At 41.0% G+C, this 144,179-nt stretch overlaps 1 protein-coding gene across 1 annotated transcript; it reads right to left on the bottom strand.

The window, feature by feature from the left end:
* Positions 1-62,934: 62,934 nt before the first annotated feature.
* LOC115146605 (leucine-rich repeat and fibronectin type-III domain-containing protein 5-like) lies at positions 62,935-115,302 on the bottom strand. The gene is made up of 3 exons (XM_029688677.2): positions 114,370-115,302; positions 69,437-70,844; positions 62,935-64,585 (listed from the first exon to the last, which is right to left on the bottom strand). Exons 2-3 carry the CDS (start codon positions 70,822-70,824, stop codon positions 63,592-63,594), a joined length of 2,382 nt encoding a protein of 793 aa, XP_029544537.2. The 5' UTR covers positions 70,825-70,844; positions 114,370-115,302; the 3' UTR covers positions 62,935-63,591.
* Positions 115,303-144,179: the final 28,877 nt, after the last annotated feature.

Here is a 144,179-nt window from a genome sequence, read left to right on the forward strand (position 1 = left end):
TGATTTAAAATTCCTCACAATCAAATGTAGCCCGCATTATCTACCAAGGGAATTCTCTTCGATTATAATCACAGCCGTATATATCCCCCCCCAAGCAGACACATCGATGGCTCTGAACGAACTTTATTTGACTCTTTGCAAACTGGAATCCATATATCCGGAGGCTGCATTCATTGTAGCTGGGGATTTTAACAAGGCTAATCTGAAAACAAGACTCCCTAAATTTTATCAGCATATCGATTGCGCAACCAGGGCTGGAAAAACCTTGGATCATTGCTATTCCAACTTCCGCGACGCATATAAGGCCCTGCCCCGCCCTCCTTTCGGAAAAGCTGACCACGACTCCATTTTGTTGATCCCTGCCTACAGACAGAAACTAAAACAAGAAGCTCCCGCACTGAGGTCTGTTCAACGCTGGTCCGACCAATCTGATTCCACACTCCAAGACTGCTTCCATCACGTGGACTGGGATATGTTCCGTATTGCGTCAGACGACAACATTGACGAATACGCTGATTCGGTGTGCGAGTTCATTAGAACGTGCATTGAAGATGTCGTTCCCATAGCAACGATTAAAACATTCCCAAACCAGAAACCGTGGATTGATGGCAGCATTCGCGTGAAACTGAAAGCATGAACCACTGCTTTTAATCAGGGCAAGGTGACTGGAAACATGACCGAATACAAACAGTGTAACTATTCCCTCCGCAAGGCAATCAAACAAGCTAAGCGTCAGTATAGAGACAAAGTAGAATCTCAATTCAACGGCTCAGACACAAGAGGTATGTGGCAGGGTCTACAGTCAATCACGGATTACAAAAAGAAAACAAGCACCGTCACGGACCAGGATGCCTTGCTCCGAGGCAGACTAAGTAACTTTTTTGCCCGCTTTGAGGACAATACAGTGCCACTGACACGGCCCGCAACTAAAACATGCGGACTCTCCTTCACTGCAGCCGACGTGAGGAAAACATTTAAACGTGTCAACCCTCGCAAGGCTGCAGGCCCAGACGGCATCCCCAGCCGCGCCCTCAGAGCATGCGCAGACCAGCAGGCTGGTGTGTTTACGGACATATTCAATCAATCCCTATCCCAGTCTGTTGTTCCCACATGCTTCAAGAGGGCCACCATTGTTCCTGTTCCCAAGAAAGCTAAGGTAACTGAGCTAAACGACTGAGACCCACTCCAATTTGCTTACCGCCCAAATAGGTCCACAGACGATGCAATCTCAACCACACTGCACACTGCCCTAACCCATCTGGACAAGAGGAATACCTATGTGAGAATGCTGTTCATCGACTACAGCTCGGCATTTAACACCATAGTGCCCTCCAAGCTCATCATCAAGCTCGAGACCCTGGGTCTCGACCCCACCCTGTGCAACTGGGTACTGGACTTCCTGACGGGCCGCCCCCAGGTGGTGAGGGTAGGCAACAACATCTCCACCCCGCTGATCCTCAACACTGGGGCCCCACAAGGGTGCGTTCTGAGCCCTCTCCTCTACTCCCTGTTCACCCACGACTGCGTGGCCACGCAAGCCTCCAACTCAATCATCAAGTTTGCGGACGACACAACAGTGGTAGGCTTGATTACCAACAACGACGAGACGGCCTACAGGGAGGAGGTGAGGGCCACGTCAACAAAACTAAGGAGATGATTGTGGACTTCAGGAAACAGCAGAGGGAACACCCCCCTATCCACATCGATGGAACAGTTGTGGAGACGGTAGTAAGTTTTAAGTTCCTCGGCGTACACATCACAGACAAACTGAATTGGTCCACCCACACAGACAGCATCGTGAAGAAGGCGCAGCAGCTCCTCTTCAACCTCAGGAGGCTGAAGAAATTTGGCTTGTCACCAAAAGCACTCACAAACTTCTACAGATGCACAATCGAGAGCATCCTGTCGGGCTGTATCACCGCCTGGTACGGCAACTGCTCCGCCCACAACCGTAAGGCTCTCTAGAGGGTAGTGAGGTCTGCACAACGCATCACCGGGGACAAACTACCTGCCCTCCAGGACACCTACACCACCCGATGTCACAGGAAGGCCATAAAGATCATCAAGGACAACAACCACCCGAGCCACTGCCTGTTCACCCCGCTATCATCCAGAAGGCGAGGTCAGTACAGGTGCATCAAAGCTGGGACCGAGAGACTGAAAAACAGCTTCTATCTCAAGGCCATCAGACTGTTAAACAGCCACCACTAACATTGAGTGGCTGCTGCCAACACACGGACTCAACTCCAGCCACTTTAATAATGGGAATTGATGGGAAATTATGTCAAATATATCACTAGCCACTTTAAACAATGCTACCTAATATAATGTTTACATACCCTACATTATTCATCTCATATGTATACGTATATACTGTACTCTATATCATCTACTGCATCCTTATGTAATACATGTATCACTAGCCACTTTGTTTACATACTCATCTCATATGTATATACTGCACTCAATACCAACTACTGTATCTTGCCTATGCCGCTCTGTACCATCACTCATTCATATATCTTTATGTACATATTCTTTATCACCTTACACTTGTGTCTATAAGGTAGTAGTTTTGGAATTGTTAGCTAGATTACTTGTTGGTTATTACTGCATTGTCGGAACTAGAAGCACAAGCATTTCGCTACACTCGCACTAACATCTGCTAACCATGTGTATGTGACAAATAAAATTTGATTTGATTTGGTGAGACTTCTGAAGTATTGCTTGGCTAATGAGGTAGAAGATGGTAGGAAATAGGTGGTACTTAGTGTAATGGGTGCAAAATATATAACTTGCTATGTAGCTATCTAGTGGAACCCCTCGACAACATTCCTCTGAAAAGACAGCGCGCGAAAATCTTTTTTAAATTTTTTTAAATATGTGACTTTCATACATTCACAAGTGCAATACACCAAATTAAAGCTTAACTTCTTGTTAACCTCTTCAACCTATGGGGGCGCTATGTCATTATTGGAGAAAAAAACGTGCCCGTTTTAAGAGCAATATTTTGTCACGAAAAGATGCTCGACTATGCATATAATTGGCAGCTTTGGAAAGAAAACACTGACGTTTCCAGAACTGCAAAAATATTATCTGTGAGTGCCACAGAACTCATGCTACAGGCGAAACCAAGATGAAACTTCAAACAGGAAATGAGCAGAATTTGAGGCTCTGTTTTCCATCGTCTCCTTATATGGCTGTGAATGTGCCATGAACGAGCATAAGCTCTCTGCCGTTCATCCAAGGTGTCTGCAGCATTGTGACGTATTTGTAGGCATATCATTGGAAGATTGGCCATAAGAGACTACATTTGACAGGGGTCCGCCCGGTGTCCTTTGTCTAAATTGGTGCGTAAACTTCAGCTGCGGGCATTTTGCCATGGGATTCAGAGGGGAAAGCACACTTCCACGAACGATATATCATCGAAGAGATACGTGAAAAACACGTTGAGGATTGATTCTAAACAACGTTTACCATGTTTCAGTCGATATTATGGAGTTAATTTGGAAAAAAGTTTGGCGTTTTGACTTTAGAGTTAGAGATATAATTCTCCTTACTGCAACCGCTGTGTCAGATTTCAAAAAAACTTTACGGAAAAAGCAATCCATGCAATAATCTAAGTACAGCACTCAGACAACAATACAAGCCATACAGATATCAACCATGTTGGAGTCAACAGAAGTCAGAAATAGCATTGTAAATATTCACTTACCTTTTATGATGTTCATCAGAATGCACTCCCAGGTATCCCAGTTCCACAATAAATGTCTGATTTGTTCGATAAAGTCCATTTATGTCCAAATACTTCCTTTTGTTAGCGTGTTCAGTTCACAAATCCAAACTCACGACGCGCGGGCAAGTCTAGGCGAAAGTTCAGAAGAAAAGTCACATTACAGTTTGTAGATACATGTCAAATGATGTATAGAATCAATCTTTAGGATGTTTTCAACATAAATCTTCAATAATGTTCCAAATACAGAATTCCTTTTGAATTGCAATGGAACGCAAGCTAACTCTCACGTGAGCGCGCGTGATCAGCTTATGCCACTCTGGCAGACCTCTGACTCATTCAGCTCCCATTCCCCCCTCCTTCACAGTAGAAGCATCAAACAAAGTTCTAAAGACTGTTGACATCTTGTGGAAGCCTTCGGAAGTGCAATATGACCCCATAAACACTGTATATTGGATAGGCAATGATTTGAAAGACTACAAACCTCAGATTTCCCACTTCCTGGTTGGATTTTTCTCAGGTTTTCGCCTGCCATATGTGTTCTGTTATACTGACAGACATCATTCAAACAGTTCTAGAAACTTCAGAGTGGCAAGCAGTTTACTCTGGGCACGCTTTTCATCCAAACGTGAAAATGCTGCCCCCTATCCCAAACAGGTTAAAGCACCAACAAAGCCAGCAGAGAAAACCCTCAGAGATTGAAGATGTGTTTTCTGGGGGGGGGGGGAGTTTGTTTTTTATTGAGATCCACATTAGCCAACGCCAATTGCAGTCTTCCTAGGACCCAACACATAACAAAAAATATATTTCAGACAAAAATACTTTACAATTTACATACATTTAAAAACAGACTCGCCTAAGCCGCTGGTCTGCCGAACATTTCCGATTTCACAAACGGAATCAGCAAAAGACAGAGTCAGTACAGGAGTACATTACCGATATCCTTTGGCTCTCTCAGCACTGTCAGTTCGGAGAGGGATTATTGGACGCGCTCATAGACTGGCTCATTTACGGGTTACACAACGAGAGCACACAGAAAGTCATCTGACATTGGCGATCGACATATCAATGGAAACTACCGCAGACGATTCTGGAGAGGTACAGAGGAAAATTGCAGTGGAATGCAAAGTTTTACACCTGACGTGAAGAGAAATCACAGGCATGCTTTCGGGGTGGTAAACTTTGGTGCGGTAAACTGGTTTACAGACCAATACATTTTAAAGACGACATACAGGAAATGTGTAAATCAAAGCAGACAAAAAAAAGTCACACAAACAGAAATCTGAATAAGGTCACTGAAACATCAAATGACTCTGATGGAGAAGACTTGTTATATCTTTAACTTTTCTCTCTTAAAGAGACAGATCGCAAAACAATCTGGGTGACATTTGAGGTAGAAGGGGTGGCACTAAAGATGGAACTAGACACAGGATCAGCTCTGTCTGTCATCTCACACAAGGACATGCGAAACTGACTTACACATTGTTTACCTAGCTAGCTTGCTACATGTCTTAAACTAAAGTGTACAACACCCGATGAATATGGCCAGTGTCAGTAAACGTTGGCAAAAAGGAGTAATGAAATTGTTGCCAGCAGAGCTGGTTAGGCTGTTTTCATGTTATCCAGAGGTAAACAAATCATCGGCCACAGCATTAAGTGTGCGCTCTGCTTCAAGAGTGAAACGAGATGGGTGGGGTTAAAGCTTAAGAGGGTGTGAATGAGGCTGAATGGGTGCAGTCAAAGAGGAGCTCTTCACTAGAAACGAAAACATTCAAAGGCCATTTTCTCAAAAGTCAATTTACAAGTTAACAACTTTCAAAGCAGAATTACTTTCCCATTGTTCCTCAAAAAGGCATTGTATTATATACCATTTGGTAGCTCTGAGTCTCTACTTTTAGCCTATGTAAAAAAAAAAAAATAAAACATTTCAAATTTTGCTACATAATTCCAAATCCAGGTTGTGACGCACAAATGTTACAATAAGATTGATGCTGTTCTGAAATCAGCAATGCTGGAAAATGTGAGCCAGCTCTGCTCATTCCTGGGCCTTGTCAATTACGACCACTAATTCCTTCACAACCGCTCCACTGTGTTGCACCCTTTTCACTGTTTGCTGCCAGAAACTACAGGAGGCCAAAGCAGACATGGCAAGATTGTGTCAAAAACAGATGATGTTCACTGTGAGTGTAGTCCCCAACATGATCTGGCACAGATGTGTGGGCCAACTACTGGATGCAACATCTTGAGGAGTCACAGCACAGGATGAAGCTGCTTATTGCTTTGCCTCATCACAGGACTCAGACGAGTTCGCCCCTGCAACACCAGAGGTGTTACCTGCTACAGGTGACATTGAACCTACCAGACTCTAGTTTTCAAACTAAATGATGCATTGAGAGACATAATAGAGCACCTCAGAATGGAAATATAATTTTAATTGACAAAAAAGGAAATGTGCTTTATTTCTCTTATTGTTACGGTTCTTGAATTGACATGCATATCTCTTTGGGGTTGACAGAGTAAAAAATAGCTGGAAGGGAGGAGTTGTTATGTATGATACAGTGCATTTGGGAAGTATTCAGACCCCTTGGTTTTTCCACATTTTGTTACTTTAAAGCCTTATTCTAAAATAGATTAAATTATTTTTTCTTCATCAATCTACACAATGACGAAACAAAAACATTTTTTTTTATACAGTACCAGTCAAAAGTATGGACACACCTACTTATTCCAGGTTTTTTCTTTATTTTACTATTTTCTACATTGTAGAAAAAGAGTGAAGACATCGAAACTGTAAAATAACACATGTAGTATCATGTAGTAACCAAAAAAGTGTTAAACAAATCAAAATCTATTTTATATTTGAGGTTTTTCAAAATAGTCACCCTTTGCATTGATGACAACTTTGCACACTCTTGGCCCACATAATGTCAATTGTGTCAATCGGTGTAATATTGACTCCAAACATACAGTAGTTGAATCAGCCTGAATCAGTTCACCCCTAATCTCTGTATTATTTACTGCTCCATTCGTAAAGGCTGTTGAACATATCTGTATACTGTACCATCTGGCTCTCTTTGTGTCAAAATATTTTATGAGACATCCAAGGTGCCATAAATATTGTTACCAAGTTACTAATTTCTATGCTCCTCTGACTGAAGTAGTTTAGACAAGTTAAGGTGAAACCCGGGATGTAATATGGTGAAGACGATGGACATTCACAGATCACTGTTGAATGTCAGATGCTTGTCTTGGATTTTGGATGCTTGTGTCGTTCACCCTATTTCTCCCTCAGATGGATCAAGTCGTTCACCATCAGATATGGAAAACTGCCACGAAAATTGTATTAATATGTTCTCTGAAGAAATCTCATCTTGAAATTAGTATTTTTCCCTCTTCTTCTTTTTTTGTGCTTATATTCAGTTCCTCCAACTGGGAAATTACTGACAGGCGCTTTGTCTTTGCTTCACTCCAGTGTGTTTGATTTAGGTTGCAAATGTGACTGTGTTTTATCTGCACAACCACTGTATTACAAGTTGCCTGCTTTTCGAAGCAGCAGAAGCATTGGGGCCTTAATGTTGCCTGTAGCTAGTCCTCCAAATACTCACATTGGGCTATACAATACATCCTTGATAGATCTTGTCTTCAGCAACCAAATGTTATTTATTGCAATACTAAATGTACATAATACCAGAGGTGGGACCAAGTCACTATTATTCGAGTCACAAGCAAGTCTCAAGGTCTGAGTCTCAATTCGAGACTCAAGTAGAAAGGGTCAAGTCTCGAGTCAAGTCCAAGTCGTGCATTCTAAGAGCAAGTCTAGTCGAGTCACAAGTTTTTTCAAGGCAAGTAAAAAAATAAATACATGCAATGACTTGTTCAAATACAAATTGTTGTATATTTAATGAGACTACCAGACAGCCCCTTTCATTATGTTGTCTACAACATATTTTGATTATGTAATAATTATTTTTTACAACAAATTCCAAATGCAACCTTCATTAGTAAATTATAAATTTCAAGCAATTTTGACAAACCATAAGACCAGTAGGCCTATGCTAGTCATTCCTGCTTGATGCACCATTGCTGTTGAGCTTGCAAAATAAAAAGTTAATATTCTAGATCAAACCATTTTTTTGGAGCTAGACATATAGTTCCTTCAGAAAATATTCACACACCTTGACCTTTTCCACATTTGGTTGTGTTACAGCCTGAATTTAAAATGGATTCAATTGCAATATTTTTGTCACTGGCCTACACAAAATACACCATACTATCAAAGTGTAATGATGTTTTTAGAAAATTAATTACAAATGAAAAGATAAATATTCAACCCCTTTGTTATGGAAAGTCTAAATAAGTTAAAGAGTACAAATGTGCTTAACAAGACACATAATACGTTTCATGGACTCACTCTGTGTGCAACAATAGTGTTTAACATGATTTTTGAATGACTACCTCATCTCTGTACCCCCACACACACACAATTATCTGTAAGGTCCATCAGTTGAGTAGTGAACTTCAAACACAGGTTCAACCACAAAGACGAGGGAGATTTTCCAATGCCTCGCAAAGAAGGGCACTTATTGGTAGATGGGTACAAAAAAACTAAACCGACCTTGAATATTCCTTTGAGCATGGCGAAGTGATTAATTACACTTTGGATGGTGTATCAATACACCCAGTCACTGCAAAGATACAGGCATCCTTCCTAACCCAGTTGCCAGAGTGGAAGGAAACATCTCAGGGAGTTCAAAATGAGGCCAATGGTGACTTTAAGACAGTTACAGCGTTTAATGGCTGTGATAGGAGAAAACTGAGGATGGGATCAACAACATTGTAGTTACTCCAGAGTAATAAACGAATTGACAGAGTGAAAAGAAGGAAGCCTGTACAGAATAAAAAAATATTCCAAAAGATGCATCCTGTTCTCAACAAGGCAATAAAGTTGTACTGCAAAAAATGTGGCAAAGCAATTAACTTTATGTCCTGAATACAAAAAGTTGTGTTTGGGGCATATCCAATAGAACACATTAATGAGTACCACTTTCCATATTTTCAAGCATAGCAGTGACTGCATCATGTTATGGGTATGCTTGTAATCTTTAAGGACTGGGGAGTTTTTCAGGATAAAAAAAGGAACTTAATGGAGCTAAGCATAGACAAAATCCTAGAGGAAAACCTATTTCCATCTGCTTTCCACCAGACACAGAGATGGATTCTCCTTTGAGCAGGACAATAATCTAAAACCCAAGGCTAAATCTACAACGGAGTTGCTTACCAAAAAGACAGTGAATGTTCCTGAGTGGTCAAGTTACACTTTTGACTTAAATCTATTTGAAAATCTATGGCAAGACCTGAAAATGTTGTTTAGCAATGATCAACAGCCAATTTGATAGAGCTTGAAGAATTTTGAAAGGGATAATAATTGGAAAATGTTACACAATTCAGGTCTGGAAAGTTCTTAGAGACTTACCCAGTAAGACTCATAGGTATAATCGTTGCCAAAGGTGCTTCTACAAAGTATTGACTTAGGGATCTGAATACGTATGTATATGAGTTACTTCTGTACTGAATTATTTTTAAAATGTTTTCACTTCGTTATTATTGGGTATTGTTTGTAGATTGGTAAGAAAACCATTTTTTTATGAATTTTGAATTCAGGCTGAAGCAAAAACAAAATGTGGAATAAATCAAGGGGTATGAAAACTTTCTGAAGGCACTGTATTTATGGCAATCCTCTCTCCCTACAATTTGACGTTTGCGCTGCACCAGATCCTATAGCTGTACAGCAAGTCAGCAATCTGTTCGCTAGCTAACCTGACATGTGTTGATCCGAGGGCAGTATGCGCTTCACTAGCCAATCTGTTACACTCAGACTTAAGTCCAAGTCATGTGTCTCGAGTCCACACCTCTGCATAATGTTGTTTGTTTCGTAATAGGGAATATTTGGTGTTAAATTGTCAAAACCTCATCATAAATACATATATTTTCTGTAAAATGTCACTTTTGTAAGTCAGAGCAAGAAGCTGAACCATGGGACGTGGTATGTTGTTGTTGTTGCAGCGACTGATCAATATTCTAATACTTCTGAGATGGTGGCAATCAGTGACCTGGAAGTGATGCACTTTTCTACCATCTTCAAATGATTGAACACATTAACCATCTCCAATGTTGCGGTATTGATCGGTTGATGGGCCGCTGCTGGAACGTGGAAGCTAAAACGGTATAGCACACACTTTTCATTATCCTCGTTGTGTTTGTTCTAAAACTGAAAATGTTTATTTAATTTTTGAGTATTGTGATATCATCTGTGTGTGTGTAGGTAATTATGTGTACATTTGTATTAAGGGAGCACAATAGAGACAGCACCCTTGTTCTCACCCCTCCCTCTCTTTCTCTCTCTTTTTTCTGCAATGCAGCATCTCTGCCATGAAAAGACTGTATCGACTGTCTAAGGCTGCAGTCAGTTGGCCTTTGGCCAGTCAGCCTTTAGTCAGACTTTGGCCAGTCAGGCTCGTGGCCAAAGGCCTTATGATGGATACCATTGATTTATTTCTGATCTTCTCTTCCTGACGTTTGTAACGAGTGTCTGCATGCCTGCACAGTGTGATACTTTGCATGAGCGGACTGGGACAACAATTCAGAAAACCAGCCCCATCACAGCTCTTTTTAACCAGCTCATGTTTAAAGCAAATACAACATGTAAAAACACCTATGGAGTCTGGAGATACAACTCACCACTATAACTGTGCCTCTGAGTCTGTTTTCTCCCTGTTGTGCTGTCTGTCTCTGTCACTATCTCTCTGCCTGAGCTTGTTCTTGTTATCCTCTGCTGTCACTGTCTGTCTGTCTGTAATTATCCTTGATCTCCTCTGTTTACTTTTCTGGGGCATTTCCCTCTCTTGCTTGCTCTCTTTCCTCAACTTTATGATGGGCCTGAGCAACATGATCTGTTTCACTGTCCATGATAGGCATAGCATCATCCTGGTTGTGAATGAATCAATACACTTATTAGACAATTATAAGGAACACACATTATCAACTAATTTGCCATCTTTAAGTGTGTCTATATGTAGACATAATTATGATTATTGTGTCATATGTGTTCCCCTTTACCGTAGTGTTTGTTAGTATTACATATTAAAGGAACTGGCAGTACATCTGTGTGTTTCTCTTTGTTTCTTCCTACCTCCACTGCACTCATCCCTGAGCTGTCTCTACTAAGCCTAGCATCCTTTCTCATGACACTGGTACCAGAAGATCAGAGGACCACACTGCCTGTACTGAGCCCAGCAACACCCTAATTGTGAATGACTGAACACAATATTAGATTAAGAAACAATACTGAAGAATTTGGCTCATAATACTGTAACTTCTAAAAGCCTACTTATTTAGCAAATTAGAGCTTGGCTATCATCAAATCAAATGTTATTGTAGTGGTGTGTATTCATGGATGCCAAGGGAAGCCATGTTTCCCCCAAAAATGTTCCAAGAAAAATTGAAAAAACAGAATAATTAATATTTTTCTCTCTGTGTTTTCTCATCAGAGAGAGCATCCGAGTGACGAAACAGCGACTCTCTGCCTCTGTATGTTTAGGCCATCTATCTGATGCTGTCTGTCCAAAAGAGTATGATATTGCCGCCCATAGCATTGAATGAAAAGGAAGCCAGTAAGCATTTGGCATCCCTAAATAAACTAAATAAATAACAGCCAATCAGCTTTGAGATTTACCGAGTGAGCTCAACAGTGAATGGTCCTGACACACGAAAAAAAAAGTATCAAGGGAAGCCCGTTTGGGTTTGGCTTCAATCCAATCTCATTGAGAGCATACGTCATTTATAGAAATTCGTTGAGTATCTCGTTGTTGTCCTCCGGTGGCTAGCTAGTTAGCTAAAATTGTCCCTTTCCTAAATTGGCCATGGATGGAGATAGGAATTTGGACTTATTGTTTTACTTAATTCTCCGTACTGGTGAATGATTATAACGGCAATTCTGATCCAACCATAAATTCATACATTGTGCCCGGGCCTGAGAGGATGGAAGTTCAATATGTAGCTGGATTTAGAAGGGTAACGTTAACTAGCTAACGTTGCCCATGAAAGGAAGTTAGGCTAGTGAGCTAGCATTTTAGCCAGGTAGCCCAGGGCAAGAAAAAATGTGTGTAATGTATGACAGAGTGATAGACCGTTTCGTTAACATGAAGGAGAGGAGAGGAAGTCATGAATGGCACGGCAATGGGCCTCAGGATCTCGTCACTGTATCTCTGTTCATTCAAATTGCCATCAATACAATTAAATTGTGTTCATTGTCCATAGCTCATGCCTGCCCATACCATAACCCCACCACCACCATTTTTATTTATTTTTTATTTAATGGGGTAATCAACGTTGACATCAGCAAACTGCTTACCCACACAACACCATACATGCTGTCTGTCATCTGCCCGGTACATTGAAATCATGATTCTATGAAGAGCACACTTCTCCAGTGTGCCGGTGGCTTTCGAAGGTGAGCATTTGCCTACTGAAGTCGGTTATGACGCCGAACTGTGGACAGGTAAAGCTCCTGGTGAGGAAAACGAGCACGCAGATGAGCTTCCCTGAGATGGTTTCTGAAGGTTTGTGCAGAAATACAGTTTGATCAGCTGATTTGGTAGCTGCTATCCGACGATCCCATATGTGAAGAAGCTGCATGTGGAGGTCATGGGCTGGCGTGGTTACATATGGTCTGTGCTTGTGAGGCCGGTTGGACTTACAGCCAAATTATCTAAAATGCCGTTGGAGGAGGTTTATGGTAGACAAATTAACATTCAATTCTCTCGCAAACGCTCTGGTGGACATTCCTGCAGTCAGCATGCCAATTGGACTATTCCTCAAAACTTACATCTGCACAAGGTGCACCTGTTTATTGATCATGCTGTTTAATCAGCTTCTTTAAATGCCATACCTGTCAGGTGGATGGATTATCTTGGCAAAGGAGAAATGCTCACTGACAGGGATGTGAACAAAATTTGTGAGAAACACACTGCAGCTGAGCTGTCTGTGCTACGCCTAGCATCACTGGGACCAATAGATGAGGGGACCACACTGTCAGTACTGGGCTCAGCAGCATCCTAGTTGTGAATGAGTAAACAAACATTTATCAGACAAAGACAAAAATCACTAAATCAATGCATAATAGATGACCTTTGGCGCATAATACCTTATAACAGCCTAACTACTTATATTGCAAATGAGTGCCTGTCATAGCATGTTCCACCCTCCTTCAGGGTTATTACATATATAGGCCTAATATAGAGCCAAAATATTAATAAACTGACATATTTGTCAGTGTATATCTCTCTGTCTGTGCCATGCCGAGCATCACTAGGACCAGAAGATTAGGGGACCACACTCCTGTACCTAGCAACATACTAGTCGTGAATGAATAAACACATGCATATTAGACAAAGAAGAAATTGCCTTATAGATCAGTGGTTAATAAAGTGGCAGTCACGAGTGTTGAGCTGAATATATACAGTACCAGTCAAAAGTTTGGAAACACCTACTCATTCAAGGATTTCTTTATTTGGTTAATTTTATACTAAAAAAAGTGTTAAACAAATATATTATATTTGCGATTCTTCAAAGTAGCCACCCTTTGCCTTGATGACAGCTTTGCACACTCTTGGCATTCTCTCAAACAGCTTCATGAGGTAGTCACCTGGAATGCATTTCAAATAAGTTTAATTTGTGGAATTTCTTTCCTTTTTATTGCGTTGTGAAATGGTAGGGGTGGGATACAGATGATAGCCCTATTTGGTAAACGACCAAGACCATATTACAGCTAGTACAGCTCAAATAAGCAAAGAGAAAGGACAGTCCATCATTACTTTAAGACATGAAGGTCAGTCAATCTGGAAAATGTCAAGAACTTCAAGTGCAGTCGCAAAAGCCATCAAGCGCTATGATGAAACTGGCTCTCATGAGAACTGCCAGAGGTAAAGAAGACCCAGAGTTACCTCTGCTGCAGAGGATAAGTTCATTAGAATTACTAGCCTCAGAAATTGCAGCCCAAGTAAATGCTTCACTGAATTCAAGTAACAGACACATCTCAACATCAACTGTTCAGAGGAGACTGTGTGAATCAGGCCTCCATGGTCGAATTGCTGCAAAGAAACCCTACTAAAGGACACCAATAAGAAGAAGAGACTTGCGTGGGCCAAGAAACATGAGCAATGGACATTAGACTGGTGAAAATCTGTCCTTTGGTCTGATGAGTCAAAATTTGAGATTTAAGGTTCCAACCGCCATGTAGGTGAACGGATGATCTCCAAATGTGTGGTTCCTACTGTGAAGCATGAAGGAGGAGGTGTGATGGTATGGGGTGATTTGCTGCTGACACTCTCTGTGATTTATTTAGAATTCAAGGCATCCTTAACAAGCATGGCTACCACAGCATTCTGCAGCGATACGCCATCCGATCTGGTTTGCGCTTAGTGGGACTATCATTTGTTTTTCAACAGGACAATAACCCAACACACCTCCAGGCTGTGTAAGGGCTATTTGACCAAGGAAAGTGATGGAGTGCTGCATCAGATGGCCTGACCTCCACAATCACCTGACCTCAACCCAATTGAGATGGTTTTGGATGATTTGGACAGCAGAGTGAAGGAAAAGCAGCCAACAAGTGCTCAGCATATGTGGGAATTCCATCAAATCAAATTGTATTAGTCACATGCGCTGTGTAGACTTTACAGTGAAATGCTTACTTACAGTCTGTGCTAGCAAAAAAGTATTGTAGCTTAGCATCTGCTTCATCTGATCACTTTTTTATTGACCGAGTCACTGGTGCTTCCTGCTTGCTTGTAAGATAAAATAAGATAAAATTATGCTCAGATTTTCCAAATGGAGGGTGAGGGAGAGCTTTGTACACATCTCTGTGTGTGGAGTGAAGGTGGTCTAGAGTTCTTCCCTCTGGTTGCACATTTAACATGCTGATCGAAAGTTGATAAAAACAGATTTAAGTTTCCCTGCATTGAAGTCCCCGGCCATTAGGAGCGCCGCATCTGGATGAGCGTTTTCCTGTTTGCTTATTGCGGAATACAGCTCATTGAGTGCAGTCTTAGTGCCAGCATCGGTCTGTGGTGGAATGTAGACAGCTACGAAAAACACAGATGGAAACTCTCTAGGTAGATAGTGTGGTCTACAGCTTATCATGAGATACTCTACCTCAGGTGAGCAAAAATTCGAGACTTCCTTAGATATTGTGCACCAGCTGTTATTTACATATATGCATAGTCGCCACCCCTTGTCTTATCAGACGCCGCAGCTCTATCCTGCCGATACAGCGTATAACCAGCCAGCTGTACGTTGACAATGTAGTCGTTCAGCCACGACTCCATGAAGCACAAGATATTACAGTTTTTAATGTCCCGTTGGTAGCGTATTTTTCCTTGTATGTTGTCGATTTTATCTTCCAATAATTCCACGTTAGAAAGTAGAACGGAAGGCAGGGGGTTTTATTCGATCGCCTATAAATTCTCCGAAGGAAGCCCGACCTTCATCCTTTTTTTCTCCGTTGTTTCTTCACACAAATGACGGTGAATTGGGCCTGTTCCCAGGAAAGCAGTATGTCGTTCACGTCGGGCTCATCTGACTCTTTAAAGGTAAAAAAAGCTTCTGCCAGTTCATGGTGAGCAATCGCTGTTCTGATGTCCAGAAGTTATTTTCGGGCATAAGAGACAGTAGCAACAATATGTACAAAATAGGTTACAAACAACACAAAAAAACAAACATAAAAACTCAATCGGTTAGAGGCAAGTAAAACGTCAGCCATCTTCTCTGGCGCCATCTCTAATGAAGACTGTTGGAAAAGCATTCCAGGTAAAGCTGGTTGAGAGAATGCAAAGAGTATGCAAAGCTGTCATCATGGAAAAGGGTGGCTATGAAGAATCTCAAATATAAAATATATTTTGATTTGTTTAACAATTATTTGGTTACTACATGATTCCATGTGTTATTTCATAATTTTGATGTCTTCAATATTATTCTACAATGTAGAAAATAGTAACAAAGAAAAATCCTGGAATGAGTAGGCTTGTCCAACCTTTTGACTGGTACTGTATATATAAATGTAGGCTATATACTGTATATTTATAGGCTACATATAGCCTAACATTTGTATTTGATAGTTATACCATAGCCTATTCGATATGGTCACTAGAATAGGCTTACAACATGGCACCAAATTCTTGTCTCAAAAACATCTAATCTGTGCTTCAGAAAAGTTGCGTGTCCTGCCCGTTGACAAATGACCAGTCATCCGCATTGGTGTGCAAATGCGAGTGCACAGATCCAGATTAGTGATCAGAAAGCTTTTTTTTTTTTTTTCCTGTTTTGCCTGGAAAAAATAGAGTAACCGTTTTAAATATTAACATATAAAATACAGTTCCTGAATCTGATACAAACGCATCTTTGCCAGAACAGTGAACCTGTCGATTTCAATGATAATTTCAGACGATTTTATATCAATATCAAATCACTTCTGGGTTACAATTAAGTACCTTACTGTAATTGTTTTCAATTAAAATGGCCAAAAAGAAACAAAAATAGCTTCTTAGCAAAGAGTCATTTCTCAAGCTAGAATCCTATGACTATTTGGGAGTGGTCCGAGTAGGGAGGAGAAAACAGAAAATTAGCTGGTAGAGAGGTTTGGAACCCTCATATATAGATGACCATTGGCTTATAATACAGTACCTTGTAAATTATGATGCATGTCATGTGTTTCCCCCCTGCCCACATAGCTGTGTTTAATATTAGGCTACACATTCAGCCAAAACATGAAGGAACTGGCAGTATATCTGTGTCCGTCTGTCTTCCACTCTCTCTGAATATGATACACCATCTGTGTTTGACATACAATGATGGGACTAGTTTCTGTGGATGCGGACAGATTTCCATCGTTTTGCTTCATTTGAAGCAAGCAGTGGACGGCCCTCTGGTGAACAAATAACGTTTTGGGTGAGATTTTACAGCCAGGTGGTGGATATGTAATGTAATCCGACACCAGAGTCCCTAGTCACTTCAGTCAAATGTGATCTATTATATCGAGTGACCGCTCTAACCATGGAAATACATGTCCTCTAAGATGGAAGGCAGGCGGGAGGAGTCGAGATCAGGTGGGACCACTCTAGCCAATGAGGGGGAAAATACGTGACTCTTCCTCTCTGCTAGGCTACAGTTTTAAAAAAGAGTTACCTCACTGACTGAAGAGACAAATATTTAGAAGTGAAGCAATAAGTCTAAACATTGATAAAAAAAAGAAATACACAGACAGCCCGCAATTTCACCTTTAACAGATTAATTAGGATTATTTAGCATTCATGCATTCAATCCAAGATGGCGTAGCAGTCAGATGTATTTTTGGCCTCGTCTTGTCGTGTCCCTCTTTATATATTTTTTCTATCTTTTTTTTCTTTGCATATATTTAAAAAAAAAAAATTCTTAACCTCAACTACAACATACTCTCCTGCAACCCGCCTCACCCAATGTGGTATGGATCTGCTATTTCCTTACCTCTGAACCGGAACCCTCAACAGAAACTAGCCAGCAAACTAGCTACTAGCCAGCTAGAAACTGCTAGCGGTCATCAGCTACCATTAGCCCGGACAATTCTCGCCAGTCTGCACAGCACAACTCAAACCAAAGCAAATCGGACTTAGTTTTCTTCTCCATATCTCCGGATTCCTACCACAAGCTCAAACTTTTCAACTGGATCATCGCAGCTAGCTAGCTGCTAGCCGAGTGACCACTCGTGGCTAACATCTTTGTCCCGAAGCAAAAACCAATTAGCCTGGAGCTAGCCTTGCTAGGCCCATCTCCCGGCTAGCCAAAGAGGTCCATCAGCCACTCTTTGGGCTCCAATACCTATTTTACCAATTGGCCTGGACCCCAGCCGACCCTTCACGACTGGACAACCGACGTAATTCGCCCAAGGGGGTTTATCAACTGGCTCCTCTGTCGCAACGTTCCCTGAATTCCCATCTGCTAGCCTGCTCTCCGCGGCCCGCTAGCTGTCTAGACCATATTAGCTTAAGAGGCCCATCGGACAAATTGTTTGGCCACTATACCTATTCTGCCAATTGGCCTAGACCTCTTTTACCACACGAAGCCCTGCTGATCCACGACAACTGGTCTCCATACGTAACAGCACGAGGCGGCTACAACAGACTTTCTTCCATCGCGACGTCCCTCTAAGGCCCTTCCGCTAGCACCGGCCATCGAGCTGCTTGAATCGCCGTGTCTCCGGCCTGAGCCACACACTGGACCCTTATGATTACTCGGCTACACATGCCTCACGCTAATGTCAATATGCCTGTCCATTGCTGTTTTAGTTAGTAATTATTGCCTTGTTTCACTGTAAAGTCTCTAGCCCTGCTCAATACACCTATGTTAACCCTTTAATTCCACCTCCCACACATGCGGTGACCTCACCTGGTTTAAATTATGTTTCGAAAGAAAATATCTCTCTCATCGTCACTCAGTGCATGGGTTTACCTCCACTGTATTCATATCCTACCATACCTTTGTCTGTACATTATGTCTTGAATCTATTTTACCGTGCCCAGAAACCTACACCTTTTACTTTCTGTTCCGAACGTACTAGATGACCAGTTCTTATAGCCTTCAGCCGTACCCTTATCCTAATCCTCCTCTGTTCCTCTGGTGATGTAAAGGTTAATTCAGGCCCTGCAGTACCTAGATCCACTCCACTTTAGGTGTTCTCATTTGTTGACTTCTGTAACCTTAAATGCCTTGGTTTCATGCATGTTGACAATAGAAGCCTCCTCCTTAAGTTTGTTTTATTCACTGCCTTAGTACACTCTGCCAACCCGGGTGTCCTAGCTGTGTCTGAATCCTGGCTTAGGAAGACCACAAAAAACCCTGAAATTTCCATCCCCAACTATGACATTTTCCGACAAGATAGAACTACCAAAGGGGGCAGAGTTGCAATCTACTGCAGAGATAGCCTGCAGAGTTCTGTCTTACTGTCCTGGTCTGTGCCCAAACAATTTGAGCTCCTACTTTTAAAAATCCATCCAAAATTCTCTCACCATTGCCGCTTGCAATAGACCACCTTCTTCCCCCAGCGGTGCCCTGGACACCATATGTGAATTGATTGCCCCCATCTTTCTTCAGAGCTCGTGCTGTTAGGTGACCTAAACTGGGACATGCTTAACACCCCGGTCATCCTAAAAATCTAAGCTTGATGCCCTCAATCTCACACAAATGATCAATAAACCTAACAGGTACAACCCCAAATCTGTAAACACAGGCACCCTCATAGATATCATCCTAACCAACTTGCCCTCCAAATACACCTCTGCTGTCTTCAACCAGGATCTCAGCGATCACTGCCTCATTGCCTGTGTCCGTAACCGGTCTGCGGTCAAACGACCACCCCTCATCAATGTCAAACGCTCCCTAAAACACTTCAGCGAGCAGGCCTTTCTAATCGACCTGGCCCAGGTATCCTGGAAGGACATTGACCTCATTCCGTCAGTAGAGGATGCCTGGTTATTCTTTAAAAGTGCTTTCCTCACCGTCTTAATAAGCATGCCCCATTCAAATTTCTTTTAACCAGGAACAGATATAGCCCCTGGTTCACTCCAGACCTGACTGCCCTTGACCAGCACAAAAACATCCTGTGGAGTAATGCATTAGCATCGAATAGCCCCCGCGATATGCAACTTTTCAGGGAAGTTAGGAACCAATATACACAGGCAGTTAGGAAAGCAAAGGCTAGCATTTTCAAACAGAATTTTGCATCCTGTAGCACAAACTCCAAAAGATCTGGGACACTGTAAAGTCCATGGAGAATAAGAGCACCTCCTCCCAGCTTCCCACTGCACCGAGGCTAGGAAACACTGTAACCCCCGATAAATCAACGATAATCGACAATTTCAAGAAGCATTCATCTATGTCTGGCCATGCTTTCCACCTGGCTACCCCTACCCCGTGCCAACAGCTCTGCACCCCCCGCAGCAATCCCCCCCCCCCTCCAGCTTCTCCTTCACTCAAATCCAGATAGCTGATGTTCTGATGAACTGCAAAATCTGGACCCCTACAAATCAGCTGGGCTAGACAATCTGGACCCTCTCTTTCTAAAATTATCCGCCACAATTGCCACCCCTTTTACTAGCCTGTTCAACCTCTCTTTCGTATTGTCTGAGATTGGAAAGCTGCCGCTGTCATCCCCCTCTTCAAAAGGGGAGACAATCTAGACCCAAACTGTTTCACCAGCCACTTCTCAGATAGAGTTCAGTGTGTCAAATCGGAAGGTCTGTTGTTCGGACTTCTGGCAGTCTCGATGGGTGGGGGTGCCACAAGGTTCAATTCTCGGGCCGACTATTTTCCCTGTATATATAAATGATGTTGCTCTTGCTGCTGGTGATTCTCTGATCCACCTCTACGCAGATGACACCATTCTGTATACTTCTGGCCATTCTTTGGACACTGTGGTAATAAACTTCCAGACGAGCTTCAATGCCATACAACACTCCTTCCGTGGCCTCCAACTGCTCTTAACCTGTTGCCTCTACTTGGGACGCTTGCATCCCAACTAGAGCTCTGGAAATGCAAATGCGCTACGCTAAATGCTAATAGTATTAGTTAAAACTCAAAAGTTCATTAAAATACACATGCAGGGTATCAAATTAAAGCTACACTCGTTGTGAATCCAGGCAACAAGTCCGATTTTTAAAATGCTTTTCGGCGACAGCATGAGAAGCTATTATCTGATAGCATGCACCAATACACTACAACAGAAAAGCACAGCAGGGGACGTAAACAAAATAATTAGCATTTCGGCGTTACACAAACCGCACAATAAAATAGAAAACAGTCATTACCTTTCACCATCTTCTTTGTTGGCACTCCTAGATGTCCCATAAACACTATTGGGTCTTTATTTCGATTAAATCGGGCCATATAAAGCCAAGATATCGTTATATGTAGACTGTGTGATAAACGAAAAAAACAGCGATTTCACAACGTAACGTCATTTTTTAAATTCAAAAGTAGACGATAAACTTTCACAAAACACTTCGAAATACGTTTGTAATGCTACTTTAGGTATTAGTAAACGTTAATAAGCGATAAAAATCATCCGTAGGCGATGTAAATATCATTAGCTGTCGTCTTGGAAAAATTTCAGGAGAGAGCTCTTCCGGAATGATCTGGGCGGAGACCGGAGGTAAGCGGTGCCCCTCTTTCGGTTCAACCAAGAATCAAAGATGATTAAATTCACAAGATACTCGACAACATGGGGATGCTGTGGGAGTTGAATGCTCGGTCTTATCTAATTCGGCTCACTGTTAACAATTGCTGGAAGTGGCGCAAGGATATTTATTTCCATTTTCTGTGATCAGGTTTTCCTGCGCTTTCCGATGTAACGCACGTTATGTAATAGCCACAGTCGTGATTTAACCAGTTTTAAAAACGTCCGAGGGTTTCCTATCCACACATTCTAACCATATGAACGTACTATATTCCTGGCATGAGTAGCAGGGCGCTGAAATGTTGCGCGATTTTTAACAAAATGTTCAAAAAAGTAGAGGGTCGACTGAAGAGGTTAAATGCTAGTAAAACTAAATGCATGCTCTTCAACCAATCCCTGCCCACACCCGCCCGCCAGACTATCATCACTACTCGGGACAGTTCTGACTTAGAATATTTGAACAACTACAAATACCTAGGTGTCTGGTTAGACTGTGAATTCTCCTTCCAGTCTTACATTAAGCATTTCCAATCCAAAATTAATGCTAGGACCGGCTTCCTATTTCGCAACAAAGTCTCCTTCACTCATGCTGCTAAACAGCCCCAGGTAAAACTGACTATCCTACCAATCCTTGACTTTGGCGATGTCATTTACAAAATAGCCTCCAACACTCTACTCAGCAAATTGGATGCAGTCTATCACAGTGCCATCCATTTTGTCACCAAAGCCCCATATACTACTAATGCGACTTGTATGCTCTCGTTGGCTGGCCCTCGCTTCATATTCGTAGGCAAACCTACTGGCTCCAGGTCATCTATAAGTCTTTGCTAGGTAAAGCCCTGCCTTATCTCAGCTCACTGTTCACAATAGCAACACCCACCCGTAGCGCGCGCTCTAGCAGGTATATTTTACTGGTCATCCCCAAAGCCAACTCCTCATTTGGCTGCCTTTCCTTCCAGTTCTCTGCTGCCAATGACTGGAAGGAATTGCAATAATCATTGAAGATGGAGACTTATGTCTCCCTCACTAACTTTAAGCATCAGCTGTCAGAGCAGCTTACCGAACACTGCACCTGTAAATAGTACACACAACTACCTCATCCCCATATTGTTACTTATTTTTGCTCTTTTGCACACCAGTATCTCTACTTGCAAATCATCATCTGCACATCTATCACTCTAGTGTTAATGCTAAATTGTAATTATTTCACCACTATGACCTATTTATTGCCTTACCTCCCTAATCTTACTACATTTGCACACACTGTATATATATTTTTCTATTGTGTTATTGACTGTACGTCGCACTGCTTGGCTTTATCTTGGCCAGGTCACAGTTATAAATGAGAACTTGTTCTCAACTGGCCTACCTGCTTAAATAAAAGGTGAAATAAAATATATATATATTTAGATATTTTGCAAGTAGCATAGTGTCTAAATGTTCCCCCGAATCCCTCCTTCCCAAATTTGCCTGCTATTTCATTCAATATACAGACAAAACATTAGGCCTAACTGGCAGCACTAGGCTACTTGATCTGTGTCAGTGTGCATGAGTGTATCTTTGGTTTCTTCCAACCTCAATTGCACCACAGTCCTTTGCATCACTCGGACCAGCCGAACCAGAACTTAAGTCAGCTAATTTCAGACATTTAGCAGCATCAGCCTCAAGCCCTTTTTTTTGGTCTCTCTAACTTTGTCGGCAACACCTTTACATTTTTTTTTATGATCCATGATCTTCTGTTCTGGCTGGATGGCTGATTGAGGCCCGCTCTGACTCTCTATCTCTTTGTTGATGTGAATTTGGACCACGTCAGATCAGCCAATCAGAAAACCGGGCCAGCCCATCTTGGTAGGGGGTTTGGCGGTTGCCCAACGGCCAGTCAAATGCTCATTATAGATTATTATGGCAACAGAGAAATTGTGCAAAAGTCCTACAAAAACATATATATACAGGTATATGAATAGTATTATTATTTTTAAATTTGACCACCCCAATAAAAAGTTGTCGGTCCACTTTGGCCTTTGCCAGAATTTCCAGACAGCCAATTCGCCCATTGAACTCTGCACACCATGTCAGTGAGAGTGAACCTGATTCTCTTTGTAATGGGATCCTTCACTGGTGAAACATGAACAAATGAAAACACAATACCTCTTGCCTCGTATCTTTACAAGGCATGATTATACACAAGATCTTTAGATATTTAATCATAGCTGGTAAGGCATAAAGAGAGAGAGAGAGAAGCTAGTGTAGTGTATAAATCGGGATAAAGGCGAGCTGCGAAGACACAATAAAGGACAGCATCAAGCTGTTATAATGTTATGCATATCATTTTGTTTAATGGTGGAGGCAAGCCAGGTATTTAAATTGTTGCATTTTAATGGCTTCGTAGCGTTGGCCAAAACAGTGAGCTGGGACTGGGATTAGTGTTAGATGGGTATATTATACAGTGCTGTCCTCTGGGGAGCCATTCAGCCCAACGTTATTTGTCACGCATGGCAGATGATTGAGGAAAGTTAAAATACAGAGATAAGTAAATATGGGTCGTTTTATCCTTCAAATTAAGATTGGTTCGGGGGCCTCCTGTTCTTTCTTATATAATCTGTAGAAATACACAATCTGTTAAACGGCTACTGTGAAAAACCATTAAGCCATTACTATGCCACCTTCGTCATTATTGTAAAAATTAATGCCAGCATATAAATCCATAGAAATATTCTACATATTTAGAGTAATAATCGAAAATGCAATGGCCTTTATAAGGAAATCCATGGGTGGCTGTACTACATAGTGGCATTATACTGTATGTCAGGAGACATGAGCTACATAGCTACCGTGAAAATGGTCTTACAGAGTCATACATTAATGACCTCTGGAATGGGTAAATGATTGGACAATAGCCTTATTTGCCAACATTACATAATTAAACCACAAACTCCCACATTAAGCCGTGGACTGTCCAGATAGGGTGACAATGACAATGGACTGCCATCGCAATAGATTTGATAACTGTGATAGTGTAGTTAAGCGTGAAACAGCCTCAGCAGGTGACTTTAATAGGCTTGTTCTGTGACAAAAGTCTGAGGTTTATTGGATTACTATTTGCCTAGTTTCTCTGGCTAGTCACTGTCCGAGCCAGTGGCCTAATTCAACCAGTAAAAGTGATGGGGTTGCCTGGCAGCCTAACTAGAGCACTACTGGTTCAATAGATCACAGCTAGGATAGGTCAGACTTCTTGGCCCGTGGTATGGCTGCCAGAAACTGCAATCTATCAGGATGGGTGACAAATAACTGATCAGGAGACAGGAAGGAGGAAGGGAGAAGAGAAGCTTGATTTGTAATGTGAACACATTTTATTTGCCGTTTTCCCTAATCAGTGGGATTGATGTCACCAATGTCTTTTGATATGTGATTTGGGGCTCATGCTATTCAGTATCACAAAAGAGGAGCAACATTAGTTCCCTCTTTGTGACTCATTTCAGGAAACTAGGCAGATGTTGCACATCACTACTTCACAGGAGAGGCATTTGAAACTTATTTGGGGGGTGGGGCAGAAATGCCTTCTGGAACATGTGCATTTTCATTTTCCTTAATAACAAACTTGTATGCCATCTGTAAATATGAACAATTGTGATAAATTAGGAGCCTAGTTTGTTTAGCCATGGAGTAAGTTGGGAACCATCCCCCTAGCCATAATAGGCTGAGATAATGGATGGGCCGGACATGCCAAGAGATGAGTTCAGATTGTTCTGCCATGTAGCATGCTTCTGTCTATAACATCAGCTATTCAGTATGTGTAAGTCATCCTTTCTAATGCAGCATTTTTGAAAGAAATCACGAAGAACTGCGAAAGTGTTGCTAATGCTCTCCACTTTCTGGAGGATGATTGTGCCATGCTGAAAAAATCAGACGATGAGGAATTCCCTGATTTAGGTAAAAACATTTTCATTGAATCAGACGTTGTAGACTCTTCGGAAACGGCGATCACTAGTGTTGTTGTCACGGAAAATGTTGAACAAATAATGAAATCTGCGAAATGCCTGGTGGAAGCAGAGTCTGATAGCTAAGCAGATGGAGAAAATTCTGCCATTTGATTGCCAATATGTGTACGGAGTCAAAAAAAGAACACACAGAAGGCTGTGACAGAGGGAGGCGTTCATCCATCCAGGTAAGAGAGTCTATCTAGCTACATTTTCAGATATTAAACATTTCTAATTTTGTCAAAGTCATTTTCATTGCAAGATAAAATGTACTATTAGCTAGCTAGCTAACGTTACCTGGCTGGCTTGCTAGCTAACCTTACATGTATAATCTATATGTTAATATTATTATTTATCTCAGAAATCCATTTGCATTGTTAGTTATAGCCTAATGTTAGCTATCTAACATTGAACCTTGAACCTATTTGGTTAGCTTTAGCTACCTGCAGATTCATGGATGTTAGTAACATTATGAGTTGGGGTTATGGTTCATCATTTAGCTAGCTAGCTAAGCAAGCAATCATTTCACTATATCATTTACACCTTCTGTTGGTGCATGTGACAAAAAAACGTCTAATTTATTTGATATAGTGTGTGTTTACCAGAGACGGTAATGTGAAGAACAACATGACCTGCACCAAAGTCATATTAGGATATAGAGTAACGTTAGGCCAACGAGACAGTGTCCAAGTTCTAAAATTCTCCAGTAGAATGCCCTGCTTTCATTTCTTCACGATAACAACAATAACCTTTTTTCTATAATTAGCTCGCCATTAACTTAACATGTACGTTATTTTCCAGTAATAATGAATAATGAAGGTTAAGACGTTGTCGTCTTTGAAATTAACCAAAATATTGTTTCGAAAGTTGCTTTTAGTTGCCTGGTTTCTAGATTGACATATACTAAATTCATTTTAAACAGATGAGTTTGTTGATGTCAAATACACCAGTGCTTTGATTTTGGACCACCAGGCTGCTGATGTCAGGCACCCTGTCATTTTTGTGTTTATGCTTTTTCATATTGACAACAAGTTTGATGTACGACTACAATAGAATGTTCATAATATTACTGCGACAACTGTAAACATACTTATTATTAACCAGCCTTTTCTTTAAATCTTTGATTGTTTAGTACTACTGTACTCACTCTGTTCAACGCATGGCCTCATATGTAAATCCTTAAAGAGCTGGGTGGGGCTAAGGCTTAAGAATGGTGTGAACGATGCTGAATGGGTGTAGACAAAGAAGAGCTCTCCAGTAGGTGTACCAAAACATTCAAGGGTTTCTCAAAACTCTGTAGTGTATGATATACCATTTTCTAGCGCCGAGTATCTACTTTTATCTAATGTTGCTACATATACTAAACAAAAATATAAAACACAACATGTAAACTGTTGGTTCCATGTTTTATGAGCTGAAATAAAAGATCCCAGAAATGTTCCATATGCACAAAAAATGTATTTTGCTCAAATTTTGTGCCCAAATTGGTTCCCTCTTAGTGAGCATTTTATCCTTTGTCAAGATAATTATTCTACCTGACAGGTGTGGCATATCAAGAAGCTGATTAAACAGCATAATCATTGCACAGGTGCACCATGTGCTGGGGACAATAAAAGGCCACTAAAATGTGCAGTTTTGTCACACAATACAATGCCACAGATGTCTCAAGTTGAGGGAGCGTGCAATTGGCATGCAGACTGCAGGAATGTCTACTGGAGCTGTTGCCAGGTAATTTAATGTTAATTTCTCTACCATAATCAGCTTCCAACATCATTTGAAAGAATTTGGCACTACATCCAACCAGCCTCACAACCGCAGACCACGTTTAACCATGCCAGCCCAGGACCTCCACATCCAGCTTCTTCACCTGCGAGATTGTCAGAGGGGGGAGGGTAGGGGGTGCTGAGGGCCATTTCTATCTGTAATAAAGCCCTTTTTAGGGTAAAAACAAATTCTGATTGCCTGGGCCTGGCTCTGTAGTGGGTTGGCCTGGCTCCCAAGTGGGTGGGCATATGCCCGCCCAGTCATGTGAAATCCATGGATTAGGGTCTAATTTATTTAAATGTAATGATTTCCTTATATGAACTGTGATCAGCAATCTCTTTGAAATTGTTGCATGTTGCGTTGATATTTTTAGTCAGCATATGACCGAATCGAGCCGGTCGGTTACATTTAATGAGTCAGGAGCTGTTTTTTTAAACTCCTATTGAAACTGAATTCTTATTAGAAATGCAAGGTCGTTAGAACAGGACCTTGTGGATTATGTTCAGCATTCTATTTGATTGCAGAATCAAACACGTGCAGCTAGCTGTGAGAATGTCAAAGTGATCCAATGGTTAAAGAATCATTAACGCTTGTCCACACTGTAGGCCTTAATGCTCAAATCAGTTTTGGAATACTGACTGCCCAAACTTCAAGTTACAAGGGACCAATTCGGATGTGTGTGTTCAGACTGTAGCCATTTCAAATCATATCAAATAAAATGTTATTGATCGCGTACACGGCTGTGGCGGTCATAAAATTTAGTCAGCCGGTGATTGTCGAGCAAATAACTACCGGTCTCATGGTAATTTACCATTTATTAACAAACTCATTTAGCACCTCTGTTTAGATTTCGAATACATTCTAAGGCTGCATAATGTGACTCTAATGATGATTTGAAAAAAGTCACATGAAAGTCATGAGCTCTGCTTTGTTTTTTTGCGCAGGGTGTACACACTTCATCAGTCTCTCATTTACAATATGAAAGGTACTTGATAATGCCTCAATTTTCCCGGTGGTATCCCCTTTGTGTGGCTGTAATGCCTCCTTCATTGTGCCCTGAATATATAATCATTATAATTTCCTTCTCCCAGCTGCATGTATGTAGCACCTCTCACTCACATGGCTCTCCGCTTTCTCACATGGTACAAGTGAAGACAGACACATCCTGAACGCAACTGTACATGTCCTTATCCTATTCCTATTCCTAAGGCCCAAATTGAAGATATTGGAAGAACTGCTCACATTTACTCTTCATCAGCCAACAAGATGAGTAGGCCTAACCAACAGCAAAAGCACGAGTCCATGTCAATCTAATATCCCCCATAGTACAAAAGTTGACCTATTCTATACTGTGCAAGAAATAACTATAAATAAACAGTCTGGGACAGTTGTTGGATGCGATGAATCCCAAATTGATAAAACCACTAGCATAAAAAACAAACATTTTAAGCAATGAGGCTGACACAAAAGATTATAGCTTAAAATGTTGATAAACTCTTAGGCTATTTCTTCACATAAGTGCAGCAATGTGCACAGGGCAGTAGGATATAAGGGTAAATATTCCATTAGCTGGAAAACACCATTCTCAAAAGTGACTGCAAATGTGATGTAATTATTTTATTACCAATGTGTATTTGTGTGGTGAAAATGATCTTCCCCAAACTTAAATCAAATCAAATGTTATTTGTCACATGTGCCAAATACAACAGTTGTAGACCTTACCATGAAATGCTTACTTACAAGTCCCTAACCAACAATGCAGTTCAAGAAAATATATGCCAAATAAACTAAAGTAAAAAATACAATAAAAAGTAACACAATAAGATTACATAACAATAACGAGGCTATATACAGGGGGTACCGGTACCAAGTCAGTGTGCGGGGATACAGGTTAGTCAAGGTAACTTCAGAGATGTTCGATCAGATTCAAGTCTGGGCTCTGGCTGGGCCACTCAACAACATTTAGAGACTTGTCCTGAAGCCACTTCTGCTTTGTGCTTAGGGTCGTGGTCCTGTTGGAAGGTGAACCTTCACCCGAGTCTGAGTTCCTGAGAGCTCTGGAGCAGGTTTTCATCAAGGATCTCGATCCTTACTAGTTTCCCAATCCCTGCAACTGACATCCCCATAGCATGATGCTGCCACCTCCATGCTTCACCGTAGGGATGGTGCCAGGTTTACTCCAGAAGTGACGCTTAGTATAGAGAATTCAATATTGGTTTTATCATACCAGAGAATCTTGTTTCTCATGGTCTGAGAGTCCTTTAGGTGCCTTTTAGCAAATGATAAGCGGGTGGTCATGTGACATTTACATGGCCACTCTACCATAAAGGCCTGATTGATGGAGTGCTGCAGAGATGGTTGTCCTTCTTGAAGGTTCTCCCATCTCCAAAGACGAACTCTGTCAGAGTGACCATTGGGTTCTTGGCCAAAGCCCTTCTCCCCCAATTGCTCAATTTGGCCGGGCGGCCAGCTCTATAAAGATTGTTGGTGATTCCAATCTTCTTTAATTTAAGAATGTTGGAGGCCAGAATGTTCTTCGGGACCTTCAATGCTGCAGACATTTTTTGGTACACTTCCTCAGATCTGTGCCACGACACAATCCTGTCTCGGAGCTCTCCGGAAAATTCCTTTGGCCTCATGGCTTGGTTTTTGACTGACCTGCACTGTCAACGGTGGGACCATATATAGACAGGTGTCTGCCTTTCCAAATCATATCCAATCAATTGAATTTACCACAGGTGGACTCCAATCAAGTTGTATAAACATCTCAAGGATGATCAATGGAAACAGGATGCACCTAAACTCAATTTCGAAAGGGTCTGAATACTTATGTAAATAAGGTATTTCTGTTTTCTATTTAATACATTTGCTAAAATGTCTTAATCTGTTTTTGCTTTGTCATTATGGGGTATTGTCTGTAGATTGATGAAGGAAAAAAATAATTTAATACATTTTAAAATTAAGGCTGTAACATAACAAAATGAGGAAAAAGTTAAGCGGTCTGAATACTTACCGAATGCACTGTATGTCAGAAGTCTAATGTGTGGGGTACAGTACACTCTTAAAAAAGGGTTCTTCAAAGGGTTCCACTTTGGGGACAGTCGAAAAACCCTTTTAGGTTCTAGATAGTACCATTTTTTTTATAAGAGTGTAGCGTACTGGGTGTTATTCTGTAAGTTCAGGGCAGGGTACTTGGCAGAGGCCAGCTAGTGTTGGAGATGGAAGCTGTTTTTCAGTCTCTCGGTTCTAGCTTTGATGCACATGTTTTGGCTCCGCCTTTTAGATGGTAGTAATGTGAACAGACCATGGCTCGGGTGGCTGAGGTGCTTGATGATTTTCTTGGCCTTCCAATGACACTGGGTGCTGTAGATGTCCTGGAGGGCAGGCAGTGTGTCCCCAGTGATGTGTTGGGCTGACTGCACCACCCTCTGGAGAGCCCTGGGTTGCGGACAGTGCAATTGCCGTAACAGGTGGTGATACAGCCCGACAGAATGCTCTCAATGGTGCATCTGTAGAAGTTTGAGAGGGTCTTAAGGTCCAAGCCAAATTTATTCAGTCTCCTTTGGTTGAAGAGGCGCCATTGTGCCTTATTCACCACACTGTGTGGTTGGACCAGCTTTTCACTCTCTCCACCCTGGCCCCGTCAATGTGGATTGAGGCGTGCTCTCGCTGCTTTCTCCTGAACTCCACGATCGATTTTGACATTGAGGGAGAGGTTACTTCCCTGGTCCTCACTTCCTCCCTTTAGGCTGTCTCGTCGTTGTTGGTAATCAGGCCTACCACTGTTGTGTTGTCTGCAAACTTGTTTGAATTGGAGACGTGTTGGCCAGGGAGTACAGAAGGGGGCTGAGCACACACCCTTTTGGGTATCCCGTGTTGAGGATCAGCTTAGCGGGGATGTTGTTGCCTACCTTCACCACCCGGGGTCGGCTTGTCAGGAAGTCCAGGACCCAGTTGCACAGGGCAGGGTTTAGACCACAGGCACTGAGCTTAGTGATGAGCTTGTAGGACACTCCAGTGTTTCTAGCTGATGAACAGCATTTTTAAATAGGTATTCCTCTTGTCCATGTTCCCCAGCTAGAAAACTAAATAAGGTCGCTCAGAAGGGCGAACTAACAGAGTCACTGACAACAAACAAAATGGAACAGGTGTGGTTTTAGGAGGGGTTCTGAAAGACAGTCATGGGGTGCCCACTGAAAGTTGACCAGCAACAACGACTGGAACCTAAAAGACACCCACCATGAGCCAACCTAAGAAAAACTCACACCAAACATAAAGACAGGAAGCCAAACAAAAAGACAGGACAGATGAGATAAAGGATCAAAATAGGGAGCGCCAACTAAAGGTGTTGACCCTCCAAATCTCTCAAGACAACTGGAGCACTGGGCCAGCCTGTCTTAAATAGCACCTGGGCAAGCACAGGTGAAACACCTTCCTACTAATGAGATGAACAAGCCAACACCGGTGTAACACATACTGACTAACAAGGTAACACCAATTGATGCACCACTACGTGCTAATGAGCTATACCTGGTAAAGCCCAACCTCAAAACATAAATGGAAATACCAAAGCCTGTAGCATCCAGATTGGATAGGGTAGTATGCAGTGCGATTTCATCGTCTGTGGATCTATTGGGGCGGTAAGCAAATTGAAGTGGTTCTAAGGTGTCAAGAAAGGTGATAATCCTTAACTAGCCCCTCAAAGCATTTTATGATGACAGAAGTGAGTGCTACAGGGCGATAGTCATTTAGTTCAGTTACCTTTGCTTGGGTACAGGAACAATGGACAGTGGACATCTTGAAGCAAGTGGGGACAGCAGACTGGGATAGGGAGAGATTGAATATATCCGTAAACACTCCAGCCAGCTGGTCTGCGCATGCTCTGAGGACGTGGCTAGGGATGCCGTCTGGGCCGGCAGCCTTGCGAGGGTTAACACGCTTAAATGTCTTACTCACGTCGGCCACGGAGAACGAGAGCCTACAGTCCTTGGGAGCTAGCCATGTCAATGGCACTGTGTAGTCCTCAAAGCGGGCAAAGAAGGTGTTTAGCTTGTCTGGGAGCATGACGTCGGTGTCCTCGACTTGGCTGGTTTTCCATTTGTAATCCGTGATTGTTTTGTCTGTTTGATTGCCTTACGGAGGGAATAACTACACTGTTTTTATTCAACCAAATTCTCAGGGCGAATGCTGCCATCTATCCACGGTTTCTGGTTTGGGTAGGTTTTAATAGTCACAGTGGGAACAACGTCCCCTATACACTTCCTGATGAACTCAGTCACTGTGTCCGTGTATACATCAATGTTATTATCCAAGGCTACCCAGAACATATCCAAGTCTGCGTGATCAAAACAATCTCGAAGCATGAATTTTGATTGGTCAGACCAGCGTTGAATAGACTTTAGCACGTGTGCTAAGGACAGCTCTGTGGGAGCAGTAGGAATAGAATAACAGTATTGAGTTAGATGTCAACTGGGCAGCATACACCACTTGTTACACCGAACATAGCATAGCATTGAAATAGCATATTATCAAGCAATTTGATCAAGCTTATAAACAGGAGGCAAGAGGACCACATGCTGGAACCCAAGCCAGTAGCACACGGTTGCTATTCCTCACGACTTACTAACTCCGTGTGTGTGTGTGTGTGTGTGTGTGTGTCATTCCAATGAAAATGTGATAATGTGGAGATAATTATACTTTTTAATATGGAATTCCAGTTCATTAAATACCAAAGCACAAATCTAAATAATGCATAAATCAGCACCTAAAAAGATGCAAAAAGTATACATAGCCTTTGTTAATCAAAAGTTAATGTGTTTAGATGGGCACCATTTTTAAAATTTTTGCATCCACAGCCGACTGACCAGGCAGAGGCCACCTAGGACACTAATTAATTAAGCTCTGAATTCATTACTTATTCATGTATGCTATATCAGTGAATGGTAAGCAGCCCTTACCTTTGTCATCCCCACTTAATTATTTAATACCCATTCATTTGCCTCCCCTGGTTTTTGTCTGACACGTGCATATTATCTAGAGTGTGCTGACAGGTGCCATTCTCTCCCGCTGTATAGTAGAACAGACCTGCCCTAACCCAAAGTGTAAAATAAACATGCACAGATAATATCAAACTGGTAATGCAGTTATTAGTATTAATGCCAGTTCCCTATTCAAATATGGATGTGATTCAGTATCAGCAATGACATTTATGACAACTTCCAGTTCTCGTCTGAGTCTCGGTATGCTTACCGACCTTCAACAAGATAGAGAGGTAAGGATAGCAGGGGCCAAGGGGGTGACACACTGAAGAAGGAGTCAGTGGAGGAGGGCACCCTTTTGATATCAAGAGCAGACAAGGCTTTTTAAATGTTCTTTATAGAACTTCAGGGCATATGTTACAAACACAAGAAAAACAGAAAAAAGTTTAGGAGTCTGAAAACAAACACTACCCAGCTTACTGAATCCATTTCCTACCTGCTGGTTGCTGACTCTGTGGCTAAATACAACACTGCCTTGGCCTCCATACTGGATGAAGTTGCCCCTTTGAAAACCTGCATGGTGTCTTTCTCCTAATTTTCTCCTTGGCACACTAAGGAGCTACGCCCTCTCAAAGCATCTGGCCATTGTCTAGAACAACAGTATAAGAAAACTGAGCAACCTCAGCAAGAATACAAATGGGCCATAATAGCAGCTCGGACATTATACTATTCCCAACTGATCAGCAACTGCAGAAACTTCCGGGAGCTGTTCTCAACTGTGAGCTCCTCTGACCTGTGAACAATTCTGCTACCTCAGCATCCCCAGAATGGTGCAAGCAATACCTATGCTTCTTCCAAAGCAAAATTGAAAACATCAACGACACCATCTTGTCTTCTCCAGCCCCGGTAGTTGACCTACCCACACCAGCAGTTATATTCTCAATATTGATGGTGTCAAGGTCCTCCCCTCCAGTGAGGTTCGCAATCTGGGTGTGATATTTAATAGTCAGCTCTCGTTTGAAACCCATATTAGGATTTTTTTCCATCAACAAAACATTATCAGGTTTTGACCTATGCTATCACAACCTGCAGCTGAGGCCTTTATTTAATCCCGTCTGGACTATTGTAATGGCCTGTTTGTTGGTGCATCTGCCAAATTCTTAAACAGGTTACAACATGTCCAGAACTGTGCTGCACATGCCCTTAACCACACCTCCCCCGCAAGCATATCACTCCATTGCTGTTCAACATCCACTGGCTCCCTATATGCTCGTGCATCGACTTCAAAATCCTGGTTCACACATACCAAGCAATACTCAACTCTGGACCGAAGTACCTGTCTGACCTCATTCTACCCTCCTGCCCCACACGCACCCTTCGCTCCGTCTCCCTTCAGCAGCCCCGCAGCAGACTGAAAGCTATTGGTGACATGGCTTTCAGTTGCGTGGCTCTGTGGATGTGGAACACACTTCCAGACACTTTTAGGGCTGCACGGTCTCTGTCCTATAAGGCACAGCTCAAGACTGTGCTGTTCAGAAAAGCTTTCAAGGACCCTTTCTAATGACGGATCTGATAAATGGATTTGTTTATTGTCTCTGTTCTATGTTCTGTGTTTGATTGTTTTTATAATTATAATAAAGAAATGTAAAAAATTTAATTGCACCTCTAGTGTGAGAAGCTCTTTACACATTTTATTAATTATTTTTATTAAAAAACGTACACAAGACAAGAACCCCCAAAAATACAAACAAAAAGCACACAGTTCGTCTCTCATGGCTTAGGCCTAGTCGGTTGCATTATGGGTCAATTTGAGGTATGGACTCAGCCGCTCGCCACTTCAATGGATACTGAACATGCAGAGGGGAGAAGCAGAGCAAGGGTAAGTAGTAGGTCATTCTCACGGAATCATTCAGTCTCACTCACAAGGTAATAATTTGTCCCTATCTGGGATGTGGCTTGAGTTGCAAAAGTCACATCTCTATGTCATAGCACATTGGTTGGTCTGGTTCGGCTCTGTGCTCTCGTCTGGGTCCAGGCGGTAGCAGTGGAGGCGGGGGGCGGGGTCAGCAGCAGCTCCGTGGCAGAGATGTTTCCCCAGTAGCAGATCTCAGCTCCGCTTTCAGCATTGGCTCATCAAGGTGATTGCGCACAGGTGCGCCAGTCCATGGGTTGGCATGTCTCGAAGGAGACTAGACAAAAAGGAGTAACTAAATACATAAATTTGTGAAACACAAAGAGAACAGCAAACTAAAAGGATCATGCGTAATAGCAATTAAGCACACATTAATTAATTAAGGTTACTGCCACTCAAACCAAGTATATTACACAAAAACGCTGATCTTTATGAAGGGCAAAAATAAACGGACTGGAACCTTCCAACATTAAAACATAGTTTAAGTTAAAAGTCATACTTGATTAACATTCAAGTAATTTACTGTAAGTGACTGGCATCTGAATGTTTGTACTTTTTTAATGAAAATGGATTGAATACAGTCGGCGACAGGATACATCCCGTGTTCCAAATGGCACCATATTTCTTACATGTGCACTACTTTTTAATAGGGATAGGGTTCCATTTGGGATGGAGCCTCTGTAAACTGTTATCTTTACCGGCTGCCTTACCACCTATTATCAGGTCACACTGTAAACACTAGCCTACTGTGGAAATGGAGAAAAATATTAAACATATTCCCTGCAGTGTAAAAATATAATGTAATAACGTGAGAGTGAGGATGTGATTATGTTTCTATCCAGAGAGCTATCCAGCCAAGTATCTCCCCTTTGTCAGGCATGGGTGCAGCCAAACGATAACGGTCTGGAGCCTGAAGGAGGCTTTGTTTGCTTTCTCAGGCTGTTTGTTTGTTTCTGCTGCTGCTGCCTGTCTGCCCAGCGCACCAAACAGGAGATCACTTTTTATTTCATTTTCATCCGCATGAGTGGAAGTGCTAGGCAGCACAGACACTCGTCTTATCTTGCCGGTCTCTCAATCACAGGAGAACTGAACGCAGACCACACAATACTGTCTGTCACTACTAGTCATCAAACCGAATTCCATATTATAACACTCAGTGATACTGTTTACATCCATCATAGAGCACCATACATTGACATTTAGAGGGAAATATTTATTACCACCAATAAATTAACATTAACATTTAAATCTGGTCTTGGAAATACCACCATTTCAAATGTACAATGTTTTAATGCAATAATGCATACTTGCATGTAATCAGAATATCACAATAAGATGCATCTACAATTTGCATTACAAGGATCAACATTATAAAAAAGCAAAAGGCAAAATCATGTTTTCATTTAATTGGGTAACAAAATAAATAATTTGTGGCTACTAATTCTTAAACATCTAAGTTGTTGGGAGTGGAGGAGGCTGGGGGTTCTAAGCTGATATATATAATTGTTAAAGGTCATACCATGGATCATTTAGCTATTTTAGAATTGTAGGACCCCTTTAGGTATAAAAATGAATAAATATAAAATATAAAATATAGAATATAGAATTTGGCCTTTACGAATATATCCCATAGAAACACATTAAAAAAATGTATCATAAGGAATAAGGTTTGAAGTGTCTGTCCTACATGTTGGAGTTAAAAGAAAGCTCAGGGAATCCACTATATATGCTAAAGTATGTGACACCCCTTCATTAGGCTATTTCAGCCACACTCGTTGCTGACAGGTGTATAAAATCGAGCCCACAGCCATGTAATCTCCATAGACAAACATTGGCAGAAGAATGGCCTTACTGAAGAGCTCAGTGAATATCAATGTGGCAGCGTCATAAGATGCGACCATTCCTACAAGTCAGTTTGCCAAATGTCAGCCCTGCTAGAGCTGCCGAGGTCAACTGTAAAGTGCTGTTAATGTGAAGTGGAAACGTCTAGGGGCAACAACGGCACAGCTGTGAAGTGGTAAGCCACACAAGCTCACAGAACGGGACCGGTGAGTGCTGAAGCACGTAGCGCGTAAAGATTGTCTCTCCCGAAACAGCCTCTGGAAGCAACATCAGCACAAGAACTGTTCGCCTGGAGCTTCATGAAATGGGTTTCCATGGCCAAGCAGCTGCACACAAGCCTAAACATCACCATGTGCAATGCCAAGCATCAGTTGGAGTGGTGTAAAGCTCGCCACCATTAAACTCTGGAGCAGTGGAAACGGAGTGATGAATCAAGCTTCACCATCTGGCAGTCCGACGGACGAATCTGGGTTTGGCGGATGCCAGAAGAACACAACCTGCCCCAATGCATAGTGCCAACTGTAAAGTTTGGTGGAGGAAGAATAATGATCTGGGGCTGTTTTTCATGGTTTGGGCTGGGGTACAATCTCCATATTTATGCCCATGATTTTGGAATGAGATTTTCGACAAGCAGGTGTCCACATACTTTTGTTAATGTGGAGTGGAGAAGGTAAAAAGCTTCAAGTTCCTTGGCGTACACATCACTGACAATCTGAAATGGTCCACCCACACAAACTGTTTGGTGAAGAAGGCTCAACAGTGCCTCTTCAACCTCAGGAGGCTAAAGAAATTTGTTAAAGACCCTCACAAACTTTTACAGATGCACAATTGAGAGCATCTTGTCGGGCTATATCACCACCTGGTACGGCAACTGCAGCGCCCGCAACTGTAGGGCTCTCTAGTGTGGTGTGGTCTGCCCAACGCATCACCGGGGGCACACTGCCTTTCCTCCAGGACACCTACAGCACCCGATGTCACAGGAAGGCCAAAAAGATCATCAAGAACCTCAACCACCAGAGACACGGCCTGTTCACCCATATACCATCCAGAAGGCGAGGTCAGTACAGATCGATTAATGCTGGGACCGAGAAACTGAAAAACAGCTTCTATCTCAAGACCACCAGACTGTTAATTAGGGATAGGCTTCCCGTCAACGGGACTGTTGTAAATCATGCAGCGCCATGTGTCACGATCGCAGACTTTAGAGAAACAACAAATGTCGGTACATATATCTTATATCGGCTGAAAGCTTACATTCTTGTTAATATAACTGCACTGTCCAATTTACAGTAGCTATTACTGTGAAAAAATGCAATGCTATTGTGTGAGGAGAACTCCTAACAACAAAACACTTTTTTCACTGTGATAGGTTTGATTAATTTACCTCTGAAGGTGAAATGTATACTTACATTCTGAAATCTTGCTCTGATTTATCACCCAAAGGGTCCCAGAGAACATGAAGTGTCATTTATTTGATCAAATCCTTTTTAATATCCTAAAAAGGTCCATATAGCATGCACGATCGATTTGGTATTTCCACTCGTTCAATTTGCAAAGAAAGGAATCTGTGAAAATCGAAACCTAACCGTTGTTTCAACCAGCCAAATCACGTTTGTATGTATTCCTCAGAGATCCTAAAATGTAACCAGACTTCACTATATCATTAGGGGTGTAGTATATCCTATAGGACACCAAATTTGGTCAGAGAGCGCCGCCTACATGGCACGCCTAATGGTGACGCGGGCGGTCTTCACTTAAAACAACTCTGTCAAATAAGCACCAATCGGGGTCAAGCCAATGAGCTGGGCATTACAGGAGTATCCGGAAACCCTGTATCTGTTGTAAAATGTAGCTACTAACCTTGCGCGACAGCACCCCTTTCCATTTTCAACAACAATTATTAGAATATTCAGAGTTATGAAGTTATGAAAACTGGTTGTTTTGCAAATGTTGAACTTATAATATGGCTACTAATACTGGAAAATATAAATCCAAGTCCAAGTATACAGATTTGACGATATGCTTGCAGAAAAATGTAATATGAATGCAAATGTCTCCTTCACGATTTGCGGAAATGTACTTGGGTGACTTCACACTAAATGTCATGTAGTTCACTCATACTTCAAGTTATCCGTCTGAAACTTTGCACATACACTGCTGCCATCTTGTGGACACCATCGGAATTAACCAGAGTGATGGCTTGAACTGGGACCTTTCTCTTGTACTTCAGAGATGGTGGTATTTTCTTCTATTGTGATATATTCTCCTACAGTCAATTCACATTTCCACAAACTTCAAAGTGTTACCTTTCAAATGGTACCAAGAATATGCATATCCTTGCTTCAGGGCCTGAGGTACAGGCAGATAGATTTGGTATGTCATTTTAGGCGAAAATGTCAATCCCTAAGAAGATTTATTTTACCCCCAGTTACTCAACCCTGCAACTTAGAGGCTGCTGCCATATATACATATTGACATGGAATCACTGGTTACTTTAATAATGGAACACTTGTCACTTTAATAATGTTGACATATTGCTTTACTCATTTCATATGTATATAATGTATTTTAGTCAATACCACTCGACATTGCTCGTCCTAATATTTATATATTTTTTAAAACCATTCTTTTACTTTTAGATTTGTGTGTATTGTTGTTAATTGTTAGATACTACTGTTGGAGCTAGGAACACAAGCATTTCGCTACACCCACAATAACATCTGCTAAATATGTGTATGTGACCAATGCAATTTGATGTAGTGTGTGTATATATATATATACAGTTGAAGTCGGAAGTTTACATACACCTAAGCCAAATACATTTAAACTCAGTTTTTCACAATTCCTGACATTTAATCAAACTTCCCTGTCTTAGGTCAGATAGGATCACCACTTTATTTAAGAATGTGAAATGTCAGAATAATATTAGAGAGAATGATTTATTTCAGCTTTTATTTCCTTCATCACATTCCCAGTGGGTCAGAAGTTTACATACACTCAATTAGTATTTGGTAGCATTGCCTTTAAATTGTTTAACTTGGGTCAAACGTTTTGGGTAGCCTTCCACAAGCTTCCCTCAATAAGTTGGGTGAATTTTGGTCCATTCCTCCTGACAGAGCTGGTGTAACTGAGTCAGGTTTGCAGGCCTGCTTGCTCAAACACACTTTTTCAGTTCTGCCCACAAATGTTCTGTAGGATTGAAGTCAGGGCGTTGTGATGGCCACTCCAATACCTTGACTTTGTTGTCCTTCAGCCATTTTGCCACAACTTTGGAAGTATGCTTGGGGTCATTGTCCATTTGGAAGACCCATTTGCGACCAAGCTTTAACTTCCTGACTGATGTCTTGAGATGCTGCTTCAATACATCCACGTAATTTTCCTTCCACATCATGCCATCTATTTTGTGAAGTGCACCAGTCCCACCTGCAGCAAAGCACCCCCACAACATAATGCTGCCACCCCCATGCTTCACGGTTGGGATGGTGTTCCTTGGCTTGCAAGCATCCCACTTTTTCCTCCAAACATAACGATGATCATTATGGTAAAACAGTTCTATTTTTGTTTGCTGAGCGGCCTTTTAGATTATGTCGATACAATACAGGAATCATTTTACTGTGGATTTAGATACTTTTGTACCTGTTTCCTCCAGCATCTTTACAAGGTCCTTTGCTGTTGTTCTTGGATTGATTTACACTTTTCACACCAAAGTACGTTCATCTCTAGGAGACAGAACGCTTCTCCTTCCTGAGCGGTATGATGGCGGCTTGGTTCCATGGTGTTTATACTTGCATACTATTGTTTGTACTGATGAACGTGGTACCTTCGGGCATTTGGAAATTGCTCTCAAGTATGAACCAGACTTGTGGAGGTCCGCAATTTTTTTCTGGGGTCTTGGCTGATTTCTTTTGATTTTCCCCAGATGTCAAGCAAAGAGGCACCGAGTTTGAAGGTAGGCCTTGAAATACATCCACAGGTACACCTCCAATTGACTCAAATTATGTAAATTAGACTATCATAAGCTTCTAAAGCCATGACATCATTTTCTGGAATTTTCCAAGCTGTTTAAAGGCACAGTCACCTTAGTGTATGTAAATGTCTGATACAGTGAATTATAAGTGAAATAAACTGTCTTGTGGGGTGGTTGAAAAAATGAGTTTTAATGACTCCAACCTAAGTTGGACCTAAGTAAACTTCTGACTTCAACTGTATATATATATTATTATATATATATATTATATATATATCTTTTTTTTACGGATACTTTCAATCTTTGTATGGGTTATCTTTAGACGAGTCCCGTGACACTTGTGGGGTTCATAGAACACCATCGTATTCGTGAGAGTTTCCCCTTTCTACAGTGGAGTCACATTAGTTTGTAGCCCAAATGGTTCGGACGCTACACACCTCATCGTTGCTGAATTTAGACTAGGCTAGTGGGGCTTGTAGGGGTTATAGAGCACGTGAACACCATTGTGTTTGTGAGTCTACCCTTTCTGCAGAGTGCTATTACACTGAACAAAAATATAAATGCAACATTGGTCCCATGTTTTATGAGCTGAATTAAAGATCCCAGAAATGTTCCATGTGCACAAAAAGCTGATTGTTTACATCCCTGTTAGTGAGCATTTCTCCTTTGCCAAGATAACCCATCCATCAGACAGACCAGCCACCTGGACAGCTGATGAAACTGTGGGTTTGCACAACCGAAGAATTTCTGTACGAACTGTCAGAAACCGTCTCAGCAAAGCTCATCTGCGTGCTTGTAGGCCTTACTGCAGTTCTGTGTCATAACCGACATGAGTGTGCACATGCTCACCTTCAATGGCCACTGGCATGCTGGAGAAGTGTGCTCTCCACAGAACTCCGGTTTCAACTGTACCGGGCAGATCGTGTCGTGTGAGCGAGTTTATTTGTCACGTGTGCCGAATACAACAGGTGTAAGACCTAATGTACCAAATGTACAGTGAAACGCTTACTTACAGGCTCTAACCAACAGTGCAATTTTTAAGTAAAAAAATGTATTAGGTGAACAATAGATAAGTAAAGAAATAAAAACAACAGCAAAAATGACTGTGAAAAATAACAGTAGCGAGGCTATATAAGGCACCGGTTAGTCGGGCTGATTGAGGTAGAATGTATATGAATGTACAGTTAAAGTGACTATGCATACAGTATATGATAAACAGAGAGTAGCAGCAGCGTAAAATAGTGGTTGGGGGGAGCACACAATGCTAGCCATTTGATTACTTGTTCAGGAGTCTTATGGCTTATGGGTAAAAACTGTTGAGAAGCCTTTTGGTCTTAGACTTGGCGCTCCGGTACCGCTACCCAGTCTATGACTGGGGTGGGTGGGTTCTTTGACAATTTTTAGGGCCTTCCTCTGACAACGCCTGGTGTAGAGGTCCTGGATGGCAGACAGCTTAGCCCCAGTGATGTACTGGGCCGTACGCACTACCCTCTGTAGTGCCTTGCGGTCGGAGGCCGAGCAGTTGCCGTTCCAGGCAGTGATGCAACCAATGCTCTCGATGTTGCAGCTGTAGAACCTTTTGAGGATCTGAGGACCCATGCCAAATCATTTCAGGTTCCTGAGGGGGTATAGGCTTTGTCATGTCCTCTTCACAATTATCTTTTGGCGTGTTTGGACCATTCTAGTTTATTCAAGGAACTTGAAGCGCTCAACCTGCTCCACTACAGCACCATCAATGAGAATGGGGGCATGTTTGGTCCTCCTGTTCCTGTCGTCCATAATCATCTCCTTAGTCTTGGTTAGGTTGAGGGATAAGTTGTTATTCTGGTGCCACCCAGCCAGGTCTCTGACTTCCTCCCTATTGGCTGTCTCGTCGTTGTCGGTGATCAGGCCTACAACTGTTGTGTCGTCTGCAAACTGAATGATGGTGTTGGAATCATGCCTGGCACCCCCAGTCGTGGGTGAACAAGGAGTACAGGAGGGGACTGAGCATGCACCCCTGATGGGCTCCAGTGTTGAGGATCAGCGTGGCAGATGTGTTGCTACCTACCCTCACCAACTGGGGGCGGCCCAACAGGAAGACCAGGATCCAGTTGCAGAGGGAGGTGTTTAGTCCCAGGATCCTTAGTTTAGTGATGAGATTTGAGGGTATTATGGTGTTGAATGCTGAGCTGTAGTCTCACATAGGTGTTCCTTTTGTCCAGGTGGGAAAGGGCAGTGTGGACTGCAATAGAGATTGCATCATCTGTTGATCTGTTTGGGTGTTATGCAAATTGGAGTGGGTCTAGGGTTTCTGGGATAATGGTGTTGATGTGAGTCATTACTAGCCTTTCAAAACACGTCATGGCTACGGACGTGAGTTCTACGGGTCTGTAGTCTTTCAGGCAGGTTGCCTTAGTGTTCTTGGGCACAGGGACTATGGTGGTCTGCTTGAAACATGTTGGTATTACAGACTTGGTCAGGGACATGTTGAAAATGTCAGTGAAGACACCTGCCAGTTGGTCAGCACATGCCCGGCACACATCTTGGTAATCCGTCTGGCCCCGCAGCATTGTGAATGTTGACCTGTGGGATAGGCATCCCGCTAGCGGGACACCAGCCGACAACATCCGGTGAATTTGGAGGGCGCGCCATTCAAATTTATAATCGCAATGTTAAACATTCATGAACATACAAGTATCTTAAATCATTTAAAATCTTATTCTTGTTTATCTATCTGCATTGTCCGATTTACAATAGGCTTTACGGAGAAAGAATACCATGTGATTGTCTGAGGATGGCGCCCCACATCAACATATTTTTCAACCAGCACAGGCTTCATAAAATCACAAATAGAGATGAAATAAATCACTTACTTTTGAAGATCTTCCTCTGTTTGAAATCTCAAGGATCCCAGCTACAACATGAATGGTTGTTTTGTTAGATAAAATCCTTCTTTATATTCCAAAAAGTCAGTTTAGTTGGCGCCATCGATTTCAGTAATCCACTCGTTCAACATGCAGACAAAGGAGTCCAAAAAGCTACCACTAAACTTCGTCCAAACAAGTCAAACGACGTTTCTATTTAATCCTTAGGTACTCCAAAATGTCAATAAACTCTAATATTTCATACGGAAAGTAGTATGTTGAATAGGAAAGGAAAATCAGTAAGCGCACGCTCTCTCCCTCGCGCACCGAAAGACTGATATTGTTCCGGTGCTCTTCTCACCAAAACTCAAAATTATTGCTTGTTTTTCAAACAACAAGCCTGAAACCTTGAATAAAGACTGTTGACATCTAGTGGAAGCCATAGGAATTGCAATCTGGGAGACGGATTTACCTAGGAACAATAGGTTTCCATTATAAGAGCCTGGGACCTAAAAAAAAAAGATTCTGGTTGGATTTTCGCCTGCCATATCAATTCTGTTATAGTCTCAGACAATATTTTAACAGTTTTAGAAACTTGAAAGTGTTTTCTATCCAATGGTACCAATCGGCATATCCTGGCTTATGGACTTGAGTAACAGACAGTTTACTTTGGGCACATCAGTCAGGCGGTAATTCAGGAAACTAGAAGTTTTAAAGGTCTTACTCAAGTCAGCTACGGAGATTACTGATTCAAGCGCGCCAACTAAACTGACTTTTTGGGGATATAAAGAAGGACTTTATCGAACAAAAGGACCATTTGTTATGTAGCTGGGACCCTTGTGATTGCAACCAGATGAAGATCTTCAAAGGTAAGTGATTTATTTTTTCGCTATTTCTGACTTTCGTGATGCCTCTGCTTGGTTGGAAAATGTATGTAATGCTTTTGTGTGCGGGGCGCTGTCCTCAGATATTCGCATGGTGTGCTTTCGCCGTAAAGCCTTTTTTGAAATCTGACAAAGCGGCTGGATTAACAAGAAGTTAAACTTTTAAATGATGTATGACACTTGTATTTTCATGAATGTTTAATATTATGATTTTTGTAATTTGAATTTCGCGCTCTGCAATTTCACTGGATGTTGGCCAGTTGGGACAGTAGCGTCCCACCTACCCCAAAGAGGATAAACAGCCACGAAAGTATAGATGAAATAGTGTGGTCTGCAGTTTATCATAAGATGCTCTACTTCATGCGAGCAAAATATAGAGACTTCCCATTGTCATGTCATTCATCCGCTGTCATTGCCTCATGTTTCAGCATGATAATGCATGCCCCCATGTTGCATGGATCTGTACACAATTCCTGGAAGCTGAAAATGTCCCAGTTCTTCCCTGGCCTGCATATTCACCAGACATGTCACCCATTGAGCATGTTTGGGATGCTCTGGATTGAGGTGTATGACAGCCTCTTCCAGTTCCTGCCAATATCCAGCAACTTTGCACAGCCATTGAACAGGAGTGGGACAACATTTCACAGGCCACAATCAACAGCCTGATCAAATGGTTTGGTTTTCTGATCCACGTCCCTACCTTTTTTCTAAGGAATCTTTGACCAACAGATGCCTATCTGTATTCCCAGTCATGTGAAATTCATAGATTAGGGCCTAATGAATGTATTTCAATTGACTGATTTCCTTACATGAACTGTAACTCAGTAAAATCTTTGAAATTGTTGCATGTTGTGTTGATACTTTTGTTCAATGTAGTTTGTAGGCCAAACATTTCGGATGCAACAGATGTTTTCGATTTTCGGGATGTCTCCTGGGCAGAACTGCAGATGCAAACAGGCGACATATATATCTCTATCTTAAACTGATGGGGATTTTTTTTATTATGTTTCTTAGTTTGACACACCAGTTTTTAGCTAGCTCTCAGTGCATGCCTGTACTCTGAGTGGTTGAGGAGGCAGTGTATGTTTTATTCATTTGCTGTAGATCTTACCGCTGGCATAGATGGGGATTATCGGAGTATGTTCATCAGTAACATGGGAAATCTCACACACAGCTCCACGGGGGTGGCTCTGCTTGGAGGAGGTTGAGATTGTACATTCAGTGACTCCTCTTGTATCTCCGCAGATTTGTTTTGTAAAGCATTTTTTATTGTGACATAAGTCTTTATTGCAAGCAGGGCTCTAAAGTGCGCAGAAATATTTTTCTCTGTGACCTGGAGTTTTATTTTGGGAGCCACAGTGCGACTAGGAGAAAAAATCTCCCAGATAATCATTGTTGTAATGATAAGGCTTAGCTGTACTGTTGTTTCTGAGTGCCCTAAAGAAAATAGCGAGGGCAGCTTTGATAGCGTCATGGTTGCACTATTACTGAAAACGGCTTGCTTCTCAATGGGAAAATAGTGCTTTTACACAATGTAGAAACCTAATATTCCACAAATTACTAATTTCAATTACCTGTATTCATGTCAAATTTTTGCTTTTATATTAAACAAATGTCTTTGCAGTAATACTTACTCGTTTATTGGGCACAACACGTACTTCAAAAGTAGCTAGAGTTCATACAGGCCCAATATAGGCTATATTTCAATCAATTAAAAAAGTCACATTTCATTTCATTTAGAGTCCTGATTGCAAGTGTTTCTTATTTTTTCCCCTTTCTGAATGAAAAAGGCTATGGTGCTGATTTATTCTATTTCTCTTTCCCTCTTTCCGTCTCTCTCTCTCTCTCTCTGCAGAGTATAACTCTTGGAAAGCCCCTTGCCTTATTTTCATATTGCTCAGAAAGTCAATAGTTGTGCTCGATCAACATTTCAAAAGTGAGCTGTATTTCTGAAATAATTCAGAGGACCCTGACTCATCTCAACAATTAATGGCAGAATCATACAACTCTAAGTGAAAGTGGTGGTGTTTGAGATCAACATACATGGACCCATGTTATTATGGAAGAAATATTTACAATGACTATTGAGAATATACTTTATGTCATGGTTGAATGTACTATGTACATTTTGTTTGTAATATATACAGCGTTGTCTATGTATAATGAATGGTGATACATTTTCCAGTATGTGAAATGTATTCAGTAGCATCCAGTGTGCTAAAACAAGCTATTTGTAAACTACGTTAATATTGTCAAATCCGTTGACTGTGTCTCTGGTCTCCAGGGTCTCTGGCCAGATGAGATCTGCCATCAAGCCAATTAAACATTACATCTACTTGCCTGTAGGAGTGTTATCCATTTTATTCAATTTCAAGTTTGAGACAGAAATACTAAAGCCTATCTGTGCATCTCACTACCTTTTAAGCAGCTGAAGGAAGACCATCATTACGATTCTCAGCAGGGTAAATGGAGAACGATTAAAATAACTGTCGTATTCTTAATTTCCCGCCTTTCAGAAAAGTGAATTGGGCTGCAGTGTTGAGTTTTGTTCAGAGATAGAACAAATTTGGTCAAATATTAGCCTCCCAATGCCTGCTTTCCTACGCTTTCATTAATGAAGAATGCATTTAATGAGAAAAAAAGTATTTGTTTCATCTCTGTGGCAGGAATGAGTGATTTAATTTTAGATACCGTACCTCTGGGACATAGTCATAATCAACACCAAACACAAAATGAGGCCGCAGAGCTGGAAACGTACTTTCCAAACTAGCTAAGGAGAGTGTGGTTGTAACATTTAGAAGTAACAGAAATGCAGAAATTGTAGAATGAAGCGAAGCAACCACAGTCCATACAACATATTCAGCACTCACAATCATCTTTGATATCACTAATATCTGACTGTGAATGCTGGAAAAGCTCAGCTACTTCAGCTTTGAACAAAAGTTTCATCATTTGAGTCTCATATAGCTCCCTATTCTTCAGAATATCTAAAAATGAATTCTCTGACAGGAAATTGACTTCCGAAGTCAGGCTTTCTGCTTTGACATTGTTTTGGGTTTCCTTTGAAAATGAGCAAGATGGCCAGAAGATCCCAAAAGATACCGGTATTTGCATAGTGCACACCTGCAGTTCTTTAAAATGGATTCCTAAAGTGCTTACTCTTGCCCAAAAAATTGGGCAACTTCAATAAGGAGAAAAAGCTACTAATAATGACCCGGTGAAGGTTCTCTACCGCCTTTATGCCATAAACTCATAAGATAATGAACAACATCTGTGACTAAATAGGTAAGGCATTCAACGCCACCCGTCCACGTATTATCCAAACATCCACTCATTCTGCCCCACCAACATTTCCATGCTAAGATCGCCACTGAACGGGTATTTACCGGGGTTTTACATGGTTGTTTACGTCTTTTTTCCTTGTTGTTATCCTGTTATTTCAGCACTGTAAACCAAAGTGCTACCCACTTCAACAACAATGGCCAGTGGCAAACCAAAGTCCTTAGTGACATTTTCTGTAACACTGAACTACTAGAATTTGCCTTGTTTGCATCAGAGGTTTTCTTACTGTGAGTGTGGATGTTTGTATTTCAAGAAAGTGGTTTAATTACAGTTAAATCAAATAAAATGTTTGAACAATATATTCAAGTGAATTATTTATGAATTATGTTATTTGTTTTATTCCTATTGCATATACCTTGTTATAGGAGAAGAAAATATCTTTCAATAAACTTTATTTGTCTCCAGTACCCTCCATTTTGAGCTCATGGACAAAATGTAACTAGGATGGATTCCTCTGATCCTGTGGGGGAGTAGCCTGTTGTTGCATAACTCTTCCTTGATAAGACTGAACTGTTGTTAAAATCAAAACAAACTAGTCAACGTACGACCACCGACAGTGTTTTGGACTAAGGTTTTGATTTGCCGATCTGAAGATATACAGTTTGAACAGTACTTTCATTAAAGGCCCGAATACATTTTAGCGAATACGACAACAGCAAATTATCAAAACATTCTGTGACTATCTGTCGCTTCAAACCACATTTTCCTTATTCATCTCTATAGTACTAAAAACCCAGAAGGGTTCTCCTTTGTAAGCTCTAAGGGGATAAAGTGTCAAACAGACAGAGCAAGGAACAAATGACTAACTGCTTAATAGGTCATGCAGCCATGTCACTTTGAAATTAACTGCAGTGTCTTGTCATGCAGTTAGCTTGTCCTTTTAAACTCCTCAAGCATCTGTGCGTCAATCTAAGTAACATACAATAATTAAAAAATCCAGCTCAAAATCCATCAGTTTTGCATGGGCTGCGTCTTAATCCAGCACATTCACCTATGTCGGCCTTCCCCATCTGCGTTGGAAGGTGCCTTGAGCTACAGTGGTGTTTGTCAGACCATGAGACATCCCAAAAATTGGTCTGTAGCATCCGAATGGTTTGGCCTACAATATGACCACTCTATGCAAAGATGAGAATCTCACGAACATGATGATGTTCTCCGTTTTGCTCTGACGTCATATAGGATTTTACTTTACAGCCACTGTGTTCCAATTTAGGTGTTTATCAGTGACCAAATCTGCTATTATAAATCCATTATGGGTAAGAGGGTAAAGGGCTACGTAAAGTATTGCTGAAACTCTATGATCTGTGGAGGTTATTGACACACATGATCCATGTGATCCTTCTTCCCGTGGTTCAATATGGCTGTGTCTCCTTGATGATTTATTATTTACTCTTTATTTACTCACAGAGATTACTTTTCTGAAAGCCCTATAGTCTTCTCCAACAGGAGTGACGTATGGTGTTCACTGTCAGTATCTGACCCTTCGCTCTCTCCTGGCCATGTGACTAGGATGTGACCTTAATAATTACACTATAAACCCCACTTGTACTGAGTGATGACTGACAAGCAAGTTAGCGTAATCAAAACTGATTTAATATCTAGGCTGTTCTCAACATGAAATTAACTACAGAGGCCCTCAATGATCAACAGTTAACCACATAGTATATCCTTACACACATTTGTATTGAATTTTAAAACATACAATCTCCCTGAAGAGAAGCCGGTCATCATCACATTACATTCAGTCATCCAGCAGACACTCCCATCCAGAGCGACCCACAGGTGCAAACAGGGTCAAGCTCCCCGCCCAAGGGCATAATGTGACATTTCTGTAACACTGAACATATCTTTATGTACATATTCTTTATCCCCTTACACTGTGTATAAGACAGTAGTTTTGGAATTGTTAGTTAGATTACTTGTTGGTTATTACTGCATTGTGGGAACTAGAAGCACAAGCATTTCGCAACACTCGCATTAACATCTGCTAACCATGTGTATGTGACAAATAACATTTGATTTGATTTGGATTAGATTTTTGACAGATCCCCCCCCCCCCCCCCCACCCAGTTGAATCGGTGACTCGAACCAGCGACCTCTCAGCCACAAACCCAAGCTCCTAACCGCCAGGCCACCAACCATCCAAGATCCCCCCAAGGATCCCCCGAGCTGCTCCTCAACCATCCAAGCCACCGTCCCCCTCCAACCCTACGAAAATAACAAAAGACAAAAACAAAGGACATAAAGGAATTTAAAAATCTAAATAGCAAGGCCAACTGTGTGGGTTTGTGTGCATGCGTGGCACTATTTACATGTGTGTGTGTTTGAATGTGAGTGTGTGTGTGTGTGTATGCGTGTATATGCATGTTCAAGCGCTTGCGAGGAATCAGCCTCAGACAAACAGGCATTTTCTTGCTCTCAGAGATATTGTCATCATCATCATAGTCAGTTTTGTGCTTTTGCAATATGATTAGCCTTAGGTTTCCGAGACTAACAAGCTAAATGATTGTATGTTATGTGTATTGTTTTAAATCCTCTGATGCAATTCAGATTACAAATGGAGGAAAACAAATAAATGGGGTATTCACCTCTTGGGTACTGATGTCCACATGTCCTGAATAGATCATTCCTAAGGGTTCTTCAAGATTTCTCTTATTGGGACAGCCGAAGAATCTTTTTAGGTTCTAGAGAACATGTTTTTTTCTAAGAGTGTAGAATTGTAGACTAATGTCTGTACAGCATTACTACCTTTTCCGTGACTACATCATTTGATAGAGGTCAGATAATTGATAATGCAATATTTAAGCAACATGTTGTATATTTACAATATTTGGCACATTAGTGGGACCTACACTCTTAGAAAAAAAGGGAACCAATAAGGGTTCTTCTATGGGGACAGCTGAAAAACCCTTTTAGGTTCTAGATAGCACCTTTTTTTCCCTACGAGTATAGCTTCTACACCATGATACATGATACCCCCTCACGGAGTGTCACTTTGTGTTCACAGTAGTCTGTGAATGTTGACATCATAATTAGCCATAGATCAGAGATCATTATGCCCGTCTTAGTTAATATCCATCACTAACATTACATGCCATGCTAGACAGAGAACTTTGTTCTGTACCTGTCCTGAGGAAAGGGTGAGGGTCAGTGGGCATGTATTACGAAAGGATGACAAGTATTGTTCCATCCTGCTAAATTCCACTATACACCTTCTGCTCACAAGCCAAGTCCCGTATTAATTATAGCTCTACACTGTCATCCAACGCGACACACACACACACACACACACACACACACACACACACACACACACACACACACACACACCAGCCAGTCACTGTGGCCGCTGAAGGCATTAGCATCAGACACTGTTGTAATGTTTGGGGAACAGTGTCTCCTCCTGCCATGAAACACAGAGATTTGTTGGTGATAGTGGATACATTTGATAGCGGATACAATTCGGGAAAATAAAATAAAAATAAGCAAATGACAAAATAGGAAAGTTGGGTCTGAGCTTGTAAAACATCGGCCATCCAGTACAGCGCCATCTTCCACCTTCCCTTACTTCCAGCTACATCTTGTCTCACATAAAGGGACAGACTGACTCTGAAGACTAACTGAAGCCTGGACCTAAAGGTATGGGACGCTCAGAGGAGAGATCATACCCTCAAGAATGTCCCCTGATGAAATGTAATGACAAATTGTATTATACTGTATGAGTGATTTAATGTATCATCCCTTACATGTCTTTCATTTTAAACCAACACTTATAATCAATCTTAAATCCATAAATGGAATGTTTGTTTATTTTTCTCTCCATGTGTCATCACTTCTAAAGCCCTGTGTCCAGTCCTCTGGGGTCTGAAGTCAAACACTGAATGCCTGGTTTGTGTCAGATGAATGAATGCTGTGGTTTATTTCAATTTGAAGCACATTGGTAATCACCGCCTCCCCCTTTATCCTCCCTCCCACTTAACCCTCCCTTCCTCTTTGGCCCCTTCTCATCCCAAGCTGACACACAGTCATTAGGAAGGCATACTGGACAACAGTGGAGGGAATAAATAATGATGATATGGCTTGTTATGCTGAAAATGTTTGCAAGGCCAGGAGGTGTGGGTCTTTATATGTGCCTGTGGAGAGAGAGAAAGAAAATGGAGAAGAGAGAGGGAGAGACAGAGGGAGATACAAATAGAGGGAGATACACAGAGAGAGAGAGAGAGAGCGGGATTGTGGTGTTGCATGTGTCTTTTCTCTGTTCTGTCTTACTGTGTCCAGTGGTGGAGGAGGAGAAGAGATCCTTACAATTAAGTGTTTAGTACTTTAAGAATGCCAGAGCAAGGTCAGTAAAGTTGTGAAACACGGCAGTTATTGTCACCATTGGGTGATTCACTGGTGCACTGATAGGAAAAGTCAGACTGCATGAAAAGCAGTTTCTCGGTAAAATCGGATCTGCTATATTCCTGTGAAATTTGAGGTGCGTGGTCGTGGTCGTGGTCGTGGGTGGAACTTGTCCAATGCGAGGATGCAGACTCCTGTGCATCCCTGAACACTTGCATGATGGAATTTCTGGGAAAGTAAATTCCCAGTTATGCATTAATACGTTTCTGGAAATTTACAGACCGTACAGTCACGTAAATTCTCAACTGTTTGATGAGAAGCCCAGTGAAAAGAAGCCAACTCTCTCTGTGTCTTCTTATTTCTCCTGTTTTCAGGTTTGTAACATTTATAAGCATGGTTTTGTTTTTAAAATCTAAAGTGTCATGCGTATTCTGGTCATTTTGATGTATAATTTAAATGTTTCGACCGAGTGAACAATTTGTGAGATTTTTTCATTCAAATGAGTGTGGTCAAGCTAAACTAGCTAACTTTGTACGTAAGTTAATGAGAACAAGATGTCACAGATATTTTTTTATTTCTGTTATAAACGTTTGTACATATGAACAACACTAATGATATGTATTTTTGTATCTAATGGTTTCATGCTAATTGCTAACCACTAACGTTATCAAGCTCAGCACAAGGCACTAGCTAGCCTATCATTTCTCCCTACAAGCTAGATACTTTTTGTTGTTGTTGGCTAGCTTTTCATGGGGTTTTGTTATTTTTAATACACAGGCCTCTTCTATCATGTGTTTGTACTGTTGTACAAACTGTTTTGGCTCATACAATGCATTGGTGTCTATTTAGTGGTTTTGCACATCAACATCTTTAGCGATAAACTAGCTAACAAGCTAAATAACTAACTGACTATCTACTATCTAACCAGGTTCAAACCATGATGAGTCATACAAACACACTTATTTAGCAGTGTTGGGGAAAGTTGCTTTTAAAAGCAACTATTTACTTTAAAGAGACTTGCAATTTTACAACGTTACTCACTATGGAAAGTAATTAGTTAGCCATTACATTACTTTTGCGTTACCAAAAGCGGAAAACCCTCTTAAGATGTGTTGGTCATCTTTATGCCTAGTAGAGGGTGCACACCACCTTTGAATGGATTATAGCCTATACCAACTCATGTAACAATGACAGACACAATATCTCCTTAATAATACTTGAAATAAATTGTTTTGTTGAGTAATTTACACAAGTAAATACATATACAGTTGAAGTCGGAAGTTAACATACACTTAGGTTGGAGTCATTAAAACTGTTTTTTCAACTACTCCACAAATTTCTTGATAACAAACTGTAGTTTTGGGAAGTTGGTAGGGACATCTACTTTGTGCATGACAAGTAATTTTCCAACAATTGTTTACAAACAGATTATGTCATTTATAATTCACTGTATAAGAATTCCAGTGGGTCAGAAATGTACATACACCAAGTTGACTGTGCCTTTAAAACAGCTAAGAAAATTCCAGAAATTTGTGTCATGGCTTTAGAAGCTTCTGATTGACTAATTGACAAAAAAATGTGTCAATTGGAGGTGTACCTGTGGATGATTGTAGACCTCCACAATTCTGTTTCATCCTTGGGAGAAATTTCCAAACGCCTGAAGGTACCATGTTCATCTGTACAAACAATTAAATGCAAGTGTAGACACCATAAACACCACACAGCCGTCATACCGCACAGGAAGGAGACACGTTCTGTCCCCTAGAGATGAACGTACTTTTGTGCAAAAAGTGCAAATCAATCCCAGAACAACAGTAAAGGACCTTGTGAAGATGCTGGAGGAAACAGGTACAAAATAATCTATATCCACAGTAAAACGAGTCCTATATCGACACTGCTCCAAAACTGCCATAAAAAAGCCAGACTATGGTTTGCAACTGCACTCTGATCTGATTAAACAAAAATAGAACTGTTTGGCCATAATGACCATTGTTATGTTTGGAGGAAAAAGAGGGAGGCTTGCAAGCCGAAGAACACCATCCCAACCGTGAAGCACAGGGGTGGCAGCATCATGTTGTGGGGGTACTTTGCTGCAGGAGGGACTGGTGCTCTTCACAAAATGGATGGCATCATGAGGAGGGGAAATTATGTGGATATATTGAAAGCAACATCTCAAGACATGAGTTAGGAAGTTAAAGCTTGGTCGCAAATGGGTCTTCCAAATGAACAATGACCCCAAGCATACTTCCAAAGTTGTGCCAAAATGGCTTAAAGGCAATGCTTCCAAATACTAATTGAGTGTATGTAAAACTTCTGATCCACTGGGAATGTGATGAAAGAAATAAAAGCTGAAACAAATCATTATCTCTACTATTATTCTGACATTTCACATTCTTAAAATAAAGTGGTGATCCTAACTGACCTAATACAGGGAATTTTTACTACGATTCAATGTCAGGAATTTTGAAAAACTAAGTTTAAATGTATTTGGCTAAGGTGTAAACTTCCCACTTCAACTGTATAAAACCAATTGGGCACAGTGAAAGGAGTTTTCAAATAACTTACAAGAACAACTGGCTACCAACCTGTTTTACAGATACGAACTGGGGGCAGAGAGATTCTATGTAAAACTTCACATTGTGCACTTTTGGTGCCATTTCCTTTATGTCTATGGTGAAGATGGAGTAATGGCCATTATTATTAACTGAGCTTAACTTGTTAGCTATTAGCAGTGGGCACTCTGGGCACTACCAGGGGCCAAACGGGGCACTCGCATGAACCCGATGAGCCATCTGAATCGTGCAAGTCGCGTCAGTCAAGATTCAAGGGCTAACCTCTGTCCTTTAAAACAAATTAAAATATGTAACCTTTATTTATCTAGGCAAGTCAGTTAAGAACAAATTCTTACTTATAATGACGGCCTGTCCTTTTCTTCTGCCAATTCAAAATAGTTTGACTCTGCCATCCCACTAGCTATCTAGCTACCAGCCAGCTACCCACTACAATGTTCATGCAAAAACAGGAAGAGCGCAAACCGCAGGGAACATAACCAAGGGGAGGGATGTTCAGAGATGGCGCTGGAGGAGATAGCTACTGTTTAACGGGCTCCTAACCAATTGTGCTATTGTGCGTGTTTTTCTGCGTTATTTGTAACTTATTTTGTACGTAATGTTCTGTCACCGTCTCTTATGACTGAAAAGAGCTTCTGGATATTAGGACAGCGATTACTCACCTTGTACTGGACGAAGTTTCTTCTTTAACGAGTAGGACGCGAAGACACCTGACAAGGCCCAAGTCCTGGTCATTCGCATAAAGAAGAGATGGCGATATCGAGGACGTAGGTTGGGGTGTAAGGATCGGACGGTGAGTGCGTAATCCGCCTCTACCATCAGTCCTATTAGCCAACGTGCAATCATTGGATTAAAAATAAATGGATGAGCTCCGATCAAGACTATGTTACCAACGGGACATTAAAAACTGTAATATCTTATGTTTCACTGAGTCGTGGCTGAACGTTGACATGGTTAACATACAGCTGGGTGGGTTTTCCGTGCATTGGAAAGATAGAACAGCTGCCTTCGGCAAGACAAGGGGTGGTGGTCTGTGTCTATTTGTAAATAACAGCTGGTGCACAAAATCTAATATTAAGGAAGTCTTGAGGTTTTGCTCACCTGAGGTAGAGTATCTCATGATAAGCTGTAGACCACACTATTTACCAAGAGAGTTTTCATCTATGTTTTTCGTAGCTGTCTATTTACCACCACAACCCGATGCTGGCACTAAGACCACACTCACCGTGCTGTATATGTCACGTTCTGACCTTAATCATACTTAGGTAGCCTGGGTTTCACTGTTGGTTTGTGGGTGTTTGTTTCCGTGTGAGTGTTTGTCGCCACACGGTACTGTTTCGGTTTTCGTTTTCATCACGTTCATGTTTTGTATTTCAGTGTTCAGATAGTTTTTAATAAATCGTCATGAACACTTACCACGCTGCATCTTGGTCCGATCCTTACTCCTTAACAAGAAATTGCTCATCCAGAGGCGGCCCTCCTAGTGGCCGGGGACTTTAATGCAGGTAAAGTTAAATCTGTTTTACAGGTCAAATATTTGGGGAAGCCTGGCTCCCCTTGGCATCCATGAATAAACGCCACAGTATATAACTTGAAACATTTAATAGGGAGACTAGTCAGGATCGAGGGAAAGATGAATGGAGCAAAGTACAGCAATATCCTTGATGAAAACCTGCTCCAGAGCACTCAGTACCTCAGACTGGGGCGAAGGTTTACCTTCCAACAGGACACAAACCCTAAGCAGACAGCCAAGACAAACCAGGAGTGGCTTCGGGAAAAGTCTCTGAATGTCCTTGACTGGCCTAGCCAGAGCCCGGACTTGAACCTGATAGAATATCTCTGGAGAGACCTGAAAATAGAGCTTGGGAGGATCTGCAGAGATGAATGGGAGAAACACCCCAAATACAGGTGTGCCAAGCTTGAGCTTCATACCCAAGATGACTGTAGGCTGTAATCGCTGCCAAAGGTGTTTCAACAAAGTACCTAAAGGGTCTGAATACTTTAGTAAATGTAATATTTGTTTTTTATTTGTAATTCATTTATTTTAAATTCTAACAACCTGGTTTTGCTTTGTCATTATGGGGTATTGTGTGTAGAGTGGGTGGAAAACCACTATTGAGTCAATTTTATAATAATGCTGCAATGTAACAAAATGTGGAACAAGTCAAGGGGTCTGAATACTTTCCTGATGCACTGTAAGTTGTGATATGGCTTTTTTACTGGCTTGGCTTTCCCACAGATTTTTTTATCTTAGAATTTTGAATAGACTCGTATATATTCGTCAATATGCGATATGCACCCCCATCCCCCTTTAACACTAGAACCACTAAAGCAGTCATTTTGACTGCTTATTAGTTATTTATTTATATTACTCCCCTTTCATCCTTAACTTTTCCGAAATAAGTCTATATATCACGCTGTCGATGTTAGAATCTTAATATCACACACAAACTAGAGAGAAAAAAATTGATAGAAAGAAATCCCCTGGCCCTGATGATCTAGACCCCCTCCTACACCTAGCTGCATACATCATTGCTCCCCCTTAACATGTATTTTTAACCTCACGCTAATTTAAAACTTCTTAGAACTGTCAACAATTTCCGGATGAAATTGGAGGGCGCGTAATTTAAATAAATAATGGTAAAAATGATGGATATTAACCATCGAGGTACATACAAGTGTCTTATATTGGTTAAAAGCTTAAATTCGTGTTAATCGAACTGCATTGTCCTATTTACAATAGGCTTTACAGCGAAAGCATGCCATGTGATTGTTTGAGGACGGCGCCCCACATCAACATATTTTTCAACCAGCACAGGCTTCATAAAATCACAAATAGCAATTAAATAATCACTTACTTTTTGAAAATCTCCCTCTGATTTGCAATCCAAAGGGTCCCAGTGTAACGGATGTGAAACGGCTAGCTTAGTTAGCGGTGGTGCGCACTAAATAGCGTTTCAATCGGTGACGTCACTTGCTCTGAGACCTTGAAGTAGTAGTTCCCCTTGCTCTGCAAGGGCTGCGGCTTTTGTGGAGCGATGGGTAATGATGCTTCGTGGGTGACTGTTGTTGATGTGTGCAGAGGGTCCCTGGTTCGCGCCCGGGTATGGGCGAGGGGGCGGTCTAAAGTTATACTTTTACACCAGCTACAACATGCATGGTCGTTTTGTTAGATAAAATCCTTCTTTATATCCCAAAAAGTCAGTTTAGTTGGGACCATCGATTTGAGTTCAACATGCAGACAAAGGAATCCAAAAAGCTACCTCTAAACTTTGTTAAAACAAGTCAAACTACGTTGCTATTTAATCCTCGGGTACCCTAAAATGTAATTAAACTATAATATTTCATACGGAAAGAAGTATGTTCAATAGAAAAGTAAAATGAGCAAGTGCTAATCGCGCGCCCACAGACTGATTTCCAACTGTGACTCCCAGGACCAAAACTCTTAAATTCTTCCTTGCTTTGGAGAAAACAAGCCTGAAACCTTGAACAAAGACTGTTGACATCTAGTGGAAGCCATAGGAATTGCATAGGACCTATAGCTTTCCATTGAAAGAGCATGGGGTCTCAAAAAAAAATTCTGGTTGCTTTTTCTTTGGATTATCTCCTACCATATCAATTGTGTTACAGTCTCATACATTATTTTAACATTTCTACAAACTTCAAAGTGTTTTCTATCCAATGGCACCAATTATATACAAATCCTGGGTACCAATTATATGCATATTCTGGCTTCTGGTCCTGAGTAACAGGCAGTTTACTTTGGGCACGTATGTCAGGCGGAAATTCTGAAAAAAGTACCCTAGCCCTAAGAAGTTTTAAGGGAACCCCAACGTTTTGGAAATCTGCTTTTGTACTGCCTCTCTTGAAAGGTTGAGATCCTTCACTACTTGACAACTATCGACCCATATCAAAATTGTCTATACTGTCTAAGGTACTGGAGTCCTTAGTTAGTAGGCAGCTGATGCCTTACCTCAAAGAAAACAATATCTTAAATGGAACGCAATCAGGTTTTAGGTCTGGCCACAGCACTGGTTCAGCAACATTTAAGTTTTTAAATGACATCCACTGTGTTCTTGACAAGAAGTTACATTGCTTGTCTGTCTGTCGAAGGCATTTGACACCGTGGACCATGCTGTGTTGGTGCAAAGGTTAAAATGTTGTGGAATTACTGGTCATGCTCTAGGTTGGTTTATAAATGACCTATCAAATCGTACTCAATGTGTAATGGCAGATAGTTGTAAATCTTAGTCCATAGAGTTGTGCTCAGGTGTTCCACAATGTTCTATTTTGGACCCACTGTTGTTCATTTTGTGTATCAACAACATTGGTGATCATATTGAAACAGCAGATGTTCATTTTTTTCAGATGATACTGTTCTTTATTCAAGTGCTTGTAGTTTATCTTTAGCTTTTGAAAATGCCCAAAGATCATTTAACACCATACAACAGAATCTGTATGATTTGAAGCTGGTTCTGAATTCGGGTTAAACAAAATGAATGGTATTTTCAAATGCCAGGCATGTAACTAATCATGTCATTGCTACATTGGATGGACATACTATAGAGCAAGCCAAAGTGTACAAATATTTGGGTGGATGACAAGCTGAGCTTCACTGTTCATGTGGAGAACTTGATAAGGAAGCTCAATCTAAAAATAGTTTTTCATTACCGGCATAAGGCTTGTTTTTCTCTGGAGGCCAGGAAGGAGCTGGTACGATGTACAGTACTGGCGGCTTTAGATTTTAGTGATGTTATATATATGCAGGTCTAAACCACCTCCCTGAGAGCAATTGATTCAGTTTATCATGTGTCCCTCAGGTTCATTCCCAATCAAAAATGTCAAATACATCATTGCGATCTGTAAAGCGACATTGGCTGGTCAAATCAAATTTAATTGGTCACATACACGTGTTTAGCAGATGTTATTGGGGCTGTAGAGAAATGCTTGTGCTTCTAACTTTGACAGTACAGTAATATCTAACATGTAATATCTAACAATTACACAACATATACCCAATACACACAAATCTAGTAAAGGAATGGAATTAAGAATATAACAAGGTCATCTGGTTGTCATTGACCTTGCGTCAGCTTAAACACAGGTATACACTGATTTATAAGATCATATTGGGTAAAATGCCACTTTATCTCTGTTCCTTTTTAATCAGGTCAGTGTAACGGTATTCGTTGTCTGAAGAAGAGGAAGCATCGGACCAAAGCGCAGGGTGGTAAGTGTTCATGCTTGAACACTATAACGAAAATCAACAAGCGAATAACGAAACAGTCCTGTAAGGTGAAAACACTAAACAGAAATTTACTACCCACAAAACCCTGTGGGAAAAAGCGACCTAAGTATGGTTCCCAATCAGAGACAACGATAGACAGCTGTCCCTGATTGAGAACCATACCCGGCCAAAACAAAGAAGTACAAAAACATAGAAAAGGGAACATAGAATGCCCACCCAAATCACACCTTGACCAAACCAAAATAGAGACATGAAAAGCTCTAAGGTCAGGACGTGACAGTCAGTAAATAAATATAAATTACGGTCCTATTCTCATTTGCTTTTAACAGTACCTAGAATTAGAACAGGTCATGGTAGAAATAGTTTTAGTTACTCAGCTCCGTGATCCTGGAATTCTCTTCTGAACATTTTAAAATGTGATGATCTATTCACATTGGTGGAGTTTAAACACTTGGTTGATGTAAATATCATAGAAGAGTGTAATTGTCTTTAGGACAGCTGTTTTTTAGTTATGACATTTGTGTTTCTTCACATAATATGTCATTGTTGTACTGTATGTGTGTCTATAGTTTTGTTCAATGTTGTGTTAGTGTATGTAAGTTGTTTTGTCTGAAACTTTGTTCCCCCCGCTGTCATATCAACACTTATATTTACTATAATGGCATTATTGCTTTTGAGTTTCACTATTAATCAAGGCCACTTGGCGCTTATAATGATATTTAGGCTACTGATGTTTTCATCATTTGACCGCGCGTCTTGGTGGTTGTGGTATGTTTTATATATTATGTCCTTATAATATTTAGCTGTTATTGTGTTCCAAGACATACTGTATGCTCTCTGTTTCACAGTTGTAAAAAGTCACTCCACAAATAAAATGGATTGAACACTTGAAATGTTATGTTTTTAGTTTTTATAGTTTTTACATATAGCCTACAGTTACAAGAACTAATGGAAATGCTATTGTTTTATTTCAAATAAAATAAAAAATAGGCCTTCATGAACACAACCAAATTATACTTTGTTCTATATCATATATGAGATGAATTAATTACACGTTTAGGGGGGTCTGCCGAGGCCCAGTGGTTCTAGTGATAATAGCTGTGATAGGAGAAAAGTGAGGACAGATCAACAACATTGTAGTTACTCCACAATACAAACCTCATTGACAGGGGGATAAGAAGGAAGCCTGTACATAATAAAAAAAGATTCCAAAACATGCATCCTATTTGCAACAAGGAGTAGCTGAGTAGCTGAGTTACAGATGTGACTTGAAAATCTATTTGAAAATGTGTTTTTTGTATTTATCATGGATCCCCATTGGCTGCTGCAAAGGCAGCAGCTACTCTTCCTTGGGTCCAGCAAAATTAAGTCAGTTTATAGAAATTTAAAAGATTACAATACATTCACAGATTGCACAACACACTGTGTACCCTCAGCTTCCTACTCCACCACTGCCACAAAATATACAGTACTAAATCCATGTGTATGTGTGTGTATAGTGCGTATGTTATTGTGTGTGTATGCATGTGTCTGTACCGATGTTTGTGTTGATTCACAGTCCCCGCTGTTCCATAAGGTGTTTTTGTATCTGTTTTTTTAAAGCTAATTTTACTGCTTGCATCAGTTACTTGATGTGGAATAGAGTTCCATGTAGTCTTGGCTCTATGTAGTACTGTGCGCCTCCCATAGTCTGTTCTGGACTTGGGGACCTGAAAATTGTTGTCTAGCAATGATCAACAACCAATTTGACAGAGCTTGAAGAATTTTGAAAAGAATAATGGGCAATTCAGGTAATGCACTATTCAGGTGTGGAAAGCTCTTAGAGACTTACCCAGTAAGACTCGTAGGTGTAATCGCTGTCAAAGGTGCTTCTACAAAGTATTGACTAAGGGGTGTGAATACGTATGTATAAGTGAGATATTTCTGTATTTCATTTTCAATAAATTTGTCAACATTTCTAAAAATATGTTTTCACTTTGTCAATATGGAATATTGTGTGTAGATCGATGTGAAAAAAAAAACATTTAATCAATTTTGAATTCAGGCTGTAACACAACTAAATGTGGAACAAGTCAGGGGATATGAATACTTTCTGAAGGCACTTTATCTGTTGTTTTTCCCATATATTATCACCTCACTTCTGTGTACCTGCTGACATTTATAGGCATGGTTTGCAATTGCATTATATAGCTATAGCCCAGTAGAATGAAATATTTAAAGATTTTGCAAAAAATGTACCCAGAGTTCACTCACCTTTCAAGTCTTTGAGTCAACATACACTACTGCTTTGACGTAAGAAAGAGAAGACCAATGCAGAAAACGTAGTGAATTGATACACATGGGAGCATGTAAGAAACCTGACATTACACTCATCCCAGCAGGCAAATCTGGTTGAAATGAAATAATTAAAACAAATTGATTATTATATAGTCGTAATGACTTCATTTCATCAAGTATTCATTCAACAACACCAATACGTATGACATAGGTAACATGCAATGTATGTATAATGTTGAGTGTGCAATGTGCTGTGCTTATTTTGTATACAACAGTACTGTGTCTAAGACAATTTCCCCTCGGGATATTAAAGTGATTTATATTCATCCTATCCTATGTCACTGAGCACATTATGAGTTCAGTAGCATTGTGCACCAGGCCCAAGCTCAGGTATCTGGGTTTCGTGTGGAATCATTTATTAACCCCTTCCTGAATTGTACTAAAACATGTAAATCCTTTTTTCTACTGGTACAGTACATGGCAGGCTTCATGTATCTGGCATCAGATTGATTAAAATCTCCTGAGGTGGAGTCCTTAGGTACCGTGAGTGAGAAATATCAACCTGCACGTCAGTTTCCATGCTACATGAATGTAAGCTGTATCTAATAAAATGGATTGGCTACTGAAACATTGACTTGAGTCCCCATACATCAGTAGTTATTTTCTATCAGCCTTCATAAATTCTGATACTGTAGTATCATGTTGCAATAAGTGCAATTGTCTTATCTTGGCATAGATAACTCTAGGGCTTTTAGGGCTGTGGCTAAAGACTACAGATTGAGTCTTAAGACATTTTCTTGGTTTATCTGGTAGGTCAGACGAACATTTTGACAAGCTTTGGGAACACAAAAAAGTTTGGGGTTGGTTAGGTTACATTGAACATTATTGAATTGTGTAGGTATGGTAGGGCTTGTCTGAAAATATACCTGTCTGGGATGAAGAGATTAGAAATGTATTTACCAACACAAAACCAACAAAATATACTTGTTTCATTTTTATTTTATTTTACACAACATAACAACACAGCAGATGTTGTTTCTCTGTACAGGGCTTTTTTGTGCCTTAAAACAAAGGCAATATCAATGTCACTGAAAAGAAAGCTTGAATTGTTCTTTAAAAAATATCAATTTATTAAGAGGTCCAGTAACAAGGCTTTGATAGTTGTTTTTTGTGTTGTCTCTATATGCAGGTCATTATTTCCCTGTAATAGAAAGGCTTTTTGTGAAATCTCTCATGTTCCTCTCGATCCCCAAATCCCCTGTCAGGGACAACTGAAATCCTATTGGTGCTCCTTGCAAGAGGAAAACTGTAATGCAGAGGAAGGCACCAATGCTTTTCTCTTGCCACAACGACAACACTGGGTGTATGTACTGTATAACTGGGTGGGTGTGTTGGATTTATTTTTCTCAATTTTTTGTATGGGTATGAAAACACTGCATGGACTGCCGAGCACTGGGCTCCGAGCTGCTGGAGATTCTCCACATCAGAGGAGAACATTGATGAAATTCTGATTACTACAAGGCAAGCATCCGTTTTACTATTGGTTTTAAAAAAAGAAAAGTAAACTGAAACGCAAAAAAAATCTAAAGAATCAAAAACAGATGTCCCCACACACACATTCAATCACACACATACATACAAACAGAAAAGTCACACAGTACTTTCTAGAATCCACTCTGAACTGGAAATGGTGGCCTTGCCACTGTCTATATTTTCCTGTTGAAGTAGCATCCCATTCATGGACTTACTCCGCTTAGACCACATATTCCCAAGTTTTGTTACCCCAATGTAGCAGTGGTGCTTGGACGAGTCCTCGTTTAGAGAGTACCTACGTTTGGCCCTCACCCCTTCCACCGGTAAGGTCAGGTACTTGGAGGATGGTCTGGGGTGTGCGCGTCTTAATATGGGCGTGTCCTTGATGCGTGAGTAGGGTAGGGGGGAGTGAAATACCGGGGCGGGAGGATGCTGCAGAGCCGTGGAGTTGTTGCGGTTGGTGTTCTGGGTCTCAGCGTTGGGGAGGGCCTCTACCTTGGGCTCAGGGGTGACAGAAGCAGTAGCGGAGGGCTTTGGCGCAGGCTTGCGCTTTGGCTTCAGAGACCCTGAGGAGCCAGGCGTGTTCCAGCTCTGGCTCACCAGAGAAGTAGCAGTGGAGCAGTCTGGGAGAGAGGTCTCAGATGAGTCCGTCAGAGTGTCTGGCGCGTGCCCAGTGGCCTTTATAGACCCTCCTCCCCCTCCCTCTGACCCTGACCCTCCCACGGCCTGTTTGGACACAGAGGGATTGACGGTGCACCCTTGAGACTGCGCCCCATTGGTCTGGGAGTGGACGTTGGTGACCAATGTGCCTTTGCCCGAGTCACTGGTGTTGCAGACCTTATAGCGGATCATGAGGATGATGATGAAGACGAGGACGGAGGCCACGATGATGCCGCCGATGATGATGATCATGGTGCCTCCCAGGAACTGGGACTGCATGAAGTGACAGCGCAGGTACTCAGACTCGGTGGTGAACTGGACGCAGCCCACCACGCGGGTGGCGGTGAGGGAAGTGATACCGTCGTCGTATATGGCCAGAACACACAGGTCATACGACGTTCCAGCAGCCAGGTTATTGACTAGGAAGTTTTTGCTTGTGGGGGGAATCATTCTGAGAGGAGAGAAGGACAAAGGAAAGATATCAATGTGGATTCAAATAAAACATGATATTTTCTTACCAATTGTTCCAAATGTGCTTCTGCTGTTGAGAAGCATTTTCCTATATTCTTAAAACAATCCTAGTTGCTGCATTTAAAATGACAATGCTGTGTTTCATTAAATGAATCTATTTTTGGAGAGTAATAAATCCTAAAATGAACAACGTAACTTGTTATACCATGTCTGTGTGCAATATTCCTGTATAACATTAGACAGCATACATTGACTGGGTGAATGCGAATGTCATTCATACTTCTGAACATCGTTTGGCTTCTAATGTACTAACCCCATGGCCTACAGAGCAGCAAGAGGAACTGCCCTTCCCTACCTCCAGGCTATTTTCAAACCCTACACCCCAACCTGAATACCCCGTTCTGCCACCTCTGGTTTCTTGGCCATCCCACGCCTACGGGAGGGCAGCTCCCACTCAGCCCAGTCAAAGCTCTTCTCTGTCATGGTCACCCCAATGATGCTGGTACAGCATGAGTCCCTGCCCATCTCCCAAAAACATCTGAAACCCTACCTCTTCAAAGAGAACACTACATGACCAAAAGTATGTGGACACCTGGTCTTCGAACATCTCATTCCAAAATCATTGGCATTAATATGGAGTTGGTCCCACCTTTACTGCTATACCAGCCTCCACTCTTCTGGGAAGGCTTTCCACTAGATATTGGAACATTGCTGCAGGGACTTGCTTCCATTCAGCCACAAGTGCATTAGGGAGGTCATGCACTGATGTTGGGTGATTAGGCCTCGTTCGCAGTCAGCGTTCCAATTCATCCCAAAGTTGTTCGATGGAGTTGAGGTCAGGGTTCTGTGCAGGCTAGTCAAGTTCTTCCACACCGATCTCAACAAACCATTTCTATATGGACCTCGCTTTGTGCACCTGGGTGTTGTCAAACTGTTGCCACAAAGTTGGAAGCACAGAATCGTCTACAATGTCATTGTATACTGTAGTGTTAAGATTTCCCTTCACTGGAACAAAGAGGCCTAGCCCGAACCATGAAAAACAGCCCCAGACCATTATTCCTCCTCCACCAAACTTTAAAGTTGGCACTATGCATTGGAGCAGGTAGCGTTCTCCTGGCATCCGCCAAACCCAGATTCACCCGTCAGACTGCCAGATGGTGAAGCGTGATTCATCACTCCAGACAACGCATTTCCACTGCTGCTGAGTCCGATGGCAGCAAGCTTTACACCACTCCAGCCGACACGGCATTGCGTATGGTGATGTTAGGTTTGTGTCTGGCTGCTCGGCCACGGAAACTCATTTCATGAACTCCTGACGAACAGTTGTTGTGCTGACGTTGCTTCCAGAGGCAGTTTGGAACTCAGTAGTGAGTGCTCTAACTGATGACAGACGTTTTTTTTGCGCCATGTGCTTCTGCACTCGGTGTTCCCATACTGTGAGCTTGTGTAGCCTACCACTTCGGGGCCGAGCTGTTGTTACTCCTAGATTTTTCCACTTCACAATAACAACACTTACAGTTGCCCGGGGCAGCTCTAGCAGGGCAGAAATTTAATGAACTGACTGGTTGGAAAGGTGGCATTCTATGACGGTGCCACGTTGAAAGTCACTGAGCTCTTCAGTAAGGCCATTCGATTTCTAATGTCTGTCTATGGAGATTGCATGGCTGTGTGCACTATGTTATACACCTGACAGCAACAGGTGTGGCTGAAACAGCCAAATCCACTCATTTGAAGGGGTGAATACCGGTAACTACTGTATCCTTTTTCTTTGTTGATTATGATTTTGCTACACTCAAACCCATATGGAACTGATTGCATTGCCAAAGCAATGAAATGAATTGAATCATAGACCATAGCAGACACTGATTATACAAAACTTTAAGAACACCTGCTCTTTCCATGACATAGACTGACCAGGTGAATCCAGGTGAAAGCTATGATCCCTTATTGATGTCACTTATTAAATCCACTTCAATCAGTGTAGATGAAGGGGAGGAGACAGGTTAAATAAGGATTTTCAAGCTTTGAGACATTTATTTTTATTACCTTTATTAGGCAAGTCAGTTAAGAACAAATTCTTATTTTCAATGACGGCCTAGGAACAGTGGGTTAACTGCCTGTTCAGGGGCAGAACGACAGATTTGTACCTTGTCAGCTCAGGGGTTTGAACTTGCAACCTTCCACTTACTAGTACAACGCTCTAATCACTTGGCTACCCTGCCACCCCATGGACATGGATTGTGTATGTGTGCCATTCAGAGGGTGAATGGGCAAGACAAAATATTTAAGTGCCTTTGAATGGGGTATGGTAGTAGGTGCCAGGCGCACAGGTTTGTGTCAAGAACTGCAATGCTGCTGGGTTTTTCACGCTCAACAGTTTCCTGTGTGTATCAAGATTGATCCACCACCCAAAGGACATCCAGACAACTTGACAAAACTGTGGGAAGCATTGGAGTCAACTTGGGCCAACATTCCTTTCAAATGCTTTCGATACCTTGTAGAGCCCATGCCCCGACGAATTTAGTTTGTTCTGAGGGCAAAAGGGGAAGGGGGAGTATATATTAGGAATGTTTGGTATACTCAGTGTACATTGTCAAGAAAATGCGTTAAACTCTTAAAATGTAAAAGATAAAAACAACAGCACCCAAAAAGTGAACAACACTTCCACTGATGTATTTACCATTAACATGTACTGAGCTCAAACCGAGATAACTTCATGTAGGGTGACTTCACATGGAGGTTGACCTCCCTGACATTCACCAACAGGCAATAGTAAAGTGCCCTACTAATAGTTTTGAAAGCCATGGCACTGTGGAAAATAGCACAGCACAGCACAGTCATCGAAAATCCATCCCGCCATGTCATCGAAAAACGAATGGAATATCTGTATTCTTTTAGTTTGAACCCATTTACAATCACGTGAGAGACAGACAACGTAAAATGTCAACAATATTGTTATGTTATCCGGAGTGTGTTTATTAGATATGTAATGGAAATTGGAACCATATCATTTGAATGAAGTGGCTTATTTTATACCTTAAGCAGATCTGAGCCAGGTATTACCTGTTTCACAGGGCCTTTTGCTGACTGAAATTGCACAAGTTGGAGTGCTTTAAAAGAGGCTCATTCTCCTGATTTGTTTGCACATAAAACTTGTCACACAATTTGTTTGATGCCCAGATTTGTTTTTATCACATCCTCTTTGAGTAATGCATAATGTTGAAAGGGAAATGAATGTGTGCAGGTGAAACAACAATGGAGAACACTACAATAAAACCGAAAAGGCCTGTGCTTGTAGGATATATTGACAGGAGATATGCTATTCAAAAGGTCAAGGTACTCCAGAGACCTATGGTGATCCTCAATATCAACACAGTGTTTAGCTTATAAAAAAAACATTTTTTATTGGACACCAGCAGCATATCCACCTGCATCCCACTGCTGGCTTACCTCTGAAGCTAAACAGGGTTGGTACTGGTTGGACCCTGGATGGGAAACCAGATTCTGCTGTAAGTTGTGTTGGAGGGCCAATAGGAGGCACGTTTTCCTCTGTTCTAAAAAAATATCCCAATGCCCCAGGGCTGTGATTGGGAACATTGCTCTGTTTAGAGTGCTGTCTTTCCTGACTCTCTGTGGTCACTAAAGATCCCAAGACACTGATTGTAAGAGTAGGGGTGTTAACCACGGTATCCTGGCTAAATTCCTCATCTGGCCCTCATACCATCATGGCCACCTAATCATTCTCAGCTTCCAATTGGCTCATTCATCCACCCTCCTCTCCAGTGAAACTATTCCCCAGGTCATTGCTGTAAATGATAGTGTTCTCAGTCAATTTACCTGTTAAAATAAGGGTAAACAATGTATTGTAATAGTGTTCAGAAACTCCTTTAAAAGAAGCCTGGTGTTCAGCACTCTCTACTCTCTGAAGATAGATGCTGCTCAGTGACATAGGTTGATCCTTCTCTATTAGATCAACACAAAAAAGTGACAGATGTACTGTATTTGTTAATGAACCGAAGACCGTTTGCTCCTGCCCATTGGAGTTACAGCTAATTGTTTGTTATTGAGACCGAATCAATTTGTGTCCATTACAGTGCCAGTTAATTGTAGTTCAGACTGAATTAGATTGTGTTGAACTGACTAAAATGGGCCATTTCACTGACGACCTCGTTGAAATCTAATAACCTCCTATTCACATCACAGAGAATACATGGCAGTTATGTTCATCTCTGATGCTTCACAATGCAGAGTTCATCTCATCTTAATCAATATGAGATCATGATCCCTCTGTCACACGGCCCGCCCGAGTCCATTTGGGGGTTTTGCTTTGCGGGTGTTTTACTAATACATTTTCAAGGATTACAGATTATCTAAAAAAAAACTAATGGAATAGCATTGGGATTTTATATAAATTATCTTTTTGTTTTTTAAATACATTTATAAATTATTTAGTTGTTTTTGTAAAACGCTCCACAATTAAGAATCAGCTACTAGCTAAACATCTTTTAAATCTCATATCGTGGCTACTGTAATTGCTTAGCAATAGAAACTTGTTTTGGTTGTTTAGTTTATAGCCTTGATTCGTTAGGATGGTTAGGATGATTTTACAAACAAGTGGTTGAAAGCCTATAAAACATACTTTTGTGTTTGCATAGTGTGTGAACGTATTTGAGATGAATCTCCATCGAAAAAATATAAAAACATCTCTGAACCTATACTATAAGTGTACTTGATGATTGAAATTAAATCCATTAGGGCCATTACGCATTTCACCACACATTTCATACACAAATCATGCACAAATCATTTGAAGGGATTGAATGGAACCTACCTGTACACAAGAGAGTCATCATAACTGCCATTGTACTGAATCTGGAACATGCGGATCCCAGGTATATTCCTCTGGAAGTTGAACTTGATGAGTGCTGTGGAGGATGTGGCCTCAGCGATGACCACTCTCTTATCCGGACTAGTTTTAGTGTCTCCAGTGTGGTTGCTGCCATTTGCCCCAGCCCTGGTGGACGTGGAGATGTCTGAAGAGCCAGGGTCAGGCTCCTGGATGTTGTTGGTGCTGTTGGAGATGTGTGGGAGTTTGATAATCAGCAGCTCAACAGTCTGATGTGCCTCACCAGCTGGGTTGGATGAGATGCAGGTGAAGGATCCTGTGTCCTTCACAGTGCTGATCAAAATGTCCAGGGTTCCATTCGTGTAGACCAACGTCCGGGAGGAGTTCGACACCAGCTTCCCCTCTGGAGAGATCCAGTGTATGGCAGGCTCAGGGTCCCCCCTGGCCTTGCACCTCAGGGCCACCCTCTGGCCCTCCAGCACCCTCATCTCATGGGAGTACCGGGTGATGAGAGGAGGTTCACACAGGAACTCCTCCTCTGGGATAGACCAGAAATAGCGTCCAGAGAGGTGCTGCGGCGATGCGCATGTCTCCAGATCATCCTCTCGACTCAGGCGCCTCAGCCACAGCAACTCACAGTTGCAGTGCAGTGGGTTCCCGCCGAAGCTCAGTGCGAACGAGGAAGGGTTCATGATCCCAGACGTGGCCAAAACCTGGGCCCGCTGGAACAGAGGATCTGGAGGAAGCTTCTGTAACTTATTTGAGGTTACGTCCAAGCGGTTGAGCTTTTGCAGAAGAGAAAAGGTCTCCTCAGGAATGTAGTCGATCATGTTGTGGTCCAGGCTGAGGGTGTGGAGGCTCGTCATCCTCTGGATAGCCTCCCAGGGGATGGACTCCAAGTTGTTGTAGGACAGGTCGAGCTCCTCCAGGGCCAGCAGATCATTGAAAGCCCCCAGGTGGATCAACATCAGCTGGTTGTTGTTGAGGATCAGGTGGTGCAGCTTGGACATGCCGCTAAAGGTGTCGTTGGATATCCGGGTCAGCCGGTTGCTGTTCACGTGCAAGGCGCGGAGGTTCTCCAGGTCAGAAAACGCGTGTGGCGTGATGAAGCTAATGGTATTCCTTGACAGGGTGAGGTCCTGCAACCTGGTCATGTTGGCAAAGTCTTTCCTCTTGATGCTGGTGACGAAGTTGTCTGCCAGCCGTAGCTCCACGGTGTGCCTGTCAATGTTCGGGGGGACAAAGAGGAGACCTTTTTTGGCACAGAGGGTTGCAAGATTGGGAGATAGTATTTGACAGACACAGCGCTTCGGACAGATCTGGGCCTTCACTGCCATTCCAATAACCAACAGACAGACCAGCAGTTTTTCCATTGTAAGTCAGGTTCAAACACCTGCAACATAAGACAGAGAGGAGAGAAAAAAAGATAATTAATCATTTGAACTGGATCATGACATTCACCACCAGAAACTACACCAGCAGTGACACTAACATCTTGAGTAAAGACGCTCTGAGTTAAATTCCACCCCAGTCTTGAACACGTATCAGTTCCCAGTATAATGGGGCCATTTAGTAAGAAATACCCAGGGGTCAAAACTGGTTGAAATGATGTCAGTACAACTAGAAACTGGTTACAATAAAGTCTATATGACGTAATTTCATGTCCCTCTGTGTATCCTCTGTGACTTCTAGGAAGATTTTAACCCACTTAATTCAGACATCCAAGTTTTCACCATCATTGCATAGCCCTAGTTATTTTGTTGCTATGACAAAGTAATTTCAGAAGATTATTGGTTATTTCATGTTATTAGTAATTCATTTTAAGGAGAAAAAGAACTCTTCCTCATTTTTGAGGTCAACCCTTTTATGTGATCTGAACTCTCATTTTAATATGGTGGGGAATTTTTATTTTACAAAATAAACATTGAATATCTAATAGTCAAATCATAGTGTAAAAGCAGGTGAGCTAGTTTTACTCTTTTTGGCCATGTTCTGATGTTTTGTGGTGGAAAACTGAGTGGGTCAAGCATAACACCCTAATAGCCAAAGAAATGTTTAAACAATCTCACATTTTTTGTGAAGCTTGCATTTAATTGCCCTTCCCTGTTGTACACAACAAGCTTCCATTCCCCCTTGTCACAAGGGGATTTATGGATGATTTAAGATGAGGTTGTCAATCCTACTTTATTTGGCACTTAATAGTTCACTACTATAGACATTTTTTTATTTAACCTCTTGAAATGGGAAAAAGTTTTTTTCTTAAGTTGAACATGTGTATGACAGAATGTTAAAATTAGATTTTTACCACGTTACACTACTCAAAAGGCACCTAATAGGTGGAACGACAGAGCTTTTTACTTTTAAACACATCCCTTGCTGTTCTCCTCTCCTCCATACCCAGAATGAGTCATGCCAACCCTGTGTTGGGTCACTTACTCCGCATTACAAGTGTGTGGGAGTGCAGAACAGAGGAGCTGTTTCATAATGCTTCAGCCTGTACTGCGGACTGCAGCGGACATATCTGACACGTGGGAAGATATCACCGCTGTAATTACACTGAGGAAAGTATGTAATGAGAAGATAAGTGTCTCGCTACTCACTCAGCCTGCCTGCCTGCCTGGCTTCACAGGAAGGATGATGGGCAAATTAAATAAAATCAATGTAATGAGGTTGAAAAAACCTGACAGGGAAATTTTATTTTGTGCTGTAAAGGGAATGTGATCATGTCGACATAACGGTCTATCATCATAGCCAGCCAGAGCATACATGACACGGAAACATGTAAAAACCACTGGCTTGCCTAACATATACACGTGCTATATGATTACCTCATTTTGACGAAAAAGGCCTCATTTAGCCTATAGGATGATCTGGCATAACATGTCATTTTGATGAAGGAGAATAGGTACGCGTCACATGACAGGCTACTAATAACATGACAGGGGCCCTTGAAAGGTAGGTACAGAGTCAATATATGTATCCCAAATGGCACCCTATTCCATGTATAGTGCACTACTTTAAACCAGGGTCCATAGGGCTCTGGACAAAAGTAGTGCACTGCATAGGGAATATGGTGCCATTTGGGACACGATGAATCACATGACATGCAGCACCAGAGAAAGTCTTGCATGGCATGGCAGCCTGTGTGATTTTCTAATCACGGGGGGTCGTGTCTCCAGAGCACACAGGAAGGTCATAGCACCACAGGGTAATGAAAGCAACACTGCTGCCCACTGACAAAGCAGACAGCAGGATCATGTTCATTACCACACTGTAATTTTTTAACATTGATTTCTCTTTCAGGCTGTACATACTGCTGTTTGTGTTTGTGTGGGGGGACCAGAAATAAAAAAGGATGGAGGGAGGAACGAGGAGGAAATAAATATGATATTGTAATGGATTTATGTGAATTGGATTACAAACAAAGAATGTCACACCCATGCAAATATGCCCATGAATGTAAATTAGTAGCTATTTTTACTGAATCTAAAATCTCAGTGCAATCTTTAAGTGACAGCTACGTGTGATGGTTTATACACATGAAGACAGAGAACCTTCAAAAATAACATTTTGATGATTCTCCAATTCCCTATTGAGTGCATTGCTTTTGAACAGGACCCATTGATTTCCATATACAATACCGTTCAATGCTTTTGGATCACTTAGAAATGTCCTTGTTTTTGAAAGAAGATCACATTTTTTGTCCATTAAAATAACATCAAATTGATCAGATATACAGTGTAGACATTGTTAATGTTGTAAATGACTATTGTAGCTGGAAACGGCAGATTTTTAATGAAATATCCGCAAAGGCATACAGAGGTCTATTATCAGCAACCATCACTCCTGTGTTCCAATGGCACGTTGTGTTAGCTAATCCAAGTTTACCATTTTAAAAGGCTTATTGATCATTAGAAAACCCTTTTGCAATTATGTTAGCACAGCCGAAAACTGTTGTAATGAAACGGGCCTTCTTTAGACTAGTTGAGTATCTGGAGCACCAGCATTTATGGGTTCGATTACAAGCTCAAAATGGACAGAAACAAAGCGCTTTCTTCTGAAACTCGTCAGTATATTTTTGTTCTGAGAAATTAAGGCTATTCCATGAGAGAGAAATTGCCAAGAAACTGAACATCTTGTACAACGCTGTGTACTACTCCCTTCACAGAACAGCGCAAACTGGCCCTAACCAGAATAAAAAGAGGAGTCAGAGGCCCCGGTGCACAAATGAGCAAGAGGACAAGTACATTAGAGTGTCTAGTTTGAGAAACAGACGCCTCACAAGTCATCAACTGGCAGCTTCATTAAATAGTACCCACAAAACACCAGTCTCGAAATCAACAGTGGAGAGGCGACTCCAGGATGCTGGCTTTTTAGGCAGAGTTCCTCTGTCCAGTGTCTGTGTTATTTTGCCCATCCTAATCTTTTATTTTTATTGGCCAGTCTGAGGTATGGCTATTTCTTTGCAACTCTGCCTAGAAGGCCAGTTTTATTGCTTCTTTAATCAGTACAACAGTTTTCAGCCGTGCTACCATAATTGCAAAAGAGTTTTCTAATGATCATTTAGCCTTTTAAAATTATAAACTTGGATTAGCTAACACAACGTGCCATTGGAACACAGGAGTGACGGTTGCTGATAATGGGCCTCTGTACGCCTATGTAGATATTCCATTAAAAATCAACCGTTTCCTGTCATTTACAATATTAACAATGTCTACAATGTATTCCTAATCAATTTGATGTTATTTTAATTGGGACAAAATGTGTTTTTCTTTAAAAAGGACATTTCTAAGTGACCCCAGACTTTGAACGATAGTGTATGTAATATAGTTCCATACCTCTAGTATTACTTCCATTATTTGTTGTTTTTGACTTGACTCTATTATTCCTATTATTGACAATGATTACATTAATGTACTGCATTTGTGAGGGAGCTAGCACATAAGCATTTCGCTGCACCTTTTATACCTGCTGTCAACTGTGTATGTGACGAATAACATTTGATTCGATTTAGTAAACATTATTTTATCAGTGCCACAAATCTCAGGAAATGACTACTTTTCTGAAACTATTGGATTGACTGCCTTCAACTGGCAGGGCTGTATCTGTAACAGCATGTTGAAGATAGAAATAGAATGAATAGCGCACAAAAAAAAGAGCACAAAATCTCCAATACTATTCCAGTCTATCTGACAGTCACATTTGACCTACACATTCTCTTCAATGTCCATTGCCCCAGGTGTACATAATCAAGTCAAACCAATTGACCAATTATATTTTGTATACATACTCTAAGTATAAATACGTTGTGACGCTCAACTACTGTATGACTCTTTCAGCATACACTGAAAAGATCAAAAGCTGCAATTAATTGAATTATACCTGAAAATACTGCAGAGGGGGCATCTGAAGGTAAGCGCTCTTGTTTCAAACACACACCCTGAAGAAGGCACAGTGATAACTAAACGTTGGTGATTTACCCAATAAATTACTGGGGAGATAATGTATAGAGTGTGCGACTCTCTTTATGTGTATATCTTATAGTTTATTCGCCATTAGTCAGCACCTACATATAATAATTTTCTCTGGGTGTCCGCCAGCTCAAGTTTTTATTCAAACAAACGCTATACCATCTTTAAAGGGATAGTTTATTCAGAATACAAACAAACATGATTTTCCACCTACCTCGGCTTTAGTTGATTCAAGCAGGCATTTTTGGGATATTTAGTTTCCTTTCGACACTTAATAGCCATGTTTTGTTACTCTTAGCATTCTCAGTAACATGTAACATTAAACTGCTATTATGCCTGTGTAATAAAACAGTAATTACTTTTGGAGAGACACTTTATTAGCATGTTGTTACCATAATAATTGGTAATTTGTATAGCACTGTACACAAGAGGAATTGTGACTGTTCCTTTTTCCACTTAATTCCATTATTATGTCGTTAAATAAAGCAATTTCCAAATCTAACAACAATGTTGCTATTGTAATAATCACAAAGTTACTATACATGTATAAGAACTTGATGTCAAGTGTTATTATATTATCTTATGACTCATTCTTTATGAAAATATATTTGTTAGTCATTATGAAGCCGCAAAAGTGACCTACTCTAATGTTCAGGTGATTCCATGTCCTTCATGTATTTAATTATAGGCTATAGGCTATATTAAGATTAATATCTAAGAGCACTCCAAACCTTCAAATACTTAAAGTAATTCAAAAGTAATTCAACTAAGTGCCAGTTATGCAGCCAGGAATGATTGTTGGTAAAGCAGTGAGGTAGTTGAGTTAGTTAAGCTGTTCACACTCGATGATGCCCTGAACAACGTTGAGGTGTAGAGAAGTAAGCTAAGATCATTCTTGGACGCACACAGACAGCATTTTCATGATATCTACTTGAAATTGATATTACAGTGAGAGTGAGACAGAGAGAGAGAGAGAGAGAGAGAGAGAGAGAGAACGAGAGTAAAAAGTAAGACGTTGTCAGTAGGATATGTCCTTGAGGCAAGTGGAGGCATGAGGTGTATGTATGTAGATGGATGTTCCTGCGCGTACTCCAACGCAGTGCTCTGCTCATAGGATGGTTGCTGCCTGTTTACGTGTAAGCAAATTATAGGGTGCTACAGAATACAAAATGGGAAGTGCCACAGCATTGAAAACAACTTTTTTGCCTTCCTTTCATGATGGAACATGATTTGTATGTCCTGAATGTGTAATTGGCCACAAGAGTGGCAATACAACTACTGTCTTATTCCATTCAACCAAAGTTCAGGAAGTCCATGCTAATTTGAAAAGTCTGAAAGGGTCCTTTATTTACCACACGAGTTTGAGGCAGGATTGAAAGGCTTCTTTTACCAGACTTTTCTCTCTTATTAAAAAAGGAAAACATCTGAACAAAAGTAGTACACATATTGGCCAAGTCTCACTTTATTACACAGCCAGAACAATAAACCTTCAAATCTCAGTAATATCAAAAATGTTCTTCTGTCTCACAGCCTACTTGCCTCCAGCCTTCTAACTATACTACAGTGTTCACATTGAGATAATTCTACATTGCTTGAGCTCAACAACAATGTGTTATGAAATGAACTATCACAGCACAGCGCTTGGACACATGGAACAACGGTAAATTACGAATAATCCCACTCGTCAACACGGTCACACTCAATGTTTAGGACAAGGCAGAGTTGTGCAAGTGGTACTGTTCCGTTTCTGTATCCTGTTCGTCAATAAAATATGGCTGAGTGACAGTGCAGTGGCATGCAAACAGGGGAGTGATGTGCAGAAGACGCTCAAACCAATGAATAATGCACCCGGCCAAAACATGAACACTCCTCTATAATTAACACTGATCACATTTTACACACAACGCACATGTGCATTTTTGAATTGATGGAGATGTTACCATCGCACTCAAAATATTCTCTTTTTTGTTTTATATGTCAATACACACACACGGCCGGCGGGTGGAGAGGAGACGGATGAAAGAGCCATGTGGCTTGGCAGCAGGCCCTGAGAACAGTGAGAGCGTTGACATGAACGTCAACTGGAGTTAGGCTGGGATTGTGTCACGGTGCCTAAAATACCCATAGTAGAATCACATCAACGTGAGGACGTGTAAACTGTAATAACCTAGCCACATGTTGTTTTCATCACATCACCAACTTAGTATTTTTCAAAGTGTTACGGATCATATTTACTTCTAACCTTAGAACCCCTTAACCCCTAAACACTACCCACTGGGTGCAGACGTCAATTCAATGTCTATTCCACATTGGATCAACGTAATTTCATTGAAATGACATGGAAACAACACTGATTCAACCAGTGTCTGCCCAGTGGGTAACCACTTACCTCTAAACATTATCCTTATCTAGGGTAACTGCCAGGGTGGCAGGTACCCTAGTGGTTAGTGCGTTGGACTTGTAACCAGAAGGTTGCAAGATTGAATCCCCGAGCTGACAAGGTAAAAATCTGTCATTCTTCTCCTGAACAAGGCAGTTATACCACTGTTACAAGGCCCTCCTTGAAAATAAGAATTTGTTCTTAACTGACTTGCCTAGTTAAATAAGGATAAAATCCTTAACCTGACACTTTTGCAGTTCTACTACGTGATATCTTTTTTAAAAAAACATGTTAGAAAGGATTAGACATGAGTTCAGATTGGTCTGCCATGTAGCATGCTTCTGTCTATAACATGAGCTGGTCAGTATACGTACTGTAGGTAATCCTTTCTAACAAGGATTTTTTTAAAGATATCACGTAGTAGAACTGAAAAAGTGTTGCTCTCCACTTTCTGGAGGACAGAATTTTGAAATCAGTGGAATGTCCGGTGGAATTAGACTATGATAGCTAAGGAGATGGAGAAAATTCTGGCATTTGTTTGCAAATATGCAGAGGGAGTCGAAAAGAGTACACACAGAAGGCTGTTGTATAAAACACCTGTCTCCGGATTACATCTTCAAACTAGGGGAAACCATGGCATCCTCGACAGAAAGGGAGAAGCGTCCTTTCATAAATACGAGTAAGAGAGTCTAGCTAGCTACATTTTCAGATATTAGACGTTTCTAATTTTGTCAAAAGTCGTCTTAATTTCAAGATAAAGCATAGTGTTAGCTAGCTAAGTAACGTTACCTGGCTGGCTCACTAGCTAACGTTACCTGTATGATATGTGTAGTAATATTATTAGTATCTCAAAGCCATTTGTATTGCTAGTTATAGCCTAATGTTAGCTAGCTAGCCAACATTGAACCTGGTTGGTTAGCTACCTGCAGATTCATGCAGGGTATTAATGTTATGAGTTGGGATTGTGGTTAATTGTTTAGCTAGCTAGCTACATGTCGAAACAAAAGACTCCACTATGCAGGGTACCATTTCACTGTACCGTTTACACCTTCTGTATCCTGTGCAACTGGCAAATAAACATTGATTTTATATGATACCGTATGTGTTTACCAGAGACAGTAATGTAAAGACATGACCTGCACCAAAGTCAAATTAGTATATACTGTAACATTATGCCAATGAGACAGTGTCCAAGATCTAAAATTCTGCGGTAGAATGGCCTTCTTTTATTTCATCACACTCACAACCATAAGCAATTTTCTGTAATTGGCTCGCCATTAACTTGTAAATAATGATCTTGTTGTCAGTTTATTTTCCTGTAATAATGAAGACAAATGAGCTAAAGTGAAGACGTTGTCAGCTATATGATATGGTCGTTATTTGAACTGGCTAGCCAGCTAACTTAACATTAGATAGCTAGCAAACAAGCTAAAAACGAACCAAAACATTGTTTACAAATGAGCTTTTAGTTGCCTGGTTTGCTATATTGACATATACTAAATTTGTTTTTAAATAGGTGGGTTTATGGTATTAAAATACACAAGTTATACTATTTTGGACCACCAGGCTGCTGATGTCATGCAGCCTGGAGTTTGTGTTTATACTTATTCATAACGACAACGACAAGTTTGATGTAGGACGATAATAGAATGTTCATGATGTCACTGCGACAACTGTCGACAGACGTAGTATAAACCAGCCTTCAGTCTTGAAATCTTTGGTTGTTTAGTAGATGTGAACCATTAAAGGAATGGGTGGACCTAAGGCTTGAGAGGGTGTGATCGATGCTGAATGGGTGTAAACAAAGGAGAGCTCTCCAATAGGTTTACCAAAAGATTTAAGGGCCGTTTTCTCAAAAGTGAGGTTACAAGTTTACCAAATATCAAAGCATAATTACTTTCCCGTTGTTCCTCAACTGTAGTGTATGATATACAATTTTCTAGCTCTGAGTCTCTACTTTTATCCAATGCAAAAAGCATAAGACTGACTCTACATAAGACTGAATCGAGCCAGTCGATCAAATACAGTGGGGCAAAAAAGTATTTAGTCAGCCACCAATTGTGCAAGTTCTCCCACTTAAAAAGAGGTACACTTCAACTATGACAGACAAAATGAGAACAGTCACACTCCAAACTCCACTATGGCCAAGACCAAAGAGCTGTCAAAGGACACCAGAAACAAAATTGTAGACCTGCACCAGGCTGGGAAGACTGAATCTGCAATATGTAAGCAGCTTGGTTTGAAGAAATCAACTGTGGGAGCAATTATTAGGAAATGGAAGACATACAAGACCACTGATAATCTCTCTCGATCTGGGGCTCCACGCAAGATCTCACCCCGTGGGGTCAAAATGATCACAAGAACGGTGACCAAAAATCCCAGAACCACACGGGGGACCAAAGTAACAAAGACTACCATCACCAAGGGCATTGAAGATGAAACGTGGCTGGGTCTTTCAGCATGACAATGATCCCAAACACACCGCCCGGGCAACGAAGGAGTGGCTTCGTAAGAAGCATTTCAAGGTCCTGGAGTGGCCTAGCCAGTCTCCAGATCTCAACCCCATAGAAAATCTTTGGAGGGAGTTGAAAGTCCGTGTTGCCCAGCAACAGCCCCAAAACATCACTGCTCTAGAGGAGATCTGCATGGAGGAATGGGCCAAAATACCAGCAACAGTGTGTGAAAACCTTGTGAAGACTTACAGAGAACGTTTGACCTCTGTCATTGCCAAAAAAGGGTATATAACAAAGTATTGAGATAAACTTTTGTTATTGACCAAATACTTATTTTCCACCATAATTTGCAAATAAATTCATTAAAAATCCTACAATGTGATTTTCTGGATTTTTATCTCATTTTGTCTGTCATAGTTGAAGTGTACCTATGACGAAAATTACAGGCCTCTCTCATCTTTTTAAATGGGAGAACTTGCACAATTGGTGGCTGACTAAATACTTATTTGCCCCGCTGTATAATCCCGAGCAAAAAAATATAAAAGATTTGACAACATTGTCAATACTATATGAAATGTACTGAAATAAAGATTTGACACAATTGGGGAAAAAAGTGACCATATGTTGCTAAATATAGAACACCAGTGCAAATATAGTCACCATTCTGATTAATGTTTTTGGCAACTTTGGAGCAGCTTACATATATAGTAGAAGGGAATCATCTGGTGAAGGGGTGCTAAAGGGTTCTTATCTCAACTTGGCAGCCTTGTTGTTTAGCCTAGAGTCTCTCTCTGTCTCACTCTCTTTCTCTCTCTCTCTGTGTGTGCAGTGGAGGTAAAATGGGTGGACAGTGTATGGATGCTTTCTTTATCGTAATAAGAGTGGTCAGCGTTAAAGCTGACCCCACACACACACAAACACACTCATGCAGATGCAGATACAAACACACACACACACACACATTAAGATAGCAGCTAGTGGCCATGTCTTCAATAAGAATATTTCTGTCAAAACCATGTCTTCTAAGTTATTTGTATGCATGACCTGTGGTAGCATGTTTTTTTAACTATTCCTTTTGCTTTTGTTGTAGACAAAACAAGACTTAATGAAGCTGTGGATTCATTCTTTCCATGAATAAGTGACATGGTATTTCTTTCAGTTTCCTTTGGAGGAACATTTGCGATTTTCTTTTGTCTCTGCAAGGCTTTGACACCCTTTTGCATTTTAAATTAGAATAGTTTGAGTTGCGAAAAACACATTTGACTATTCTATTCCCCCCTGAGTGAACGTAACTTCAAGCTGATTCAACAGAGCTAAGGCCTTCTAAAGACCTACAGTGTATGTATTTATCTATTTTCAAACAGCTGAAGACGTAGCTTTACAAAGGTGATGATTAACGGGATGAAAATGTCACATCTGCTCCTGCAATGCCCTTTCCTGCTTCTCCTGTGTCTCCTTGACCTGCCGACACTCCCCCAGTACTCTCTCCCTCCCTCCCTCTCCTCTCTGTGTGTGTGATTGTGTGGCTGGAGTCAGAGCAGATCTCCACCAGCTGCAACCTGTTCCATAATTAAGACCTCTACAAACACTCAGCCCTGCCACTTCCACGCTGCCAGATCGTAATCTCTGCTCAGTCAGTCTACGTTTCTAGCCGTTTGTTACTATTCCGATGCTGTTATCCTGTTTTGCCTGTTTTCCTTGCCTGACACTGTTTTCCTCTCCGCTACAGTTCTGCCCGCTCTGACTCTGGTCCCTGTCTCCAGTCCCACGTCTCGTCATCGTGCTATTCTGTCCTGGATTCCCCACTCTACTACTCCCTTGGATTCCCCTCCGGACCTGCTTACCCTGTCTCAACCCCTCTCGCACCAGCCTCAGCCTCCGCACCTGGTTTCCAGCAACCCACCCGAGCTTCCCCTGACCTGCACTCCATCTCCCCCTGTGTTTCAATAAATTCTTGGTTACTTCATCCCAGTCTTCTTGTCTGAGCCTGCTCTTGGGTTCCCCTGTTCCACTCAGCATAAAATTATTCATTTTTCCTCAGCGATAAATGGTGGTGGCAGCAGTTTCTGCGTAATATTTCACATAAATCAGCAACTTAGAGGAAACATGAGATTAAATCCAGAGCTGGAGGCTACAAAAGGCTGCTCCCCCCTAAGAGAGGCAGCAGCCGCCATTGTGCTGTATAAAGCAGGAAAGGCCTCTGCCTACTCTGATCACAAGGAGACAATGGAGCATTCTGGAAGGAAGGTGCTCTGAGTCACAGACTCCCTTTTCCCTCTCCTAATTTGTCTTCCTTTACCATTCTCTCCATCTCACTCTCTCTCTCTCTCTCATGCTCTCACCATCTCGCATTCCATATTTGAAAGTCGAATATGCTACGGCTGTATTGTCAGCAATTTGTGATGCTAAGTTGGGAGGCCAAAATAAATCAAACACTTTAGTGAATGAGGGATACAAAATATATTGAAAGCATGTGCTTCCACATAAGTGTGGTTCCTGAGTTAATTAAGCAATTAACATCCCATAATGCTTGGTCATGTATAAAAATGCACAGTTGCCCATTATTTCGGCTAGCAGACCTTGAAGAAAATGTTACTATGAAAAAGGTGTCTCAAGGGAGCATAGGGATGTTAAAGGGTGTGTGCGTGTATCTCTCTGTCACCAGAGCGGCGCCTGAGACAGTATTTTCCACCACCATCAACAAAACAACCATTGATGGAATTTCAAGTGGAATAATGGTGTCGCATCCCTCCAATAGTTTCAGACACTTGTAGAATCTATGCCAAAGTGTAGTGGAAAAATGAAGAGAGTGAACAAATGTGAACGATGAAGACCAGTGATAAAGATAAATCTAGCAACTTGCTGGCGCCGGGGGCCCAGCGCGATGACACAATCACGATGTATGGCATTGGTAGAATGACAGACCATATGTGGGCTATCATAGGGGTCAAACACCTTATATGTTTAAATTTCAATGAAGAGACATCCCACAGTAGTCCTAGGGTCACTGAAGCCAGGAGAGGTGTGAAGACTGATGAAACTTGAATGGACGAAATTAATGTTACTGTGTGAAATAAATTGTCATGTTTTGATTGTTTCAAGAGTTCATGATGATCTATCAATTTTGATATGTTTCAATGTAGTGTAAGTGGTATGTTCGTCGGACTGCACGTAGTTCAAAGAGGAGCGACACAGGGGTGCGCCCGTATAATTTAGATAAGAGTTGTGATGATTAGATCCAAGAATCTGTGTGTTTTCATGCCTTTGGTTTAATGTTTTCGACCATGCAAAGTGATGTTAATTAGACGATAGGAGATACTGGGAGTTATCGCTCTTGGTAGAATAAAAGCTGGGTTTAAACGTTGATCATTGAGACGCTGGTAAACTGATATCCTGAAATACGCTTGTATGTCGTAGTGGTGAATTTTCTATGATGCTAAAAACGTACAATATTTTTTTATTGTGAAGATTTCTGGTACATACCATTTGTTAATTGTATTCTAATTGCGTAACTGTAATACATCTGATTAAATTGAAATGGATACGAACCGTAGTCCTCACATTTCTGAGTAATATTCTTTGAATTATTATTTGGTGAACTGTCTAATGGTAAATGTTATTCACAATATACATAGCATATATGCTCGGTCTCTAACTGTGCATCTCTGAGCTAAGGTTAACTCAATCATTAAATGCTAGGACATTGATTGCAAGATATTAGCTTTTTGTTCCATAGCCATTTAATAATTGCATAACGATAAACCTAGACACTTGCATCTTATAGTATTCCGAGTGGTGAAGCAAGGCTCACAAGCTTGGCTATACCCACTGGATACAATTATGGGCCTTCCAATAATAACGGAGTCAGATAATAGACTACCAATCATGTTTTAGAACACCTACTCATTCAAGGGTTTTTCTTTATTTTGACTATTTTCTACATTGTAAAATCATAGTGAAGACATAAAAACTATGACATAACACATGTGGAATCACATAGTAACCAAAAAAGTATTAAACAAATCAAAATATATGTTACATTTGAGATTCGTCCAACAGCCACCCTTTGCTTTGATGACAGCTTTGCACACTCTTGGCATTCCCCCAACCAGCTTCATGAGGTAGTCACCTGGAATGCATTTCAATTAACAGGTGTGCCTTGTTAAAAGTTAATTTGAGGAATTTATTTCCTTCTGAATGCGTTTCAGCCAATCAGTTGTGTTGTGACAAGGTAGGGGTGGTATACAGAAAATAGTCTTATTTGGTAAAAGACCAAGTCAATTTTATGGCAAGAACAGCTCAAATAAGCAAAGATAAATGACAGACGATCATTACTTTAAGACATGAAAGACAGTCAATAAGGAAAAATACAAGAACTTTGAAGATTTCATAAAGTGCAGTCGGAAAAACCATCAAGCGCTATGATGAAACTGTCTCTCATGAGGACCACCACAGGAAAGGAAGACCAAGAGTTACCTCTTCTGCAGAGGATAAGTTTATTAGAGTTACCAGCCTCAGAAATGTAGCCCAAATAAATGCTTCACAGATTTCAAGTAACAGACATCAACTGTTCAGCGGAGACTGTGTGAATCAGGCCTTCATGGTAGAATTGCTGCAAAGAAAACACCACCAAAGTACACCAATAATAAGAAGAGAATTGCTTGGGCCAAGAAACACGAGCAATGGACATTAGACCGGTGGAAATCTGCCCTTCGGTCTGGAGTCCAAATTTGAGATTTAAGGTTCCAACCGCCATGTCTTTGTGCGATGCGTGTGGTGAACGGATGATCTTCGCAAGTGTATTTCCCACTGTAAAGCTTGGAGGAGGAGGTGTTATGGTGTGTGGGTGCTTTGCTGGTGACACTGTCTGTGATTTATTTAGAATTCTGAGCACACTTAACCAACATGGTACAACAGCATTCTGCAGCGATATGCCAACCCATCTGGTTTGGGTTTAGTGGGACTATCATTTGTTTTTCAACAGGACAATGATCCAACACACCTCCAGGCTGTGTATGGGTGAATTTACAAAGAATAGTGATGGAGAGCTGCATCAGATGACCTGGCCTCCACAATTACCCGACCTCAACCAAATTGAGATGGTTTGGGATAAGTCGAACCGCAGATTGAAGGAAAAGCAGTCAACAAGTGCTCAGCATATGTGGGAACTCCTTTAAGACTGTTGGAAAAGCATTCCAGGTGAAGCTGGTTGAGAGAAGGCCAAGAGTGTGCAAAGCTGTCATGAAATCAAAGGGTGTCTACTTTGAAGAATCTCAAATATAAAATATATTTTGATTTGTTAAACACTTTTTTGGTTACTACATTATTTCATAGTTTTGCTGTCTTCACAATTATTCTACCATGTAGAAAAAAGTAGAAATTAAGAAAAATCTAATTTACAAGTGTTCTAAAACTTTTGACCGGTAGTGTACATCATATTAGGGTCATAGACCCTCTAGACTAATTCTCTGTATTTCTCAGATAAAGTGAATTTTCACTATTCTACAAAAGCACATTGAAGCTGTTCTGGCAGCTTGTTGTGTCCCAATGCCCTATTAAGACACTATGTTGGTGTTTCCTTTATTTTGGCTACCTATAGCTACCGTTACCTATAGCTGAATGTAGACCCATAGTTAAAATAAGTGTTCATTCAGTATTGTTGTAATTGTCATTATTACAATACTTTTTTTTTTTTTTTTTTTTTTTAATCGGACGATTAATCGGTATCGGCTTTTTTGGGCCTCCAATAATCTGTATCGGCGTTGAAAAATCATAATCGGTCGACCTCTAATGTGTGTGTGTGTGGGTCCTAAATTTGAGGACATGGGGTCAGCAAGAATGAACTTCACTTCCTTCCTAACATAGCGAAGACCCACTACCACCCCACAGAGTCGGTAACCAGAGACAAGTTTGAGGTTAGGCCCGTAGAGGGACAGCTGTGAGCGAGTCACTGATCACGCACTATTGGCGGGTTTGTGTTTTTTAGACACCATTGGGAACAGAAGTCCCGTGCTGTGTGTTGTTTATTGAATGAGAACATGAAAGTAAATTGTTTTCCCTGGCGTCTTGTCCTGTTGTCCAGCCCATGAGGTTGGTAAACCCCACTGGTCAAGGTCAGATTCAGAATGATCCCTTGGGGAGAGAGAGAGTGGAGAGAATTAGTTTTAAAAACAGTGTAATAATAACCATGTCATAATTATTTCTAATAGGCTTCCACACATTTTCAAACCTCTAACCTACACACAGCCTTATCCATAGCTGAGTAAATATCAAGTAGAAGTTTGTTACATCATGTTGCATCATTCACCTGTATCCTAGCTAGGCTAGAGGTGTACAGTAGTCTGTGATACAGGCACTGCAGGAAATAATGTGGGTTTGTGGTCTGCTCTTTCTCCAACAGACACAAACATTACACACTTCGCTGTGATATGATAGGGGTTGACAGGTGTTTGTTAACTGTAAATGACCTTGTTTCTTTGTGCTTCTACTTGTTTGCAAGCCTCTGTAGTGCGTATTCACCTCAGCTCCCAGGACTGTGCTAATGGACGAGTCGTTCAGTTGGGTGTAAACCTGTCTTTCCGTCTAGTGTTGGGGTTCAGTCTCTCGCTCTGTCAGAGATTTGTTGAATATTGAATAATTGAAAAACAAATACAAGGGGATGGAATTTAGATGTTATATTTTTGAGTAGTGCACCAAAAATAACTCTTTATTACAAACAACTATTTACCCACTCAAGGCCAATAGGAAGGAAGGAGTGATAACAGCACAAGTAGGGAGGAAAAGAGGCAGGAAATCTTGTGAAGTGAGAGAACCCACAAATGCTGATGCTGCAGATACTCAACTAGTCTAAAGAAGGACAGTTTTATTGCTTCTTTAATCAGCACAACCATTTTCAGCTGTGCTAACATAATTGCAAAAGGGTTTTCTAATGATCAATTAGCCTTTTTAAAATGATAAACTTGGATTAGCTAACACAACGTGCCATTGGAACACAGGAGTGATGGTTGCTGATAATGGTATTATGATAATAATGATAATGATATAATAATAATGATGATAATATGATAATATAATGATAATAACCTCTTTCAGGAATACCTAGGATAGGATAAAGTAATCCTTCTCACCCCCCCCTTAAAAGATTTAGATGCACTATTGTAAAGTGGCTGTTCCACTGGATGTCTTAAGGTGAACGCACCAATTTGTAAGTCGCTCTGGATAAGAGCGTCTGCTAAATGACTTAAATGTAATGTAAATGTATTGTATTTCATGTGCACCACTTCCCCCTGTTCTGCAGCCATACCTGGGGAAAAGCATGGTGGGAAAAGAGTAGCAGTAACAAGAGAGGAACGACACTGAGTAACACAAGACTACACCGTTTCAGTGTGTTTGTGTTTGCATATTACGTGTGTGTGCCTGTACGACTGTGTGTGTGTGTGTCTGCGTGTGAGTGTGTTCAGGAGTGCGTACGTGCATGTTTGCCTCTCCACTCAGGCCTTTTAATTGGAGAGGAACATGAATCCATCGCTGCATATAATGAGATGCATATTAATAAACTGGGTGAAGCAGCTCATGACACTATGAAATCAATGAGCTACCAATCTGATTTCCCCTGGTTCTTTAGACATGTTGTTTACTGGTCACTGAATCGCAGGTTGTCATCCAGAACAATTGAACCTGTACCCTTCCCGCTGCCAGTTTTTCACAGAGAAGAAAATGCTCCCATCTGTTGTGCACTGTGCTACTGTAGCAGCTGCTGTAGACAGGCCACTGGCTAGACAACCTGGGTTTGCTTATTTAATGCAGCTGAACTTTAGATCATTTCCTCTAGCAGCACTGTACTGTTTATGGGCTTGCTGGGAGCTGATGAAGAGTGGTGTGATGTGTGTGTCAAATTAAATCATCAAATCATATGTTATTTTATTTGCTACCTAAAAAACAAGATTAGACTAACAGTTGATGATTGATTTGATGATTACTTACGTCCTTTTCCAACAATACAGAGTTGTGTATAAAAATATAAATGTATTACATATAAATAGTGACACGAGGAATAAATATACACGTGTGTGTGTGTGTGTCTCTGTGTTGTGCATGCCTGTATGTGTGTGTGAGTATGCATGGCGGCAGGTAGCTAGTAACCGAAAGGTTGCAAAATCGAATCCCCGTGCTGACAAGGTAAAAGTCTGTTGCTCTGCCCCTGAACAAGACAGTTAACCCACTGTTCCAAGGCCGTCATTGAAAATAGGAATTTGTTCTTAACTGACTTGCCTAGTTAAATAAAGGTACAAAATAAAAGTGTGTGAGTGCTTGGGTATGTTTAGCTGTTGTGTGGTCCAGGGCATCCTGCAGTAGACGAGAGTCAGTGGAAATACCGGAGGCACAAGCAACTAGCGGGCCAACATACTAAGCTGCCGAGAGCCATGGAGAGAGCAGGGGGAGCAGGCTCCCTAGTAATCCATATATACACTGAACAAAAATATAAACACATTCAACAATTTCAAAGGTTTTACTGGCCTACAGTATTCAGAAACCTTCTCTTTTTACACATTTTGTTACGTTACAGCCTTATTCTAAAATTGATCAATTAAAAAAAATCCTCATCAATCTACACGCAATAACCCATAATGACAGAGCAAAAACTGTTTTTTAGAAATGTTTGCCAATTCATTTTTAAGTATTCAGACCCTTTGCTATGAGACTTGAAATTGAGCTCAGGTGCATCCTGTTTCCATTGATCATCCACCTGTCATAAATTAAATTAATTGGACACGATTTGGAAATGCACACAGCTGTAATATTAAAAACAAAATAATAATAATTTAATTCACCTTTATTTAACCTCTTCAGTCGACCCTCTACTTTTTTGAACATTCTGTTAAAAATCGCGCAACATTTCAGCGCCCTGCTACTCATGCCAGGAATATAGTATATGCATTTGCTTAGTCTGTGTGGATAGAAAACACTCAGACGTTTAAAAAACTGGTTAAATCACTGCTGTGGCTTTACCAGAACGGCATTTACATCGAAAAGCACAGGAAAAACTGATCACTGAAAATGGGGAAAATATATCCATGCGCTACTTGAACCCATTGATAAACGTGAACCACAATTAATTGACTGAGGTTGCAGTACCTACAGCTTCCACATGGTGTCTAGAGTCTTGTCATTTCCCTTCGAGTTTTTTCTTGGTCAAACACATACAGGACACCGTATCTAATCCGGTCTAGGACCGGATATTTTCGTTGAGTTTCTAGCCGGACATTTTTCCAGACGGACAGCCAATGATCTTTACATCGCCTCCTGATGAATTTTATCGCTTATTAACGTTTACTAATTCCTAATTTGCATTACAAACGTATTTCGAAGTGTTTTGTGAAAGTTTATCATCGACTTTTTGAATTTTAAAAAATGACGTTACGTTTTGAAACGATGTTTTTTTCGTTTATCACACAGTCTACATATAACGATATCTAGGCTTTATATGGACCGATTTAATCGAAATAAAGACCCAAATAGTGTTTATGGGACATCTAAGAGTGCCAACAAAGAAGATGGTGAAAGGTAATGAATGTTTTCTATTTTATTGTGCGGTTTGTGTAACGCCGAAATGCTAATTATTTTGTTTACGTCCCCTGTGGGTCTTTTGGGGTGTTGCATGCTATCAGATAATAGCTTCTCATGCTTTCGCCGAAAAGCATTTTAAAAATCTTACTTGTTGCCTGGATTCACAACGAGTGTAGCTTTAATTCGATACTCTGCATGTGTATTTTAATGAACTTTTGAGTTTTAACTAATACTATTAGCATTTAGCGTAGCGCATTTGCATTTCCAGAGCTCTAGTTGGGACGCAAGCGTCCCGAGTAGAAGCAACAGGTTAACCAGGCAGGCCAGTTGAGAACAAGTTCTCATTTACAACTGAGACCTGGCCAAGATAAAGCAAAGCAGTGCGACACAAACAACAACACAGAGTTACACATGGAATAAACAAGGACAATAACACAATGAAAACCTGTATACAGTGTGTGAAAATGAGGTAAGATAAGGGAGGTAAGGCATTAAATAGGCCACAGTGGCAAAATAATTACAATTTAGCATTTAAACACTGGAGTGACAGATGTGCAGAAGATGAATGTGCAAGTAGAGATACTGGAGTGCAAAGGAGCAATATATATATATATACCTCAGCCTCAGCCATATATATATATATATATATATATATATATATGGGGCGTGAGGTAGTTGGATGGGCTATTTACAGATGCATCTGATTCTGTCTGAGAAGAAGTTGGTGAACAAGGCAAGGCAGTCATTTGACAAACCGAGCCTGCCGATAAGAATGTGGTGATTGACAGAGTCGATGAATAAAGATGCACAGTATTGTCTCTTATCGATGTTATGATATCTTTTAGGACCTTGAACGTGGCTGAGGTACACCCATGACCAACTCGGAAACCAGATTGCATAGCGTTGAAGGTACGGTGGGATTCAAAATGATCAGTGATCTGTTTGTTAACTTGGATTTCAAATACCTTAAACAGGCAAGGTAGGATACATATAGGTCTCTAACAGTTTGGGTCTAGAGTGTCTCCGCCTTTGAAGAGGGGATGACCGCGGCAGCTTTCCAATCTTTGGGGATCTCAGACGATACGAAAGAGAGGTTGAACAGGCTAGTACATTTACATTTACATTTAAGTCATTTAGCAGACGCTCTTATCCAGAGTAATAGGGGTTGCAACATAATTAATCATTTTAGAAAGAGAGTGTCCAGATTGTCTAGCCCGGCTGATTTGTAGGGGTCCAGATTTGGCAGCTCTTTCAGAACATCGGCAATCTGGTGAAGGAGAAATGGGGGTGGCTTGTGCGAGTTGCTGTGGGGGGTGCAGGGCTGTTGACCAGGGTAGGGGTAGCCAGGTGGAAAGCATGGCCAGCCATAGAAAAATGCTTCTTGAAATTCTCAATTATCGTGGCTTTATCGGTGGTGACAGTGTTTCCTAGCCTCCGTGCAGTGGGCAGCTGGGAGGAGGTGCTCTTATTCTCCATGGACTTTACAGTGTCCAGGAACTGTTTGGAGTTTGTGCTACAGGATGCAAAGATCTGTTTGAAAAAGCTAGCCTTTGCTTTCCTAACTGCCTGTGTATATTGGTTCCTAACTTCCCTGAAAGGTTGCATTTTGCGGGGCTATTCGATGCTAATGCAGTATGACACAGGATTCTTTTGTGTTGGTCAAGGGCAGTCAGGTCTGGAGTGAACAAAGGGCTATATCTTTTCCTGGTTCTACATTTTTTGAATGGGGCACGCTTATTTAAGATGGTGAGGAAAGCACTTTGAAAGAATAACCAGGCATCCTCTACTGACGGAATGATGTCACTATCCTTCCAGGATACCCGGGCGAGGTCGATTAGAAAGGCCTGCTCGCTTAAGTGTTTTAGGGAGCGTTTGACAGTGATGAGGGGTGGTCGTTTGACCGCAGACCCATTACGGAAGCAGGCAATGAGCCAGTGATCACCGAGATCCTGGTTGAAGACAGCAGAGGTGTATTTGGAGGGCAGGTTGGTTAGGATGATATCTATGAGCGTGCCCATGTTTACGGATTTGGGGTTGTACCTGGTAGGTTCATTGATCATTTGTGAGAGATTGAGGGCATCCAGCTTAGATTGTAGGATGGCCGGGGTGTTAAGCATGACCCAGTTTAGGTCAACTAATAGTACGAGCTCTGACGATAGATGGGGGACAATCCATTCACATATGGTGTCCAGGGCACAGTTGGGGGCAGAAGGTGGTCTATAGCAAGTGGCAACGGTGAGAGTCTTGTTCCTGGAAAGGTGGATTTTTAAAAGTAGAAGCTCAAATTGTTTGGGCACAGACCTGGATAGTATGACAGAACTCTGCAGGCTATTTCTGCAGTAGATTGCAACTCCGCCTCCTTTGGCAGTTCTATCTCGTCGGAAAATGTCATAGTTAGGAATGGAAATTTCAGGGTTTTTGGTGGTCTTCCTAAGCCAGGATTCAGACATGGCTAGGACATCCGGGTTGGCAGAGTGTGCTAAAGCAGTGAATAAAACAAACTTAGGGAGGAGGCTTCTAATGTTAACATGCATGAAACCAAGGCGTTTACGGTTTACAGAAGTCAACAAAGGAGAGCACCTAGGGAATGGGAGTGGAGCTAGGCACTGCAGGGTCTGGATTAACCTCTACATCACCAAAAGGTACAGAGGAGGAATAGGATAAGGGTACGGCTAAAGGTTATAAGAACTGGTCGTCCAGTGCATTCGGAACAGAGAGTAAAAGGAGAAGGTTACTGGGCAAGGAAGAATAGATTCAAGGCATAATGTACAGACAAAGGTATGGTAGGATGTGAATACAGTGGAGGTAAATCTAGGCATTGACTCTAGAGACACCATTTAAACCAGGTGAGGTCACCGCATGTGTGGGAGGTGGAAGTGTTAGCTGAGTCATATTGAGCAGGGCTGGAGGCTCTACAGTGAAATAAGACAATAATCACTAACCAAAACAGCAATGGACAATGCATATTGACATTAGGGAGAGGCATGTGTAGCCGAGTGATCAAAGGGTCTAGTGAGTAGCTAGGCAGGCTGGAGACACAGCGATTCAGACAGCTAGCGGGCTGGGGATGGCAGGCTAGCAGGCTAGCAGAAGGGCCTTAGGGGGATTTGTAGCCCCCTCTTGGGGTTACGTCGGCAGACCAATCGTGATGGATCGGCAGGACTCCGTGTAGTAAAAGGGTTCAGGCCAATTGGCAAAATAGGCATTGTAGCCCAAGAAAATTGGCCGATGGACCTCTTCAGCTAACAGTCCGATATGCTCTAGACAGCTAGCGGGCCACGGCTAGCAGGCTATCAGATGGGAATTCAGGGGATGTCGCGAAGGAGAAGCCTGTTTAAAACGCCCTCGGCGGATTACGTTGGTAGACCAGCCATGAAGGATCGACGATGCTTCGTATCAGCAGTAAAAGGGGTCCAGGTCAATTTGCAAAATAGGTATTGTAGCCCAAGGAGTGGCTGATGGACCTCTTCAGCTAGCCGGGAGATGGGCCTAGCATAGGCTAACTCCAGGCTAATTGGTGCATGCTTTGGGACATAGACGTTAGCCAGGAGTAGCCACTTGGATAGCAGCTAGCTAGCTGCGATGATCCAGGTGAAAAGGTTCAGAGCTTGCGGTAGGAATCTGGGAGATGTGGGGAAAAGAGTCCAGTACGCTCTGGGATGAATCGTGCTGTTCATACTGGCAAGAGTTGTCCGGGCTAAAGGTTAGCTGATGACCGCTAGCAGTGGCTAGCTTCTGTTGGGGGTTCCGGTTCTAAAGTAAAGAAAATAGCAGATCCATACCACATTGGGTGAGGCGGGTTGCAGGAGAGTATGTTTTAGTTGAGGTTAAAAATTATTTTAAAATATATACGAAATACATGCGAGGAAAATACGAAGAAAAAATATATATACACGGGATACGACAACACGAAGACAAAGATGCCTGACTGCCATGCAATCTTGTATTTGCAATATAAGGTCCCACAGTTGACAGTGCATGTCAGAGCAAAAACCAAGCCATGAGGTCGAAGTAGGAAACCTGGCATCATCCCTACGGTGAAGCATGGGGGTTGAAGTATCATGCTGTGGGGATGTTTTTCAGTGGCAGGGACTGGGAGACTAGTCAGGATTGAGCCAAAGACGAACGGAGCAAAGTACAGAGAGATCCTTGATCAAAACCTGCTACAGAGCACTAAGGACCTCAGACTGGGGCGAAGGTTTTACCAACCAACAGGACAACGACCTGAAGCACACAGCCAAGACAACGCAAGAGTGGCTTCGGGACAAGTCTCTGAATGTCCTTGAGTGGCCCAGCCAGAGCCTGGACTTGAACCCAATTTAAAATAGCTGTGCAGCGACACTCCCCATCCACCTTGACAGAGATTGAGAGGATCTGCTGAGAAGAATGGGAGAAACTCCCCAAATGCCAAGCTTGTAGAGTAATTCCCAAGATGAATCGAGGCTGTAATCGCTGCCAAAGGTGTTTCAACAAATTCCCGAGCAAAGGGTCTGAATACTTACAATATGTAAATGTGATATTTCCGGGGTTATGTATTTATAAATTTGCTAAAATGACTAAAAAAACTATTTTGCTTTGTCATTATTGGGTATTGTGTGTAGATTGACGAGGGAAAAACAGAATTTAATCGATTTTAGAATAAGGCTGTAATGTAACAAAATGTGGAAAAAGTGAAGGGGTCTGAATACTTTCCGAATGCACTGTATAAGGAAATCAATTGAAATTAACAAATATGGCCCTAATCGCTAGATTTCACTTGACTGGGAATACAGATATACATCTGTCGGTCACAGATACCTTAAAAAAAATGTAGAGGCGAGGATCAGAAAACCAGTCAGTATCTGGTGTGACCACGCATTCAGCACAACACATCTCCTTTGCATAGAGTTGATTAGGCTGTTGATTGTCAGCATGCCAATTGCACACTTTCTCAAAACTTGAGACATCTGTGGATTTGTGTTTTGTGACAAAACTTCACATTTTAGAGTGGCCTTTTATTGTCCCCAGCACAAGGAACACCTGTGTAATGAGCATGCTGTTTAATCAGCTCCTTGATATGCCATACCTCTCAGGTGGGTGGACTATCTTTGCAAAGGAAAAATGCTCACTAACAGGGATGTAAACAAATTTGTGCGCAAAAGTCTGGGGATATTTTATTTCAGCTCATGAAACATGGGACCAACTCTTTACATGTTGCATTTATATTTTTGTTCAGTATATACAGTTGAAGTGCGAAGTTTACATGCACCTTAGCCAAATACATCTAAACTCAGTTTTTCACCATTCCTGACATTTAATCATTGTAAAAAGACCCTGTCTTAGGTCAGTTAGGATCACCACTTAATTTTAAGAAGGTGAAATGTCAGAATAATAGAAGAGAGAATTATTTATTTCAGTATTTATTTATTTCATCACATTCCCAGTGGGTCAGAAGTTTACATACACTCAATTATTATTTGGTAGCATTGCCTTTAAATTGTTTAATTGTTTGACTCAGCCTTCCACAAGCTTCCCACAATAAGTTGGGTGAATTTTGGCCCATTCCTCCTGACAGAGCTGATGTAACGGAGTCAAGTTTGTAGACCTCCTTGCTCGCACACACTTTTTCAGTTCTGCCCACAAATTTTCTATAGGATTGAGGTCAGGGCATTGTGATGGCCACTCCAAAACCTTGACTTTTTGCCACAACTTTGGAAGTATGCTTGGGGTCATTGTCCATTTGGAAGACCCATTTGCGACCAAGTTTTAACTTCCTGACTGATATCTTGAGATGTTGCTTCAATATATCATCATAATTTTCCTTCCTCATGATGCCATCTATTTTGTGAAGTGCACAAAGTACGTTCATCTCTAGGAGACAGAACGCGTGTCCTTCCTGAGCGGTATGACGACTGCGTGGTCCCAGGGTGTTTATACTTGCATACAATTGTTTGTACAGATGAATGTGGCACCTTCAGGCATTTGGAAATTGCTCCAAAGGATGAACCAGATTTCTGGAGGTCTAAAATTGTTTTTCTGAGGTCTTCATTGATTTCTTTTGATTTTCCCATGATGTCAAGCAAAGAGGCACTGAGTTTGAAGGTAGGCCTTGAAATACATCCACAGGTACACCTCCAATTGACTCAAATGATGCCAATTAGCCTATCAGAAGCTTCTAAAGCCATGACATCATTTTCTGGAATTTTCCAAACTGTTTAAAGGCACAGTCAATTTAGTGTATGTAAATCTTCTGACCCACTGAAATTATGAAAATTATGAAAATAATCTCTGTAAACAATTGTTTAAAAAATTACTTGTGTCATGCACAAAGTAGATGTACTAACCGACTTGCCAAAACTACAGTTTGTTAACAAGACATTTCTGGAGTGGTTGAAAAACGAGTTTTAATGACTAACATAATTGTATGTTAACTTCCGACTTCAACTGTTTACACTGAGTGTATAAATATTAGGAACACCTTCTCTTTCCATGACATAGGCTGACTAGGTGAATCCAGGTGAAAGCTATGATCCCTTATTAATGTCAATTGTTAAATCCACTTCAATCAGTGTAGATTGTTAAGCCTTGAGAAAATGGAGAAAACGATTGAGACATGGGACCAACAGTTTACATGGTGCGTTTATATTTTTGTTCAGTGTAGCTGTCCTCCTTCAGGCTCAACGAGCGGCCAGGCCTCCCTAAGCCCATCTTTCATCTCTCCAGGAGAGCACAGCCACACTGCTGCCAACCTCAGTCTGGTGGGTCTGATCAGAACAGTCTGACACCACACTGCCAGTGTTCTGTGCCCGGGAGGAAGGAGATCTCAGTGGGTGATGAAGATGAGGTGAGGGGTTTCCAAAATCTGCTAACCCAATCACTACTAACCGCCATGACCCCGGTACATTGAACAGCGCAGTGGGGAACGGGGCTCAACAGCTGCATTGAACTGAATCGCAGGCAGAGGACAGAACACCCCAGCTGAGAGGCAGGTGGTGCAAAGATGGTTAACCGCAAGGGTGATGGGTTAAAATACCCTGCCTTCGCACTCTCTCTCTTTTTACTCTGGCCTGTAAGACACTCTCCATGAACTGCTTGTGTGAAGTTGCAATGATGGCACCAAGTTGAGCTGATCAGCCTGCAGACAACATCCATGAATTGGATGATCTGATTTGTGAATCTGGATGAGGACCCAGATGAGAGGACGAGAGGATGGAGATGGATGGCAGCCTCCAGCTACGTTGTTATCATGGCAGCCATGATGATTCCCAGGCAGGCAGACCTCTTAGATGGACCGATAATGGGCTGAGTAGCTTCCCACTGGCCACAGGCCTGCTTATCACCAATTACACAACCCCATCCCCTGAGATAGAACAATTAAACAAGACAGCATCCATGTCAATAGCCTGGGTCTGAGCTGGGACTGACTGGCTGAAGAGGATTTGAGAAGTAGCCTGCAGTACAGTAGGCCCACATTATGCTCTTTTGGCAAATTCTGCTTTGGTTGCACATATTAATGCTATTCACTGTGAGATTAGGGGCTCTATTCAATCTGTATCGCTGAATAGTTACATATTGGACTCTAAAAAATGTAAAGGTAATTTCCCGGTTGAGCCGACACATGCAGAGTTTACCGTGAATGCAGTCTCTGGTAACGCAGGAACATTGCCTTTACATTTAATTCATGCTGAATAGAGCCCTAGGTTTAAGGCTGTCTCTTCCCCACTGACAGACACCATGAGTCTGACGGCAAAGGAATCCATTTGATTGTGTGACAGCGTTTAGCAGCTTTTTCATACATCCCTCTTTCAGAGAGCTTAAATTTCCCAGGATATGTAATGACTAGCATGGAAAACAGCTTAGCTCACCATTACCATAACAAATCCATAAGCAGTTTGTATGATGGCATTACACTTACAGCAAAATGGAGACAATTACCCATTTGTAAAGTAGATATGCCTTGTTACTAAAGGGTAAATCAATAAGAAAGTATCATTATATACATTTACATTTTGCACATCATTTTACATTTCCCTGCAGTTATTTTCTACTCATGCAGTTAATGCGACGCCATACTTTCTAAACATCATATTATTACTTTTCTAAACATCGTCCAAAGTCAACATTTGTGTTCACTATCTGTTGCTTTTCAATATCTTAAAAGAAAATCGGCATTTTGTGCTACACCAACTTCATTTTCAATAAATGTTTTAAAAGATTTTCACTTTGTTATTATTGGGTATTGTGTGTAGATGGGTGAGGGAAATATATATTTAATACATTTTTAATTCAGGCTGTAACACATTAAAATGTTGAATATGTCAAGGGGGTATGAATACTTTCTGAAGGCACTGTATATAATATACTGTATTCCAGTCAAGGCTCATCCTATAAAACTACTGCTGTACACACCTTTTCTATTCATATACTGTCCATACACACCATTATACAGTATACTTATATTCTGGACTCGGACGTTGCTTGTTCTGATATTTCTTACATTTTAGCGGATTTGTGTGTATTGTTTGGTATTACTACACTGCTGGAGCTAAAAAAAGAAGCATCAGCAGCAGCTCAGACAGAAACAACGGAGTTGACCTGAAATCATTGAGATTGATATTGAACCAAAACAATATCAGCTGGAAAGAACAGCTATAAAGACAATACAGAATGATTGTATGTGATTGCCTTGAATCGGTAGTCCCAGGAACAGCCATAGACTGATTATAGGTGTGATCGCCTTGTATTAGCAGGTCCGGGGACATCTATAGACTAATAATAGGTGTGATGTGTGAATGCTCTATATGCCTGCTGCCGCTAGGCAACGGGCACACAAATGGAGGAGAAATGGTTGCCCATTAGGCCCTGCATTAATCCTTAAATGAGAAATCAATACAGGAGGTGAAATGAGAGTGGAATGAGAAATCAGGTAAAGGCCATACAGTATGCTTGTCATTGGATTAAATAGAAATCAATGTAAAATAGACCCGTAATCGTTGCAGCGGCACATAATTGTTGTATTATAAAACATGCTTATTGATGTTGAAAAGAAGCATTTCTGAAAGCCAAATGCATAGTTTAGTAACAACATACCCATGCATGTGTTTTGATTTAATCTCATTCCCAAAGAATGTGAAGTCAAAAAGCAGTAGTATACGTTTTGTCAGTCAATGCCATGTAATTGTTTGTAGCTGCCTGATACTGTAAATGCATTCCGCATATTAGGTATACTGTAGTGTAGATCATTCTATCATCCAAATCCATGTCGCTAAGGGACATGTGCAAGCTGCAGTGTACCTGATATAGGCCTATTGTTGTAGGCCGATGCAAAAGTATAATCCTGGCATCCTATAGTGCAGTACAAATGATTAAACCAGGGCTGTTCGGAAAGAGCTGCCCTTGTTGCTTGCTACAGTACCAAAGAGAGATCCAACACATCTTGGAATAAGTCTTGGAAAAACAAACACAAAACACATTCAATAGACATCATGGTCTACCACCTAGCTATAATAATATTCTATAACCCCGCAAAAATCAGTCTGCTTTGTCTCGTCTCGTAATGAGGCCACAGGAATTGGGTCATTTGTCTCTTTCTGGATCCCATACAAGTTTCACGAGAGCAGCAGAATACCCGAGCAGCAGCCACTATATATGTATGTGCTGCTGCCAGTCCAACTGTAGAAATAGCTCTGAACTCTGGACCTGTCCATCTGTTGCACGTTTTATGTTCATATCCCTGGCATCATGGCAGACACAGGCCAGGCAGGGAGGCAGCCAGTGTTTTAGAGGGAGAGCCACAAGCACTACAAACAGACAGATGGCCTCTGTAGATGGTCCGCTCCATTTAGACATTTGGGGTTAACTCCAAAGTTATCCTCCATGCACGGCATAGTGAACACGCATTGTTACATAAGCAGAACGTTCTGTCTGCTGCGTCTGTTGAGGGTCGTAAGCCAGCCCACCTCATCGATAACAAAAACAAAATGATTGGACAGATTAAATTACCTCACGATCCCCAAGACCCTCCCATTAAAAAGTGCTTATTTGTTTTTTTGCATTGTTCAGGTCTGTTTAATAGCACAGGCCTCCTGCTCTAATATAGCTACTGTCCAGTTTATTCCACTGTTTGAATTATTCACTGGTTGCAACTGTCTGTCCTTTTTTCTCTTTGAGTTTAACCAGGCGATACACAGAGAGAGAGGTCATACAGGTGTACTGCAGCTGTGTGTTATTTTACATACCGTACTCTGGGGCAAATTGAAGATGTATATGCTGGTTGAAGGCACAGCTCTTCACAGTTTCAGGCGCGAAGGCTTCATGTTGGAATTCACACTTCAATCGCTACACTTACAGTACACTACAGACAAAGGCAGAGACACGCACACAGAGATACTCATTATGAAGTGCCCCAAAGGGGACTCCTGCCTGTCGCATGCACTAGGAAGTTTCCCCCAATGTAGCAAGATATGACAAGGAGGAAAATAATAGCCACAAACAGACGGCACTTCCGTTGTGGAGAAATTATTATTGTGCTAGCATTGGCAGGTATTGATCACAACAGAGAGCGCTTAATCTCAGCTGGGAATCCACACAGGGAAAATGTAACAGACCACAATGTCAGTGAACATTTACCTGGCAGGGTTTACTCATGTATCATTTATCCTCAGATGGGCTTTACTCAGTAAAAGACAGTTGCACTGGACCGGTGCAGCAGTCATTGTTGTTTCTTCAAAGTTGCTGAGGCAAGGAATTAAAGCCCTTCTTGACAAAGCTCATTTCAGGTCATAATGAAAGTGTACGTTTTTACAACATCAGGAAAAAGTCCCGCCATATCTTGAAGCTTTGGGGAGATTCCATTTCATTGTGGCACATTAGTTTGAACTGATTATTAGATCTTGAGGTAAACAAAAAGATCTCATGCGATAACATAACCCCATACTTGTCCTGATATGTAATGTTGTTTAAGCTCAATTTAAGAGTTCAAATGTTCAAATATTATCTTGTATTTTTTTCTAGTGATTGTTTTATAATCCCATAATTCTTTGCAAGGCTCTCGGTAGAGTTGTCTGCATGAGGTTATCAGCTCTAGTTGATGGTGGGTGGTGTGCTGCCACCTTCTCCCCAGTCTTATAAATATCAGAGCCGTTCTGCAAAGTTGAAGCGATTGATCATACACTCCCCACACTCATCTCTATGTCAGCTCTAAAGTGTACTTTGCTCTGCTCTCTACTGTATATATTCAACAGGCGAGTTTCCTTTACAGGGCACTAAAGATACTGTAAATTACTGTAACATACATCAAATATTCGGTTGTTGATAATAAGGTTGTATAAAACTGCACAGAGGCTCTGTTGTGCCTTCTTCACCACACTGTATGTGTGGGTGGTCCATTTCAGTTTGTCAGTGATGTGTATGCCAAGAAACTTGAAGCTTTCTACCTTCTCCACTGCGGTCCCATCGATATAGATAGGGGGGTGCACCCATGGATTTTGTATTGTAAATATGTGATAGGAGTAGGGCCTGAGGGAACACATTAAATGTATTGGGTAAAGTGTTATAAAAAGTAATGACATGTAATATTTAAACAGTATATAACTGCCTTAATGTTTCTGGACCCCATGAAGAGTAGCTGCTGCCTTGGCTAATGGGGATCCTTAGTAAATACAAATACAAATAACTTTATACATGCCTCAAGCAAACAGAGCTGCTGATTCTACAGCCTGGGTCTGTGCTATCTCTAGCAACCATCTTAAAAACTCCATTCGTGAGCTGAATTCAAAGTGTCCCCCGTACAACAGCCTCTGCTACATAGGCCTTCAACGGACTGAGGTAGCAAGATACCATGCTCTCACAGAAAGATAAGATAGTAATAGATAACGACAGCCATGCACAGACTGTGGCACAGCTACAGTATTATATCATTAGAATCATAACGATGCGATGCGATAGTGAGGTTCTGTATCATATGTGAGAGATATTCAAAAAGACACTCGCACATTTTAGCTATTTTGTTGCAGGTGCATGGTAACAGTGAGATAGCTTGAAAGTAAAAATAAAGTGTGCACGTTTCTCTTTTCTTTCAAAACGATAAGATGAGAAAACATTCTTGATCTTATCAATCACAGAGCAAAACGCACGCAGCGAAAAACAATAGACCTGGGGTTGATTGGATCTGTGTGTAATCCAATTCCACCATATCACCCTATTTGACTTTGTACTGCAGCTGAGGTTCATGGCCGAGCAAGGCAAGCATTGTGATCTAAGATCGAATAATAAACGCAAACTACGCAGAATTCACAACCTGTATTGATCTTCATATAGGAGCACATTAATTCAAGCTCAGAGTTAAGTTCCCACCAAATATTTGACCTTTCTGAGACATTTTTGGCCGCCATGTTGGGTTGTCTGTGCGTGAAGGAGAGAGGTGTGATGATTAATAAGGATCCTGTCTTTAATGGCCCTCTGGTCAGCTATGGATGTACATCCTGTTCAGGTTACATAACCTGAACATGTATAAAAAGCCATAACTTTTGATGACAGGTTACATATTCCACCGGCAGTGTGTTGTGCCTCCGCGTCGATCACTGAGAATACGAAGTGCCGTTTTGTAACTACGGCACATATCAAACTGTGTATGCTGAGAAAGAAAGAGAAAAGGTGTAGGATTTGTCCACCCCTGCGTGAAAATGCCGCTAGGTCTGTCCATTTATCTGTGAAAATATATGGAAGCATATTTTTTTTTTACAAAATACTATTCCCATGTTTGTGCCCTTAAGTGTGGTTTTCCTAGCACTATGGTTTGATAGTTTGCTACTGTTCATGCAATGTCTACAGGCACTACAATATTATTTTTGTTCATTCCGATGCTAAAGGCTTAGCAATGTCATGAGCTGCTGAGACATTTTTGTAATTAACTGTGTTGGGTAGAGTTTGTGACTGACTGCTCAGATCTAAGAAGTGTCATCCTTGCGTTTCACACTCTTGGGCCTGAGCAGGTCTAAATGTGCTAAAAGGTTTCTCTGTCGTCCTGGTGAGTACAGGCAGTGACTACTCTCTCCCTCCGTGCCTGGCGCACAGACACAGCACACCATGCAATGCTGATGTCTCATCCCAGCATGCAATGTGTCATTAAGATTCCCCTCTCGAGTCATCACACACGCCCCAAACCAGCACCAACACACTAACCAACCAACCCAGCTCAATCATCTGCCAGTCTCACCACCCATCTCACCAAGCCTCGATCAAGCTCAAAAATCATACTCCCGTCTGTACTGCAAAACTATTTCTCAGAAAAGCCCACTCTCTCTCTTAATCAATAAAACTGGTGCATGCTAATGATTTCCTTCCTCTGAAGGTCAAGCAGACAACCTGCAAATGGCTGGCGACTGAAAGCAATAGAAACCAGTGAAGGAGGAGAACAGAGATGGATGCACTGTGGGCTTATCCAATACATGCAGGGCCTCATTAAAGGGTCATTATAGGCATAATCTCTCTCTCTCTATCTATATATATACAGTATATATATATATATATATATATATATATGTTTGTCATTCATTGACATATTTCATCACTATCTCCCCGGGAGGTAATTAGAGAGTGGATGAATATTGTTACTGTGAGAAAACAGAGGAGGAAGGAAGGAGTGGCAGTCCGGAGCTTCTGAAACAATGCATATGATATGTGGCACTGCACTGAGCCTGTGGGATCACTCACATCAAAGCAATGTTAATTCACAATAAGTAAGAATCGACTCAAAGCTTTCTATTTCATTCCTGTCAGCACAGTGTGTCATGCAGCCTGTCAACATTTAAACTCAGCTGCTGCAACGGGACAATGCAATGGGTTTTGCAAAAAACATTTGCCTTTTTGATATGACATAATGATCTCTAACATTAAACACAAGCTGGTTACATACATTTAAGGAAGTAGTCGTAAGTGGAGCATTCACAGTAAGCATAGTGTGCTATGTACTGAGCAGACAAATAGCATTACCGTGGATAACTACTAAAACCATGGCAGCAGAAGCTAAAATGGAGTGGGTTTAGCATTATTAGCCCACTATGCATAGATACAATGATATAAAGGTATGGCAGCATGGCAGTTAAGCCAATCTCACATAGTTCTAGTCCAAGGACCCAGCCAGGCAATTCAGCAATGGAACAATCCAAAGTAGTGTAAAGAAGAATTATAATATCTCTCCCTTTCCCTCTCTCACAACGATTCTCTTCCTACCTCTCCCGCTTCCCATTGGGGTACTTACCCAATTTAGTAGCTCCACAATAACACATTGACATTAGGTTTGATAAAAGCCCAATCTAACTTCATGTGATTTATAGAGTTTCAGTCATGCACTGCTATTAACTTTGTTCACACTCAGACAGAGCAAATACTGTGGAGTGGAGACTGTCCTATCATCCTTTCACCTGTACTCATGGGTTTATTCAACTCAATGCCCTAAACTTGCTCGGCTCCTCCAGACACTTTCTTCTAATGCAAGAAATACTTCAAATATCCCCACCACAACCACCACCACGGCATTAACATTCTCTCTCTCTCTCTCTCTCTGTCCCGAGATATTTGGCTTCCTCAATTATTCATCTCTTAATCTTCTGGCTACTTTTTTATTTGGTATGTGTTTATCTTTAAGTGCATCGGGGAGAAATAATACATTACATACAGTACTTAGTATTCAAACTGTTACTCGGGTCACAGAAAGATAATATTAACCTGTTTCCATAAGAGTGCATGCTCAAAGGACCTAAAACTAGTTGGTGTTTGATCAATCGTTTTCACATTGTTTTTTATTTTTCCTTTTATTTTCTCAACAACAACCATACATAAACAAAATACAATCAACAGAGGAACACACATTTCAACAAATATCAATGACATCATACCTGCTCATGTTCCCACAGCAACCATACACATCATGTCTCACAACCACACTCCCCCTCATCCTTCATCCCCCGGAACATTCCATCAACCATTTTCAAATGAGAGAGATATTGCAGGGGCCTACATTTGTACTCAGCACTACTGTCTGCAGGCTTATGGTACAATACATTAACAAAAATATGTGGACACCTGCTCGTCGAACATCTCATTCCAAAATCATGGGCATTAATATGTAGTTGTTTCCCATTTTGCGGCTATAACAGCCTCCAGCACTCGGCGATCCCGTTCTGTGAGCTTGTGTGGGCTTCCACTTCGCGGCTGAGCCGTTGTTGCTCTTAGACGTTTCCACTTCAAAATAACAGCACTTACAGTTGACCGGGGCATCTCTAGCATGGCAGAAGTGTAACGAACTTTCTTGTTGGAAAGGTGGCATCCTTTGGCGGTGCCATGTTAAAAGTCATTGAGCTCTTCAGTAAGGCCATTCTACTGCCAATATTTGTCTATGGACATTGCATGGTAGTGTGTTCGATTTTATACACCTGTCAGCAACGGGTGTGGCTAAAATTGCCAAATCAACTAATTTGCACGGGTGTCCACATACTTTTGTATATATAGTGTATGATCCTCATTGAAGCAATAGACACCATTATAGTATTACACTGTGGATTCTATATTGAATACAGATGTGCACAAAGCAATTCCAATTCATTACTGTGTGTTGTGAAGCAATACGGGGCTGGCTCCCAGAGAGCACTCAGATGCACCATTAAACCTAAAACCCAACCTTCGTTATCACAACGCATCAGGAATAGTTGTTATCTGATCTCATCTCTGATAAATACACTGCATGTCTGCATTGTGACAATTCCCAACAATAATCCAACAATGAGTATGGTACAGGCCACAGCGCCACAGAATGAGATAGCCATTCTGTCAATCGACAACAGGCATGAATAATAGAAGATGAGCCAACCAGGGCAGATGGCTGCCACCTCATAGGAGTTGGGGATTAGGGTTGCATGCTCCATCACACTAAACATGATATATGACAGACATACAAACTGTACACTGTACCAGGCCGGCTACCTGCTCAACGTGCATCATTAACAGTGTCCTAAGTACAGTTCCAAGGAACACCACTATTCATGCATGTATTCATATCCACCAGGCAAACTCAATCAAGCCCAGCTGAAGTGTTTGAAATAAACTCATTTGAAGGTCCAGTACAGTGCAGGTCTGAACTGTAACTGTTTAATCACTAGCAGTGTCTTGAGTATGGTTCCAAATGATCATCACTAATCACACTGATATACACACACAGCTATATAAAGCAATATATCAGCTGTGCTAATCAAACCAAACTGTTCTGAGAACAGACACCAGGTGGTCCAACCAGCTCAAAGCACCATCAATGATCCATATGGTTTCAACCACGGATCTCTTTGTTGATTGTTTGGAAAATGCAATACATACAGTACATTTGTGGTTTTGCTAAGTCAAAAGTTTAGACACACCTACTCATTCCAGGGTTTTTCTTTATTTTTACTATTTTCTACATTGTAGAATTTATTTTTACTATTTTGTACATTGTAAAGATATCAAATTTATGAAATAACACATTTGGAATCATGTAGTAACCTGAAAAGTATTCAACAAATTAAAATATACTTTATATTTGAGATTCTTCAAAGTAACCACCCTTTGCCTTGATCACAGCTTTGCACACTCTTGGCATTCTCCCAACCAGCTTCATGGGGTAGTCACCTGGAATGCATTTCAATTAACAGGTGTGCCCTGTTAAAAGTTAATTTGTGGAATTTCTTTCCTTCTTAATGCATTTGAGCCAATCAGTTGTGTTGTGACAAGGTAGGGGTGGTATACAGAAGATAGCCCTATTTGGTAAAAGACCAAGTCCATATTACGGCAAGAACAGATCAAATAAGCAAAGGGAAACGACAGTCCATAATTACTTTAAGACATGAAGGTTAGTCAATATGGAAAATGTCAAGAACTTTGAAAGTTGATTCAAGCGCAGTAGCAAACATCATCAAGCGCTATGATGAGACTTGCTGTCATTAGGACCACCACAGGAAAGGAAGACCCAGAGTTAACTCTGCTGCAGAGGATAAGTTCATTAGAGTTACCAGCCTCAAAAATGTAGCCCAAATAATTACTTCAGAGTTCAAACAGAAACATCTCAACATCAACTGTTCAGAGGAGACTGCATGAATCAGGCCTTCGTGGTGGAATTGCTACAAAGAAACCACTATTAAAAGACACCAATAAAAATAAGATACTTTCTTAGGCCAAGAAACACAAGCAATGGACATTAGACCGGTGGAAATCTGTCCTTTGGTCTGAGGAGTCCAAATTTGAGATTTCTGGTTCCAACCGTCGAGTCTTGTGAGACGCAGAGCAGGTGAACGGATGGTCTCCTCATGTGTGGTTCCCACAGTGAAGCATGGAGGAGGTGTGATGTGGAGATGCTTTACTGGTGACACTGTCTGTGATTTATTTAGAATTCAAGGCACACTTAATCAGCATGGCTACCACAGCATTCTGCAGCAATACGCCATCCCATCTGGTATGGTATTCTTTTTTCAACAGGACAATGACCCAAAACACACCTCCAAGATGTGTAAGTAAGGGCTATTTGACCATGAAGGTGAGTGATGGAGCTGCACCAAATGACCCGATTTCAACCCACCAGGTCACAGTTGTAAATGAGAACTTGTTCTCAACTAGCCTACCTGGTTAAAAAAAAAGTTAAATAAAAAAAATAAAAAAAATTGAGATGGTTTGGGATGAGTTGGAATGCAGAGTGAAGGATAAGCAACAAACAAGTCTTCAGAATATGTGGGATTTCCAAGACTTTTGGAAAAGCATTCCAGGCAAAGTTGTCATCAAGGCAAAGGGTGGCTACTTTGAAGAATCTCAAATATAAAGTACATTTTAATTTGTTGAATACTTTTTTGGTTACTACATGATTCCATATGTGTTATTTCGTAGTTTTGATGTCTTCACTATTATTCTACATTGTAGAAAATAGTAAAACTAAAGAAAAACCCTGGAATGAGTAGGTATGTCCAAGCTTTTGACTAGTACTGTATAATCAGCCCTTTAGAGTAATATAGTTTAGAAGATGTGGCGTCAGCTGGGAACACTGTGTGACGGTGCTGTAGTGAGCCAGAACGGCTCTGTACAGTAGTTTCATATAGCTCTGCCTCTATCACAACCAAAGCCTTGTAGCTGTACAGAACAGCTCTGCCTATTCAGTTTTTGTAGCTCTGCCTCTATCTGTCACAGCCAAAGCCTTGTAAAGGGCTTATCCCATAAGTGGTGTGTATAGTCTTCTCAAATGTGTCACGGCAGGGTCCATGTGTGTCCCTGGGCAGATTAAGGCCAGGCAGAAGAGACCATATCCCCACCTATTCACTCTAATCTTGTCATACTACAGGAAGTCAGCCCAGGGCCTTACAAACTACAATTTACACAGAGACACAAGAAGCTGTTAGCTACCTACAGTACAATGAGATTATATAGATATTATTATGATATGTTTGTATTTACAAACACCAAATAGTCAGACAATATTGTGAATATTGATATATTTTAACTAAAAGTGGCTAGACCACAAATCATGAAAGATTCTTCATTACCTTGAAATATTGTAATTTTTGGTTGTTAAACTTTCCAGATCTTCTTTAGGAATATTCACTTTTTAAAACAGGAACTAACATGTTATTGTCATTTAATTTAACACCGTGCATATCAATATTTGAGAAACTAGGGATCAGTGCCTCGTCAGTCAAATACGTAATAGCATTACAGACTCACTGGCCTTCACCACAGAAACTAAAATATTACCATTCCTGACTACCACTTTTCTCCTGTTTAAACCAGCGGGTTGTAGCGGGATCAAAACAATTTGCCGCTGTCCCCTTGACAGCTCATTATCACAGACAAACATCCCTCAAAGTACCTCCCACTCACAGACAGCGAGAGGAACTCATTCTAGTCACCCCATCACACTGACAAAGATCTCACCCTGCATCAACAACTTGAGGGACACCAAATGAAAGAAAATAAAACATTGAAATACCTTTTGGTTTTAATTAGTTGTTACCAGATGAGGTTTTCTCCTGCACTAGTAAACAGTAAATCCTCATTTGGTTTGGGATCCTCCACAAGCCTTAGGACTCCAAAGCTTCCTACGGTTCTATCTACAGTATGCCTGTCTGATTCGATGCTGTCTTTAAAATAAGATCAATTGGGTATCAGTGTTTTGTCTATACTATATATGCAAAAACTCTTCCAAATACTTGCTTCCATTATATATCACAAACCAATATTGATTGAAAGGACAACATGTATTCTTTTTTTCAAATTCCAAACAACAAATGATAATATAAATCCATGTGGTGCTTCTTATCAGTCAAATAAAGGTATTGTATCACCTTTCTAGGTGATCCTGGAACATGGGTTTAGACTAAAAGAATCAGTAGAGCAGTCTTCAGTCTAGCCAGTGTGTCATGGGTTAAACAGGACCATCAGGGTCTATCTACATCTCATCTGAATCATTCTCATAGAGAGATCATTAATTAGCTGACCTCAACATATCATCAGACCCCCAGTGTAGACCAAACTAAATAAACTAAAATAAACAAATCATCAGACTACCAATAAACTAGCCATCCTGCAGCTTCTACAGGACCTAGTAGACCTGATCCACTGATTGGTTTTTAACATTTTTGGGATAGGGGGCAGCATTTCACATTTGGATGAATAGCGTGCCCAGAGTGAACTGCCTCCTACTCTGTCCTAGATGCTAATATATGCATATTATTATTAGTATTGGATAGAAAACACTCTGAAGTTTCTAAAACTGTCTGAACTTTGTCTGTGAGTATAACAGAACTCATATGGCACGTGAAAACATGAGAAAAATCCAACCAGGAAGTGGGACATCTGAGGTTTGTAGTTTTTCAAAGCCTGGCCTATGGATGAGGTTGCACTTCCTAGCGCTTCCACTAGATTTCAACCATCTTTAGAAACTGGTTTGAGGATTCTACTATAAAGGAGGGGCTCATGAGACCTCTTTGAGTCAGTGGTCTGGCAGAGCTTTGGTCTCATGACGCGCGCTCCCGACAGAGTTACTTCTCGTTCCAGTGCTTTTCTGAAGACAAAGGAATTCTCCGGTTGGAACATTATTGATGTTTTATGTTAAAAACATCCTAAAGATTGATTCCATACATTGTTTGACATGTTTCTAAAGGACTGTAACGGAACTTTTTGAGTTTTTGTCTGGACGAAATGCTTGCGCCTCATGAAGATGGATTGCTGGGCTGAACATGCTGACAAAAAGTGGCTATTGGGACATAAATGATGGAACTTTATGGAAAAAATCTGTCATTTATTGTCGACCTGGGATTCCTGGGAGTGCCTTCTGATGAAGATCATCAAAGGTAAGTGAATATTTATGGTGTTGTTTCTAACTTTGTTGATTCCTAAATGGCGGATATTCCTCTGGCTGTCCTGGGTTCTGAGCGCCGTTCTCAGATTATGCTTATTCCGTAAAGTTTTTTTGAAATCTGACACAGCGGTTGCATTAAGGAGAAGTCTATCTTTAATTCTGTGAATAACACTTGTATCTTTTATCAATGTTTATTATGCGTATTTCTGAAAAATTACTGGATGTTTTGGAATCAAAACATTAGTGCACGTAATGCGCCAATGTAAACTGTGATTTTTGGATATAAATATGCACATTATCGAACAAAACATACATGTATTGTGTAACATGATGTCCTATGAGTGTTAGTGATTAATTTTAGAGATATTTCTGCTTTTTGTGACTCCTATCTTTGGCTGGAAAAAGGCTGTGTGTTTTTTTCGACTTGGCGCTGAACTAACATAATCATATGTTGTGCTTTAGCTGTAAAGCATTTTTTAAATCTGACACAATGGGTAGATGAACAAGATGTTCATCTTTCATTTGCTGTATTGGACTTGTTAATGTGTGAAAGTTACATATTTCTAAAAAATATTTTTTTATTTTGTGCGCTGCCTTTTCAGCGGAATGTAGTCTAGCGGAAGCCCTGCGCTAGAAAGGTTAAACCATTTATAATTAAATGTACACATACAGTAATCCATCCTGGCCCAATCTCTATTAACCTGGAGGGGGGAATTCCGACCAGAGTTAAGAGTAAATGGAACGTAATTTGCTCTTTACGTTTGGGGTGGAGATCAAAGAAATTAAGGTGTAGCAGAAGTGTGTCTACAGATTATGTATTCTGACCCCAGAGGGGGGGGGGGGGGGGGGGCAGAGTTAGGATGTGTGGTACGCCAGTGCTTCTGTGTGGTTGTTCCTGAGAATTGCTAATAATAGTGGATCATAGTAGGATAACGTATTACAAGTAAATAATTTGGAAGACGTAGCCTATTTCAATCCTTATGGAATGCATACCATACATAGCAGTTTTAACCATGAGCCTGGTGCACGGTTCACGACAACTGGACCGTTGTCATCACAGTTCCATCATTAGTGAGAATTATTAGGGTAGATTTACAGGACTACTCTTCAACCCCTGTTGTACACTTTTATCACCATCCAATATTTAATGGTTTGAACAATTGAATATGGAAACCTTCAGGATGATTCCAACAACTATATTTTTGATTAATCAATATATTTAGTGTGTAAAGGCTCTCCAAACAGTTTTTTGCATTATTATTCATAAATACTTTTCTAACCCTAAATAATATACAAGATCAGAGTATTTTTTTAATCTACCAATTGGTGCTGAAAATTAGATGAATATGCATCTATTGACATGGCTTCTTTCATTGATCCCTAATATTCTGAACTGTTCTCCATATATTCTAGTGAGTCTGTCACGAAAATTCACATGAAACAAATATAAAGGGATGGCTTTCGATAAATGTACTGAAAACCCTATTGAATGAAAACTCCCAGAGAAAATATGTTGGCCAGTAAGTGAGAGGGTTTTTAGCGGTTGAATTAAATCTATTCAGTGTGCAAGGTAACCACTCCTGCAAAGCCTGTTACCACCTGCATAAGGTAAGTCTGAATACCAACCACTGAGACATACGTAGGAAAGGTGTTCATATGAAAGGTGTACATTTCCTAAATCTGGATTGGGCCCCTAGTGCTTAAATTCAATGTGGCCTGGTGACTTTTAGAATTAACTCAACAATCAACTCCTTGCTGAGCAATTAACAGATCATACAATCTGAGACATCCTTAAACTCAGTAAACACAGTATGCTAACAGATCAATTATTTCCAAAAAACCAATGAGAACATCACATAAAGGTCACATACATTACAAATTCACCTCTTGCTCAAGATTAGCAAAGCTGTTTTGGGAGCAGAAAACCTTCAGTAGATTCAAGCAAACAGAGAAAATGGTTGCTGTCCATGGTGCTGATCGGATGAATGAGTTTGTAAACACTGTTGTGTGTACTCTAACATGCGGAACACAGATCAAGAGTGAGGGGCTGTCCATGGTTCTGACTCCACAATAACATTTCTAGCTTCGCAAGCTTCTGACACAATCTCACTTGTAACTGTTCATGGAGCTGGACTCTTGGCCAAACTACAACAGTCACCACATTACCAGTTTCTTTGACACCATATGATGACTGCATAACACAGCGTAGAGCATATACCACATCATAGTAAAACATACTATGCCAACGCCTCTAGAAAGAATACACAGGCATATTGGGTTACATTAACTCACCATTCATGGGTCACATGATTTTTAGCTGAGTCCTATGTCTAGTCTAAAGTTCATCCCACCAGAGCTGTCAAGTATCTGCTGACACTTATCAGTCTCCGACATACATGTCTTGTCTCAGGTATCAATAAATGTGTTCAAACCTGCCATGGTACGTCCTCACAGGGAAAAAGCACACAAGTATCAAAGACGTAAAGACAGTGTAGTAGAGGACTGTAAGTACTTGCTCTCTGTATGAAGTAATATTGGGCACCAGTGCTCTGCCTGTAAATGTAATAAAATATGTCATGGTAACTCCTCACACATGCACCCAGAGGGCATATCAAAGGCAAGATGTTATAGTAGACTATGTACTTGTTGAGCACCCAGGTATGTGATGCTAATCCTACCTGGAGGAGGATGTTGTTTTGCAGCGTTTGATTCCCTCAGTCCCCATATCACACTAACAGCAGGATCCTCATACCGGGCTCTTTGATTCCTTGGCTCGGGCTCACTTCATCACGGGGTCTTAATCTCTACTAGCGTAATTAAAACAAGTCTCCGAGCTACAGGGATCGCTGCCACGCCATCTCCAACGTGCCAAATCACACCCTGATTTTCAAAAGATAGAACTTTCAAATTATATCACAACGAATGAAGAGGTCCCTGGGTCTAAAAATGAATACCTAATGCCCTAGACATAATATTTGAATACATGCTACTTTGATAACCAAAGGTGTATTCCATTGTCCACCCCACCCTAATAGGTGTATGGTAAAGCTGCGGTTGGGCAGTCTCTCCGCCCCCGTCCTCAGTGTTACCCAGCCCTTCAGAGCTGCAGCAGGCAGCAGTATGGAGGGAGAATAAATTGAATTATAGCACCACCAGCCACTGGAAGTGGAGCTGCAGCTCAGTTTGCCTATATGGTTTCTTGCTCATAGGGTAAGCAATACAGAATACCCTTACATACAGTACTAGTGAAAAGTTTGGACACACCTACTCATTCCAGGGGTTTTCTTTATTTATTTTTTTTACTATTGCCTACATTGTAGAATAATAGTGAAGACATCACAACTATGAAATAACACATGGAATCATGTAGTAACCAAAAGTGTTAAACAAATCAAAATATATTTGAGATTATTCAAAGTAGTCACCCTTTGCCTTGATGACAGCTTTGCACAGTCTTGGCAGCTACCCTGCCCTATTAAGGATGAAGTGTCATGGGGTCTGAAGAATTGAAATATGACTTGTTTATCAGATTACATTTATAGAAGTGTCCGTGACAACCAACATTGCTGAAATGAAAGAAACGCCTTGTTAGAATAATATGGAATTCAAAATGGTCATTGCTGTAGTCTATTGTACTCACTGGATCCAATAGTTCTTATGTGAAAATTGTACCATAAATAGAGAAAGATTGTACAAACATAAATAGGCGCCATGACCACTGAGCTGAAGTGAATTTCCTTTGGGAGAGACACTTTGCCATTCTAAATCACATCCATACATTGCCTTTACCTATACAATGGAAATATACACTTCAGTTAATTTGGATCACCACGTGGTTATTATAGCATCATTTTTGACTAATTTACATATGATCTCTATATATATCATTCCAGTGCATCAAGAATATGTGGGTATGGTTATAATTATATCATAGCGCGTCTATAGCAGCCATTGGTGCCATGGTAGTGAGCATGATATATCGCTTAGGACGGGGCAAGATGACGACGACGCCTGAATCCTCTATCATCATCTGAGCATATGCCAAGGTTGAAGACTCTTGTAACCTGTCTGGGTAGCCTACATTTATAAGGCTATACACACTTCATGGAGGGCATTTAGCGAAAATATCTATCAGGCTGAAGTGAAATGGGAGCTCAGCTTCCATATAAATAGAGGTGATTTTAATCTAGCCCCTTATGACCGGGTGAGGCAGTGAAAGAGGGTGTCTACGTTAACAACCACCCCTCCCCCTTTCCACACACACACACACACACACACACACACACACACACACACACACACACACACACACACACACACACATCATTACCACCACCCAAGTATACCACCACATTCACCCAAATCAATTAGAGTCTATGGATAGCAGTGACCTGGCCAAATAAATGATCCCACTGCGTAATTTTTAATATACGCCCAGACACTCAAATTGAAATGGAGTCAGACAGCTAGCATTCGTTCAAACTAAGCATTATTTAAGTCTCGTTTTTTTTACCCTCCGTTGTTCCTGAATAACCGGTAATACTGAACACACCTGGTTTTCAACAACGTCCTGCAGGTTATCTGGCTATAGAGCCCAATGGGTTCAGCCTTGAAATTCGGTCAACGAGCGATGAACGAAAACAAAAAGGACTGATGAAAATGTACAGACATGTACAAACATTTAAACAGTAAAAGTTTACCTTAAAAAGGAACGCCAGCCCTGCTCTGAGCACCGACGATCAGGGGTATCGAATTTTCTCACATTTCATATTTTCCCATGTTCCAATTTTGTTTTGCCCCATTGGATTTGGGCTAAATGAGGCTATATCAATACAAGGTGCGCTGGATTTCAAAGCCCACAACTCTGCCCAGCACATCTCTTCATTGTGCCCGAGTAATCTGACATCGGTCTTGCGCTCCTCCGAACCCAATCCACGTGTGTTCCTTTTCTTTTCAGTTTAAAATAAAGATCCAAGAACACCAACACGAAGAGACAGTCAAATTCCAACGCGCTTCGACAGAATCCTTTGGTGAAAAACGGGCGTTTGCTTTCCCCTCAGACTCGCCGAAGATCTTGCCATTCTCCTGCCGCTCGTCGACGCGCCTCACAACAGTAGAGGCTTTCCTCCGCAGTAATACTGGCTTGCTCTATTTAGCTGAGTGTACGTCTCTAGAGCCGAGTGCTATAAAGTGGCTGCTATGGGGAACTCAGATCAAATCTCAGCAGGGAGACCGTTGCACCGCTGCACCTTACGCGCACTTTCCCGTTCTGCCTCCACCACGTAATCCACAGAGTGACAGTGCCTGTAGCACGTTTGCCCTCCATCCAAGTTATTAAAAGGCTAGGTCTTTCCGTCCCTCATCTCCAGTTTATTCTCAGCTATTCAGCCCCGAAAAAGCGCGTAATTATCTAAATATATGCTGCTATTAGTTATTAGTTATTACATTTAAAACCTCGACCAAAAATAAACGTCTATTATGAGGCACAATTAACGGTTCCCCCCATTGCCATCACTGTGCTTTTTCTCAATGCTCAGTTCTACCATTCCAGATGATTTAACAAACTAAAAGCTGCAGTTACTGGGACATGTGATGGTAGCTATTTTCCCTCTCCTTTCGATTGGAAAAAATTGAGGAAGTCACCACGGATTGGCTCAGAATCATGTTCGTACTCCTTGATTCAGCCTGTCTCTCAGTGGGACCTGCTAAGAAATGCTGGCGGTAGAGCCTTTGCAGGGCAGACAGAATTTCATTGCAATGAACAAAAGATGGAAAGAACGACTCCTGACGGGCAATAGGACAGTCGCTGATGGAAAATAATAGGATCCAGCTCGTAGGGCCTAATATTGTAGAAAACCAACTACATGCACCCGACTTTTTTGTTGCATAACTTTTACAATTGAGTGTGAATAATAAAGTGTTGTGTTTTTGCACTAAAAATGCAGATGTATACTGACTAGAATATAGGCTTATAGTCTTCATAGACTCTATGCCTTTACATAGATGATCAACAGTAGCAATGGAAACTGAAGTCTATTGGGTAACTGCACTGAACATTGCAAGAGTAGGATATTGGCTCCATTATTAACATAGTAGGCTTATGTATAGCCTGCCATATCATTCATATATGCACAGCAACGCTGATAAAATGGAAGTGTGAGGTCATTGTTGAGTGAGTTACCAGACTTCAGGTGCTGTTTTGTAGTGTTGAGGTTGAACAAGAGGTTGAAACATTTTGACAATACATATTTTCCGTTTTAAGAGGTAATAAAGTACTGCTATTGTAATGGCTCAATAGCTCAAGTTGATTCTCAGTGAGCTCTTACAAACATTCCATTGGATGTGACTCGGTGCCCTCAAACCAAGGCCTCTCCACTCAGAAGGAACATGCAGCTGATACTACATTTAAAGTAGAGTTATTATGACCATAGTCTAGACTTGTTGTACTAAGCTATTTTAAACAGTCCACAAGCTACAGTGCATTCTGAAAGTACTCAGACACCTTGACGTTTTCCACTTTGTTGCGTTTTAGCCTTACACTAAAATTGATTAAATAGTTTATTTTCCTCCTCAATCTACACACAATACCACATAATGACAAAGCACAAACAGGTTTTTATAAATTTTTGAAAATGTATAAAACATTTAAAACTGAAATATTACATTTACATAAGTATTCAGACCCTTTACTCAGTACTTTGTTGAAGCACCTTTGGCAACAATTACAGCCTCAATTCTTCTTGGGTATGACACTACATTTACATTTACATTTAAGTCATTTAGCAGACGCTCTTATCCAGAGCGACTACAAGCTTGATACAACTGTATTTGGGGAGTTTCTCCCATTCTTCTCTGCAGATCCTCTCAAGCTTTGTCAGGTTGGATGGGGAGCGTCGCTGCACATCTATTTTCATCTCTCTCCTGAGATGTTTGATCTGGTTCAAGTCTTGGCTCTGGCTGGGTCACTCAAGGACATTCATAGACTTGTCCCGAAGCCACTCCTGTGTTGTCTGAGCTTTGTGCTTAGGGTCATTGTCCTGTTGGAAGGTGAACCTTCACCCCAGTCTGAAGTCTTAAGCGCTCTGGAGCAGGTTTTCATCAAGGATTTCTCTGTACTTTGTCCTTTCTTCTTTCCTTCAATCCTGAATGGTCTCCCAGTCCCTGCTGCTGAAAAACATCCCCACAACATGATGCTGCCACCACCATGCTTCACCGTAGGGGCGGTGCCAGGTTTCCTCCAGACATGATGCTTGGTATTCAGGCCAAAGAGTTAAATCTTGGTTTCATCAGACCAGATAATTTCTTTCTCATGGTCTGAGAGCCTTTAGGTGCCTTTTGGCAAACTCCAAGCGGGCTGTCAGGTGCCTTTTACTGAGAAGTGGCTTCCGGATGGACACTCTACCATAAATACCTAATTGGTGAAGTGCTGCAGAGATGGGTTATCCTTCTGGAAGGTTCCCCATCTCCACAGAGGAATGCTAGAGCTCTGTCAAAGTGACCATCAGGTTCTTGGTCACCAAGGCCCTTCTCCCCAGATTGCCGGGCGGCCAGCTCTAGGAAGAGTCTTGGTGGTTCCAAACTTCATCCATTTAAGAATGATGGAGGCCACAGTGTTCTTGGGGACCTTCAGAAATGTTTAGGTACCCTTCCCCAGATCTGTGCCCCAGAGCTCTACGGACAATTCCTTCGACCTCATGGCTTGGTTTTTGTTTTGACCTGCGCTGTCAACACAGTCATGTTTGCCTATTGCTCCCAGCGGCCATGCCTCATGAACACGCCAATGTAAACAAATACTTGGTGACATTGACTTCTAAGACTGTAATCACTGAACTTTGTCAAGCGTGATACCAATATTCCCTCATCTCTCATTCGCGCTTACAAATTACATTCTACATCAGAGACTTGTACATTCATCGTCAGTGAGCTTCAAGAGCCTCTATTTGTGTTGATTACAATGTCTCTCTACTGAGGATTCTCAAGTCCGTCAAAGTCCGATAAAACAATTATTGTGGAGAGTCAGATTACTATAATAGTTATTTTAAAGTATGTGCATGCTTTGTAAGAAGAATGATTTCCCTCTAATCCTGTTTACATGGGCACATCGGAAATCAGGCTACCGGATAGAATTTTTGTTAATACAGAAAATTACCAATCAAAATAGACTTTCTACCACAGTGACCATGTTATTTTTGCAAAGCCTATTTGATTCTGAGTTTGGACACATAACATTTGCATGTGAAAACTATTTGTAGCCTAAGATGGAATCTTTCAGTTTTTCGAATTCAATTCACTTGAGGGAGGCTTGTGCTCCAGCTGCAGGCACATGCACAGATCAAATACACTGCTGGAAAGCCAATTAAGCTGCTTACATTTCCTAATTATTAGAAAGATTGCTCAGAAAACCAGGTGTTTCAATCTGGTTACTTTTACTTAGATTTTGACCTTACTCCGATTAAAATAAGCAGAGTAAGGTGTTTGTATTACTATTTCCTTACTCCTCCTTACTGCCATAATCGCTTTAATATGAAATTAGTAGTGTGCATGTAAACGTACTTAATAATAATTGATGGTTATCGTTTTTTTTATTGAATATAAAAACATAATCTACCTGCAGTGAAACCGCTCAACATTTACATTATATTCAGTCATCTAACCTTCCCCCACGGGATCAACCAGGGTCAAGGCACATCGACAGATCTCCCAACAAGTCAAAATGGGGACCCGAACCAGCGACCTGTCGGGCAACCAGCCCAAGCTCGCAACCGCCAGGCCACCAACCATCCAAGATCCCCCCACAGTTCCCCAAGAGCTGCCCCTCAACCATCCGATGCTACCCGAGGGCAATACTAGAACAAATGGTTTATTGATTCTGTATCCTCACAACAAAATCTACAGGGCTGCGATGATGGGATGTCCCAAATATCCAACATTTTGTTGGTGGCAAGAATTCTGTACAATAATTTTAGCTGAAAGGCACAAAGTCTTGAATCTTGAGTCGTTTTATGTATCAACTCATACACCCTGTACCATGGAATCGGTACATCAAAAATCTCTTCCCAACTATTTTGCAATTCTGTATGGCACAGCTGTCAACATCCTGGTCCTCAAATGAAGCTGGTATACTTTCCTATTTATGCTATTTTTATTCCTCCGCCAGTTTTGATCCTTTATATTGGGCAGACAGCCAGATCCCTACCTCCTCCCACAGCCACCTGCCTCCTCCATTTGTGGGGTAATGCTGTAATCAATTGGTTTTAATCTTGGGTTGACCAGACCTTCCCAAACAATTCTGATAATTTAATGAAAGACATAACTCTACCATTCAAATTTAAAATATAATTTAAAAACAAAATACCCTTGTCAAACATATTTTCCATATATACAGGTATGTTATCAACCAGCACATTTGAGTTCAACCATTATATTTGTGGTAATATGTGTATCTTTTCTGGGGGATGAAATTTAAATTGAGTGTTTGAACAAGGTTTAATTTTCAACTAATCGAAAAGGAGACATGGCAGTGCACAAAGGCAAAAAGGCCATTATTAAACAATGGATGTGCTTTTCTTAATAATCTCCAAGAGAACAATTTTGGGTTTCAGTATAACTTTTGAATAAGTGAAGATTTTAGAGAAAGTTTGAGTGTTTTATATTTAATAATCTCAACCCACCCAGTTCATATTCATGATATAAATAGGCACACTTTATCTTGTCTGGTTTAGCATCCCAGATAAAGATACATATTTTCTGTTCATATGATTTGAAAAATAAATCATCAGGAGTAGGCAGCTCCATAAGTAAGTGAGTAAACTGAGATATGAGTGATGGTTATTCTAATGAGTTACCCTGGCGACTGCCTCAGTGTCGGTCAGCACTGCCTACAGCTGACAGATGTGTTGAGATGGGGGAGCTGTTGTAATTCATACAACGGGTGGATCTAATCCTGATTGGTTAAAAGCGCATTCCAGCTGGTGTCTATTCCACAAGTTACCACCGGCTAAATCTATGACGTCAAAATGCCTATTTACTCTGTTCCATCTGACTGTGCAATCCACTGTCTCATCAACCCAGGCAGGGAAGTTATGAACTTGATCTCCACTATAAAAAGCATCTCGACATTATCTCACATTTCTTTGAGACTAACATTTAGTTTTCAACAGCGGAGATTTGTATAAACCTTGCTGTCTGTCTCTCTGACATTTACAACATTGTTTCAATATTTAAATTCGATCTCCAACTGTCCCATAGTAATGAACGTGTAGGGGTCGGGAGTCGGGACGAGAGAGAGAGTCATGAATGAGCTGGCATCATTTTTATGGATATAGACAATAAAAGGACAATTGAAAAAAGGTCAAATGAAACGAAGTGCAGCTAGTTTGCAGCTTCAGTTTGAAGTGATTGTGTTAACTGTGTTGTTGGCTAACTCCTCTGAACAACAGTGTCTTAACGAGAGAGCACATTTTCTATGCCAGGTGAAATTGTGCCTCATTAGCTCATTGTTATGGATGTATCCAAGTAAATGTCACTAGAAAACAGCTTAACCCCCCTGCTGTGTTTCGGTTGAATTGGACCGATTTACAAGTTTTCTCTCTGAAAAATTTAGTTAATTTAATCTGATTGTCATAAGGTTCCATGACATTGTCCACACAGGGCATCTGAAAACACAAAATACATTTTAACGATTTTCATAAAAATTGGGGTGTTTTATTAAACTTTTGTACACTTGTGGTGTTCCCGGTCAAAAATGACCGGTCATTAGAAATGAATAGGTGAGACTACAATTAGTGTATAAAATTGAGTTCAGGCACATGCCCATTCACCAGATGGACACACTTCCTCTCTCAGACCCCAACATGCATGTGTGTTTGAGCACACACACCTCACTCCCCTTCTTGGCTTCCATGGCAACCCCCACAGGAACCTTTCCCCAGGAGAATCTTTCCCCCACGGGGACCACACCTGTTGGCATTCTCACAAACAATCGCAATATTGTTTCAATAATATATAGAACTTTTCTCGTAGCTCTGGTATGTAAAGCTTTTTTGAGGCCTTGATCATATGGATTTATAATGAGCTATAATGGGGCAGTCATTTTGGACGGGGAACACAGAATTAATTAACATGAAACGAACACAACAGTAGGGCTAAACACATGCAGCTACTGTTGTTATTCAGTCTGCACTGTTTGGCGTGACTGTAAGTTTTCTGCAGTTGGCTAGCTAGCAAGCAAGGTATAAGAACGTTGCCAGCCAGTATGGCAATGGAACATAGAATGAACGATACAGAACAAAAAGACTGAACGACTAGATCGCGTCTCTGGAAACCAAACCAATAGAACGAACGACCAGCCGGCTTGGGTAGCAACTCGACATTTTGTGGAAGGATGAAATAGTATGAATAAATTAATCAAAATAACTATTTTAATGAAAATATGTCAATCATTATTTGAATATGTTGGAAACTCGTTGTATAAAAGTGATAATTCTCTCGAAGCCAAACTGATGTATGCTAACCTTTGGTGTCTTTTCTTTAAAAACAGTACACCAGAATGCAGACCTCTGACACACACAAATCACTGAATAATGTCCAGAAAATGATAGTTGCAATTTACAAGACCTAAACAGCTGATACAGACTTACTGATATAAAACATTTCATTATTTTATATTACAATTCCTAGACAATGATTCAAAAGAAAGGGGCCTTTACCAGATGGGTAGAAACATACATTACAGACCACCTCTTCTCAGAGTTCCAACATAATCTCAAGACCTCTCCACACAGATGGAACAATATCAGCAAAAAACAACAACACCTGAAGTGGAGTTATTATGGCCCTGTAGTCTAGACATGTTACATTACCTATACTCTAAAAAAATGCTGTGTTAAAAACAACCCCATTTGGGTTATTTGGTAACCCCGGGTTGCGTAAATGTTCTTTTTGTTTTCCAATTAAAACCAAAAAACGTCAATAAAATATTTGAAACAGGACAGAACTCATGCTGGGTTATTTTAACCCAGCCAGTAGAGTTGCATAAATTACCCAACATGTTGGGTTAATGGGATTAACTAAACATGGATTAATTCAACCATCAGTTGGGTATTTTTTACTTCCATGCTGGGCTGACCTAGCAGCTTGGTCTTTTTATAATGTAATCCTTAGGTTCTTTTCAGGAAGTGTGGCTTATTAAGGGCGTAGCTTTCAGATAGATCTTATTGGCCACCTATGAAAGTAAAAGTAATTCCTGTTCATCATGTTAACTTTGGACAGGACAGCACAGATGTGCTTCAGGCTTTCCTCACAGCAGGTATAGGCATTTAATGATGGCATATTCTACATGCAATGTCGAATACCGCCACCACCATAAAACTGATAGAGTTCTTTAGTTCTATGCCTCCAACATGATCTCATGATTCTGACAGCATACAGGCGTTCCATACAACATAACAGTTATGTATACTGTGAAACAGATACTGTGAACTGATTATAATTGTACATATGAGCTGCACTGAAATCCCAAATTAATCATTCTCTAACACCAGTAGGTTTACAATAAAGGTATGAGGGCCACAATTTATCATCTTCAGAGGGAAAACCCATTCAATCACATATCCAGCACTGTGATGATACAGTGTATCAGTATAAACTACATTTATATTCATATACATATCCTGAAAGAGATCACAAGTTGACTTACAGTAGGTCATTGACTGTAAATCATTGTGGGTTTTCTCCCCCATTCTATAAATTGGAGATACAACGTAAATTACAACCCACACGCTTTTTCTCAAGACAATTGCCACAAGGTTATGGTGAATTATATTCTAGAGACAAGTGAGAGAAAAAAAAACTGTCTAATTGTACATACAATACTGCAGAGACAAAGTGCATGGCTGTTTTAAAAGTAAACTGTTTTATTTCGATAAATAAACCACACTGACACCTCTACACCTCTTATTAATCAGACACACCTGGTGCCTTCATTCACACACCTGTGGTATTCAGATATGTTTCATTTGGATACCTTAAACATATTATGATCTTGACAGGCGATCAGAGAATGTATACAATATTCCCTTTGGGATTTATTTCATGGTGCATATTTGGATAAACTCCATGTTACGTTGGTTAGAGGAGAACATGTAAAAGAGGGCTAATTGCCCTGACGGAGATTAACCACTAGCTTTCATTTTATGCAACAACCGAACAGGAATACATTAGTAACAGCCAGGTAGGATAAATGAGATGTTTTTTCTCCCTCCCGAATGTTCTCTAGACAATGAAGCTAATGATTTATAATGGTTGCCTCCATAAAGCCTTCATAGGCAATACATAAGTGTCATAAATCATCTATAACCCTACGTCATGCTTTATGAAGGGTTAATAAATGTGGCCTAACTGTGTTATATAATCAAGACAAGTTTAAACCATACTTTCCCTTTTATTTTTTACATTTGAAACCACTTAACATTAATACAAGAAAGTTCTTTGTTTCTAGCCATTTTAAGCCTGTAATCGAACCCACAAATGCTGAAGCTGTAGTCTATAAAGAAGGCCAGTTTTATTGCTTCTTTAATCAGGACAACAGTTTTCAGCTGTGCTAATATAATTGCAAAAAGGTTTTCGAATGATAAATTAGCCTTTTAAAATGATAAACTTGGATTAGCTAACACAACGTGCCATTGGAACACAGGAGTCAATGTTGCTGATAATGGGCCTCTGTACGCCTATGTGGATATTACATTAAAAAAACAGCTGTTTCCAGCTGCAATAGTCATTTACAACATTAACCATGTCTACACTGTATTTCTGATCAATTTTATGTTATTTTAATGGATGGAAAATGTATTTTTCCTTGCTTTGTGAAGCCTGAATTTAATATGATTTATAAAGCCTTCATTCAGCAGTGCTTTTAGCACAGGTTTATGTTACATTTGACATTAGTGGTTATGTCACACAGTTATGCCACATTTATGAACCTTGTATAGAGCATCACATACTGTTATAGATGATTTATTACATATTTATGTAGTGCTCATGGAGGCTTTCTGAAGCCTTAATAAGCTGCACTTAATTTACTTTGCCATTGGGCTGGTGCCTTTCCCACCCTACTTATGTACTGTATTGTAGGTTATTAACTACTATATATGTGCCAGGGATGCAGCCGGAGCTGGAGCTTGGTATATCCATCTAGGACCCTCAAGGCATAGCCATAAAGTCCAAAAGTCTCCATATCAAAACATTCGGTCTGGGTTTGATGTCCAACGCTATTTGAATAGGACGATGAGATTACTTTTACACTGTACTCATTTGCATTTTGTCCTGCTGTGCAGTCTCCGTGCTCTTTCATGATGTGCCTTCATTGTAGCTGCACATCAGACTGTACAGCACCAATCCAGCGTCATTAAAGTATGTGTGTGTACTACAGTGTGGTTAAATTGGCTGAGCGACTGAATATGAAGTGTTTATGATAGCAGGTCATGTGTGGTCTGATCTCTGATTCAGGGTGTTTTTAGCTTAATGTGACACAGAGGCCATTTTGTTCCATTTTTCCATCTGCACTTTATTTGTCTCCCTTAATGTGCAGCACACACACACACACACACACACACACACACACACACACACACACACACACACACACACACACACACACACACACACACACACACACACACACACACACACACACACACACACACACACATCTTTATACAGAGTGACACTGTATAAACCTCCTTCAAGTGATATAATCACACACTTCTCCGTGACATAGACAGCTGGCAAAAACACAGCACCACTCCCAGAACCAATGGAAACACATATCCACAAGTGGATTCTAAAGACAGAAATTCACTGCATAACGCTATTCACCATCCATCCCTCCCTCTTTCCTCTCATTACTGGCCAATCAGTGACTAAGCCAAACAGTTAGTAAACATTTGTGGACATCTTTTGTCTACATGACGTTTTGGGAAACACTCATTGAACATCGTGCACATCAGGAGCAGTGCATCATTTATAAAAACATTTATAAATAAAGTCGAAAGTCACTCTATATATACGCTCCCAATAAATTTATGTTTATAAAACACCAACATTTTGGCACACAGTGCATTCTTCAGGGTTGGACTGGTGCGTCATTAAAATCATCACAGTGTCCAAAGCTCCATTGAATGCAACAAATGAGATGCTGATCATACAGTGGAACATTACAATATATATATATATATATATATACCTTCTCTCTTTCTCAGTCATACAACACAATGTTATTTACCCCGCACATACAACATGACACAGAAGACTGAACTCCACTATAGACATAACAAGATGGATGGTTCTACTGTTTGTTGAAGCATGTGGCCCGTCTGTAATCAGCTCAGTGTTGTGTTTGCCAATGGGATATGTCATTGGAGATGTCCGTCTTCATTACAGGGCAGATGAGGAGAACGGGGCATGGACTAACGCACGCACGCACGCACACACACACACATACACACGAGAGGCTGGAAAGAGGATAACATCACATCCGACCATTACAGTGCACAGAGGAGAGAAGAGGGGCTGACAGCTAGGCTATACTTATATCACAGGTACTGTACTGCTTCTATCAAACTAACTGCACAACACATACCAGAAACATTGTTACTGTAGCTAACTATGAAAAACACAACTGATCATCACCCCCCCACACTACAGTACCTTGTTCTCCTTTTCACAGACGTGAAAACCACTTAGACCACCTTTTTACATTTTTTATTCAGAGCATTGTGCCATAATAACTATCCCATTTTGTACTTGTTTATACAATCTTAAGCCATTTCATTTTAGCTAGTGTTTCTTGGTGATAGATCGTTTCAGATAGCGATGCAGTCGGAATCTGCAGCAATCTGAGTATATGTATTATGAAACACAATAGGACATGACTTTGCTACATTTAGATTAACTAGACAAAAATGGCTTTACGAGACAAATAACGTTCAATTTAATGCCAATTCTGCATTTTGAAATCTGATAAATAGTGTGAAATAAAGGGAAGAAAGACTTGTCACACTTTAACCTGACTGAAATGGAAGCGAAAGCAAGTAGACAAAAGACTACACATCTGTGTGACTTCTGAGGGTTTTGTTGTTTCACAAAGTATGTGACCAGTTTACCTGATAGACGAGAGATGAACGTGGCACAGCACAGCATTGAATAAAGCAACACCACGTCTACAACACCGGCTATTTCCTAATGTCCATATGCACATTCAAAGTTGTATTGGTGTGGTTCAGACATTTTCCATGTTCCATGTTCCATGCATTCCGGGAAGGAGAAGCAGCTGAGACTGTCATGCTTCTTTGAGTCTCAGAGGAGAAGGAAATCTGTTCCACCTCCATCAAAAACCGAGGCGGCATCTGAAATGGCACCCTATTCCCTATGTAGTGCACTACTTTTGACCAAGGGCTATAACTAATAGGTAATAGGGTGCCATTTTGGACACAGCATGGCCTTGGGACTTGCTTTTGTTCTAGCTCATCCTGCCTCTCCTCCTGCCTCTATCCATCCCTCTTGCTTGTAAGGTCTTGTTCATTACCCGTTTGTAATTGAAACTTCTTGTTCCTCTTGCTTTGTTTAGGCAGAGTATAGCGCTGTACCAACGTTCCAACATAGTCCACTAGCATACTACTTGGAATGAGGTAAGGTATTCGGGCATGCATTAGGAATAGTATGCTAACAAGGACATTGTAACATGATAATCAGAGAAGTGACATAACAGGAAGGCTAACATATGCACAGGGAAAAGTTGATCTCTTGGTTTATCTCTCCACTATTTTGTTTTATGTAGTGATAAAGAGCAGAACATGTGTGCCTTAGTACACAAGACTGACCCCTTTGACTCTGTATATGACTCCCCGAGCTTCAGAGGATATGCTAATAGATAATACCATTAAGCTGTTGCTGGGTGTCGAACTGCTTTGACAGACAGGTGGGAATTGTTTCTTTAGTGGTTTTTGGATGGGTTTGTTTTTTATTTGAGGAGGCAGCATAATGTGTTCCTGGCTCTGGAGATAAAACAACAGGAGAGTGTGTCCGTGCTGAAACCCACAGGATCACTGTTAACATTTTATTCCTACCAGAGAACTGTGAATACGCGCCATACTGTGTGTCAGATTGACCGTTGTTGTGCATTGGCTGTGTAGACCGTTTTAATGTCAATGCCAATTCACTTTAGTCTTTAATCTTATACTGTACCAAATCCTACATTGAATTTTGAACAAGAAAATACATGCAGTGGAATATGGAGATAAATAACCTAAGCCACAGCTTTAACACCATGCAACCACATGACAAAAGCAGGAAGCATGCGAATGAACGGATCTCAATGGGAATGATAAGGAGAGGCTTCGCATTACAGATATGTTTAGACTTTGTTTGTTTTAGCTACTCGGTATCAAGGTAGTGTAAAATGAGCAGTATCACAGGTCATGTGTCATGGGTTGAAGAAGGTGAGGACCAAGGTGCAGCGTGGTACGTGTTCATCTTTTTATTTTGAACTGAACACTGAATAATAAAACAACTAAGAGAATGAATGAAACCGAAACAGTTCTGTCTGGCGCAGACACAAAAACAGAAAACAACTACCCACAAAAACCCATGTGGGCAAGAGCTACCTAAGTATGGTTCTCAATAAGAGACAATGACAGACAGCTGTCCCTGATTGAGAACCATACCCGGCCAAAAACAAAGAAATACAAAAACATAGAAAAAAGGACATAGAATGTCCACCCTAGTCACACCCTGGCCTAACCAAAATAGAGAATAAAAAGCCTCTCTATGGCCAGGGCATGACAGAAGCTGTCCCATTCTTTGTTATGACTAAACAAGTATGGCTGGTAGTCCATGCGTTTACCTTTCAGATAATCCATAATACAGCAACAACAAAAAAATACAGGTATCCCGGCCAACAAGTTTTTTTTTTACAACATCTCTGGAAATAAGAGTGGGTGGAAAAAAAATTCTAGTTTTCCCACTGAAGATGAGTGGCTTATTATGATAATATTGGTGCAGCCTGGTCAATCACAGAAGCTCAGTGTCACACTGGTAACCATCCTTGCCCACTCTATGTATGAAGGCTAACACTGTGCATTAAACAGTGATGCAACGAAGACAATTCCTCATTCAATAGGAATCTAGGGTGATGAAAATGATTTAATATGGTGATATTGTCTCAATACATCCATGGGTAAAGGGGTTGATAAGAGGGGCCACTGCACACAGCGTGTGCTCTACAGTGCACTTAACACATCTGGTTGAAGCAGCATTTGGATGCTCAACAAACCACCCATCCAAAAAAATAAGTGGCCAGTGAATGACCCTCATTCAAATGGACCCGTCCATTCAGACGCCTGGGGCAGCTGTCCTGAGCCACGTTTAAATGGAGAGCTGAGAGAGAGAGAGAGAGAGAGAGACAGAGAGAGCGAGACAGAGAGAGAGAGAATGTAAAAACAGAGAGAAGGAATGAGGGCAGAAAAAGAAACACACAAGCTAGTGTTTCATGGGCTGTGATGGATAGCTCCACACTCTCGTCCCAATCTGGCTCCACACGCTCATCCCAATCTGTCAGGCTGCTAGTGTCTGAACAACACAACATGGGTCAGATCAGGCTTTGGCTTTGAAGGCTGCCCGCCTTGCGTGTTGACATAACACATCCCTCTAAACCCCCCTTCCTCTCCCTGCCCACTTCTAAACTCTAAAATAAATCCCTATGAAATCCAGTGATCTGTGCAATCAGCTCAACCCTACTGGGACCACACAGCAGGATAATCAAATGACCTGCACCCTCACACGATAGTCAGACAGCATAACAGGCAAATGACCATCACTGTCACAAGAGAGTCAGCAGGACATGTGACCTCGAAGAAATAGAGAATGAAACTCGTTTTATCCTCCATAGCCCTTTCTACCACGAAATACGCTTTCTCTTATTCCAGAAAGTACACCAGATATACCTTGGCATTATGTGGCTGAGTGATGAGGAGAAATGTAAATGTTTTTTTTGTCCATTGTGTATTTCCATTTGTGGAATATTTACATAAAGGATGGAATAAAAGAAAAAGGTCTACCTATAAATAAATAGTAAAAATATGTATCTTCTATGTGGTTAATGGTGTGTGTATATAGATTGTGTATAGGCTTGTCTATCATATGAATCTTCTCTTTGTGTATGTATAATATTGTACTTTTCTAGGGATGTAATTATTGTCTGGATAACCTTATTGACTATTATGTATTGATGTATTTTATTTTTTTCACTTCATGTGATGCACAATGCAGAGAACGTTGGAGGAAGAATGATCATTTAATTACCACAGTGAATTATTGTAACATTGTTAATGTGTCAATTAATTGGCGATTTGACACGAAAATAACATTTAATTCATTCAGTCATTCATTCATTCAGTCAAATGACTTCACACTTAGACAAGAATCCACATGACATCGAGTCAAATAATCAAATCAAATCAAATAGCCCTTCTTACATCAGCTGATATGTCAAGGTGCTGTACAGAAACCCAGCCTAAAACCCCAAACAGCAAGCAATGTAGGTGTAGAAGCACGGTGGCTATGAAAAACTCCCTAGAAAGGCCAAAACCTAGAGAGGAACCAGCCTATGAGGGGTGGCCAGTCCTCTTCTGGCTGTGCCGGGTGGAGATTATAACAGAACATGGCCAAGATGTTCAAATGTTCATAAATGACCAGCAGTCATCAGCCAACCCAGCCAACTTGTTTCAATTTAATGTAGTTCTTCATTGAGCCATAGGAAATAATTGATAGTTTGACTATTTGATAGTTTGCACTGCATGTACTTTCTCTCCCTTCCTTGAAATATTGTAAGCAGAACATAATAATGTGTTGGATTGTCTGATTGTGTGTTGGAATTCCAAGGTGGTCTAATATAACCCTAACCTCAACCCTAACCTTAACCCAAAAGCCTAACCTTAACCCTAAACCTAACACAAGCTCCTAACCCTAAACTTAAGTCTAACTCCAACCTTAACCCTAAACCCCCTAGAAATAGCATTTGACATTGTGGGGACCAACAAAATGTCCCCAGTTGGTTAAATTTTTGTTTGTTTACTATTCTTGTGGGGACTTCTGGTGCCCACAAGTATAGTTAAACACGTCCACACACTCACTCACTCACTCACTCACTCACTCACTCACTCACTCACTCACTCACTCACTCACTCACTCACTCAACTCACTCAACTCACTCAACTCACTCAACTCACTCAACTCACTCAACTCACTCAACTCACTCAACTCACTCAACTCACTCAACTCACTCAACTCACTCAACTCACTCACTCACTCACTCACTCACTCACTCACTCACTCACTCACTCACTCACTCACACACAGAGAACTAACAGCAGGGGTTCAGTGGCATTGGACTCACCCCTGGAGGATTGAAATACACTTTCTGCTAATGAGCAGTTCAGGTGGCAGACTAGAGAGAGATGGATGGATGGAGAGAGAGAGAGAAGGAGAGAGGAAGATGGAGAAAGAGAGAGCCAGAGAGAGCAAGAGGGTAAGATGGAAAGAGATGGACAAAGAGAGAGTGAGAGAGAGGGTGAGAAAGAGAGATATGGATGGAGAGAGAGAGAAGAGAGCAGCACCCACAGCATGCCCTGTCACCTGTCAGTCTTCCCCGGACCCGGTGTGATTTTTAATGAACAGCACCCAGTCTGTGGGTCGGTCGGTCGTGAGACAGGCAGGAAGGCTGCTGTCGGTGACAAACAGGCAGACTGAGCCATCCTGACAGCCACAGTCCTCCCGTGAACCCCTATCAACGACAACTTGTGTCACAGCAGTCTTGCTCTAAGCCTTCACATAGACACACACAAACACACACACGCATGCATGCATGCATGCACGCACACTCCTGAAATAGATCAGCTAAGCGTGTAAGGATGAGAAGTGGTATGGGGAGAGGGGGTTAGGGGGAGAGACCTCCTGTCCTATTTTAATCTTGGAGCGCCTGTTTCTCAAGCCACATTGCTCCCCACCTTCAGCCCATCAGCCAGTTATAAATATAGAGACATCTTAAATAATGTCGACTAGTCTGCAGCAGATCTGCTTTAATGAGCCACATACGGAGTTCAGTGCTGCCCTATGCTCCTCTCTCCTAATAAGTGGGTGAGGCCTTTCTCCTGTTTTACCACTGTGTTCTGCTACTGAGATGTGATGGCCGTACCAGCAGTGAGCCAGGTTGACTCAACAATGAAGATAGTGGGCTCTGTTCTGAATGCCTGCATGCCAAATTGTACCCTATTCCTTAATAAATGGTACAATACTTTTGACCAGGTTTCATATACACTACATGACCAAAAGTATGTGGACACCTACTCGTCGAACATCTTCATTCCAAAATCATGGGCATTAAAATGGAATTGGTCCCCCTATAAAAGCCTACACTCTTCTGGGATGGCTTTCCACTAGATGTTGGAACATTGCTGCGGTGACTTGCTTCCATTCAGCCACAAGACAATTAGTGAGGTGATGTGGGGCGATTACGCCTGGTTCGCAGTCTGTGTTCCAATCCGTCCCAAAGGTGTTCGATGGGGTTGAGGTCAGGGCTCAATGCATTCCAGTCAAGTTCTTCCGCACTGCTCTCTACAAACCATTTCTATATAGACCTCGCTTTGTGCCGGGGGGCATTGTCATGCTGAAACAGGAAATGGCCTTCCCCAAACTGTTGCCAAAAAGTTGGAAGCACAGAATTGTCTGGAATGTTGTTGTATGCTGAAGCATTAAGATAGTTCCAGTGTAGGGCAAGGGGCCTAGCCCGAACCATGAAAAACAGCCACAGACCAGTATTCCTCCTCCACCAGGGAGGTAGCGTTCTCCTGGCATCTGCTAAACCCAGATTTGTCCGTCGGACTGCCAGATGGTGAAGCGTGATTCATCACTCCAGAGAACGCATTTCCACTGCTCCAGAGTCCAAAGGCAGCCAGATTTACAGCACACCAATCAACGCTTGGTATTGTGCATGGTGATCTTAGGCTAGTGTGTGACTACTCGGCCATGTAAACCCATTTCACGAAGCTCCTGGCGAACAGTTCTGGTGCGGATTATTTTGCATCCAAAGGCAGTTTGGAAGTCGGTAATGAGTGTTGCAACCGACGGCCCCTTTCTGTGAGCTTGTGTGACCTACCATTTTGTGGCTGAGCCGTTGTTGCTCCAAGATGTCTCCACTTCACAATAACAGCACTTGCAGTTGACTGGGGCAGCTCTAGCAGGGCAGAAATGTATATGAACTGACTTGTTGAAAATGGGGCATCCTATGACAGTGCCACGTTGAAAGTCACTGAGCTCAGGTAAAGGGTAAACATCCTACTGGGCAAAAACTGGTTGAATCAACTTTGTTTCCATGACAGTTTCCACCAATGTCCCAGTTCCCCTCAAGTATCCAGCAACTTCACACAGTCATTTAAGAGGAGTGGGAAACATGCCACAGGCCACAATTTACAGTCTGATCAACTCTATGCAAAGGAGATGCGTCACGCTGCATGAGGCAAATGGTGGTCACACCAGATACTGACTGGTTTTCTGATCTACGCCTCTACCTTTTTTTTAAGGTATCTGAGACCTACAGGTACATACTATATCTGTATTCCCAGTCATGTGTAATTATTATTTAAATTGACTGATTTCCTTATATGAACTGTTGCTCAGTAAAATCTTTGAAATTGCTGCATGTTGCATTTAAATTTTGATTCAGTATAGTGAGTTAACCACCTCTCTATTTTGTAGTCTTTGGACTCAGCTCATCTCCAGCTCTGACTAGAGCATGGAAGTTGGCTAACAGAGGTGTGAAGCAGCTGTAGTGTCACCTGCACTGGAAAACCTAGCTCTTGCCTATGTGTGCATGTAAGAGGTAGCCAGGAGAGAGGCAAGCAAAGTGAGACACTTGGCATGGAAAACAAATGTGTTGGGTTGGTCCAGATGTTTATCAGCATTGGAGCGGACACAGCGATATGGAATCACCATTTATTTATTTACAAGATATTTTGGAGTTCCAAAATCCAGGGAGGAATATTGCAGGACAAAAACAGAAAATAAAATTAAAATCATGATACTAGATAACTGTTTTTTAGGCTATGGTCATTTGTCTAGGGGCCTAAACACTACATGCTTCTGCATCAAATTTCCATCATGGTCTGCCGGGAGGAGCTCTACTCTGCTCAAAGATAGGCACAAGGACGGTGTGACCAAATGAATGCATGCTGGTAGGCCTTTCCAGACTGCAAACGACCATGGAACAAAGTATGTTGATGCGTGGGTTATGTGATCAGCGCTACACTACACAGGTAAATATAACAAATATGTCATCTGATATGTGCAAGCATGATGTTACTGAGATACATCTGAATTAAATGACTCAGATGTGTAGGTGACCACTACTCTTACTCTAAAGGGTACGGTTTAGCCCCGTGACAGAGCGTGCCGATCCAGCGCGGCACTAGAAACATGAAGCATAGGAAAAATGTAATCAGGAGCAGATAAGTGGGAACTCATTTTCAAACTGTAAGTAATGGCCAATGTTTCAGCCAGGCACTCAAGAAGAATGGCTATTTATGTGCCTCATATTACACATGCAACAGTCATTAAATAATTTAGAGGAGGGACCAGCACAGCCTTGGAAAACTTCCATCAAATTAGAACACTAAATGGAGCTAATTAGAGTGGTAGATCTGCGATTTAAATTGGATGGCTGAGCTACTGTACAGTCCATTTAAAATGTAACAACCTTCTCAGACTATAAAGTTGATTAATGAAATTGTGATTGGCAAACATTGGCATGGATCTTAGTAGTCTTAAACAGAAATCTACAAAAAAAAGTGACTGTTTATTTTTGAACCATCTCAGGTTCATTTGAGACTCCTTACAATCAACAAAATATAATAAATATTTCTTAAACGTGAAATATCAGTGTAGTTTGTAGTGGACAGAGTTTGCAGTTAATCATCTCATCTTAGTAACAGACAGTGGATAAGGAAATATGGATATTATTGCAGCCAGACTAAGTTCCTTTCTAAAAAACTAGAGACAGCCCACTATATGAAGAAGCACTGCAAGCAGAACAGGCAGTGTGATTACGAGGGTTTAGTAATATGGTGTTATTTTGGGAATGGGAGAAGAAAAGCAGTGTGACTGTGACAGAGAGGAGATCCAAGGCCAGTGGAAGAAGAGGTTTTGATGCAGTATGAAACCAAAACCTATTTCTCTGAGATGTAAGGCCCATCCCCTGACCTTAGGGATCGTAAATTGCAGCGAGAGAGGGGTACATTGTTCCCCCCTTAGTCCTCCACACATTTCACTCACTTCCAAAAGGGAGCCCGCATACATTTTCTTACCCCCTTGCTTCAGGAAAACAGTGCGTAATAACCCTAATATGTGGAGGATTGGACATTGAAGAAAAGTGAAAGAGTGCCACCCACCACCAAATAAGCTAGCTCTGCCAAGGAACTTTTGGCAAAAACTGGGTATCACAACTAATCTCTTTAGCTTCCAGTCTGTATGTGCCAGTCAGCAGCTGAGCTGTCTGTCCATGAATGCCAGTGAACTGGTCATCTGACCTCACATTTCAGACTGGTCTGATAGACTAGACGTAGCATAGTAAATGTAAATCCGGGACACTCAAATTAGTATGATATGTTACATTTGGTATGGTTACGTAAGATAAGGTTACTTAAGGCAAACCCTAAAGGAGGGTGATTAGTCTGGGTGGATGGTTTGGTGTATAGCACAAATTTCTAGCAACCCAAAGGAGGCGGAGTTTAAATCTCATCACGGACAACTTCATCAGTTTAGCTAATTAGCAACTTTGCAACTACTTACTACTTTTTTAGCTACTTTGCCAACCCTTCCCCTAACCCTTTTGGCTAACCCTTCCCCTAACCTTAACCCTAATGCAGAGTTAACATTAGCTACAACAATTTAGAATCCATAACATATGACATGTTTAGCAAATTCGTAACATATTGTACAAATTGTAATTCGTAACATATCATACGAAATGAATGATGGACATCCACACATTTATATACGAAACGTAGCATATCATACTAAAAATGGAGTGTCTCAGATTTACATCGAGAATAATATGAAATGCTCAGAGACGACGTTGCACATTTACCCTGTCTCTTCTATCTTAATTTTAAATCAACACGTTGGGTTTTTGCTGTATTTTTTTATTTGATGAAAACAAGCAATGGGATTCAGTTAGTTCCTTCTGATGCTGAACTGGGAACTAGATAACATTATGATTTACGTGTGCAATGGAGGGTTATGAATGAATGGAAATAAATAAATATTGCTCTGTGATCCTCAGGTTGCACAGCAGATGTTGTGGAAATATGTGTGCCTACAGGCTAGGCCGTTTGACAACATGAACAAGACGAAACATACTTGGGAACTTGAGGGTCATGTGCACATGCACTCATGTAGCACGGTCTGTTTTCAAGGCAAAACCAATAGTAGCATTGTACATGTTGAGAATGTGTCAAAATGTGTCTTGCCATTGGGATCTATTGAGTCTGCAAAGTAATTATCGGTTTGAGTTCAGGAAAGAAGCAATCAGAATTCATACAAATAATTAATTAATTAAAATGGAAATATACTTAACCCTTCAGTACTGACAGAAATGCTGATAAAACATAGCAAGGTTATTCAGCTGATTAGTAGTCGTTTTAAAGTTGATACAGTAATACCTTAGATGGTGTAAAGATTTGATGCATCTGAGAAACCATAAAACCACCAAATGTACAACAACGTTTTCTGATCAGTGGAGTCAGAAATGTTGAGTTGAAAACACTATTAGAGGTGACATGAATATAAAGGACTGGTGGTAGTAACGAGCTTGTTGTGTTTTACAGGCAATCCCAGTGCCATCAAAGGATTTGCCCGAGCCTCTCTGTAGAAATACAACTCTGGTAATGGACTTAGATTTAGCCTGAATGGGAACACTGCTCAAATTGCACATTGGTCTTAACCCTTTCCAGTTTCAATATTGGCTGTGAAGGACCGTGGCATGTCCATTGGCTTCCTAAAGAGATTCCAAGAAAGATTAGCTGAACACAGCTTGTGATTGCTTTCAGAGATTCTTTAGAATCAGAATGCTGCGGTGAAGTAGTTATTAAATCGTTGTAGGGGCAGGAACGTGTGATTAGAATCTACGGTGTCATTTTCCTCTTACAATTCAAAAGGAGCAGGGAGGCATGTCGAGAACACTGAGAATAATGTTGAGCGTGCGTGAATAGTTGAAAGTTCAGATAATAAATGTTGGGGAGCTGAGAGATAGTTGAGAGGTCAGAGGAAATTGTTGCGTGCCCAGAAATTGGAAGTGAGAGCAAGAAATTAAGTTGTCGGGCACGCATCTCTCTGCTGATGGAATTCTATTTTAAAAACTTGCTACTGACTATTGAACGCTTTTTCAAAACTAGTTAACTATCTCCCCTGACTGTTTATTGATAAATTGGTAACTGAAAAAGTAGCAAAGAGGCTGTTTTGGTACAATTTGGCTGATAAAGAATAAGCTTGTACATGCACACATTAGTGTTTCATTAGTTAGCTAAGTTACTGACTGAGTAGGCACGTTGCTATTCATATTTTTGTTATTGCATTTCAGGTGGAGGGGTAAAATCACCAGAAAGGAGCATGCTGACCGACCAGTAAGAAAGCTGTTGTTGTACAGCAAAGGTATTACAGTCAATGCAATATGGTGTGAATTTCCCATTTATATCGTTGGCTCTGACAAAAGGGTTGGATTGTCTAGCAACATGAGCAAGAAATGCTAACTGGCTTTGGTTATGAAAGGTACAGTATGTCACGGAGGTGACTGTGAATCTATTAGAAGCTGCCCCCATACTGTACATTGTATTACAGTATATGCCAATAACCTAATTCTCCTGGTATGGGTTTTTAACCCAGACAAATATAAAGTCTGCAACTCTTTCACCCTTCCCAAAGCTAAGTACCTCTCCAAGGAGTCATTTCCAACATTTGATAACATCTGATAACACTGCCTGCTGAAATTCTCTACTGCTTTGTGCTACACTCGTTAATGTACGTTCACCCTTCCCTAAGTTAAGTTGCCTACCTCTCTTTCCATCCACACCAGTATAGACTCACAACCAGGTCAAATTCCTTTAGATCACACTCGACAAGTCATTGTGGATTATAGAGACTTTTCTGCCAGAACACTCCCAGCTCACATCTGAACTATTTGGGTCACTATAGTTACTACAAAGACCATTGAAAACCTGAACATTCCTGAATAGACATGGGCCTTTATTGATACCAGATAACATTAATTGAGCCACTATCCTGTTTCGCCATTTATTTTGGTTTAAATTACTGTATCAAAACTTTCCCTTTAACTTTTCCCTTTAAATCCATTTACTATTTCCCCATTATAGTTTGTTTTTGCTTTGATATTATTATACTCCTTTCCTTAGTTCTATTGTGGCTTCATTGTGATTTAGTTTAATAATTTTTTGAGAGGTATTGAGGTTTATTGTACTTGGCCCTATGGAACCTCAGCACAATCTGACAATCTTTGTCTATCACTCAGTACAATACTATCTAGAAGAGGCCTGCTGCGAACACTGGATTGGATCCCTGAGAGCGTGTCTGCCGTGGGGGTACAACAGAACATTCCTCAAGAACTTTTTAATATTATTTTTGGACTCTTTGCCATTGTTAAACAAAGACTGTAGAACAACATTCTGTCTGTGTTTGGAAGGTCTACATATCTTGTAACCACTTATTCATACAAACTGATACAAATGCAAGAACTGTCATTCACTTGTCCGTGTCCCATTTTTCGATCAAGTCTGATATACAGACAGTGGTGGAACTAGAGTTTTATACGGGGTGGCCAAGGCAACTTCAGGGGGTCCATAGACCAAGGCAGAACATTTGTGTGTAACCCTAGTCTAGCATCTAAGGAGTATGAATGAATCCTATGATTGCTGATTAGAGGTAGAAGTGATAATTAACTTAACCCGGAGATTTTCAACGTGGCAGATAGTGTGGTCCAAAAGGGAACCTTCACTAGAATTCTTTAACATACTATGAATAGTCAATGTCTAGTAGTCATTGACTATTCTGAATAGTCACTACCTTGGAACTGCAGCTCAATTTCTCTCTCTCTATCTCTCTCTCTCACACACACTGTACATACATACTGGAGAGACTTGGGTCACTCTGTTTTCATTAATATATAATCTGGGTGTTGATTGTGTTGAACATCCAAAATATTTTCAGAAAATAAAGCTCAAGCACCAAGGAGAGAAGATAGTATTTGTGTGTAACATACATTGCATAGTTTATTTACAAAAAAAGTACATTTACAAAAAAAAAGTACATTTACAAAAAAACACTGCAATTTGACATACCAGGTATCAAGACGAAATGGACTTGAAAAATATAAATCATTTTGGTGTCCATCAATATTACAAACTTGCAGTATCATATTTATGCTCATATAAATTGTTAACTAATAGCAAAGAAAAGTTTTGGAATTGGCCTGATCAAGACCAAATTAAATCTGTCTGACATGACACCCTTTGGATTTATCATTTTAGAATGTCAGTGTACTAGCTAGTACACAGTGCAGCTTTTAATCATGACCAGAGGGACCGCCTAAGTGCCAAATTATCCTTGGTAGATTTAAAACAGCATAAATCTGCGGTTCTGGTGAGAACTGGCAAAATGTTTCACAAACTCATCCATGTTGAGGGAGCGTGCCCTCCTTGACTCAACACTGACAATTTCCGAGGTGACTTAATCGGTCATCAACCATTGTCGTCCTAAAGTGGGTTTTAATCCGTTTTTAAAGCTGAGAAGCTTCTCTCACAAGAAGCACTGCTGACTGGTGTAACAACAGAAATCTTACAAAGTCGAAATAGCCCATGGAAGTCCTCTTTATAAGGTTCTAAAAACACAACAAAGTCAAGGAGAGTAGACGGTCTGTCCCTTCCACTTTTCTCTCTCCTATCAAGAAGACACTTGGTTTGATGAACTTCATGTTTGAGGTCCTCTAAATCTGACTCAAAGGTCTGAGCGAAGGCAAACAGAGGCTCCTCATTCAAGAATGTTGTACTCTTTGGGTTGAGAGACTGGACCCCTTGCATTATCTCGCAATTCTTCTTTGAAAAACGCCTCTGCAGCTCAGCTGAGACTGTCAAGCACCTGGTAAAAGATTGCTCTTTGGAACCTCTCCCCATCACTTTGGTCACTATTTATCTGTCCTACGGTGCTCATCATCAATAGTTCTCCAATGTAACCCTCACTTCTGTAGTCCTGTAATGTGTCTGTAAGGGCACCTACTAGATCTACAGCCCTTGCTAGGTCAAGAAAGCTTGGTTGGAGAATGTCAGAAAGACATTTGGCATCACCAAGCACTTTACAAAAGGTAACCAAAAGCACTATGAAATGTAAATCTATCTGAGAAAGAAGGCCCCTTGCCTCCACTGATATATCACCACTATTTTCAAGTGTGATATCCTGTAGCACTCTCAGAACTGCTGGAAGCATGTCCCTCACATTACGGCATGCCATGTATCTGCATGCCCACCTTACATCCGTAAGTCTCTATAGTTCCCTGGGCTGCTGCTATGGATACAGCTTGTTCTGAACTGCAAGCCACTTGAGATGAACGTACAGTTGAAGTCGGAAGTTTACATACACTTAGTTTTAAGTCATTAAAACCCTTTTTTCAACCACTCCAGATATTTCTTGTTTAACAAACTATAGTTTTGGCAAGTCCGTTAGGACATCCACTTTGTGCATAACACAAGTAATTTTTCCAACAATTGATTACAGACAGATTATTTCAATTAGAATTCACTGTATCACAATTCCAGTGGGTCAGATGTTTACATACACTAAGTTGACTGTGTCTTTAAACAGCTCGGAAAATTCCAGACAATGATGTCATGGTTTAAGAAGCTTCTGATAGACTAATTGACATAACTTGAGTCAATTGGAGGTGTACCTGTGGATGTATTTCAAGGCCTACCTTCAAACTTAGTGCCCCTTTGCTTGAAATCACAGGAAAATCAAAAGAAATCAGCAAAGACCTCAGAAAAAAATAGTAGACCTCCACAAGTCTGGTTCATCCTTAGGAGCAATTTCCAAATGCCTGAAGGTACCACGTTCATCTGTACAAACAATAGTATGCAAGTATAAAGACCATGGGACCACGCAGCCGTCATACCGCTCAGGGAGGAAACGCGTTCTGTCCCCTAGAGATGAACGTACTTTGGTGAAAAGTGAAAATCAATCCCAGAACAGCAAAGGACCTTGTAAAGATGCTGGAGGAAACAGGTACAAAAGTATCTATATCCACAGTAAAACATCGACATAACCTGAAAGTCCGCTCAGCAAGAAAGAAGCCACTGCTCGAAAACCGCCATAAAAAAGCAAGACTTCGGTTCGCAACTGCACATTGGGACAAAGATCATACATTTTGGAGAAATGTCCTCTGGTCTGATGAAACAAAAATAGAACTGTTTGGCCATAATGACCATCGTTATGTTTGGAGGAAAATGGGGCAGGCGTGCAAGCCGAAGAACACCATCCCCAACTGTGTAGCACGGGGTTGGCAGCATCATGTTGTGTGGGTGCTTTGCTGCAGGAGGGACTGGTGCACTTCACAAAATAGATGGCATCACTAGGAAGGAAAATTATGTGGATATATTGAGGCAACATCTCGACACATCAGTGAGGAAGTTAAAGCTTGGTCGCAAATGGGTCTTCCAAATGGACAATGACCCCAAGCATACTTCCAAAGTTGTGGCAAAATGGCTTAAGGACAACAAAGTCAAGGTATTGGAGTGGCCATCACAAAGCCCTGACCTCAATCCTATAGAAAATTTGTGGGCAGAACTGAAAAATCGTGTGTGAGCAAGGAGGCCTACAATCCTGACTCAGTTACACCAGCTCGTGAAACTTGTGAAAAACTGAGTTTAAATGTATTTGGCTAAGGTGTATGTAATCTTTTGACTACAACTGTACGAGCCAGATACCAAGTTATAAAGCAGGAGAGGAAAAAAAGTTAACTTCCTCAAGGCACTGATTTTACAGCATCGACAAGAACCAAATTCAATCAATGTGCATTACTGTGCACATACAATGCTAATCTTGCACTGATTTTAATCCTTGCAGACACACCAGAAACCCTTCCGCTCATGACGGATGCACCGTCATAGCCTTGCCTCACAATATTAGTTCTAGTCCAGACCATGTTTTCAAGGCAATCAACTATCATTTTTGTGAGACCTGCTGCATCTAAGCTTTCAACTGACTGAAAGTGTAAAAAGCTTTTGTGGGTGGCCTGTTGTAATAGTACCTTTCAACTGTAGATATTTGTTCTTTTCTATTTGGTTTCATCTGCAATTACACTAAAAACTTAACTTCTTTTACTTCTCTTTTTATTTCACTTTGTAACATCTCAGCTTAGCCATCAAGAACTTCGTTCTGGATTTGGTGGCTTGGTGCATTGGCACATGCATTTATCATTTTCTCTATGAGAGGGTCATGCTTTGCTATTTCTTCTAAGATTGCCAAAAGATAACCCTTATTGTGAGAGTCATCATATTCTCGATGACCTCTCTGCTCCATATTTTGAGTGGCAGTTAGGAGCGCATCTGCAATTGTTTTAATGCAAGTACAGTTTTCCTACACTTTATTTTTCCAGTACTCATTTATGACATCTAACATTGATGAGTTGCTGTCAATAGCCATTTTATGCTGATTCCAAGCATACATAGCATTGATATGATGTTCTGCCTTCGAATGGAGCTTAAAACCCAGAATCTTTAAACGGCGCCTTTTCCAGTTACAAGAACCTGACTGTGATGTGAAGGTAGATTCAGGTGTACTGTATTGGGCAGAGAGAAATGCCCACAGGTGAAAAAATAAGTCAAATCTTGATTTACAGAATATTCAAGCAATGGATTGTCCTTATACCAGGAGCTGTTGAAAGGCCTTTTCCTAGTACCATGCTGAGTTCTGGGAAATGTTTTCAAACACAGCTGTACAGAACCCTCTTTTCTGGATCTTGAAATACACATTTCTGAAATACACATTTAATAATGAGACATATCTCCATGGAAATGTATAATTAAGGGATCCACAAGATTAGATACTAACAGCTGCTAACTAAAATCTGTAGTTTACCATTGGGTCATTTTGGAACAGAAGTCTGATATCAATTCAATTCAATTCAAGGGCTTTATTGGCATGGGAAACGTGTTAACATTGCCAAAGCAAGTGAGGTAGACAACATACAAAGTGAATATATAAAGTGAAAAACAACAAAAATGAACAGTAAACATTACACATACAGAAGTTTCAAAACAGTAAAGACATTACAAATGTCATATTATATATATATATACAATGTACAAATAGTTAAAGGACACAAGATCAAATGAATAAGCATAAATATGGGTTGTATTTACAATGGTGTTTGTTCTTCACTGGTTGCCCTTTTCTCGTGGCAACAGGTCACAAATATTGCTGCTGTGATGGCACACTGTGGAATTTCACCCAAAAGATATGGGAGTTTTTCAAAATTGGATTTGTTTTCGAATTCTTTGTGGATCTGTGTAATCTGGGGGAAATATGTCTCTCTAATATGGTCATACATTGGGCAGGAGGTTAGGAAGTGCAGCTCAGTTTCCACCTCATTTTGTGGGCAGTGAGCACATAGCCTGTCTTCTCTTGAGAGCCATGTCTGCCTACGGCGGCCTTTCTCAATAGCAAGGCTATGCTCACTGAGTCTGTACATAGTCAAAGCTTTCCTTAATTTTGGGTCAGTCACAGTGGTCAGGTATTCTGCCGCTGTGTACTCTCTGTGTAGGGCCAAATAGCATTCTAGTTTGCTCTGTTTTTTTGTTAATTCTTTCCAATGTGTTAAGTAATTATCTTTTTGTTTTCTCATGATTTGGTTGGGTCTAATTGTGCTGTTGTCCTGGGGCTCTGTAGGGTGTGTTTGTGTTTGTGAACAGAGCCCCAGGACCAGCTTGCTTAGGGGACTCTTCTCCAGGTTCATCTCTCTGTAGGTGATGGCTTTGTTATGGAAGGTTTGTGAATCGCTTCCTTTTAGGTGGTTGTAGAATTTAACGGCTCTTTTCTGGATTTTGATAATTAGTGGGTATCGGCCTAATTCTACTCTGCATGCATTATTTGGTGTTTTACGTTGTACACGGAGGATATTTTTGCAGAATTCTGCGTGCAGAGTCTCAATTTGGTGTTTGTCCCATTTTGTGAAGTCTTGGTTGGTGAGCGGACCCCAGACCTCACAACCATAAAGGGCAATGGGCTCTATGACTGATTCAAGTATTTTTAGCCAAATCCTAATTGGTATGTTGAAATTTATGTTTCTTTTGATGGCATAGAATGCCCTTCTTGCCTTGTCTCTCAGATCGTTCACAGCTTTGTGGAAGTTACCTGTGGCGCTGATGTTTAGGCCAAGGTATGTATAGTTTTTTGTGTGCTCTAGGGCAACAGTGTCTAGATGGAATTTGTATTTGTGGTCCTGGTGACTGGACCTTTTTGGAACACCATTATTTTGGTCTTACTGAGATTTACTGTCAGGGCCCAGGTCTGACAGAATCTGTGCATAAGATCTAGGTGCTGCTGTAGGCCCTCCTTGGTTGGTGACAGAAGCACCAGATCATCAGCAAACAGCAGACATTTGACTTCGGATTCTAGCAGGGGAGGCCGGGTGCTGCAGACTTTTCTAGTGCCCGCGCCAATTCGTTGATATATATGTTGAAGAGGGTGGGGCTTAAGCTGCATCCCTGTCTAACCCCACGACCCTGTGTGAAGAAATGTGTGTGTTTTTTGCCAATTTTAACCGCACACTTGTTGTTTGTGTACATGGATTTTATAATGTCGTATGTTTTACCCCCAACACCACTTTCCATCAGTTTGTATAGCAGACCCTCATGCCAGATTGAGTCGAAGGCTTTTTTGAAATCAACAAAGCATGAGAAGACTTTGCCTTTGTTTTGGTTTGTTTGGTTGTCAATTAGGGTGTGCAGGGTGAATACATGGTCTGTTGTACGGTAATTTGGTAAAAAGCCAATTTGACATTTGCTCAGTACATTGTTTTCATTGAGGAAATGTATGAGTCTGCTGTTAATAACAATGCAGAGGATTTTCCCAAGGTTACTGTTGACACATATTCCACGGTAGTTATTGGGGTCAAATTTGTCTCCACTTTTGTGGATTGGGGTGATCAGTCCTTGGTTCCAAATATTGGGGAAGATGCCAGAGCTAAGTATGATGTTAAAGAGTTTTAGTATAGCCAATTGGAATTTGTTGTCTGTATATTTGATCATTTCATTGAGGATACCATCGACACTACAGGCCTTTTTGGGTTGAAGGGTTTTTATTTTGTCCTGTAACTCATTCAATGTAATTGGAGAATCCAGTGGGT

The sequence above is a fragment of the Oncorhynchus nerka genome, linkage group LG18 (assembly GCF_034236695.1).
Source record: "Oncorhynchus nerka isolate Pitt River linkage group LG18, Oner_Uvic_2.0, whole genome shotgun sequence".
In the NCBI taxonomy this organism is placed as follows: Eukaryota; Metazoa; Chordata; class Actinopteri; order Salmoniformes; family Salmonidae; genus Oncorhynchus; species Oncorhynchus nerka.

Coding starts and splice junctions, on each gene's coding strand:
- LOC115146605 (XM_029688677.2), bottom strand. CDS start 70,824: ATGGAAAAACTGCTGGTCTGTCTGTTGGTTATTGGAATGGCAGTGAAG. Junction 64,586..69,436: donor GATGACTCTCTTGTGTACAG/GTAGGTTCCATT, acceptor CTCTCCTCTCAG/AATGATTCCCCCCACAAGCA.